Consider the following 144,179-nt stretch of genomic DNA (forward strand, 5'->3'; position numbering starts at 1 on the left):
GCATTAATCCATAGGTAACATATTAGTATAGAGACGATTCCAAATGGGATTTAGTTTGTGACTTTTCCTTAGGATTTCTGCTTCTCCAGGGGATCTTAGGCACATTTTTTTGGTCCTCTTGTCTGCAAAATCCATCTACCTACCTTCTTCCATATCACCCTCGTAGGGACGAGATGGAGGGAACGTTAAGAGCTACATTCTTCTAGAGTGTTCTTTATTCTCTTAACTAACAATCTTCCCTGTTTGGATATATAGTCAATGTATTTTGGCTTGTTTATCTTAGTAATTTAAAACATATTTTGTCAAATATTGATAAAGGTATAATCCATAACTCAGCTTTACTCTACCATCTTTATATTTTACTTTTGATTGAAGTTAATTTGCATAAGAATAAATACATGTGGTGACAAATTTTGAATATACCTGTTTAATAACCAAGATATTTCTGTTTAAGTTCCATTACATATAAACTTCATTACTTAAATGATTATGTACTATAATGTTTTAGTTTTTTATTGGAAACTTATTTTATTTCAAAATAGGAAATAAAAGTGAACATTTGCATCATAATGCTGGGAGTTGGAATATCAATATAAATATGTAAATTAAATGTTTTGTACTAGAAAAATTTTTCCCTTCTCATCTCCTTATTTTACTTTGTAGTTTATTTCTCACATTTTCTCTACCAACTTTTTCTCAACTCCTATTTACTAAATTTATTGATGTTATTATTTATTCAATAATTAAAATTATGTAATTTATTGAGTTATTTATTAATAAACCCTTAGGATTTATGATACAAAAATGGGAATGATACACAGAGAAGAAAATAAAACACTTGGTCATGAGAGTCAGCTAACTCTTCACAGTGAATAGGAAATTATAGAACACATATACCTTTCACTAGATAATTGTTGATTAATGAATGCCTCTGTCTATTGAAAATAATCGTTGAAAATCCAGATTATCCCAACACTGAATACTGTCCTATGTTCTCCAGAAAATTAATTCTATATATGTACATATTTTTGAATAAATTCTTATAATTTCCTATTGGTACATGAACATGTATAGTGTTAATAACAACATCACAACTGAATATTCTTCTCAATACAGATCATAGGGAAATTTCCAATTATTTTGCAAAACAGTCGATGTGTTAATGAGAGTTATTATTTCATTTAATTGTTTTTAGGTATTCTGACTTTCTAATTTCTTGTCTGAGAATGGAAATCATACTGAATTTTTTAAAAAATAGTAGCTATTATTTGCTGTGAATTTTAAGCATTGTTAGGGTAAATTCAAGCAGAAATTTTGTTTAAAAACCTCTGCTTATGAAATGACAAGATAATTTAAACCTTGGATTTCAAGAAAAAAAAACAAAATTTAAATATGATATGCTTTTAAAAATCATATTCCTTTCATGCTGTCTGAATACATAGTTTCAGCTTCCTTTGGCTTGCCAAGTCTCAATTAAGATTTGAATTTTTAAGTGTTATGAGATTTCTTCTTTTTACAAAATTGAATTTGACAGCATCTAAATGTGTTTATAACTAAAATACATTAAATGAGTGCATTAATATGGAGCAATTAGTGCTCAGAGTTCTCTGTCAAAATGTAAAATGTAATTATGATCATTATTTGGCAAAGTTAGATCACAGTTACTAAAATGAATAGCCCAAATGGTAATAAAGTATGGAAAATTTCAATATAGATTGAAAATGAAACTGCTGTGCTTCATTTATATTACATTTAGCATAAATTTTCCTGGTCTTGGATAGTTCACTTAAACAAAAATCCAGAATTAATTTGATTATTAAAATCTTGTCCAATTATTTTCCAGTTTAAAAGGATGTGAATAAAATAAAATTGGTTAGGAAAGGGTTAGAATTAGTACTGGTACTATATATATACATATATATATATATAATTTATATTTCAGTTTTTTACTTGAACTTTTGGTATGATACCTGTTAATTTAAACCAGTGCATTTGTAAGAAAATTCAAGATGCTTTATGGAACTGTTGAAAAGTCACTAACAACAAATGAATACACTTTGGTTTTTAGCTTCTCATATTGTTCTTATCTGTCTAAATTTTGTGAAGCCCCATAATTACTATTCTTTGACATATTCATGAATGTTGTAATAGCAACCAGAAATTAAATAAAGTTGAAAATCAAGTCTCAAACACAAATTCTTTGCTATACAATTTTCATATACTTTATCCTTATAACAGAAAAAAATCTGTACAACCTGACACAATAATGTGTCACATCAGATTTTGCAATTTTAATCTCTGTTAGACAAATATTCTTAACTCCATTTTAAAGATGAGGACACACTGTGGCATAGATTTCAGTTGCCTTGCTGAGGGATGAGTAGCAGATTTGGAGTTAAAGATGGATTTTGTGACAATCAGTCATCCCCAACTGTTTATTAACTAGTGTGATGCATCACTTTGCTGCACAGCATAGAAAGTGCTAAGTTTTCCTTTCTTAATATGACCTGGTCAGTGTTATAATTTGAATAGTTTAGTCATATTCTGAATGCCTAGGGAAGGAAAAAGACCTCTCACTCATAACCCACATTATTTAGCTCAGTTTATTTCTGAAAAGTAAGTCATTTCTATGAATAAACTCTCTCTGAGGCTACTAATAGTGAAGTGTTCCGATTAAATGAGTGAAAATAGCAGTTCTATACCACTGCCAATGCCTTTTCTGGTCACCAATATTAATGCTTTGGGCTTCCTCTCTGTGCCTCAGTACAGATAAATGAGATAAATGAAGAATTATCCCTTTTATTTTATTTTGTCTCTACAGGTGGTGATTGTATTTATTCAGATCAAACAAGAGTTCCATATCCACAAGATGTCCACAGTTATTCTATGTGAAGTGACACCACAAGTTGTCCTGATTAAAATTCTCATATCTCTGGTATAGCAGTTGTCTGTTTTAATGATGCATGGTTGCCTAAGCAATGGTTAATCTTATGATGGAGTTTGTCCCCAGAGGTTACATTTATCATTTTTTGAGGCTCTTACTTCCACCTGAATTACACGATGATGAATATAAGCACTTTAATAGTCTTTACTAAAATATGTGCATGTTTATAATAATAGGAAACTATGGCTATGGTCTTAGTGAGAGCACTTTCCGGGTAAGCACACAGCACCTTTTGCTGAGATGGCCATTTTTTTCAATTCAACCTCGTTGATGTGGAGCCTTCTCAAAAGACAAGGAGGCCAGAAAAATTAAAATGTCAGTAACATCTGCATTCAGACTTCACTCCCACCTGAATTTCAATGTAAACATGTTAAATATGCATTATGTAAATATATTTAAATATGCAGCACACATATTTACATTTAAATGTAGATTGAGCTAATTTATATGTTAGATTCTGAGTGTCAGTCATTAAAATGCACTGATTTCCTGACCAAATGTTACCTATCAGAATGATGTATGCATGAGCTTCTTAATTAACCATTTAGTAAGTACATAAAAGGTGCAAATACTGACCCAGGTGCAGACAGTAATTCTCGGAATGGTTGTTTCTTTAAAGGAACCAGCAATCAGAGTTTGTGAGGGTGGGGGTGGAAGAATGTGAATATGGATAAGTATAAAACTGAAATAAGATAGTAAGAAAACAAAGGGCAGAAGGGAAAATGTAGATGTGCAGTAAATATTGCATCAACAGCTTCAGTTTTCTGAAGATATCCATGCCACGATAACTTCTACCATCTGGTCATAGTAGAGTGGTCAAGAAGTGAGTTCTTCTAGGTAAACAGACAAATAAAAAGGTAAAAATACTAGTGTACAGCACCCCTACTAATGACAATCCATGAGATTCTATCTTGCAAAAGTAGATAATCTGGCACAAGTGCTCATTGTTACAATCTTTGTTCAGACTTAAATATTTACTCTATATGGTTATCAAGACAGTCTCCTTTCCGCTTTCCATTGTCTTCAGCTGCAAGTTTCCATAATGTGCTCTGCATATAAGATAGTCCTCCTTTATCCCTAGTTTCACTGCTCATGGTTTCAGTTTCCTGTAGTCAGTGGTGGTCGGATGATTTTAAACAGAACATTTCAGGAATAAATTCTTCATAGATTTTAAATTGCATGCTGCTGTGAATAGAGTGTCTTGATACCTTATGCTTACCGATCCATCTAGCAGTACACAAATCAATGTTTTGTCCAGCGTGTCCACACTGTGTAAGTCATTTAGTAGTTGTCTTCAATATCAGATCACTGTTGCAGTATCAAAGTGAGTGTGATCCAGCAATTCTGAGAGACAGAGAGAGGCCATGTTCACATAATTTTCATATAGTTGTAGTTATTCTATTAAGTTATCAGTTATTATTTTTAATCTCTTACTGTGCCTAAGTTATAAATTTAAAAATTAAACTTTATCATAATTATGCATACATGGGATATATTTAGAGTTTGATGGTAGTCTCTGAGGCTTCAGTCTTCCCATGGAGATTTTGTGAAATATCTTCCATGGGTAAGTGGGGGAAGACTACCATAACTACATTTTTCTAAGAATATTTTAATACACAATTCTGACCATATTATGTCCCTATTTAAAATAATATAGTAATTAATCATTTTCATCTTAAAATCCAAACTTTCTGAAGTATCTTTTTTCTTTTCTTTTTTTTTTTTTTTTTTTGACAGGCAGAGTTAGACAGTGAGAAAGAGAGAGACAGAGAGAAAGGTCTCCCTTCCGTTGGTTCACCCCCCCAAATGGCCGCTACGGCCTGCGCTGCGCCGATCCGAAGCCAGGAGCCAGGTGCTTCCTCCTGGTCTCCCATGCGGGTGCAGGGCCCAAGCACTTGGGCCATCCTCCACTGCCTTCCTGGGCCACAGCAGAGAGCTGGACTGGAAGAGGAGCAACCAGGACAGAATCCAGCGCCCCGACTGGGACTAGAACCCAGAGTGCCAGTGCCGCAAGCGGAGGATTAGCCTAGTGAGCTGCAGGGCCAGCCAGTATCTTTTCTCAACACTGCTCTTTTGTTCATTTCATATCTCAATCCCTGCTATATCCTGGCTCAGAACATCTATTCTTCCATTCCAAATTACCTAACACTTAGCAAATTTTCCTGAACTTAAAGTTAAAAAGAAAGAAAACATGAGAAGAGAAGAGAAGAGAAGAGAAGAGAAGAGAAGAGAAGAGAAGAGAAGAGAAGAGAAGAGAAGAGAAGAGAAGAGAAGAGAAAAACCTTTCTAGCAAGTTCCTTTGTTGTTTTTAGGAGAGTACCTCTCATTTTTCCTTTTGAGGCTCAAGCGGAGGGTGACCTCTCCTGGAAGTTCTCTATCCCTATTTCATTCCCAATCTCATGTGAGATGCTGGGTTCTTCTTCCTTCAGCTCCCTCCAGGAGTGAGACATCAAACAAAGATGTAAGACATTGGAGAAAGTGAGTGAAAGTTGTGCCTTCTGTGAGGCCTGTGTTCCCAGAGTAGCAGTGGTAGAGAACTCCTTGTTTTGCAATGGGCCACCCCTCCACCTGTATTCTGACAAGCCACTTCCTCTTGTCTCCCTATCTATTCTTATGCAAACTTTGCTCCTGCAATTCACTCTGCTCTCTATCTTCCTCTCCTTTAAATTTATTGATTCTTCTTTTATTTGTTATTTAAGTTTTTTAAATCAAAGCAATGTTTTAAATTTGATTACAGAGCATGTGTGGTTTATTTGCTATAATATACATAATTTTCTTCATGAGCTTCCACTCTGCAGGCCGCACTAGAACAACTACATTTTATGCTTTAGAGTTATGGCCTTTCTGTGGATTTTTATTAAATGCTCAACTGTTCAGAATCATTTCCCATAACTGCTACTTCTTTCATTTTTGTGTAACAGTGGAAACTTGTGTATTTAAGGAAAAAAGATAAATTTCTGGCTTGTCTGATTTTGGAGGTGCTCATTGGATCCACTGAGAATTTTTTGTTTCATCTGATTTCTGTTTTGCCTTTTTTCCCCCTTTTTTTAAGTTAAACTTATTCTTTATTAACAAATTTATAATACCACTTCACTATAGGCTTGACTTCCCAGGTATTTTAAATAATCTTTGCTCGCTGAAGACAAATTATAGTAAGCATCCTTGTCTCAAAAACCTGGTCCCTTCCATCCACACCAGCCCTCTTCCAAAATAACTTGCAAATCTTCAACACCTGTATAATGTAGATCTAGAATCAGAAATTTTATCTACCCTGTGATTTCATTCCATGCAGCCCAGCTACTAACTATGACAGCTGATGTTAGTGTATTCCTGTTCTGTGGCTGCCATAAGAAATTACTATAGACTGGGTGAGTTAAATAGCAGAAATTGATTTTCTCACAGTTTGGAGGCTGAAAGTCTGAGAGCAAGGTATCAGCAGGGTTAGTTTCTTCTGAGGCCTCCCTCTGGCAGTTGCAGATAGCTGCCTCATCACTGAGCTTCCCCCCTGGATAACCATTCCCTAATTTCCTCCTTAAAGAAACCCTTCATATTGGATTACACGCCATCATGATGACTCATTTAATTGAATTATTTCATTAAAAGCCCTTTCTCCTATACAGCCACATTCTAAACTACTGGATTAACATTTAAATGTATAAGTTTTATGAGGGAAAAATTGCAGACCAACAATTTCATTAGATTTCAGATCTTTGATCCTTGACAATGTCTTGTGTCCGGCTGGCTTTGTCCTTGGCCCTCTTACGATCTGTTTTGACTCTTAACATCCAAAAACAAATATGTGGGGATTCTTTTCCAACAAGGAACAATTCTCTTTACAACAACAGGATATCTTACAATTCAGTTCAATTCTAATAACTTCCTGCAGTTAGCATCAGATCCCCAAGTGAAGGGCTCAGTCTTATAAGGCTGCTCCCAATTTAAACTCCAGTTAGAAGACCTGGACTACTGGAAATTCCAACTGCTCAGCTATAATCCCCTTCTCAGATTCAAGAAATGGTTAGAGCAATTCATGGAACCCAGGAAAACTCTTGATTTACAGAAAACTGTTTTATTACAAAGGACACAAGTCAGGAATATCCAAATGTAACAGATGTGCAAGACCAGGCAAAGCAGGGGAAGGTGCTCAGAGACTACTTATTCTCTGTGAAGGCCTTGCCCCTGCCCTGCCTGTGTTCATTATGCAGAAGCTCCCATCTCTGTCATTTAGGGGTTTTTTTGGAGGTTCCATTATACAGCCAAGATTGATTAGATCATTGGCCATTGATAATTAACTCAAAACTTGACCACTCTTCCTTGCCTGGAGGTTGAGGTTGTAAAGTTCCAATCTTCCAGTTATGTCTTCCTGTCTCTGATAAATACACTCTATCCTGAAGCTATCTGGGAACACTCAGCTCCCAGTCATCCCAATAGCACACAGAAGGACACTCATTCCTTTGGGCATTCTAAGGGTCTTAGAAACTAGGGTCTAAGATCAAGTATTATAACAGAAAGCATTCCTATAACTAGTTACTAGGGAAATAACAATGATTTTAAGCATATTGTGCTGGAATCAGGCACAGACCATATATATGCTACTCAGTATATCACAGTATCAGTCTTTCCTCTCAACTCTTGCATTAAGTGATTCGCCTTGGGTATTGCCCTTTTTTCCTCCTTTGCAATCCTTTGCAATGTTATTACTGCCCTCCTGAGAGGTCAAAAGCTAAAGAGAAGATGTTTTTTAGTCATGGTAAAAGGAATTACATGGGTAGGGTTCATGTGGTCCTAACTGAGGGACTAGGATTAGAGTAAAGCTCCATTTAAGAATGTGAGAATACAGAACTAAGCAGAATGGTTTCACTCCAAGATGAGGGAGCCTTAATCAAGTAATGAGAACAGAATTCATGGACAGATAGAAGGAGTCTTTAGTTTTTACTACCAAGATTCCTTTAAGGAGGATAGTAACAACAAATGTGAGGATTGCAAAGGAGAATAAAGGGCAAGACCCAAGGAGAATCATTTAATGCAAGAGTCGTGGGGGAAGACTGATACTATGGTATAATGAGAAGCATATATGTGGACTTTGTGCCTGATTCCAGCACAATGTGCCTAAAATGATTGTTATTTCCCTAGTAACTGGTGGTAGGAATGCTTTCTGTTATAATATTTGATCTTAGACCCTAGTTTCTAAGACCCTTAGAATGTCCAAAGGAATGAGTGTCCTTCTGTGTGCTAATGAGATGACTGGGAGCTGAGTGTTCCCAGATAGCTTCAGGATAGAGTGTATTTATCAGAGACAGGAAGACATAACTGGAAGATTGGAACTTTACAACCTCAACCTCCAGGCAAGGAAGAGTGGTCAAGTTTTGAGTTAATTATCAATGGCCAATGATCTAATCAATCTTGGCTGTATAATGGAACCTCCAAAAAAACCCCTAAATGACAGAGATGGGAGCTTCTGCATAATGAACACAGGCAGGGCAGGGGCAAGGCCTTCACAGAGAATAAGTAGTCTCTGAGCACCTTCCCCTGCTTTGCCTGGTCTTGCGCATGGTTACATTTGGATGTTCCTGATTTTACACATTCTAAGTATTGTGGAGTGAAGTTTTCAGCTTTGGATTTCATTTTATAAATTCTAACTTTTACTTCTGCAATTAATCTCACCTTCAAAATTGCATACACAGCTAATTAAGCCACCAGGTGGCTTATTGAGAGGCTATTTAATTACTTGTATCTTGTTTTGAGGGCAATGATTGTAATTATCAAGTTGAAAGTAAAATGAAGTATGATACTATTTTCCCTTTCAAATGAATTGTGATTAAAAACAAAAGCTAACTTAGGTTAAACTGCAAGATTATTGTCTGGTAAAATATAGTCATTGCTTTCATTTGATAATGTTGTCTCATTAATAGCTTTTTGTCAATTTGAATAGCAAAAAAAAAAAAAGGGTGGTTTCACAAGAAAGATTCTTCTGATTTGTTGCTTTCAGTTACAAATTAGTCACTGTGGGAGAGGCAGGTTCCTTAGCATTTCCCAAAATAATTATCATAGGCCCAAGTTTTTTAATCCCATTAAGTGATTTATTTTACAAAAGTATTTCCAAGATTAAAAATCAATAATTCTTCATTAAATAGATATACAAATACAATTAGCATTTTAATATTTTTCCTCAATATTCCTCCAAATTTATTTGAGCAAGGAAACAATTTTTCTCAGAACATGTCAGACATAAGTGAAAGGAAGCAATTTTAGGTTTCATTGAGTGAATTGCAGGAAATGTTGCATTAATTCCTCTTTCATTTGGTTCATTGATATAGTTCAGCGAGTACATCATTAAATGCAAGCAGAAATATATATATATATATATATATATATATATATATATATATAAAATGCCTAAATGCCAAAATAAATTATTTGGGATGGTATAATGTTGAACTGATTATTTGGCTTGCTTTACTCCTATGAAAAGAGTTTCCAAATATACTTCAAAATTAGGGTCATCCATAAAATTAAGTATTAAAGTATGCTTCTGGCCGGCACCATGGCTCACTTGGCTAATCCTCTGCCTGAGGCACCGCCACCCCAGGTTCTAGTCCTATTTGGGGTGCCGTGTACTAGTCCCGGTTGCTCCTCTTCCAGTCCAGCTCTCTGCTGTGGTCTGGGAGGGCAGTGGAGGATGGCCCAAGTGCTTGGGCCCCTGCATTCGCATGGGAGACCAGGAAGAAGCACCTGGCTCCTGGCTTTGGTTCGGCACAGTGGTGGCCATAGTTGCCATTTGGGGGGTGATCCAATGGAAGGAAGACCTTTCTCTCTCTCTTTCTCTCTCTCTCTCTAACTCTGTCAAATAAATAAATTTAAAAAAAGAGTAAAAGTGGAAAAATTACCTGTCAAAATGCTATCTTTATGGAATTGTATTAATTGTAAAATGCAGTTTTTAAAGACTTATTTATGTGAAAGGCAGAGTGACAGAGGGAAAGAGAGAGGGGAGAGAGAGAAAAATCTTCCATCTACTCTTTCAATCTCCAAATGGCAGCAATAACTTCAGGAAGGTCAAGTGGAAGCCAGGAGCCAGAAACACCATTGGGTTCTTCCACATACATAACAAAGGCCCAAGTACTTGAGTCATCTTCCATTTCCTTCCCAGGTACATTAGCGGGAAGCTGTATTGGAAGCACAGCAGCTGGAGGATTCCAACTGGCACTCTTGATAATGGGCTACAGGAATAGCAAAGTGCAACTAAATTCTTGGAGCCACATTGCTAGCCCATGTGAAATGTAATTGTAAGACAAATCATATAGATTAGTTTTTCTAAGATTCTTATATAATGTCTTAGGTCACTCCAATGCAAGATAGCAGGAGTGATGGGGGAGAGAGAGAGAATGAGAAGTGCAAGATTTCCCAAATTTTAGGAAGTAAAACTAAATAAAAATTGATTTTTTTCTCAAAAAACCCAAAACACATTAATGCCATAAAATATACATTGAAGTTTTCTTTGTTAGAAGTTAAATAATGGGTGAATTGTCAACTGCATATAAAAGATTATATGGAGATAAAGGTAAGGAGGAAGAATAAGATGTCAGAATTTCATTCAAATTTTCGATGATATATATAATACTTTATTTGAGTTACTCCATAATACTCAAAATGTGAAGTATTAGAATGCATACACACCTTTACATACAACTATTGTCTTTGTAGTAGCTTATTTTCTTTAATTTTTTTAAATTTATATGCAATGACCATGTATTTTCATAGCTTATATTATTTCAAGACATAAAAATGGACAACTAATTGTTCTACCTCCTTGTCTTTTCTTTGTGTTTGGAGGCAATCAACTACCCACCTCAAGATCTTTATATAGCATATGATGTATTGTTATGAAGTGTAATCATCCTGCTAGGCTATGGATCACTAGAAGTTGTTCTTTTTTTTAACTTTTATTTAATGAATATAAATTTCCAAAGTACAGAATATGGATTACAATGGCTTCCCCCCTCATAACGTCCCTCCCACCCACAACCTTCCCCTTTCCCATTCCCTCTCCCCTTCCATTCACATGAGGATTCATTTTCGATTCTCTTTATATACAGAAGATCAGTTTAGCATACATTAAGTAAAGATTTCAACAGTTTGCTCCCACACAGAAACATAAAGTGAAAAATAATAGATGATTTTTTAAATGATGATGAAATCAGATCAGACCTATTGTCATGTTTAATCCCAGTGAGAGTCAAATTGGGAATTGATAATTTCTTCTTCTTCTTCTTCTTCTTTTTTTTTTTTTTACAGAAGATCAGTTTAGTATACATTAAGTAAAGCTTTCAACAGTTTGCACCCCCATAGAAACACAAAGTGAAATATACTGTTTGAGTACTCGTTATAGCATTAAGCCTCAATGTACAGCACATTAAGGACAGATCCTGCATGAAGAGTAAGTGCACAGTGACTCCTGTTGTTGACTTTACAAATTGACACTCCTGTTTATGGCATCAGTAATCTCCCTATGCACCAGTCATGAGTTTCCAACGCTATGGAAGCCCCTTGAGTTCTCCGACTCTTATCTTATTTAGACAAGGTCATAGTCAAAGTGGAGGTTCTCTCCTCCCTTCAAAGAAAGGTACCTCCTTCTTTGAAGACCTGTTCTTTCCACTGGGATCTCACTCACAGAGATCTTTCATTTAGGTTTTTTTTTTTTTGTTGTTGTTTTTTTTTTTTTTTTTTTTTTTTTTTTTTGCCAGAGTGTCTTGGCTTTCCATGCCTGAAATACTCTCATGGGCTTTTCAGCCAGATCTGAATGCCTTTAGGGCTGATTCTGAGGCCAGAATGCTGTTTAGGACATCCGCCATTCTATGAGTCTGCTGAGTATCTCGCTTCCCATGTTGGATCACTCTCCCCTTTATTTATTCTATCGGTTAGTATTAGGAGGTACTAGACTTGTTTGTGTGATCCCTTTGACTCTTAGACCTATCAGTGTGATCAATTGTGAACTGAAATTGATCACTTGGACTAGTGAGATGGCATTGGTACATGCCACCTTGATGGGATTGTTCTTTTTTTTTTTTTTTAAGATCTATATATTTATTTGAAAGTCGGGGTTTCAAGAGAGAAGGGTAGAAAAGGAGAGAGAGATATCTTCAATCTGCTGTTTCACTCCCCAAATGGCCTCAACTGCTAGGGCTGGGCCAGGATGAAGCCAGGAACTAGGAGCTTCATCTGGGTCTCCCATGTGTGTGGCAGGGGCCCAAACACTTGGGCCATTTTCTACTACTTTTCACAGGCCATTAGCAGGGAGCTGGATTGGAAGTGGAGCAGCCGGAATAGGAACCAGTGCCCAAATACGATGATGACAGTGCAGGCTGTGCCTTTACCCACTATGCCACAAAACTGGCCCCTATAACTTGCTACTGATATTTGACTATGTTTTCGTACTGATTTTCCAACCTCTGCCTCCTCTCTGTAACATTTCCCAAATTCTTTTAATCACTATTTTGCCTGTCAAAAAAAAAAAAAAGATTGGCCCATTTTCTTTCTCTCTTGAGGTTTTTAAGATCCTATATCATATGTATGGATTTCAAGAATTTTTTGCTCCAAAATAAACTTACCCTTTAATTACATGTCCCATAAATTTTTAAGATACCATCATGTGTATTTCAGAACCCAGTCAGCTTGTAGGCACTGTACCCAAATTGGCTTGCATGTATACTCTGTTCTTCACGCCAACCACAGCCAGTCTTTAGTTCCAGGAAATCCATGTTAAGTTGCTTTCATTTCAGTACTCAAAATGCAAACGAGCTCTTAACTTATCCTCTCCCTAACTATTGATTTATCCAGATACGCTGCTGTCTCCCTTGGAAGCTGTACAAATTACCAGACATACTCCCTAGTTTGACTTCAAACACAAAAGGCAGATTTCATCTTTATTGTAAGGCATCCTGAAAAGCAAAAGTTGTTTAACCCTGGCAGAATAAAAAAGCTTATTTTCATATATTTGGAAGAAAGTTAAGGCAATAAAACTGTAGCCCAAAATTCAATAAAATTGTCACATTCATGGACTTTTTATGCCCTAAATTACATGACACAAAGGAGGATTGCAGAGTTGAGAATTCCAGATAAAGCTGTAGAGGTCTACTACTCTCATGTATTAGTCATGGGGTCTGGCATAACCCCTCTATGTCTCAGTTTCCTCTTCTGTAGAATAAACTTAAGTATAGTACTCACTTTATATGTTGTTATAAGTAATCCAGAAATGATTTAAAGAATGTAGGTAGAAATGTATAGGTTATATGTAAATACTACACCGTTTTATAGAAGAAACTTGAGCATCTGTGGATTTTGGTGTCCAAAGAGGACCTGGATGCAGTCTTCTATGTAAGTAAAAAAATGTACAATTAATTATTAGTCATTAGCTATTTGATAAATATAAATAAAGCACACATTGAGAAACTATTTCATACTCACTAAAATGTAGAGACTAAAACTGCATGAACAAGGAAAAGGAAATTAGTAATATCACAAGTGACCTTTAAGAAAATACCTTTAAGAAAACGTGTTTATTTCTGAAGAGAAATATAAATCATCTTAAATGTTCTTGTCATACCATATAGCTTCACTTTTAAAATAAATTTGCAGGCTTAATTTTGGTCAACTGCCAACTAATTTATTTCAAATGATCTCTCCTAAGACAGAGATTTCTCTCGTATGCCCCCTCTATTTTTTCCCCTTCACATAAAGTACTATATTGACACCACCGTGAGGAGGCTGTTATTGATACTGGCATGGCCATATTGAGACCAACAGCAATGTCACTGTTGATGTTATATTCCAGCTTCAGGTAGTTAATCCCATCATTGTACACAGGTGAATAAAACAAAATACTTTTTAGCTATTATGGAGAAAAAATAAATCCCACGACAGTTAAGTTCCTATAATGAAACAGATCATGCATAGAAGACTCTGAAATTTGGTGCTAAGGCAATAACAGCTTCTGTCAAATCCCGGTAACTTCATTTGACAGGCATAATGTTTCTACTTTGTCTTCATTTAGGACAGCTTTGCTTCAGTGACTAGGAAACATGACAATGACTTGTAGCAGCTAGCAGTTGAAACTACTTTTCCAACTGAATCCCGAGGTGAAGTTAACAGGCTCTTGCAAATAGGAAAATTAATGGTTTCTGCAAGTTGTTCTCTCGTGGCATCATACAACTATCATTTTTTAAAAAATGTAGATGTGTAATGATAATTGAAAACATAATGGAAACTATAGAGAATATCATGAATAAATTTAGGGAAAAGGGAATCTTACTGCAATTCTGTTACTCAGCAATGAGCTTGGATTTCAAGTCAAGCAAGCATTTGTATGCTTCCTCAAGGACCAAGGCTGAACCATCAGAGGTATGCATTGAAAAATTGTTAATGAGCAAAAAAACTAAGGTGTTATATTGGCTTAATTTTAGAGAGATAATAATATTCAAGAATTTTTAAAATTAACATATGATTGTTCAGAAAGTACATGAGGGTTTTATATTACAAAGTCATCTAGATTTGATAGATGTGATTTCTAAGTCCTCTTTGGAATGTGTTATCTTAAAAATTCAATGCATAAGGCTGGCATGCTAGCATCCCATATTACAGAGCCAGTTTGAGTCCTGGCTGCTCTGCTAATGCATCTGGAAGATGGCCCGAGTGCTTGGGACTCTTCCATATAGCTTGGAGACCCAGATGGAGCTCCAGGCTTCTGGGTTTGGCCGAGCCAAGCTCTGGCATTTGTGTCTGTTAGGAGAGTGAACCAGTGGATGGAAAAATATCTCGTTCTCTGTCACTCTGCCTTCAAATAAACAAAATTATTTTTCTAAAATAAGGAAAAGCCAACTCACCTGACTTCAAATTTTCTCAAATGTAAAATTAAAAATAAAGGATTTAATTTATTTCTACTTTCATTCTATGAGAGATGAATCTGAAATTTCACATTAACATTACTGAGGTAAATTTTCTTAATGCCACCAAATTAAAATAAGGTGGAGATTTCTAAACAGAAATCACTACACATCACAAAATGTATTATGAAATGGCAAACAGGCTCATTTCTGTTGAAGGATGTGTAGGAAAAAAATTCTTAGAATGGGCAGTCAATGAAGCAATACCTCAGTACAAGAAGCTTATTTGTGATGACTTCTACAAATGGAATAAGATTTAATTTTCTTTCTTTATCATCAAGTATAAGTATCAGTATGGTGTCACATTCAAAACATTCATAAATTCAACTCAAAAAAGTTTACAAAAAGCTTGAAGTCATCTTGAAAATTCTTTTAAGTTTCCTTACATATCGCTCTCTCCCTCTCAATATAATATAATAATATAATAGCTAATAAAATACAATATAATAGCTAATAAAATCATTCTATGACTCCCAAATCCCGGATAATCTTAACTTATTTTTACCTTTTCAACTATCTCTAATTATTATCTTTCCCACTTCAAATATTTATTTCAAAAAGTAAATCTTCACTTTCCTGTTGATGATTTTAGTAAGGTTAAAAAAATAGATCATCCTGAGACTGATATTTTGGTGCAGTGAATTAAGCCTTCACTTGCAATGCCAGCCTCCCATTTTTGGAGCTTTCCAGCTGTTGTGTTTTTGATCCAGCTTCCTGCGAATGAAGCTATGAAAGCAGTGGAAGATGGCTCAAGTGCTTAGCTTCCTTGCCAGTATGTTGGAGGCCTGGATGGAGATCACAGGTCTTGGGTTTAGCTTGACCCAGACTGGGATGTTGCAGCCATTTAAGGAGTAAACCAACGGGTGGAATATTTCTCACTATATATATATTTCTCTCTCTGCCCCCCATCTCTCTGATAAATAATCTTAAAAAACAGAAATAGAGGCTGAAGTGGAAACAATTTCATGTTTTTAGACCATCTGTTATATAAGTCAATTTATGTATTATAATTGCATTTAAGTCTCCCGAACACCATTATCATGTTCCTAAAAGATGAGAAAATGTTCTGAAGCAGGACTGATAAGCTTTCAAACATTTAATAGCTTGAAAACGGGTGGATTTTTAGTTGGAAACAGTCAACTTTTGCTCTAATTCTTCTTTTTTTTTTTTCCTCTATAAGGGAATTGAAGGGTTTATTATGCAAAGGGAAAAGCTCAGTCCTTCCTGGCAGCTGGTTTCCTCATAGTGGCCAGGGTACTGCTCAGCTTCTCCAGCTTCCTCTTGACAGAGATGTGTGTCCTCATCTTTTTCTTAATGAACTTGAGTGCTCTTTGGTCCTTGGAGAACTTGGGCAGCTCCAAAGAGCAGAGTTCACATGTGGCAAAGCTGCACATATCCCTGATCATGCTCCACCTGAACTTGCTGTGCTTGGTGAGGCAGCCCTGGTGGCAGCCGTTCCTTAGCTTACCCAAGTTCTTGGTCACCTTGTGGCCGCTATTGATGTGCATGGCTATTGAATTCCACAGAGCCAAGGCTGCTGCTTTTCATAGGCTTCTGGGGCAGAAGCACTTTATAATTATTGGTGTGTTGATTGGAGAATTAAGTATTTTGGCTAGACGAACATATTTCACAAGGCATGTATACAAATAAACCAGGTATTTTAGCATTATCATCTTATACTCTGAAGAAATATATTCAAACTTTAAAAGCTAAATTGACTTTTTCTGTTAGCTATAAATATGAATACATATTTGCGTTTGTGTATATGTCCATATATATGAGGGTAAATATTAATACATAACTATTTAGAGTGAAAGTTTTTTCAAAAGTTAAAAGAAAAATATTCACATGCATAGCACAGCATATATTAATGCTTACATAAAGAATGATTAGCCTGCAAAGAAAGAGGAGGAGCAATCAGAAGTTGGACAAAGAGGTGGGAGTTTGGTGCAGTGGCTGAGTCACTGCTTGGGAAGTGTTAATCCCATATTGGAGTGCCTGTTTAGAGTCCTGGCATCTCTTCTGATCCAACTTCCTATTAATGCACATTCTGAGAATGCAGCCAATGATGACTTAAGTACCTGAGTCGGTGACATCCACATGGGAAATCTAGACAAAATATGTGGCTCATCGCTTTATCCTGGCTCAGTCCTGGCTATTGTAGGTGTTTGGAGGGATGAGATAGAAAATCCTTCTCTGTGGTGGAATGAGAGGGCGAAATATGGTGGAATGAGAAGGCCATGCCAAGATGGCCACTGGCAACAGAAACTGCCTGGCCAACAGGCTGTGATTGGATGGTTTTGGAAACCACGTGACAGTGAAGCCTGCCTGGCAACATGCTGTGATTGGATGGCTTCAGAAACTGCCTGGCAACAGGGTGTGATTGGTTTGCGCAGAGACCGCCCCTTGACCGGATTGGCTGTCTTGGCTATTTAAGATGCTGTAGCAACTGAAATAAACAAGTCTGCAGGCTGCTGCAAATCCACAACAACATCTCTCTCTCTTTTTTTTTTCTCTTTCTCTCTCTGCTTCCAAATTTATCCTTACTTCTTTCTGTCTCTCTGCTTTTAAAATAAAAGTAAAATAAATAGATAAAATGCATTAAGGTCTTTATTAAAAAAACAGAAAGCAGTTGGACAAAAACAGAAGATTGTGGTTTCATGGACATCAATTCTAAAAGAATGTCTTCCATTAGGGGTAATTTGTGGATTTTGAAATTTCTGAGCGCTTGTATATAACAAAATATCTTTCTATCACCTCAAAATTGAAATTTTTAACACAGATTAATTTTCAGAATCTAAGTAGAATAGCATTTTTTCTCAGAATTTTGAAGAATTTTTCTATGGCTTTCTATTGTCCTAGGTAGCCTCTGATAAGTAAAAATCCTTGTTAATTCATTTTCCATTTTATGGGACGAGTTTCTGCTGACAAGTAACATTTAGGGCTTACTTATTATTATTGGAGTCCAGTGATTTTGGTTTTTTTTAATCTTTTAATTGAGGGAGGGTCTTTGTTTTCATTTTCTTAGCATGCACTGGACCCCTTCAGTGTACATACTTATTTCAATATTGACAGCCTATATCTATTTCCCTACTCAGAATTTTATACTTTCTCCTTCCAGAATGCCAAATATTGGATGGGAACCTTTAGATAAGGCCTCAAAATTGTAATTTATTCTCTCCTACTTTGTACCACTTATCCTTTTGATTTGATGTCATTCAAATATTATCTCCCAAATTTATAGCAAGTATATGTGTGTGTTTAATACATACATGAATATATACTACTATTTTTCCTTTCTATATCCTGTCACTAATTTCTGAGCATTCAGCCTGTTTTTTCCTGGCACGTTTTTGTTTTGCGGATACATTTTCATGTCCTTTGGCTCTGTGTTTTAGATGCGCTCCAGTCATTCATCAGATGCAGTCTCTGTCCTTGTTCTGCTGCCGGTGATTCTAGATGAGCACTATGCACAAGTCCACATGGGTCACATCCGGGGGCTTCCTTGTCCTTCCACTTCTTGTTGGCCTTGACTAACGGGTGGTGTGGGCACTAGACTGGAGAACAGGCAAAGACAGACTTAAGAGTTTTTCTTCTCCTCGCTTTATCCAGCCTGGCTGTGGGCTTTCAGTAAACTGTGTCTTTCAAAGGCAGCAGCTTGTAACTGGTGGCCCTTTGGTATATGTGCAGCTTTCACAGATCTTGACATGTACTTATTTTCCTCGTGCTGTCAGACTTGGGCGGAACAAAAATTCTTGTCATGGTGAGGCCAGGAATAATTCAGCATCTCTCGTTAGTTGCTTTTTAAAATGCTGAAAATTGGTAGCGAGTGTCTTCCTGGGCACTTTCTCAGTGTCCTATTCTGTGTGTATCATCTGTTTATGCCAGTATCTCGACTTATCTATTCTGAATATACTAACTTTACTTTTTACTTTTTAATTTTTTAAATTTAATTAATTTTGAATGGATTCAAGGTGAAATGTAAAGTCCAAGAACATAATGATATTCCCCCTTCCCTCCCTCATGCACTCCTTCCTTCTACCTTTCTTTTTTTAGTTATGAGATAACATATACGTTTTTTAAAATTACATTACAGTAAAAAGGATTATTATTTCAATGAAAAAGAAGTTTAACAAATATAAACCAAAAAGACCCTAGTTATGTGGGAATATGGACAATGGTTATAAACAGTAATTGAATGTATAAATGATCATTTCACCTATTACATCAAATTGATCAAAATAGGTCAATTAGTAATTAATAATTCCTTCTATACAAAATTGCTTAAGGTTTTTTTTTTTTTTTATCACAAAAGGATGTTCTATTCTATAAACTGCTTCCTCACGGGGCTAGTACTATGATGCAGAGGGTAAGGCCACTGCCTTTGGTGCCAGTATCCTTAGTGGCAGCAGGTTTGAGTTCTGGATGCTCCACTTCTGATCCAGCTTTCTGCTATGGCCTGGGAAAGCAGTGGAAGATGGCCCAAGTCCTTTGCCCCTGTACCCACGTGGGAGACCCAGAAGAAGCTCCTGGCTCCTGGCTTCAGGTTGGCGCAGCTCTGGCCATTGCAGCAGTTGGGGAGTGAACCAGCAGATGAAAGACCTCTCTCTCTCTGCCTCTCCTTCTCTCTCTGTGTAACTCTGACTTTCAAATAAATAAATAAATCTTTTTAAAAAATGCTTCATCTGCATCTATTAAGATGATCAACTGTTTTTTATTCTTCATTTTGTTAATATGATGTATCACATTTATTGGTTTGCATATGTTGAACCATCCCTGCATACAAAGAATAAATCCCACTTTTTCTATGAGAATGATCTTTCCAATGTATTGTTGGATTCTATTTGCTAGTATTTTGTTTAAGATTTTTATACTTATGTTCATCAATGATGTTGGTCTACAGTTTTGTTTCTTTGTTGTTTCTTTTTCAGGTTTTGGAATTAAGGTGATACTGGCTTCTTAAAAGGAGTTTGACATGATTCCTGTCCTTTCAATTGCTTTGAATAGCTTGAGAAAAATTGGAATTAGTTTTTCTTTAAACGTCTGGTAGAATGCGGCAATGAAAGCATACAGTCCTGAGTTTTCTTTTTTGGGAGGGTCTTTATTACTGATTTAATCTCCATCTTAGTAACTGGGCTGTTGAAGTTTTCTATATCTTCCTGACTCAATTTAGGTAGAGTGTATGTTTCCAGAATCTATGTCTTCTAGGTTTTCCAATCTGTGGTATAGAGCTGTTTGTAGTAATTCCTAATGCTTCTTTGTTTTTTTTTTTTTTCTGTTGTGTCATTGCTGCCTATCATTTTTCATGTCTTCACATCTTCACATTCTTTTTTTCTTTTTTTTTTTTTTTTTGACAGGCAGAGTTAGAGAGAGAGAAACAGAGAGAAAGGTCTTCCTTCCGTTAGTTCGCCCCGCAAATGGCTGCTATGGCCAGCGCGCTGCGCCAATCCGAAGCCAGGAGCTGGGTGCTTCCTCCTGTTCTCCCATGTGGGTGCAGGGCCTAAGGATTTGGGCCATCCTCCACTGCTCTCCCGGGCCACAGCAGAGAGCTGGACTAGAAGAGGAGCAACTGGGACAGAATCCGGCACCCCGACTGGGACTAGTACCGGGGTGCCAGCGCTGCAGGAGGAGGATTAGCCCAGTGGGTCGCAGCCCTGGCCAATGACTTCACATTCTAATGTTGAAGTGTTGCTGCGTTCCTTTGGAGGAGTCATGTTGTCTTCCATTTTCTTTCTTTTATTTCTGTATCTATTTTTAGCTATTTGTACAAATACTTGTTGATCATCCTCCACTGTTGTGTTTTGTCATTGAATTATTCCTCTTTGGCTTAGTGGAATTTCTGCTCCTTTAGTAAATACCCAGCAATGTGTGCTAGGTGTGGCCAGGAAGCTCTGATCGGTGGTCAAGTGCAGGGTGAGAATCCAGCAAAACAATGAAGTTAGGCCTGGTAGATCTCCTCTATTGTCACCAGGGCGAAGGTGAGGTATGATCATGCCTGTTGGTATAATCCCAACCTTATCCACTCTCTTGCAAGGTGATCAATACCACAGGTTAGCCTACAGTGAGTAAAGCCCTCTCTCACACTGGTGCAGAAACCATACAAAGGATCTGTGCAGTTTGCAGTCTGAGCCCAGAACTCATTACAGTGAGCCGCCCAAGGCATTCGAAGAGCTCTGAATCTCAGAAGCCAGACACAATGATTGCTCAGAAACACAGCCACACCCCTTGCCCTATAAGCCCTACCATGCAGTCACAGGGGTCCCACAGTCACAGCGTGCAAGGATCCAACCTTCCCTGGATGGTAAGTTTCCCCTTTCTGCCCAGGAGGTACCCCATTCACGGAGAGGGCAGAGTTGTTTCCAGAGCCAGCTGTTTGTGGCTGCTCCATCTTGGAAGTTTGACACCAGAGCTGCTGATAGGTTGAGAGGATGGGGGTACCTCACAATCTTAAGTGATTGCCCAACCCTTTGTCAACCCTCCCAGACCGATGCAAATGCAGTGGGAACACAAAATTTTCCCTTTGCTAAAATCTCCTGGTCATAAGCATGAGAGCCAACTAAGCCTCTGTGTGTGTCAAGATGGCACCTTCTCTCCTCTGGATTTTGGACATCCTTGTTGGGGGAGGGTTGGGGAAAAAGAAATATGCTTTTTCTTCACTGGATTAGGGAATACCCTGTACCCTGCTAGGGATGTAGGCTAGATTCAAAGTGCATTCTGCAAGCTCTCCCTCATGCAATATCACCAGTGGAGCCAGCTGCCAAGGGCTGCCCTCACCTCACAGAACCCGGGGTCTCCTCCAGCCTCCAGCTGTGGAGGGTGTGAATGGTGTCCCCGCTTGTTGCTGCATGTCCACACTGCTCCACAGCATTCCTCTTCTGTCTATAAAATGTCCTCTGCAAAGGTCTCGCCAACTCTCCCCTGGGAATGCAGTTCTTCTGCTTTTTCCCTACTCTCTTCCCCTGGTCAGAATCAGCACATCTTTCCCTATTCAGTCATCTTGGAATCAGCCTATAAACTTTACTTTTAAGAAAACTTTTCAAAATTAGCAACTCTCACATTGTCTCTTCGGGCTTTTATTTTCTGTTTTGTCTTTACCCAATGCATTATAGTGTTTTGTTAGTAACTAAGATTGAAACACTGAAATTTCAAAATTCCTCATAATGGAGGCTTTATTTTATTTTATTTTATTTTATTTTATTTTTGACAGGCAGAGTGGACAGTGAGAGAGAGAAAGAGACAGAGAGAAAGGTCTTCCTTTTGCCCTTGGTTCACCCTCCAATGGCCGCCACAGCTGGCGCGCTGCGGCCGGCGCACCGCGCTGATCTGATGGCAGGAGCCAGGTGCTTCTCCTGGTCTCCCATGGGGTGCAGGGCCTAAGCACTTGGGCCATCCTCCGCTGCACTCCCTGGCCACAGCAGAGAGCTGGCCTGGAAGAGGGGCAACCGGGACAGAATCCGGCGCCCCGACTGGGACTAGAACCCGGTGTGCCGGCGCTGCAAGGCGGAGGATTAGCCTAGTGAGCCATGGCGCTGGCCCATTTTATTTTCTTAAAGGAATATTTAACCATCCAGTGGTTCATTTCCCAAGTGTTCACAGCAGCCAACACTAGGGTAGGTTGAAGCCAACAACAGGGAATTCAGTCTACTTCTCCCCTATGGGTGGCAGGAAGCCACTTAACTTGAGCCATTACTGCTCCCTTCCGGGTTTTAAGTTGGAAGCTGGAACCAAGGACTGGCATTTGGGATGGAACTCTAGTTCTCTGACATGAGATGTGAGAATTCTCTGCCAGGCTAAATGCCTGCCTTGTTTCCTTTAGTGTCTGGTTCCAGTAGAACCCTTTCTCTAATTTTATCATGATGTTTGGTGTCCCTGGTCTGAGATTTCTGTTTCCACTTCTCTGTTATTAAACATCTAGGTTCCTGCTGCTGGAGGAGGTGGAGGAGGAGGGATTATCTGGCAGTACTGAATCCAAGGGGCTCCCTGCTCCAAGCACAGACTTTCTCACACTCCTCCTGTTTTAAACCATTGCTGCCACACCTCCTTCCTCAGTATCTGTGCCATGAATTTCTTAGCCATCCAGTGTGGGGCAACATATGCGTCGGTCTGCTTTTCATGGTGTCTACAGCCATCCAATTAGCAAATTTTAAAGTTATATTTGCATATTATTATCTAAAATTATACACTGACACCTTTCAGCTCTTCTTGCCAATTATGTTCTGTGTGATTATATTTAGAAAAAATATTTCTTCAATTGTTATGCTATAACATTGCAAAAAGAGTTTAAGTGTGTTGGAAGTAATCTGAACACAGTAAGTCCCTTGTTAAAAGTATTTTTAACTTTTTTTTTGTGGGGTTGCAAATTTGAGGTTATTGTCTTTAATAATAATTTCTTTTAGGGACTTTATGGCCTCCACAGGGATGGAAAATTAATGAGAGACATTTTAAATACTTCATCAAAAAGTTGCTTTGTAGATATTGTACTTACTAGAGCTACCAAGAAGTATTTTTGTATGTAAAATATAACATTCTGTCCCTTAAACATTGTTACAGCAAATGTGTCTGTTAAACCAATTAAAATGTTATACGAAAGATTTTTTAAGTGCACATTTAATAATTTACTTTTATGAAATGTAATAGGAAACAATAAAAAACCTAGAGAAAGAGGAAGGAAATTATCATTCTATTCCTAGAATTGTATCTCTGCACTACAAGGAATCTGTTCTCTTTGTATTAATGTCATATTAACATGATAATTAATATTAGTTGTGTTGCATTATCACATATTTAATGTGACCCTGATAATTTAATGTATTAATCAATTTCTTTAAAAAAAGAAATTGAAAAAAAATCCAAAAAGTCCAGAAACACATTGAAGTGAATGACAGAGACACAAATATCCCCCCCACCCCTGACACACACACAATCACAGACATCTTTTCTTTTTGCTAGATCTTCTTTTGGTTGCTTTTTGTTGTCTTGGATTATAATTATATTTATGTGCTTCAAACTATTTGAATGCGAATTGGCAATCTCAATCCTCTTCCTATATAGGGAGAGTAATTACTTTATAAAAGTATTATTTCAGAGTGGACATTGTGGTGTAGCTGGTAAAGCTGCAGCCCGTGTTATTGATGTCTCATATGGAAGCCAGTTCTTGTTCCAGTTGAGCCACTTCTGATCCTATTCTGTGCTAATAGCCTGGAAAAAGTAGTGGAAGATGACCCAAGTATCTGGGCGCCTTTCACCCACATAGGAGACCTGGATGAAGCTGCTGCTTCGTGGCTTCGGTCTGGCCCAGTGCTGGACATTGTGGTCTTCTGGGGGTGAACCAGTGGATAGAAGATCTCTGTCTCTCTCACTCAATAACTCTTTCAAAATAAATAAAAAAAATCTTTTTAAAAATACTATTTCTGTGAAAGTACATGTAAATTAGAATCATGAAATCAAAGGAAAACGCATCCTGTTACTTGTTCAAACTCTTTTTTAATCCTTAAATAAAAGTTATATCAATAACAACTTTTCTTATGGAACAATTTTGTGTCACATCTGTTTTAATTAAAACATATAGACCATGAATTTCAGTTTAACTATAACTTGACATCTGGCATCTTGGAAAGTTTTTAATGTAAAAGAAATTGTTGGGTAATTTAATCTTGAAATGCCTTGATGGTCTTAAATTAGTTTTCTTTATATAACTTTAAAGTAATATTAAAAGATTTCACTTGAAAATAAAGCTTTTAATCCAAAAGTGCTACTTAAAGGTATACCTCCAATGCTTACTTATTACTGCATGTTATTTAAGGAGATGATTTTGTTGAAATATAAGATTAAAATAATCATGTTCTTAATTAGCAAAAACATTAAAATGAAATGGATAAATAATAGATTTATATATCACATAAGTATATGTTATTTATATAGTACACATATAGATTATATTAATATTCATATGTTGTTTGTGGAAAATCACATATTTTATGCAGGAATGTCTACTGAGTAATGCTGTGTGAGACTGAATTTTATTAGCAGTGATGGTCAGGAACTGCATTGTAGGAAAAGAAAGATTGATCTGCTGGAGAATTGACCTGTATACATAGCCATGATAAATAATTATAGCTAGCACTTATAAAAACCTAAAATTTTTCTAGGTGCTATGCATTAATTTACTCATTTAATGCTAACATAATTCTATAAAGCAGGTGCTATTATTATTCTCATTTAGAATGTAAGGAAAAGAGGAGCAGAGAGGTTAAATAATCTGCTCAAGGTTAAAGATCTAACAAGTAGCTACTGCTGCAAGAAGCATTTGATCTCCAAGACTGCCTACTATGATTTTCTTGTTTCTAAAACGTTATGTTTAGGTTCACAAATATTTCATGAACATGTAAGACTGGACGTTAGTTTTGGAAATCTAACCAACCCTTCCACTCCCACCCTCTTAGGCAGTGGTTCAGCTGTATTTGTAGCATGGACTAGAATAATTTGCTACACACATTAAGCTGGAAGCTGGAATGCACGGAAAACTCTAGGAGGATTCATGTACATGACTGGTGCCTGGACAATCCTCCATGTGGCTTCCCTCTCTTTTTGTAGTATAGCTTTTTACAATTTTTGGGCTTTTGCATGGAGAAAAGCTCTCAGGCAGTCAAAATCTTGAAAAAGAAAAGCCAAAGAAACATGCATCACACATATTTGTTCACATATTAAAACTTATTCATTTATTTATTTTCATTTGGAATACAGAGGGAAAGACGCATACAGTGAGATCGTCCATCTGCTGGCTCACTCCCCACATGCCTACAATAGCTGAGGCTGGGCCAGGTGGAAAGCAGCAGCCCGGAACAACTTCTGAGACCCCCATGTTAATGGAGATGCCTGAGAGTTGCTTCAGGCAATACCTGAGTTGAGAGAGGCAAGAACTTGAGCTATCACCTGCTGTCTCCCAGGACAAGCATGGGCAGGAAACCAAAATGGTAAACAGAGAATGGCCCACACATTGTGATATGGGTTGCATGTATTCCAAGTGGCCTCTTAACCACTGCACCAAACATCTGCCCCATTCACATATATTTCATAAAGAGTTTATACATACAGCCATTGTATACATATTTTATATATGATGTATACCAACTATATATAAATACAGCTATGTAGAATTTATAATTGTATATATTTAGAAATATAAAATTTAATGCATATCATTATTCATCTGTTTACACATACAAATGTAGTATAATATAAAAGACTTGGAAATGTTTTCTAAATATATGTTCTTATATTTCTAGAAATTAAATACATTATTAATATAAATACTATATAACATTAAAGGCTTGTCTTCAAGGTCATTTTGCTTAATTTTCAAATGTCTACAAATCATGATGGGTTCACAGAATTTGCAACCATCTCAATTATAATATAAATTCAGAGCAATATTCTTCCTCAATATTTCAAATAATTTTTTCATAATTTAAAAATTAGTTTGGGAAATTTCTTTTTGGACATGATTAGGTAATTACTTTTCTTATCTTTTGATCAAATTTGAAAGTCTGTGGAGAGAAGGAAAAATGCCATCAGCTATTTTCTCACTGTTCATGTGTAGTTTTATTTATTATTAATTTTAATTTTAGCTTGCAATTTCATTAATGACAGATTTTTCTAAGGCACTGGTCCATTTTCTGAGAGAGGATTTAGTGAGAAACCAGATGACATTATACGTAAACTTATGTACCAAGGGCACAAACTGTTATGCTTGATACTGGCCTGAAGTTATGGAAAGCAAGAGCACTGTTCTCAACATCTCTATGTTCTGGAATTTTCATACATCATCCATGATAATTCACTAACTGTTAGTAACAGGTGACTTTAAAATAAGGATTGTACCCCAGGAGAGTACCATATTAAGTGTTCTGTTAAATATTAGTAAGATTAATTATTTAGTTGGTTAGTAAGAAGAAACACAAAGGGAAGGTAGGTGAAATCCAATTTTGAAATTGGCCACAGCGATATTTCTCACCACATATCCTCGTCCTGAACTTCACCACTCCTTCATCAAGAGGCATATTCTGTGTCTTCTTTGAGCCAGCAGAGCTTTGTGATTGCTTGAACTAACGGAATACTTACAAAGAGAAATCCCAGGCAATATGGCTTCCTTCTAGGACCGGTGCTCTCTGTCTGTCTTTCTCTCATTCTTTTTGAACCCAGCCACCATGCTGTGAGGGCACATGTAGACAATTTTTCTGCCAGCTCCAGCTGACATAGTTTCAACTGCCAAATCTATGAATAAAGAATTCTGATGATTGCAATCCCCAGCCATCCTTTGAGCATTCCCAGCTGATGCTGTGTAAAGCAGAGACAAGCTGTTCCATCAGGCCCTGCCTAAATTGCACATTTATAAGTTAAATAAATGATTGTTCTTGGTTTACAGGACTAAGCAAAAGGTAGTCTACAATGTAATACTTGATAACCAGAAAAATAAGTGAATTTATTCACATTATTTAAATGAATCATTTATCATTTTAAACTTAATTGATATAATTTATAAGTATGGAAATTAAAATTAATTAAAGTTTGGGTCAAAGGGTAAAAATACTTTCATTTGTCAAGATTACACAACATAAGCTATTATATAGCAACATGGAAGTCCCCATGTCTGAAAATTGACTCAACTATCATTCTTCCTGAAAGTCTTCTATTATATTTACTTCTAGGAAAAATACAGTATTACATCATTGAGATGAAGATGTTAATATATTACAATGTTTTCACTTACAATTGAAATGTTCTGAAACCTGTTGTATTTCACTATGGTAATAGGAAAAATGAAAGAAGGGCTTTTTAGAAAGAAGGATTTAAGTGTGTGATTGTCTGGGGGAAGAGGATGGATTGGATTTATATTTTTACACTGATACAACTCCAGTATTTGTAGTGAAGGCCAGAGATATCAAAGATAATTCTTAAAAACTTTGAAAGGCATCCTGAAGTATTCCAAAGCCAAATTTTATATCATAAATATTTTTGTCAGAATGTGCTTCCTTACTCCTGTACAAGGAATTTTTATTTTAAACATATTTTTAATATTCTTCTATGCTGGCAGATTAAGGGACTCATGATTCGCCACTAAAAGTCCCTGCCCTTATGGAATGTATAATTGATAGGAATACAGGAAATGTTAACTGGAGGCAGACGTATCTGTTTCCTTACCCAGTTGTTCATGAATCTTGAGACTTAAGCAGATCTCTGACAACTGAAAAGAATAGAATAGAAATGAATACTAGAAGTCCATAGAACGCAGTTTCAGATTGAACACAGAGGATGAGTATTGAGTCCAGCAGGATATGTTTGTGGGTTGAAGGTCCCTGATGCTGTGAGTCATGATATGGCTTATTTTGAAATTGTGAAAATTTGATAAGTGTAAAAAATAATAGACTGGGTTACTCATGTTTAGCTTGAAGTTGCAATGAACTATCTCATAACTAACTCATATCTGTTGTGCTAACCTTCGTTGCTGACATCTTAGCTACTGGTAGGCCTTTCTTTCTTTCTTTTTTTTTTTGACAGGTAGAGTGGACAGTGAGAGAGAGAGAGAGAGACGGAGAGAAAGGTCTTCCTTTTGCCGTTGATTCACCCTCCAATGGCCACCGTGGCCAGCGCACCGTGCTGATCCGGTCTCCCATGGGGTGCAGGGCCCAAGCACTTGGGCCATCCTCCACTGCACTCCCTGGCCACAGCAGAGAGCTGGCCTGGAAGAGGGGCAACCGGGACAGAATCCGGCGCCCCGACCGGGACTAGAACCCGGTGTGCCGGCGCCGCAAGGCAGAGGATTAGCCTAGTGAGCCACGGCACCGGCCATGTAGGCCTTTCTTATGACAGAGAAACAGTAATTTCTGTGAGACTGTGGTTGTTTAACCGAAACATTCAATACATTCTCTCTATTCATGCAAAGATTCATTTTATTGTAAATGTCAAGTTTTTCCAGTGTGGCAAACTTCTTCACTAACTTTTTGCTTATACTGAAATATGACTCTTAATAAGCAAGGTGGCTACTTTATAAAAGCAGATGTTTTTGGTTTTAAACCTTTCTGATATTTTCATATATTGTGCCATATATTAGCACCATCTTATTATGTTAGCTAAGTAATCCCAATGTGCTAATTGAACATATAGTGAATTTGCAATATAATCTATTCTTAGTGGAGTTAATTCATAGCAAGTCAGTCATAGTTTGGAATTTTTTAGTTATAAGTAATTTATGTGGTAGATATGCTGATTTTTTATCTTAAAATTTGCCAAAATGGAATAATTCATTGTCTTAAAATAAAAAACTCTAGTAGTACAGAAGAAAATTTCTGTTGGTTAAAATTTAGGTGAATTTTCATTTCCCCAATTCATTTTGTTTAAGAAGTCTTATAATTATTTAAAAAGTTTTAAACCAAATATTGATTCAATAATAATTTTTATATGCTCAAAATTTGTTCAGTATTGGTGACAAAGTCTCAAAGAGATTTGTTTCTAATTTTAAAGTAGACTTTTTAGAACTGTTTAAAATTCACAGAAAGAAGATTCTCCAGGCAATGTGTGGTCTGCACATGCATGCCTGCCCTACCAACACCCTTCATTAGAGTGGTCCGTTTGTTACAACTGATGGATCTACACTGACACACAATTATCACCTACGTCCATAGCTTGCACTAATATCTACTCTTGATGTTGTACATTCTGTGGGCTTTGACAAGTACATGATGACATCCACATTTTGTATTATATTAAGTCATTTTCTGCCTTACAAAGGTTCTGTGCCCTACCTATTCATCCTGCTACCTTCCCGAACAACTGGCAATCACTAATCTCTGCAACTTTCTCTATCTCTGTAATTTCATCTTATCCAGAATGTCATGAAGTTTGAGTTATGTAATATGTAATGTTTGCATTTTGGCTTATTTCATCTTCGTAATAGTCAGTTAAATTTCCTTTATTTCTTTTTCACAAATCAATAGCTCATTTCTTTTTATTGCTAAATAATATCTCATTGTCTGGATGTACCACAGTCTAATTATCCATTCCCCTATTGAAAGATACAAGTTCTGGCAATTACAAATAAAGGTAGCATAAAGATCCTAATGCATGCAAGTTTGGATTTTGCAAGGACATCATTATCCAAGGACGTAATTACTGTGTTGCCTGTTAAGAGTACATTTAATTGTAAGAAACTTTCAAGTTATTTTCCAAAGTGACTGTACAGTTCGAATCTTTACCAGCAATGTGTGAGGGTTGGTGGTTTTATATCCTTGTAAACTTTTGTTGTTGTGGTATTTTGGATTGTGACCATTCCAATAGGTGTTTCAATTGTCGCTTTAATTTGCAAAACCCTAGTGATATGAACACCAAGTGATGTTGAACACATTTCATATGCTGATTTGTCATCTGTATATCATCTTGTGATATTCTGTTTAGGCTTTTTTTTTCCCTTTTAATGGAGTGGGGGAGAAAGAGAGAGAGAGAGAGAGAGAGAGAGAGAGACAAAGATTGAGAGAGAGAGAGACAGAGACAGAGAGCATCCCCCACTTACCAAACTTCGACAATGATCCCTGAGTGGTACTGAAGCTGTGAGGGAGCCAGGAATTCAATCCATTCAATCCAGAACTCCTGCATGGGTGGCAGAGACCCAGCTGACCCAATTACTTGTTCCATCATCATCACCTCCCAGAGGCTGCACTAGCAGGAATCCGGAGTCAGGAACCCCAGGGACTCTGAGATATGGGATACCAGAGTCCTAATCCCTCATTCAAATAACTACCCCTTGTCTATTTATAAATGAGGCTGATTATTTTCTTTTTCAAATTTATTGTTTTCTTTCATTTTATTTAAAAAACAGAAAGAGATAGATCTCTCATCTTCTGGTTCATTCCCTAAATGCTTGCAACAGTCAGCACTGAGCCAGAAGTAAGCCAGGAGCCTGAAACTCTATGCCTATCTCCCGGGTGGATGACAGGGACCCAAGTATGTGCAACATCACTTGTTATCTCCCAGGGTGTGCATCAGCAGGAGGCTGGAATCAGAAGTGAGACCAGGACTTGGACCCAGAAACTCCAATGAGGGATGTAGACGTCTAAAGTGATATCTTAAACCACTGCAGCAAGCACCCACTCCACAAAAATAATTTTCTTATTATTGACCGTTAATAGTTCTCTGCATACTTTGGATATCAATTATTTATCAAATATATCTTTTGCAAATATTTTCTTCCATTCTATGCCTTAACTTCTCTTGGCAGTATTTTCTGCACAGCAGAAGTGTGCAATTTTAATGAACTGTAGCTTATCAATTATTTCTTGTTTATTTTTAGTGGAAAAATATTCCTACGGTTTCCCTGTAAAATTTGGATGTGCTATTGTTCTTAGGTTCATTTTCTTCAAGGATGCTGCTGCAACATTTCTGTAGTTGATATTGAATAATAAATAATTCCCAGCTTTTATAAAAGCGAATATATAAAGCACACCCAAGATACAAGATCTGTCTGTTGATTATAGTATACAGAATGAAAACTGGCAAAGAGCTTTAAAGCAACTTGTGATATGAAAGTGATGTAATTTTAGTGTATTTTCTACAGTTACGGAAAAATAGTGTTATCACTTAGGATTCAGTAAAGAAGGAGAACCACAATGGGGATATAGATTATCTGATATTTTCCCCAAAGAACTGGTTGATGTGATTGTGCAGACGGGCCAGCAAAGTCTCAGGTGTACAGAACATGCTGTCAGGAAGTGCAGGTTGCAACTTTCAGGCACAACTTGAAGCTGCCTTTGTAATTATTTTGTTTTCAGGAAAGTCTCATTTCTGTCTTTAAGTCCTTCCACATGATTGGATTAGTCATTCGGTTTATGTAGGATAATTTTCTTTACTTAAATTCAACTGACTGTTGACGTTAATGAAATCTATAGTATACATTTACAACAACCCCTAGATTAATGTTTGAATAATTGAATACTATACACTAGGCATGCTGGTACATCATAATGCACATTATCATTTTGGCACCTATAATAATCTCTATAAACTTTATCTAATATCTAAATAAGAGAGATGTAATTCCAGTTATTATGGTACATCTTCTCTGCATATAACCAAAAGTATGATAATTATTTCCTCAGAATGCATGCAAAGTCCATGGATGATTTTCATCCTTCTCCTTAGATATTTTGTAATTTAAGTACTGAATTGTACAGTTATCTATTATCAGTATATCCTACATCAGATAATAAGGGTATGAAATGGAAAGTTTAATATATACAAAAATTTATTCATAACAAAATAAGAAAAATATATAACTAACAGTCCTCAATTCTGCAACTGACCTTGTGGCCATAGCCAGTACTATTACTCAAAGCAGTACCTTCTTTCACTAACTAGTCCATATTCCTGTGTCTTCAGCAAGCATGTCAGCTGACTGTTGTCATTTGCCAGTATGATGGCCCAAATCTTTATTCCTGAAGGGCATGAGATTTTAGTATTCCTTCCTGAGTTGGGTCTGTGTAGTTTTCGATGGTCTGTAATCATAATACATGCTAATACTAGGAGATGCCTAAATTATCTCTAGGTAGCACAGACATATCCATCCTTACATCTCCTGTGGAGTACTAGTCAAATTTCTCCCCTGTAATGAGGATCTATCAGTAATCTTCTTCTTAGCTTGTTGATTAAAAAGCATGAGGAGCTGGGGCCTGCGCTGTGGCATGGTGGGTAAAGTTGTCACCTCCAGTGCTGGCATCCCATATGGACACCAGTTTGTGTCCTGGCTGCTGTACTTTGAATCAAGCGCTCTGCTATGACCTGGGAATGCAGTGGAAGATGGCCCAAGTCTGGGACTATGCATCTGCATGGGAGGCCTAGAATAATCTTCTGGCTCCTGCCTTTGGATCAGCCCAGCTCTGTCCATTGAGGCCATTTGGGGAGTGAACCAGTGAATGGAAGACCTCTCTCCCTCTGCTTCTTCCTCTCTGTAACTCTGCCCTTCAAATAAATAAATAAATCTTTAAAAAAATAAGAAGCATGAGGATCACACATTTGGCTGGTGGCAGTTTTCATTTACAACTTAGTGAAATCATTGCTGTGTCCTGGTGAAAGCGGTCATTCATTTGGAACTAAGAACTCCAGACCAGCAGAATCTAACTCAGCCAAGATAGGAAGCCCGTGAGCATGGGCCTATTGCTATACTTTATTTACTATGAAATGAGTTCCTTGATGAAAAGGTAGGCTTGATGACGGTAAGCTAGACATTTTGTAGTTGTATGGACAGTAGTTTTGGCAGAAGCCTGGCATGCAGGAAAGGCAAATTCAGATTCAGGATGATTTCAAAAAGTAAAAAAAAAAAAAATCCTGTCCCTTCAAAGCAGTTCAGAATAATCAACCTGCCGCTACATAGTTGGCTGACCACTGTGGGTAACTGTGTCATATTGGAGACTCTGTTAGTCTGCTGCTGGAAGACTGGTAACGGAACAGCAGTGGTAGCCAACTCAGCTTTGGTGAACGGAAGTCCATGTTACTGAGCTTGCGTGTAACTGCTTCTCATGTCTACTTTATTCTGAGCCCATTGAACAATTTCACAAATAGTTAGGAAAGATGTTCACTGTGTTAAAGTCGCTAGTGAAACGTCACATGAAAGATAAATATCTTCACATTTTTTTTACTCTCAGAAAGGGCAATGGAACTCATCCCAAGACTTCCCTATCACACATTTTCTAATTCTTTTCCTTTCAGGTCTTTGAACTGTCTAGCCAACAACTGAACCAAGTCATGAACCTGAATAGACTGACAGCGCTGTTTTTTTCTCTTGGCAAAATGGACAATCAGGTGCACTGCTCAATTGTCTGCCCTATCCTTCAGGGCTGTCCCTGAAAGAGGTTGAAATGTTATAATTTCCCACTTTCAGGTGGTGCCTGATTATGCAGAACCAACCATTAACCAGCCTGAATGTTCTCCTCCTTAGTCAACTGATCATAGTCTCCCCGTGAGACTGCTACCATCTGTCACAAACATGAAGTCTTCTATTTGTAATAAGATATTTTCTCAAAATTAATATATGAGAATTTTAAGGATGAAGGATTGAAAGTGACAGGAAAAAGTTAATTGGCATTTTTTTCTAAAATAATGCAGAGAGGGAAGATATGGATGATGCACTAAAATATCTATTTATGGGGTGAGCATTTGGTGTAGTGGTTAAGACACTGCTTGGGATGCCTGTCTAAAATATCAGAATACCTGGCTTCGAATCCCGGCTCTGTTTACCATTATAACTTTCTCTCTTTTTTTTTTTTATTTTTGACAGGCAGAGTTAGACAGTGTGAGAGAAAGAGACAGAGAAAAAGGTCTTCCTTTCCATTGGTTCACCCCCCAAATGGCTGCTACAGCCAGCGCCCTGCACCGATATGAAGCCAGGAGCCAGGTGCTTCTTCCTGGTCTCCCATGCGGGTGCAGGGCCTAAGCATTTGGGCCATCTTCCACTGACTTCCCAGACCACAGCAGAGAGCTGGATTACCATTATAACTTTCTGCTAATAGACCCCCTGCCAACCACATGGGAGACTTGGATTTAGTTTCCAATGCAGATTTGATCTGCCCAGTCCCAGCTATGATAGGTATTTGCCGAGTGAATCAACAGATGGGAGATCTATATTTTTCTGTATGTCTGTCTCTTACTGTGTCCTTCTACTTTTCAAATAAATAAAACATGTAATCAATACACAATTCTTCTTAAGTGCTGAAACTTAACTGAAAAGTGATCGCTGTTAAATATAAGAGTGGGAATAAGAGAGGGAAGAGATGTGCAATTCGGGACATGCTTAAGCTGACTTACCTCAAACGGTAGAGTTAGAAACATACCAGGGGATTCGAACTCAATCCCATCGAGGTGGCATGTACCAATGCCATCTCACTAGTCCCAGTGATCAATTTCTGTTCACAATTGATCGTAATATTAGGACTAAGAACCAAAGGGATCACATAAACAAGAATAGTGTCTGCAAATACTAGCTGATAGAATAAAAAAGGGAGAGAATGGTCCAACATGGGAAGTGAGATACACAGCAGACCCATAGAATGGCAAATGTCCTAACAGCACTCTGGCCTTATAATCAGCCCTTAAGGGATGTGGATCCGGCTGAAATGCCCATGAGAGTATTTCAGGCATGGAAAGCCAAGACACTCTGGGGGAAAAAAAATAAAAAAAATAAAAATAAAAAAAAAAAACCTAAATGAAAGATCTCCACGAGTGAGATCCCAGTGGAAAGAATGGGTCATCAAAGAAGGAGGTACCTTTCTCTGAAGGGAGGAGAGAGCTTCCACTTTGACCATGGCCTTGTCTAAAAATGATCAGAGTCAGTGAACTCAGGGGGCTTCCATAGCCTTGGCAGCTCATGACAAGAGCCTAGGGTGATTACTGATGCCATAAACAAGAGTGTCAATTTGTTAATCAACAACAGGAATCACTGTGCACTTACTCCTCATGTAGGATCTTTGTCCTTAGTGTGCTGTACATTGAGATCTAATGCTATAACTAGTACTCAAACAGTATTTTTCACTTTATGTTTCTGTGTGGGAGCAAACTGTTGAAATCTTTACTTAATGTATGCTAAACTGATCTTCTGTATATAAAGCGAATCGAAAATGAATCTTGATGTGAATGGAGGGGAGAGGGAGTGGATAAGGGGAGGGTTACGGGTTGGAGGGACGTTATGGGGGGGAAGTCATTGTAATCAATATTCTGTACTTTGGAAATTTATATTCATTAAATAAAAGTTAAAAAATAAATAAAACAAAAAATAAATAAAACAAATAAAAATTTAATCATTTTTGAAATCCAAGTGTAATATATTCATAATATACATTGCCATGTATTTTTAGTGAGTCCTGTTTAGCACATTCACAGATATATGCTACAAGAATCACATGGTTTGACTAAAATACAAGCTAAAACTGGACAATAATTCATTAATTTTAGAGGATCATTCATTTTGTTTCAATGAAGCTCATGGTAGTACAGTTAACACACAATCTTTGCATTACAATATATGCATTAGCAATCACATTATCTACTTCACCAGCAGGATGACTTTAGTAAAAGGCAGAAGATTTATCCTATTTGAAAAGAAACCAGGCTGGCGCTGTGGCTCAACAGGCTAATCCTCCGCCTGCGGAGCTGGCACTCTCGGTTCTAGTCCTGGTCAGGGCGCCAGATTCTGTCCCGGTTGCTCCTCGTCCAGTCCAGCTCTCTGCTGTGGCCCGGGAAGGCAGTGGAGGATGGCCCAAGTCCTTGGACCCTGCACCCGCATGGGAAACCAGGAAGAAGCACCTGGCTCCTGGGTTCAGATCAGCGCGGTGCGCCGGCCGCTGTGCGATGGCCACAGCGGCTAATATGGGGTGAACCAGTGGAAAAGGAAGACCTTTCTCTCTGTCTCTCTCACTGTCCACTCTGCCTATCAAAAAATAAATAAATAAATAAGAAAAAAAAAAGAAAAGAAACCAGAGTATTAGGATGACTTTTGATGCTGGCATTCATGTTATCAATTGAAACTAATTTCTTTATTATAACACATCATTTCTAAAGCCCTAAAGAAAAGTGACTTATTTTTCATGTCTTTAGTACCCTTTTTTTTTTCTTTTTCAGATTTGTTAGTTTGAAAGGCAGTGAGTTTGAGAGGCAGAGGGAGAGAGAGAGAAAGAGAGAGAGAGAGAAGGTCTTCCATCCCCTGGTTCACTTCCTCAATGGCCGCAATGGCCAGAGCTGAGCTAATATAAACTTCAGAGCCAGGAGCTTCTTCTGGGTCTCCCATGTGGGGTCAGGGGTCCAAGGACTTGGGCCATCTTCTACTGCTTTCCCAGGCCATAGTAGAGAGCTGGATCAGAAGTGGAGCAACCAGGACCCGGACGAGCGCCCATACGGGATACTAGCACTGCAGGTGGTGGCTGTGCCATTATGCCACAACACTGGCCCCAGTACTCTTTCTGAACTGAGGTTATTTACAATTCCTGATGTTTTCTAGAGAAAAACAAGTGAAACCATTTCTTCATAGAAGAAAGGGTAAACAGTCTCCAATAAGTAATGCCTGCTATTGGGTTTATGCCTACATTCAAATTCAGGTCTTTTTTTTGTTTTACTTTAAAAGGTTAATATTCTGAAATTAATATCAACAACATACATTGACATTTCTGCTGGTTTTTAAACTTTTAAATTAATAACTGATTACTATCTTAAATTCCTATAATTAGTAAGTATCTACTATCCTGGAAGACTCCTCTCCAGAAGGTTTTATCTTGGTATGCACCTTTTAAAATATTTTGATGTGTCATGCAAGCATATAAAATCAGATCTATCTATCTATCTATCTATGCATTTATGTATCAATATGGAAATATACTTCTGTGCACCTGTTCTTCCATCTAAGGGAGATGGCTCCAGTTTGCATTCCTGTTCAAAGATGTTGCAAGAGGCAGTTTTATTCTTTTGTAGTTATACCTGGTTACTAATAGTTATTGAATTTAACTGGTCTATATTCTGGGAAATGTGAAGTAGCTGCACTATCTGAGAGAAGAAGTTTGCATAAAAAATTCACAGAGATCAAAGAATAATTAAATCATATTAATGATGGAAGAGTCATAATGACACATAAGCTAATGCTCTGGAATCAACTGTCCCTAATTTTGTCTTGAGTTCCAAATGAATTTTGAAGTTCACATTTCAGAATAATGAGTGAAAAAAAAAAGATTCAGCCCAAGAACGAGAGACCAACCCCTAATGACATTTTCAAAATTTCCTGATGTGGAAGAGCATTTAAGCTAGCATTTAAGATGCCATATCTCATATCGGAGTTTCTGGGTTCAATTCTCTGCTCCAATTCCTGACTCTGAATTTTTACTAGTGTAGACCCTGGGAGGTATCAGTGATGACTCAAGCAGTTTGGTTCCTATCACCTGTTGGGGAGACCTGGATTGCGGCAGTAGCTCATGCCTTTAACCCAACCCATCCTTAGTTGCTATGACAGATATTTGCAAGGTAGTCAATAGATAGTATCATATGCTTTATCTCTCTCTCTCTCTCTCTCTGTGTGTGTGTGTGTGTGTGTCCTAACTCAGTCTCCATCTCTCTCTCTCTCTTCCTCTCAAATAAATAAATAAAGTTAAAATAGTAAATTAAAATACCCTGACTCCAATCATGCAATCATGCTTAAAATCAAAATGTCTGAATTTAAAAATTTTCAGCCAATTATTTATTTCTCAAATTAGTTATTTTTTAACATTTTGTTTTTAATCTTAACTTCCCTACCCCTAACAACAAAAGTATTCTCAGTATTCTTCATGGTCAAACGTTAAGCATCTCTTCATGAAATGGCCATTATTTAGGGTTTTTATAATATCATGTAAGCCAAGAAAATGATTGGAGTAAATGGGGAAGCTAACTGTAATTATAGAGTCAAAAAGTACAAATTGCAACTGTTATGGAAAACTAAGGAGAATTGTCATGATATTTATATTGCAAATAGTGCACTGATCAACCTGACAGCTTGCAATGAATTTGTATAAAATGAGAAAAAAGCTTTTCAGGACTCTAGCTCCAATCATTTACAGAACCTCTTATGTGAATGAGATATACTAAAAAAAATGGAGAACATAAAGAGGAGGAAGTAAGAGTGTGCTTGCTGGATTATTACTGCACTCATTTATTTATTTATTTTCTCCTTTTGTCCCTCCCTTCATTGGTCTTCCTTTTCATGCTTGACTAACTTGCAGCTTACCATCATTCATAAAGTATGTTATAAGCTTGTTGCTAGCAGCTATTTTTCTCAGCAAATACATTTTTCAAAGCTTATGTAGAAAAACTATAGACTAATAGTAGAAACTATGCTTTATATACCCTTTTAAGTTGTTAAGTATATTAAAGATTATCTGAACAGTAGAGATAAGAGTTGTAAATGATAATCAAATCTCAAAATGTTAATTTCATTCATATACTTTATACTTTTTATACTCTGTTAGTTACCATAGATCAGGGGAAAGATACAATATTTGTCTTTTTGGTACCAGCTTATTTCACTAAATATAATGTTTCCAGTTGCATCCATTTTGATGCAAACTACAGGATTTACAGCTGAGGATAGTATTCCATAATGTGTGTGTGTGTGTGTGTGCGTATGTATACATAATTTATTTATCTAGTCAACAGTTGATGGGTATCTTGGTTGATTTCATATCTTAACTATTTTGAATAGATCTGCAATAAACATGGGAGCACATATAACACTTTCATATGTTTACTTTATTTCATTTGGGTAAATTCCCAGAAGTAGGATAGCTGGATCATATGGTAGATCTGTATTCAGATTTCTGAGGTGTCTCCGTACCGTCTTCCACAGTAGTTGAACCAGTCTACATTCTCACAAACAATACCTTATTCCCCACATCTTCACTAGCATTTATTGTTTCTTGATTTCTGTATGAGAACCATTCTAACTGGGGTGAGGTGAAACCTCATTGTGGTTTTGATTTGCATTTCCATGATGGCTAGTGATCCTGAGCATTTTTTCATGCTTTTGTTGGCCATTTGAATTTCTTCTTTTGAAAAATGGCTGTTCAAATCCTTTGCCAATTTCTTAACTGGATTGTTTGTTTTGTTGTTAAGTTTCATGAGCTCTTTGTAGATTCTGGATATTAATACTTTAGCAGTTGCATAGTTTTCAAACATTTTCTCCCATTCTATTGGTTACATTTTCACTTTGTTGAGTGTTTTCTTTGCAGTGCAAAAGCTTTTGCTTGATGTAATCCCACTTGTCTATTTTTGCTTTTTCTGCTTTTATTTGTTGAATTCTCAGTGAAGGGTTAAGCTTATGATTATAAAATAAACTGGAAGTATGTTATTGTAAAAATTTAAAAAGGAAACTGCTGGCAAATACACAGCAGACCCATAGAATGGCAAATGTCCTAACAGCACTCTGGCCTTATAATCAGCCCTTAAGGCATGCAGATCCAGCTGAAAAGCCCATGAGAGTATTTCAGGCATGGAAAGCCAAGACACTCTGGGGGGGGAATAAAACCTGAATGAAAGATCTCCACGAGTGAGATCCCAGTGGAAAGAATGGGTCATCAAAGAAGGAGGTACCTTTCTCTGAAGGGATTAAAGAACTTCCACTTTGACCATGGCCTTGTCTAAAAATGATCAGAGTCAGTGAACTCAGGGGGCTTCCATAGCCTTGGCAGCTCATGACAAGAGCCTAAGGTGATTACTGAGGCCATAAACAAGAGTGTCAATTTGTTAAGTCAACAACAGGAGTCACTGTGCACTTACTCCTCATGTAGGATCTTTGTCCTTAGTGTGCTGTACATTGAGATCTAATGCTATAACTAGTACTCAAACAGTATTTTTCACTTTATGTTTCTGTGTGGGAGCAAACTGTTGAAATCTTTACTTAATGTATGCTAAACTGATCTTCTGTATATAAAGCGAATCGAAAATGAATCTTGATGTGAATGGAGGGGAGAGGGAGTGGATAAGGGGAGGGTTACGGGTTGGAGGGACGTTATGGGGGGGAAGTCATTGTAATCAATATTCTGTACTTTGGAAATTTATATTCATTAAATAAAAGTTAAAAAAATTTAAAAAGGGAATAAAAAGGAATAGGAAGAGTGGGTGGGAAGTATGATTATGCCACTAAATCTGTATATACATGAAATTTGTTTACCTTATTAAATAAATGCTATTTTTAAATATTATCTTTATGCATTGTTGCTTAAATTTATTCCAAGGTATCTGTATTTTTAACTATTGTAAATGGGATTGATCTTTGAAGTTGTTTATTAGCCATGGCATTGTCTGTATATAAAAAAGCTAATGATTTTTGCATGGTATGTCAAATATCTCTACAATTAAAATTACAAAACATTAAAGAAAGAAATAAAAGAAGACACACAAAAAAAGAAAAGCAATGTTCATTTTAAGAGATTAGAAGAATCAATATAATCAAAGTGTCCATTATACCAAAAGAAATATGAAGATGCAATACAATTCCAATCAAAATAGCAAGGAAATTATTTTTAGAGCTAGAAAAACTGATGCTGAAATTCATGTGGAAACATAAGAGACCCAGAATTGCTAAAGCAATCTTATACAACAAAAATAAATTCTGTAGCATAACAATACCAGATTTCAAGACATACTACAGGGCAGTTATAATCAAACACATTGGTACTGGAAAACAACAACAACAAAACAAAATCAAAAAAAAAAAAGCAAAAAAAAATCACAGATGTACAGACCAATGAAATTGAATAAAAACTTCAGAATCAATCTACATGTCCACAACCAACTTCTCTTTGCAAAAGGAGCTAAAACCAATCCCTGGAGCAAGGACAATCTCTTCAGTAAATGGTGCTGGGAAAACTGGATCTCTGCATGCAGAAGTAAAACCCCTTCCATACATGTTGCCAAAAAATCCACCTAAATGGATCAAAGTTCTAAATTTATGATCCTATACCATAAAGTTGTTAGAGCACATTGGGAAAACCCTGCAAGACATTGGCACAGGCACATGTGACACTTTGGAAAAGACCTCAGAAGCACAGACAATCAAAACCAAAATTGACAAATGGGATTATGACAAATTGAAAAACTTTTGCATTGCAAAAGTAATACTCAGAAAAGTGAAGAGGCAACTGACAGATTGGGAGAAAATATTTGCAAGCCATTCAACTGATAAAGGGTTAATATCCAGAATCTATAAAGAACTCAAGAAACTCAACAACAACAATGCAAGCAATCCAGTTATGAAATGGGCAAAGGGTTTTAACAGACCTTTTTCAAAATAAGAAATCCAAATGGTCAACAGACACATGGACAAAAAATGCTCATTATCACTAGCCATCATGGAAATGCAAATCAAAACCAAAATGAAGTTTCACCCCACCCTATTTAGATTGGCTTTCATACAGAAACCAACAAACAACAAATGCTAGTGAGGATATGTTAAAAAAAATACCCTAATCCACTGTTTGTAGGAATGTAAACTGAAACTATTGTGCAACTATTATGGAAGACGGTATGGAGATACTTTAGAAATATGAATATAGATCTACCATCTATGAATATAATAAATATTATCATATATTATTCATATAATAAGTCTGAATATAGATCTGCCAATATGATCCAGCCATCCCACTCCTGGGAATTTACCCAAAAGAAATGAAGTAAGCAAATGAAAGGGTTATATGTACCCCCCATGTTTATTGCAGCTCAATTCACAGCAGCTAAGACATGGAATCATCCTAGTTGTCCATCACTGAAGAATGGATAAAAAATAATTATATATGTACACCATGGAATACTACACAACAGTTAAAAATGAAATCCTGTCATTTGCTCAAAATGAATGCTACTGGAAAACATACTTAGTGAAATAGACCAGTCCCAAAAGACAAATAATATATGTTATCCCTGATATGTGAACTCATAGAGTATCTAAAAGATAATCTATAGAAATGAACTTGACATTTTGAAATATGATGATTTTGAACATCCCTAGTCAACTGTTGCGGAACCATTTTTTTTCCTACTATTCATTGAATGCTTAGCTTAGAGTTAATCTTATGAGTATAAAGTTAATTGAAAAAAGATCTTTGTAAAAATATGAATGGGAAGAAGAGAGGGAAGAGGAAGATGTGTGGGAATGCAGGTGGGAGGGAGGGTAAGGTAGAAAGACTCAATATGTTCCTTAACTTGTATGTATGAAATGCATGAAGTTTGTATACCTTAAATAAAAAGTTTCTAGGTAAAAAATAAAATAAAATAATAAAGTGCTTTATACTTAATTAAATGCCTAAAAATCTTAGGAAAATAAAGTTTTGGGACTTATTTATTTCTCTCATTGAAATAAAAAACACTTTAGAAGCTCACATTTTATCTTTCTCTTATACATGTACGTATGTGTGTATAAATATATATATATATATATTTGTATTCTGAGATTTTGACAATGTTAGCAGTTAGTTATATATTTATATATATATATAAATATATATACACACACACGCTGCTGTTTATTATAATTTTTATAATAAATTATCTTCAAGTTCAAGATACTTATAAATTTATATTATTTATATTTATATAATGTACAATTTATTCATATACTTTAATATTAAGCTATATAATATAATTAAAATAAATATTATAGTTTGTTACCTTGCCATAAATGAATGATTTCAGGCTAATGACTATAAAACTATTACTATTTGTTATTTCTCCTTCTGCAACCTCTACCTTCCATGTTTTTTTAGATTTATTTATTTGAAAAGCACAGTGACTGAGTGTGAGAGAGAGTCAGCAACTGAGAGAGACAGAGATAGAGATATCTCTCATCTGCTAGTTTACTTCCCAACTCCTACAACAGCCAAAGTTCCATATCAATATGCTTTCTTATGTTACTCGTATTTTTCATGCCTTGCTAAGAATACATGTATTAAGACTTTACTCATCCAAAGATTCCTCCCTTTTCAATTGTTTTGCTAATTCAGATTTGTCCACCATTTTTACGTTGTTTGATTTCTCTAGACTAGTGTTAGGGTTGTCTGTTTTTTATTTATGACTCTAAGACTATAGTCTTGGTAGCTGATGTGAATTTCTTCTGCAATTATGTTATTCATCTCAAAAGTGGGGTTTAGCATATGTAGGAATATTGATATATGTAGGGATATTGGACACACATGCAGGAGCAGGCAGGAAGTAGAGGCCTCCAAAAATTCCAAATAGGGGCTGGTTTTGTGACTCAGCTGGTTAAACAGCTGCCCGAGATACCAGCATCCCACATTAGTGCCAATTCGTATCCCGAATTCTCCACCTTTGATTCAGCTTCCTGCTAATGCACCTGGAAAAAACAGCAGAAGATGGCTCAAGTATTTGGGCCCCTGCCAGCCGCATGGGATACCAAGCTGGAAATCCAGGTTCATGGCTTCTGCAACTCCAGACATTGTGTCCTTCTGGGAAGTGAACCAGTGGATGAAAAATCTCTCTCTCTCTCTATCTCTCTGTCTCTCTTTGTGTGTGTGTGTGTGTGTGTGTGTGTTCCTCTCTTTCTGTAATTTGCCTTTCAATTAAATAAATGCATCTTTAAAAATGCCAAATAAAGAAAAGTTGCATTGAGTCTAGAATTCAGTGATGTTATCATAAGATAAATTTATTTTGTCTCAGAGACAAAGGGTTCTAGAAAGGCTCTAATTCTGCTTAGGCTGTGTCTTGCATATCAACTTATAAATAATCACAGTTCAACGAATAGCAATGCAGAAAAGGTGCATTCTTGGAAGTGAGAACAGCATGTGCAATAGCACAGAGGAAAAAGAGAATATGGAATGTTTATGGAGCTGAAGCAGCTTGTTGTACAGGAGAAGATGATGTGTTTTGACCTCTGCTAATATTGTCAAGATCTCAGAATACAAATGTTCAGTGCTTATGCCAAGTACCAGTCACTATTGGGAAGTGAGTGAGTATGCTGGTGAAAGGTTGGGGACTGTAGATGGGAATGGAATACTGCAGCTTTGTCTTCTGATATGAAAGGATTTTTTGTTATGTGGCCAATTTCTTCTGATTTATAATATCTGTTTCTCTTACTTTACTGACATAATATAAAAAGGAATTTCCTGCTTCAGAAAAAAAAATTCTCTCTCTCTATCTCTATTTCTCTCTCTCTCTCTCTCTCTCTCTCTCTCTCCCTCAGAATAAAGCTAGCTCTCTCCTGGGAAGGTTTATATATTATTGAACTTAAATTTATAATATATTAAATTTATTTCCATCTTCTTTACAGTATAAAATTCCAGATAATTGGCTCAGGCTATTATATATACTATCTGCCTTCAAAATCTTGACTTTAGGAGCAGTATATAAGTCAACTTCCAAGAAGAGATAGAGAGTTAAATGATGGTAACGACCATCATATTTCTCATATCCTTCCATTCATTTTCTGGTTATTGTTAAGTTTTTTTTTTTTTGAATCATGTGGTTAATGCTGGCTAATGGACTTTGTGTAGAATGACAAATATTAGTACAACCGAGTTCTGCAGCGAAACAGAACCAGCAGGCGATACATCCCCTCCACACACACACCCAAATACATGTGGAGAGATAAATTGGAAGTAAGTAGGTATATACTCTACCAGAATTGACAGATTTCAAGGAACTGGCTTATATTACTGTAGAGGAGCTGAAGAGTCCGAGATTTTAGGAGAGCCTGGAAGGCTAGATATTCATATAAGAGTTGATGTTGCAGATCTGGGTACAAACTCATGCAAGACGGAATGACTCTTACCCACATATGCAGGATAATCTGCTTTAATCAACCTACTGATTTAAATATTAATTACATCATAAAAACACTGTCACAATACCATTTAGATTGGTGTTTGACCAAGCAGTTAGGCACCATAGCCTAACCAAGTTGACACAGCATTAAACACAAATCCCGTGACACTGACTCACTAAGGTGTAATGTCCCCGACACTCCTCTCTTCTGCTTCACAGCAGTTCCGGCACTCAAGTCCTCCACTTGAACAGATTCAAGATCTGTCAATGAACAGATCTATCATGAATAGATATCAAGGTCTAAAAGTGCAGCACTAGTTTTGATCTTTTCCTTTCAAATAGACTTTTTTTAATAATAGTTTTAGGTTCACAACAAAATTGAGCAAGAAGTATCAAGATTTACCTTTGCTCCTAACATGCACACCTGCCCAACTACTATCATCCCTTAGCAGAGTGATAGCTTTGTTCCAACTGACAAATGAATACTGACGCACCAGTTTCAACCAATGTCCACAACTTACATTAGAGTTCACTACTGGTGTTGTGTATTCTGTGGGTTTTGAGAAGTTTATAATGCATGGATACACCTATTATAGCATCACTATAGAGCAATTTCACTAACCAAAAAAATGCCCTGTGCTCCCTCCTTCCCACTGAATCCTTGGCTATACTGATCCTCTTATTATTTATATAATTGTGGCTTTTCCAGAACTTCATATAGTTGGAAAAATATGGGTACAGTACTTTCAGTCTGTTTCATTTAGTGTTTTTCCATTTAAGCTTCTTCCATATTTTTTTCGTGATTTGATAACTCACATCTTTTTGGTGCCCAGTATAATCTCACTGTCTGAGTGTACCACATTATCTACCCATTTACCTAGGAAAAGACATCAACACTGTTGCTCTAGTTTTGTATTATGGACAAAGATGCTTGGGGCTGGTGCTATGGCTCAGCGGGTTAAAACCCTGGCCTGAAGCACCAGCATCCCATATGGGTGCCGGTTCTAGTCCAGGCTGCTCCTCATCCAATCCAGCTCTCTGCTATGACCTAGGGAAGTAGTAGAAAATGGCCCTAGTCCCTGGGCCCCTGCACCCATGTGGGAGACCTGGAAGAAGCTCCTGGCTCCTGGCTTTGGATAGGCACAGCTCCAGCCGTTGCGGCCATCTGAGGAGTGAACCAGACCCCTCTCTGTCTCGACCTCTCTCTCTAACTCTGTCTTTCAAATAAATAAAATAAATCTTAAAAAAAAAGTTGCTGCAAACATCTCTTTTGGGTTTGGTTTGTATATTAGGCTTTAAATTGTCATAAAACAACCCTTTGTTCTCAGAAAACACTGAGTTTTGGTGATTGGTTTATTGTAGCATCTAGAATCAAATATTTTTACTAATGTACCTAACAATTTATTATGTTGAATACTCTTACCTAGGCACCTTAATTTTTTTAAAAAATTGATTTTTTTAATATCTCATTTTCTAAATAAAGGATTTCACTTTTTATCAGCAATGCAAAATGCATTTCAAACTTTGTAAGTAGTGTGCCAATGTAGGTTCATCAAATGTAGCAAATGTTCCACTATAGCAAGAGATGTTGACAGTGGGCAGGTATACATGTGTGTCTGAATTGCCCATAGCTCTTTTTTTCTTTTTTTTTTTAAGACTGAGGGAAGTCAAATCAGAAGATATCCATTTATTTAGATCAGAATAGCTTACACTGTTATTTATGAATTTGTCTTAAGGTGAACATCAGTCCTCTAAAATGTCATACAAAGTTCTATGCTTCTGTCCATACATTCCACTTTGTGAAGAGAGTGTTCTCAGATCTCATCAAATTTTTGAAAATCTACATCACCAAAACAAATCCAGAAATGTTCTCTTTGGTATTCCGAGAAAACCATAGTGTTTTGAGTCATACTTGGAATGTAGTAAATGTGTGTATTTGTATCAAATAATGCTCACCCCCTAAAACACATCCATCCACCCACCTCCCTACACACACATGCTGCATACAGGTTTCCATTTTAAAGTTTTGTTTGTTTACCATTTATACGTGTGCTTATTCCCAAACAGGATGGGGACTGTTTTTAAATGTTGACATTTACTGATTCATCTTTGGCTTTCATTGGTGGATACGACAAAAGTCATCCTTGTAATTTACTCTTTTGTTTTACTTACTTGTCCCCCAACAGTGTTCTTGAGAACATGGATGGAGAGTTAGAAGTTTGAAAAGCATGCATCGGTAAAGAATTGTTTATGTCTTTTAAAAGTTTATTTTCAACAAGTTGTAATTAAGTAATTAAATATATTTTATTTTTTCCTTTGGCACCTAAAGCAAAGTCAAGCTTGTTATTCTGTTATTGCTTGTCTACCTTTTTATCTTGACCATATTACTCTATTCCAGTTCATTCTCCAACTCTTGATTGTCTATTTAAAAAGTTAAAATGTATTTTCAAAGTTTTTGTGTGATATAATTTTATTGATATGTGATGGTATTTAAAGAATGCTTATTGATATCTAGTGACTCCGTTATTCCATGTGAGTCTTCTGATCAGATAGCATCTGTAATTTTCTTCCCCCGTGTTCTTTGCAGTAGAGAGATAAACAAATAAGAATTGGGTTTCTAATAGTATTTTGTAAATAACTGAAATTAAATGAACTCCCTTTTTTCCCCCAAGTCATTTCTTTATGTGTAGCTGGTCTTTTGCAGTTTCAGTCTATTTGCTTTACCTTTCATTATGGGACTGATGTGTACAATTCCACTCTCCTGCCTGAACCGCTCTTCTTGCTTTGACCATGGCAAAGTCTTGTTTACCTTCCATGCTGCAGCCTACACATCACTTTCAGCAGATACACCTCCCTAGGCTACGTGAGCTTACACAGTGTCTGTATAATACCCTTACCAACTCTCATGCCCACTAATATTTTTTCGTTGTTTTTGTTACTTTTATTTCACCTTTGATTTAGTTTTTAATAGATTCAATGTGATTTGCAGGTACGATTCTAAGAACATAATGGTATTCCCTTACTATCTTCCTTTCTTCCAATCCTATCCTCCTTCCTTCTCTCTGTCTCTCTCTTTTTATAGTTTTTGAGATAACATATTTTACATTTACATTACAGCGCTGGCATCCCATATGGGCTCAGGGTTCTAGTCCCTCTTGCTCCTTTTCCAGTCCAGCTCTCTGCTGAAGCCGGTAGGGCAGTGGAGGATGGCCCAAGTGCTTGGGCCCCTGCACCTGAATGGGAGACCAGGAAGAAGCACCTGGCTCCTGGATTCGGATGGGCACAGCGCCGGCCGTGGGGGCCATTTGGGGGGTGAACCAATGGAAGGAAGACCTTTCTCTCTGTCTCTCTCTCTGTCTATAACTCTACCTGTCTAATAAATTTTAAAAAATTTACATTACAGTAAAAATGCTTAATACTTCACTGAATAAGTTTAACAAGTAAAAAGTAAAAAAAAAGAGTCTAGTTTTGTGAGAATACAGACAACTACTATAAACAATAATTGAATGGAAAAATGACCATTTCACACATATACAGTAAATTATTAAGTAATCACAGATCATTAAAACTATAGTAGTATAACATTCTTAACCATTAGTTTCACAAAAGTATAAAACAAAGATTCACAAAACTATATTTGAAGCAATACTGATACATATAGACTTTTTTTTCTTTCTTTCTTTTTTGTTTACTTAGCTCCCACAAATAAGGGAGAACATGCAGTATTTGTCTTTCTAGGTCCTGTTTATTTCGCTCAACATGATATCATTGGTTTTAAAATAATTTATAAATAGCATATAATATATTATCAAATAAATTAATAAATATGTAGAATATAAACTATAGCAGGCAACCTTGAATATAATGCATTTAAAGTATTTGCATGCCTTTAAATAAAATACATTTAAATGAGTTTGATATTTCTTATGAAATTGCTACAGAATTGAAGCTAGTAAATAGGAAACTTCAATTGAGTAATCTTTATGGTGTTTTCTAATTGGAATATTAAATGTTTTTATACATTACAAAGTTAAATAAATGCCTTAACAAAAAACTTCATATAAAAGCAATCGTAGTCATGTATTGCTTACAAAGTGAAAACATGGCCTCTGTCTACCAAGGTATTCAGCTTTGGTTGAATTGACCTAAACTTCATACTAATACAAGAAGTTCTGCTTATTTTTGTGTGTGTGAAAATGTTCATTAGACAGGAGAACAGAATTTAACAAAAATGCATTAGGAAATTATTCCAATTCCTAAACTTAAAACATAAATGTTGTCTGACTAGAGCTTGTGTGATATCATTCATTTTGGTAGCAGCTCTGCACTTAAAAAAAAAATCCTTCCATATTGTCAGTCGTTGTGTTGGTATTAGGATGTAGAGATGCAAATTACTGAACTCTGCACTCAAGTAATTCAATCTTGTGAAAAAGTTACATGTAAACACAGTGCTTAGTGAGAGGCATCAAAAATTGCCCTCAAAATTTCTGAAGATTTATTTATTGATTTGAAAGAGTTACAAAGAGAGAGAGGGAGCGAGAGATCCTACATCTGCTGGATTATTTCCCCAATGGCCACAGAGAACAGGGCTGGGTCAGACTGAAGCCAGGAGCCAAGAACTTCATCTGGGTCTTCCAGGCGGGTGCAGGGCCCAGGGATGTGGACCATCTTCCACTGCTTTCCCAGGTGCATTAGCAGGTTGCTGGATTGGAAGTGAAGTAATAGGGACTTGAACCAGCACCCATATAGAATGCAGGCCATGGATTAACCAAAGTGCAGGCCTCCTGTCTTCAACATATTAAAATAACAACACAGAGAGACACACAAGGTTACCATGTATTGGAAGATCAGGTGAGGATTCAAGGAAACAAAGATATATTGATTAAAGTTCTGAATGATGACGGGAAAAGTTCATATATATAGATATAGATATAGATATACATATGTGTGTGTGTGTGTGTGTACATATATATCCTTAATTTAAGACATTATGGCTTGGATGCTTACCTTGGCAAATTTCCCAAACACATACATAAAGACATTTTATTTATCAGATGAATAAAATTATAAAGGTTTTGAGACTACAGAATTTATAGTAGATATCTTTGGAATAATAGTGCTTTTGAAATACCAACTAAGCTAGAGGTACCTACTCAAGTTTCAGTGCTACCTGTAATAGCCTCCCTGGTGACTAGCTCCTCCGTTGCTGATAATATGCCTTTAAAAACAATGTCCTTTAGGGTTCAATGGACCATGAAATAGTCTCTGCAGAAGTATCCCTAGTGCCAGTACTGAGGCACACATTCATTTTAACTGTCAGCCATAAGGACCAGGAAGAAATGAAGCACATTTATTATGTACTGATATATTCTGACTAGATAATCCTTTTTAGTTGGAGGCGCTGTAAAAGCAAGTGCAGATTGCTGCTGGCAAAATAGTAAAAACTAAACTTCAGTTGAGCTATGAGAGTTTTGCTTCTAATTTCACAGCTGGATAATTTCTTTGTAAACTTCCAACAAAAAGTTTTGCTGTCAATAAGTATATCATTAAATAATCAATTTGTAATAGTCATTTGAATCAATCAATGGATCTTCAAAGTGACAGAATTTTACATTTTCAAAATATCATTCTAAGTGTTATATTTCAGCAGTTCAATTAGACAAGTTAATGATCAGCAATGTTAATAGAATGAAAAAGAAGTTACAGTAAATTTTATAAATCTTTTCATCTCAGGAAATATTATATAAGCATCCTTTCTGTTTATAACTAAGGGCAAATGAATCATAACTATTGACTTAATAATCTGGAATATTAAAATAATACATTATTTCATTTTTAGCCACAATTTTTTATTCTTTATTATTTTTTTAGATTTACTTATTTATTTGTATGGCAGAGTTACAGAGAAGCCAGGAGTAGAGCAAAAGAGAGGCAGAGAGATCTTCCACGTGCTTATTCATTCCCCAAATAGCCACAATGACCAGGACTAGGCCAGGCCAAAGCCAGAAGGCAAGAGATTTTCAGTTTCCTACATGGGTGTGGGGTCCCAAGATTTGGGCCATCTTCTGCTGCTTTCCCAGGCATATTAGCAAGGAGGTGGATCAGAAATGAAGCAGTGCCCATATGAGATGTCAGTGGTGCAGGCTGTGGCTTAACCCACTGAGCCAAGCATTGGTCCCTAGTCACACTTTTTCAAAGTGGTAAATGCTACTAGAAATTAAATTAAAGATGATTATATTAACTTCTCTGGAGGAAAATGTAGATTAACTCTTTAGAACAGAGATAGAATAGATATTTTTAACATAATGCAGTAAGATTGACCTGATTTCTGTTTTTTTTAAAATAGATTTTTTTTTTTATTTGAAAGGCAGACTTACAGAGAGAGAGAGAGAAAGTAAGAAAGAGAGAGCGGGAGAGAAAGAGATACCTATTGGTTCACTCCCCATATGACCATACTACCTGGAGATGGTCCAGTCTGAAACAAAGAGCCAGGAGATTCTTCTGGGTCTTGCATGTGGATGCAGGGGACCAACCACTTGAGACCAACCACTTCTGCTACATTCCCAGGTGCATTATCAGGGAGTTTGATTGGATACGGAGTAACAGGACTTGAAATAGTGCCCATATGGGATGCCAGCATTTCAGGTGGCAGCTTTACCGCCATAACCCAGTGGCAGGTAAAGCCGCCATGCTAAAAACCTGACCCCCTTATTTCCATCTTTCTAAGGTAAGAAAAATGTGTATAATTGTGTTTTGTACTATAGAAGTTCTCTTAAATATTTACCTAAATAATTATGTGTTTGAATGTAAGTTTACTTTTGTGTAAATTATTTAATCAATTTTTCCTCCTCTTTCATTGATTCAAAGAATTTTAGAATTTTACCCTGGATTATATCTATTCCTGTCATAAGTAATAACTTAGTTCTAATTACAAAACCCCATCTAGGTACTGGGACACACATTCATAACTTTCAGGGATTATCATGTGGACATTTCTGATTATCATGTGGACAATAGTGGTACATCAGTGTTATACCTGTGATTAAGGAGAAATCTAAGTAAAATAAATTATGATTTCTTTACATTTCCCTATCTAGAGTTGATGTTTTAAAATGCTTAATTACTGTTTGAGAACAAGTTTTGCAGTTAATTCTCATAGTGCAACTCATTAAGGACCGAGGTCCTATATGGGGAGTAAGTTCACAGTGATGTCTGTTAATTTAACAGTTAACACTCTTATTTATGATGTCAGTGATCACCCAAGGCTCTTGCCATGAGCTGCCAAGGCTATGGAAGCCTTTTGTGACCACAAACTCCATCAGTATTTAGACAAGGCCATGACCAAAGTGGAAGTTCTCTCCTCCCTTCAGAGAAAAGTACACCCTTCTGTGTGTATGGGTGTAAACTGTTAAAATCTTTACTTAGTATAGAGTTGGTCTTCTGTGTACAAAGTTAATTAAAAATGAATCTTAATGAAGAATGGGATGGGAGAGGGAGTAGGAGGTGGGACGCGGGAGTTGGGGTGGGATGGTGGGTGGGTGGGGAAACACTATACTCCTGAAGTTGTACCTATGAAAATTACATTCATTAAATAATTTTTTTAAAAAATAAATAAAAAAGAAAAAAACAAAATGTGTAATTAAATAAATAGTGATATTTATGAAGAAAGTATAAAAATCACGTACATCAAGTACAATATATTGCCATTTTTTGGTGAATAACTGAGGCACGACACAGATAAAAATAGAACATTGCTTACACTCAGGAACCTCCTCTCAAGGCATCTCCAAATCTGTTCTTCTTCACTCCCACCCCAAAATAGCCACTTTCTTGACCTGGAGCACTCTCTCAAAGTTTTATCTGTTATTAACTTTATAGAAATGGAACAAAATATCATGATTCTGTGTGTGTGACCTTTTTTTCCTCAAGATTTATTTATTTATTTCAAAGTCAGAGTTACACACAGAGAAGAGAGACAGAAAAAGAGAGGTCTTCCATTCATTGGTTCACTCCCCAATTGGCCTCAACAGCTGGAGCTGCACCAAGCCGATCTGAAGCCAGGAGCCAGGAGCTTCTTCAGGGTCTCCCACGTGGGTTCAGGGGCCCAAGGATTTCTGTCATCTTCTTCCGCTTTCCCAGGCCATAGCAGAGAGCTGGATCAGAAGTGGGGTAGCTGGGACTCGAACCGGCGTCCATATGGGATGCCAGTACAGCAGGTGACGGCCTTACCTGCTATGCCACAGCCCCGGCCCAATGTATGTAACTTCTTATGCTTAATACTATAATTTAACTTAATAAACTTTAATGTAGAAGCTACAGTAAATTCAATTTCATATTTGTGCAGAATTCTGTGGATAGAAAATGGCACCACACATTTAGCCATTCTTTGATGGACACTGGTTGTTTCCAGTTTGAGAATATACTGAGTAATGATTTTTGGATGTTTAATTGCACATCTCTTGCAGTATATTTTCGTTGGTTATATATCTAAGAGTGACAAAGAATAGTCATTGCCCATGTATACATTTTCAAGCTAATTTCTTAGGAAACAAAAATACTTTAATAAATAATGAACGAAATCTCTAGTTTCTTGCTTTGAATTTTTGCCAGCAGTAATATTATTCGTTTTATTCACTTTAAGTATTCTGGTGTCTATGTTAATGCTATTTCATATTCAAATTGTTATACTTGATTTTAAAAATCTTTATTATTTGAGAGAGAGATTGATTTAATCTGCTGGTTCACACATCAAATATCCACAATTGCCAGAGCTCAGCTGGAGCCAAATCCAGGAGAGAGAGAGAGAGAGAGAGAGAGAGAGAGAGAGAGAGAGAGAGGGAGATCTTCCATCTGCTGGTTTACTCCCCAAATGTCTGCAGTAACAGGAGCTGGGCCAGGCTGAAGGCAGGAGTCTGGAACATAATCTGGGTCCATCAAATGGGTAATAGAGACCCAACTACTTAATTCATCACTTGTTCATCACCAGGGTAAATACAAAGCTGGATTAGAAATGGCTGGGGACTCAAACCTCTGCACTCTGATACGGGATTTAGGTACCTGAAGCTGTGTCCTCACCACAGTGCCACTGTGCCAAATTCTTGCCCTTGTTGCAAGTACCTTCCTCTACACTAGGGCTTCTCTCTGTATAAATGCCTAATGGTGATGTTTTATAAATAAGATAAACACTTTTTAAATTTATCTGTATTTTTAATGATAGAAAGTATTTTTGTACCAAATCCATTAATCTAAAGTCCTAAACCTTTTTTCAAGAAATATAATTTTTACTTTTACATAGGTCTACATTCTGCCTAAAATTATTTTTCACATGGGTAGAATCAATTATTAATAAAAATAATTAATTTTCTCAGCATATTTATTTTAATACATAAAAATGTCAAGTCCCTCCATGGGTTCTTTAATTCTTTTCTTTCAAGATACTTTCTGTATTTAGGTCTTATGTGTATATTCCTTAATGGTTTTTATCTTTTTAATTTTTCTTCAACTGTACCTTTTTAATCATGTTCGTTTTTTAGTTTTTTTTACTTTTCAGAATCTTTTTTTTACTTACTTTTATACTCAAATTAACATTGCATATGATTTTTACTTTTTTTCTCATAAAATCTCTGTGTGGCATTCAAAGCAAAATAGTTATCACATATAATTTCTTAAAACACCACTTTGCTTTCTTCTATCCAAGCTACTTATGATCATTATGCAAAACTAGATGGAAGTACAAGGCTATGTTAAATACAAGCTGCTCCAGGGTCTACTGACAATGTAAGACATGCCTGCTTTTACAGATTAATAGTAAAAGAAGAAGGCATGCCAGAAAATTGGTAAACTTGATGACATAGAATGTAAGTCTGCTTTTATCCTATTCCTAACAATAACAATTATCAATATTCCATTATCTTCTCCAACAGTTGAGATCATTTATGTTGATTACATCTGACTATGCATGAATCTTTTTATAAGTTGTTTATTTAATATGTATAATTTTAAAAGATATTTATATGCTTGTGTGGATACATATAGATTTAATTCACTTTTAAAATTTAAATACAATGCTTCGTTATTTGCATATAGCTATTGAAATGTTTTCCTATTGGATAATCATTGTTTATTTATTTTTTTCATTTTCCTATTAAGGAGAGTTCAACTTCTCCCCCTGCATTAATTTATAAATCCTAAGCAGAATGCATTAAGCAACCACTTGAGGACTTAGAAAAGCAGATAGTGGCTTGTGAAAGAGGGGAGAAGTGTAGAAGTTGAAGCATCATGAGTTTCCAAGGCTATGGAAGCCCTCTGAGTTCTCCGACTCTTATCTTGTTTAGACAAGGTCATAGTCAAAGTGGAGGTTCTCTCCTCCCTTCAGAGAAAGGTACCTCCTTCTTTGATGACCTGTTCTTTCCACTGGGATCTCACTCGCAGAGATCTTTTGCCAGAGTGTCTTGGCTTTCCATGCCTGAAATACTCTCATGAGCTTTTCAGCCAGCTCCGAATGCCTTTAGGGCTGATTCTGAGGCCAGAGTGCTATTTAGGACATCTGCCATTCTATGAGTCTGCTGAGTATCTCACTTCCCATGTTGGATCACTCTCCCCTTTATTTACTCCATCGGTTAGCGTTAGCAGGTACTAGACTTGTCTATGTGCTCCCTTTGACTCCCAGTCCCTCCACCATGACCAACTGTGAACTGAAACTGATCACCTGGAACAGTGAGATGGCATTGGTACATGCCACCTCGATGGGATTGAATTGGCTTTGACTATGACTATGACCTTGTCTAAACTTTGACTATGACCTTGTCTAAACAAGATAAGAGTCGGAGAACTCAGAGGGCTTCCATAGCCTTGGAAACTCATGACTGGAGCATAGGGAGATTACTGATGCCATAGACAGGAGTGTCAATTGGTAAAGTCAACAACAGGAGTCACTGTGCACTTACTCCTCATGTAGGATCTCTATCCTTAATGTGCTGTACATTGAGATTTAATGCTATAACGAGTACTCAAACAATATATTTCACTTTGTGTTTCTATGGGGGTGCAAACTGTTGAAATCCTTACTTAATGCATACTAAACTGATCCTCTGTAAAAACAAAAAAACAAACAAAAAAAGAAATTATCAATTCCCAACTCTTGACTCTCACTGGGATTAAACATGACAATAGGTCTGCTCTGATTTCATCAACATTTAAAAAAAAATCATCTATTATTTTTCACTTTATGTTTCTGTGTGGGAGCAAACTGTTGAAATCCATACTTGATGTATACTAAGCTGATCTTCTGTATTTTAAGATAATCAAAAATGAATCTTGATGTGAATGGAAGGGGAGAGGGAGTGGGAAAGGGGAGGGTTGTGGGTGGGAGGGACGGTATGGGGGGGAAGCCATTGTAATCCATAAGTCGTACTTTGGAAATTTATATGCATTAAATAAAAGTTTAAAAAAAAAAAAAAAGAAGTTGAAGCATCATTGGACTGGTAGTGACTGAACATTTCTCCTCTAGTTTCCTTCTGCTAAAAAGTGAACTGCAGTGTAGACAGAAAATTCTGACCCAAAGAGGGGCAAAGGAAACTCCTAAAGCTCAGGAGAGTGTGCAAAGTTCATATATTTCCTCTGTCCTCTTACACAATACAAGCCCTCAGCATTCCCAGGATAGCAGCCAGTGAGGGTCAGAGGAGGAAGCATTAGTCTCTCTATTCAGCAGAACAATTGTTGCAAGAGGGCAGGCCCCCTTCCTGTTTCTTGCTCTTTTTGTTCTATGACTGAGTTTCACAAAAATTACTGCAGAAATATTTCAGATCCCACTTGCTCTTGTAAAACCTGAAATCTCCCTGTCAACAGGGGGAATCTATTTTTCTCTACCCTTAGAATCTGGGCAGAGTAGATTTTGTTGATTGCCTTGACAAAGAGACTAAGGTATAAGTCATGATGCGTGACTCCTGAGGCTTTATCATAAAAGATCATATAACATTTGCCCATCTCTCTTCACCTGATTGGTTGTCTAGAACCCAGAGTAACTCACACAAGAAGGCACAAGGAGAGGCTCAAGTGGAAGGAAACAGGGCCCTCCAGCAAAAAGTCAACACAGATTCCCAGAGGTGTGAGTGAAATGAGCCTTTCAAAGATGCCAATCCTTATCCAGTCTTGGGTCTTCTAGAAGAGGCCCTAGACGCTTTTATGGAAGGGTAAATCATCTCATCTATGTCCTATCCAAATCCTTTAACCACAGTCAGTGAGCAATACCTCACTAAGATGTGGGTAATCTGCGAAATTTGTTTTGCACCCATAGTATCTGTTACATAGAATTTTGTCTTCTGAAATAATTTAGTGTTTCAGACCTTGAAGTTTGATTATTCTGACTTTTTTTTGACAATATTTTCTATTTTTCAAGAAACTTAATCAAAAATACCAAATCAGGCTTGTAGTAAATGTTATTAGGATCTAGATTTCATAAGAGATAAATAATTGTTAATTAGCTTAGCTACAAGATAGGGGCTGGAAATATTTCAAATTATTTAGCTTGTAAATTTTTTCCTTGGAGAAGATCTTAAGAATTTTTGAGAAAATAATTGTCACATTGTTCAAATTGATTTATTCCATCTTTTTCTCTTGTTGTTTCCCAAAATTTTCAAAATAACTGAGAAACATAAAATAAGCCAATAGCTTATCATTTGTCCTTAATTTTAGCAAAATATTACTTTCCAAGCAAGGAAACTGTCAAACATTCAAGCAAAGGAAAGCACACTAATGAAATTATGTAGAGAGGAGATACAAATTTGAAATCATAAATTCTCTAATCAAGAATACATTGCCCTCAATCTATGAGTATGTAATTTAATTAATCTTTGAGGATAGCATGAATAAATATAATTTACAATGGGGTAAAAAATATCTTTTTCCTACCTTTCACCTGAAATCAGCTGCACACAAAGAGAGAACAAAACAAAACAAGCCAAAATCAATAATAATCAAGCAAATATACAAATTCAGTAGTATGAAATCTGGCACATTCCTGTCCCCGGTGGCACTGAAAGGGGTGTCAAGATCTGAGAATACATAGAGCAGGGTTCCGTGCTCAGTAAGACTGCTGGAGCACTGCTTGAGCCCTGACCAATCCCACAGAAGCTGAGGCTATGAGACATGAAAATTTCAGCATTGCCAGTTGGAGGCTGTAAGTGTGCCAGGATGGTTGTTGAGCTCCGGTCAGCTCAGAAAGTGTTACATCAGAAAGTGAAACAATGACTAGGTAGTTACCCAGAAAGTGGGGGAGCCCTTCTAGCCAGGAACAGCATTCTCAGCCTTCCCCAGGAGAACCTGCATTTCAAGATGGTAGATGGGGTTCAGGATGAAACCCTCACCGCATTAAAACATTTAGAGATGACAGAATGAAAAGCGCAACTCAAGGCTTAACTTGAAATGAGGATACACACATCTCTGTGGACTTAGAAAAGAGAAGGAACTTGGCATAAAGTGTCATTACACAGACTATTACTGTCAGAGCCTGTGGCAGGCTGCACTCAGGGTGTAGAAGCCAGGATCTGGGATCCTCAGGACATCTGAGGTCATGTGACTTAGTTGTGGCTCTAACTATGGACTGTGATGGTGTAGAAACCGTTTGCAGGATGTATAGGAAGTAGCGAAGCATCAAATATCTGTACCGAAAAGGGGAAAGCGGGAAAAGAGCAGATAATAGAAGCAACAGAGAATGTTGTATCGCAAGATTTATGAAAGTTATGACCATATAAAGGATGTTATGTTAGAAAACTAATGAAAATTATGATAAAATATTTAAAAAATCCATTCACTGATTCTTTTGTACGTTTGTGTTTGAAAGGCAGAGAGAGAGAAAGAATACGCTAGGTCTCCTCTCTGTTGGCTTGCTCTCTAAATGCTCACAAAAGCCTGGGCTGGGCCAGCTTGAAGCCATGAGCCAAATTCAGTCTGGGTCTCCCATATGGACAGCAGAGACTCAACTACTTCTTCCATCTCCTTCTACCTCCAAAGTTGTGCATTAGTAGGAAGCTGTAATCAGAACTGATACCCAAGCCCAGGGATGCAGGCATCTCAAGCAGCATTTAAACCAGGATGCCAAATACCTGTCCCCAGGCATTTATTTATTCTTGAAATCAGAAAGACAGTAAAATATGCTGACACACTTTCTGAAAAGAGTAATACAGCTAATATATTAAAATATCAAAATTTCATTAACATACATAAATAATGACCACTTAATGTAAATTTAGACACACAAAACAGCATTGTACACATGGTGAAGTTATCTGTGCATGTTGTGTGGTAAAAAGTAGCAAAATGAAACATACCTGAAATATTTACTATAGTTTATTTTGTATTGGAAAGAAATAAATCATATAGGAATGAGAATGATATACCCAAACATATATCAAAAATTGAGACAATAAATATAAGGCTAGCACTGGTTATGAATGGATGTCTATATTCCCCATATTGTTGTATCATTATTCCCATTTATTTTATTTATATTAATTTTCTTGTTTCAAAAGAAAAATAAAAATCTTGGGGCCGACGCTTTGGCACAGTGGGTTAACACCCTGGCCTGAAGCACTGGCATCCCATATGGACACCAGTTCGAGACCCCGCTGCTCCACTTCCGATCCAGCTCTCTGCTATGGCCTGGGATAGCAGTAGAAGATGGCTCAAGTCCTTGGGCCCCTGCACCCATATGGGAGACCTGGAAGAAGCTCCTGGCTCCTGGTTTCTGGCTACAGATCTGCTCAGCTCTGCCTGTTGCGGCCAAGTGGGGAGTGAACCAATGAATGGAAGCCCTCTCTCTTTCTCTCTCTCTCTGTGCCTCTCCACTCTCTGTGTAACTCTGACTTTCAAATAAATAAATAAATCTTTAAAAAAAAAGAAAAAGAAAAATCCCATATCATATAAAATTCATTTCAAAATGACAGGGTTCTCTCAAAATTAGGACCTCTATTCACAGCATTTGCCATATTAATCAGTATTACAAACAAAAAATATTTTCCTCTTCTTACTCAGCAAAAGAAGAAGTGTTAAGTGATATTTATCTCCACTCTGATAAAATTTTTTGACCAAATAGTAACACCATAAATAAAATTCTGGATAACTGAGGAAATTCTAGAAAATTTTCCTTAGCTTTCAGGGATAAGACAAGAGTTCTTCCTATTACCAGATTTATTTACCACGCTTCTGTTAGTGTTGGAGTAGTATTAGAGAACAACAACAGCAAAAGTGAGCAATAACATACATCTTCAATAAAGATAAAAATTGTGAATATTTTCAGATGTCATGATTTTAAACCTAAAATCCAAAAAGAATAAGCAGAAAATTTAGTGTAACAATTAGAGCTTTCAGTGCTCATTCATTATAAAATTAATACATATAAAATTAATGCATTCTTTTAAATTCATTAGAAAGTTGGAAAATCTAAGAAATCTCTCCCATGAAACATTTTACTAATGCTAAATCCTTGCCTTCCTTCTACAGATTCAAAATTAAGATGAGGAGGGTAGAGAACTTGTCTTTATGCTCGTTGAAATAAATTTTGTTAACAGTATTGCCCTGAGTTTAGGGATGCAATTAAAAGCAATTAAGAAATAATAAATGAAATGAATAAAAGTGATTATTGCACAAAGATTCTATCACCTGTTCATATATATGTATGTTAAGGACTTCTTTATAAATAGATTCCTCTCAAAAGCTTCCCTCATATGTCTCTATTTTGATAGATGGAACTATCTAATCCATTTGTTCAGGCTGCTACAAAGTTAAGAATTTGTCTTACCTTCTTTATCAGTAGCTTCTCTGTGTGTGTGTGTAGATAAAGATTATGTGTATGTACATACACAGATATTTTTCCTGTCTCTCTCCTTTTTTAAAAGATTTATTTATTTGAAAGAGTTACAGAAAGGGAGATGGAGAAAAAGGAGAAGGGAGGGGAGGGAGTGGGGGAGGGAGATCTCCCAATGTCTGGTTCACTTCCCAGATAGCTGTAAGGGCCAGGGATGGCCCAGCGTAAAGGCAGGAGGCAACATCCACTTCTAGGTCTCTCATGTACGTGGTAGGGGCCCAAACACTTGCCCCAAACTGTTGTGCAAGGAGATTGATAAAAAGTGGAGCATCCTGGACACAAATGGGATCCTGAGGTCTCATGTCCACCAGTTTTGCCACATCACGTTCCCACTGTTTTTTTTTTTGACTCTTCTACACCTCAGTTGATTTTTCCCTTAGGCAATAGTTATGACTACTGGATTTTTGAAGTTACATATTTGGCACATATCATATCCTTCTGTGTGGTACCTTTCTGGCATGATGGTGGGACCAGATGCTCTAGGCGTTAAAGCAGCTTGATTTATTGAAATCTGAGTCTACCCACAGGAGATACCAGAGGACTGAATTGCTAACTTTGTCTAAATATGGTTTGCTGTAGGCAGAGATGTCAAGAAGTTATTGAAACAAGTGAGAGATTTCAGGTGTTGCCATGTGCTTATTAGATCATGAAATTTATCATGTGGATGGCCCATAATGAGATAAACAGTAAATGTGCTGTGTCCCACACGTTCTCAAAATATACATTTTTGGATTTGTGCATTTATAGCAAGGTTAAAGCTCATATGCCCTCTCTTTTCATTTTAAGAGGGTTTATACAATTGCGTCTTCCTGGAGTAATTTTACTTCCCGGGCAGTTAATTTATGCAGCCTACTTCTATTTGTAAGCCTGGATATACATTCTTGTTTCTGTTGCCAAATCACGATGATACATGAAGTGGTTTGGCCATCTAGTCTACCCTATTTGGCATCCATGTGGTCTGTCCTTGGTGTTAATCCTAGAGCTAGCTTGTTTTTGTCTAAGAATGTAATATCCATATGATGTTTCATGATCAAAAATATCCAAAGAGGCTTTTGCCAAGGATTGTAATAGGCGCCAGCTGGAGTTAACATCACATGTTTAAAAACTATTTGTGTTCTTTGTTTCTATGCCTTGGTTGAAGCCATTTTTTCTCCTTATTTATGTATTCGCAGATTTAATTGTGTAAGTACTTAATCTGCTTCAGATCAGTTTTTAAAAATAATCAGGGTGTGCATAAACAAACTAATAAACAAAATGACTGAATTATTATCCCCCCAAACCAGCTTTCTCCACTGATTTTTTTTTTGCTGTTACTCATATATGGTTCAAAGAGCCATGCTCACATGTAAGTCTCCATGTGATTGTCATATTCTGTAGATTTCATTTCTGTGATGCATCCTTTTTCCATTTTCTTTTCTATGACACAATTTCAAGATGTTAGAGTTTATAGTAGAACAGGTTTTCAGTCAACCAACTGAATTACCAAATTATCCTTCCTACTACACAGATTTAATTCTAACTTCTTAGAATGCATATAAATCCCTGTTGTTGACAAATTAATGATCAAAGGTTTTGATAAATAAGGCTTCTTTGCATTCTTTTTCATATTCATTTATATTTAATTAACAGGCAGAGACACAGAGGGAGGAGAGAGAGAGAGAGCGAGAGCAAGAGCGAGAGAGAGAGAGAGAGAGAGAGCGAGCACAGGAATGGTGCCAGTGGTACTCCATATGAGGGCCGGGGCTCAAGTAACTGAGCAGTCACCTGCTGCCTCCGAGGGTGTACATAAGCAACAAGATCCAATTGGGAGCAGAACCACATCTTGAACCCATTCACTTTGACACAGGTGGGCATCCCAACCATCTTAACTGCTGGGCCTAATACCCATCCTCTAACTCATTCAAAGTTACTTCTCTTAGTGTCTTACTCACCACCTCTTTCAGATAACCTAATATGTTTGATTGATTGTGTCTCAGATTATCCTATAATTTTTAGCTCCAAAGTTTTGCTCAATCCACTTTTATTCCTTGAAGTACTTTCACTCTTGAAAAAGCCTGCCATCCTTCAAAGGACTTGTCAAATACCTTCTGCATAATATAACTTCTGCTTAAGGTTGTACCTCAACTGAACATTGGTGCCCCTTGTTTGGCTATCTATCGCTTTATTGTTTTTTTACGATTTGAGCTGACGTATTATTAATAGTTACTACCAAGTAATGCAATTATTCTCTGTAAACATTCTTAAGGCATGGCCCTCTTAGAGCAAAATTTATGTTTTCTACTAGGATTTACTGGGATCCTTTTACTATCTCTGTGTTCACCTTTCCTCTCCTTTTCCCACCTTGATGTGCTTTCCTGTCTAACCATCAGAACTTGCAGCTTTTCACTAGATGAGTGTCCTCAGGCAGAAGAGTCTGCTAGCCCTAAGGCACAGAGAGCTTTAAGCAGCTGGGGGGTCATGTCTCCTGGGAGAAACCTTTAGCTAGTGATCAAACTGATGCACTAGAATGCTAATATCAAGTTCCCATACTAGGAATAGCTCGGGAGCTGGCTAAATGGCCGGGATCAGGCTGAGGTTACCTTTGCAGACCTTTGTCTCAGATGGCACCCTTGCTTGGTTGTCCCTCCCCTCTCTTGTTATCCCCACTCTCTTGACAGTTTTCTCTGCAAGTGCTTCCTTAATAAATCATTGTACCCAAATAAATATTCTTTTCAGGTTCTTCTTAAATTTTCAAATATTAAATGTAGGATATTACTTTTCTGATATTTTGACCAGATTCTAACATATGGTTACTTGGAGCCCAGCTTTTCAAGCCCCCATGAGGGCTGTTGAAGAAGAGAAGGTTAGAATTTATCATTTCTGTTTGTGAGAACCAAGGGCAGACATGCTTCCCCGTGTAAGCATATTGCTGTAATGACTCTGATGGAATTGGCTGTAGTTTGCACCCCTGGCTTGAAGAGTTTCAACTCCCTTGGGCTATTAGAGTCTGGAATTTGATTAGTGTTGGCTGCAGTCTAGTCCCTTATCAGCTATTTCTGCAACACATCAATTCAGTGTCATTCAGCAGTGCCTTTGCTGGGAAATAATTCTGACAATCTGGTCTATTTTAAATTTATCAAATAATTGTATGCAGCCTAGTCTTAGTGGATTTGCCACTAAAAGGCTCCATATTTTCTTCTTGACAAGCTTCATCTCACTTTCTGTTAAGTTGTGATAAGCAGCCAGTGTCTGGCTAAGAGGCCATGGATGGCTGCCTTTTCAGTTCTGAGGGCTCTGCGAAAATACCCACAGTAAAGTACAGAGTTAGTAGAGGGCCTTTAAATTCCATCATTCTCAGAGATTATGTGGATATTGCTAAGTTGGCCTCTATCATTTTTATAGCATTGTTTCTTGAAATCAAGTATTTCTGCTATCTCTCTCTTTATAATGATATTGTCTTTCATAAAGGGCTTGGCTATAACGGATTTATACAACATAGGAGAGCCGTAAATCCCAGCATATCATTTAATCAGTTCCCAGAGTTAACACTATGAATTTGCAGCACTGCACTTGTTTACCCCTCAATTGCCATTTTGCATTATGCTTTGCAGACTGACGGTTGTTCTGAATAGTTTGTTTGTTTTCGTTCTTTTTTTTATTCCCAAATGACTTGAGTTCCTTTTCACTATTGGAAATTATCTTTATTTTCAGTAACGATTCTATTCAAGCTTAGAAACTGGCATTTTGAACAGAATGAATAAAACACATGAGTCAGGATTTTTGCTTTGTGTGCAAGGAAAAAGTTCACTGAAATAGAACATACTAATTAGTAAGTTTATGATTTATTATAATTTATAATAACTATGTTTTCATGTGCAAAAACATGTACCTGCCAGTTAAAAATCACTTTCTTAATGAATACTTTCGATAGGTCTTAAAAATAAGTTGCATTTTAGTAAGATATAAAACTTAAGCAAATGTAGGAAAACTCTGACTGCATGATTCACCTGAGGAGCATATAACTCTGCAGAGGTAAACTTCTGCTAATGATGTAATGGCCTTAGGAGAAAAAAGAATGATCAGTGACAAGTCAGTGTCCTATTCTGTTAGGACTGCAGCAACAAAATACCATGCACTATATACCTCATATGCAACGGAAATTCATTTTTTACAGTTGGTAAAATTGAGAAGTCCATGAGCAACGAGCTGGCAGATTTGGTGTGAGCTGAGGGTCCACTTTCTCATGGTTGGTGCTTTCTTGCTGTGTTCTCACATGGTAGAAGAGCCTCATTTGCAAGTGCACTAATCCCATTCACGAAGGCTCCACTGATCTGGGGCAGGAAATTAGGTAGGAATAGGTGAACTGGGGTTATTTCCACACAGTTTTTGTTTCTGCAACCCTGAGTTTTAACTCTTGGCTTATCGATCAAGTATTCCCATTTTACCATGATGCACCACTGCCTCATCTGGAACTTGGAAGGAGAATCTGTGATGAGCACCTGGCACTCCACTCCACCTGGAAATGCCACGAAGCTCCCAGGAAACCTCAGGAACAGGAAACCTCGTCCAAATTCCACTCCATTTATATAATTAATTAGGGCACTGCTCCAAACCCCTTAAGAGGGACTACTAGATGTGGGAGCAGTCTTTCTTTTGGTCCTTCTCTTGCCTTCTCCCATGTGCTCCCCTTCATATGCATCTCTCTGGCCATCTCATGGGGAGCTTGTCACCTTGTGGGGTTACCTGTATTCATACTTGAATGCATTCTCACTACATCACTTTAAATAAATTTTTATTTTTTTTGAGATTTGATTATTTTTATTTTTTTCAACTTTTATTTATCCAAAGTACAACTTTTCACCCCATAACCTCCTTCCCACCCAAAAAATTCCCATCTACCACACCCTCTCCCATCTCATTCTTCATCAAGATTCATTTTCAATTATCAATTATTATTATATAGAGAAGAGCAACTTAATATATACTAAGTAAAGGTTTCAACAGACTGCACCCACAAAGACACACAAAGTATAGAGTACTGTTTGAATAGTAGTTTTACCATTAATTCACATTGTACAACACATTAAGGAAGAGATCCTACATGGGGAATAGGTGCACAGTGACTCCCATTGTTGATTTAACTATTGAAACTTTTATTTATGATGTCAGTAATCACCCGAGGCTCTTGTCATGAGTTGCCAAGGCTATGGAAGCCTCTTGAGTTCACAAACTCCGATCTTATTTAGTCAAGGACATAGTCAAAGTGGAAGTTCTCTCCTCCCTTCAGAGAAAGGTACCTCCTTCTTTGATGGCCCATTCTTTCTGCTGGGATCTCACTCACAGAGATCTTTCGTTTAGATTTTTTTTTTGCCAGAGTGTCTTGGCTTTCCATGCCAGCAAAACTCTCATAGGCTTTTTTAGCCATATCCGAATGCCTTAAGTGCTGATTCTGAGGCTAGAGTGCTGTTTAGGTCATCTGCCATTCTATGAGTCTGCTGTGTATCCTACTTCCCATGTAGGATTGTTCTCTCCTTTTTAATTCTATCAATTATTATTTGCAAACACTAGTCTTATTTATGTAATCACTTTGACACTTAATTTTTTTGATCAATTATGAATTTAAACTAATCACTAACAAGTGAGATGGCATTGGTATATGCTACCTCGATGGGATTGAATTGGAATCCCCTGGCATATTTCTAGCTCTACTACTCTCATTTTTATATGCTATTCATGCCTCAGCTTTGAATTCTTATCTCACAGAGGGGAAAGACTTAAAAGAAATACTGGGAAATACATTCCCATAACAGCACTCTCGCGACCTACTCACATTCCAAGATACCCTGCTTCTTATTATAATCATCTTGTGGGGTAGGTTTTAACGTACAAGAAATTTTCAAAAAGTTCCTCAAAAATATACATTTTCATTGCATTTTTCTACAAATGCTTTGCAATACCTATGCATGATTTTTGGAGAAATATAACCATTCTGACTGTAGCAACTGATTTTTGTAAAGGATTAGAGTTGGAGTGAGGAAAACACTTTAAATACTTGAGTGCTACTTAGAAAACTCTGTAAATATATATTGTGCAATCATTTATATTAGGATGAAACCTGAAAGCCAATCATAATACCTTGGCTTTACCAATGAGAGAACAATGAGAATGGTGAAGATCAATGTAATCCAGCCGTAAGTCACATATTCCTGAAAAAATAATACAACAGCCCAGTACCCCACAGGACGGACTCCTAGGAGCCTTCTATGAATGCCAAGGATGTGACTGCTACTTTTCTGCATCTTACTCCCCTTCTTGTGTGTCTTGTGCTAAGATCCCGTATCCTGAATTAGTTTGTCTCACATCAAATTTGTATGCAACTTGATATCCTGTACTATTTTCCATAAGAAATTAAATCACATGCAGGAGTGTTTGAATATAGTAACCTTACACTTGACTCAAAGTATACAGTATAGAATCCTAGAGTTCCCTGTGAAGCCTCCATCATATTAATATCAGCAATTCTGATAGTACTCTGCCTTCTAAAACCCAGCCAATCCCTAGTGCTAGTTACCAACCTGCCATATGGAGCATATATAGACTGTATCCTGGTTTTCTGCCCTGTTTTATTCTCCCCTGAGATCAATCCTGTTGCCCCAAGCCCTTTTTCAGTGCTCAAGGCATTTCTGCCTATAGGACTCCTCTAGGATTCTGGATGAATGTAATTTGCTACCTAACATTTAAAGATAATTCACTACATTATATTATGATATAATGCCGTGATAATGTCAATATGGAAGCACAAAAGAAGTGGAAATCCTCTGTTGGCAGAGAGAGGAGTTGAGTCTTCTAAACTACTTTTTTTTCTGAATTCTTTTTGTTTGTTTGTTTGTTTGTTTGACAGGCAGGGTGGGGCCTGGAGTGTGGGACTACTTCCACTGGTTTATTCTCAAAATACCCACAATAGCTGAACTGGGCCAGATTGAAGTCAGAAGCACAGAACTCAATCTGGTCTTTCATGTGGCAAGCAGGAACCGGAATACTTGCACAACCGCCTGCTGCCTTCCAGGGCTAACATTAGCAGAAAACTGGAATTGGAAGCAGAGTAGTTACTTATACCGAGACACTCTGATGTGGGATGTGAGCATCCTAAGCCACATCTTAAATGCTGCTCCAAACACCTGCCTCTAAAGGAGACTATTCTTGAATTGATACTAAAATACCAAGGATTTAATGGCTATAACTGGTAAATAAAGGGTAAGAGGGTATAGTCCATATAGCTGCTCCTAAAATATACTGCTCCTGAAAAGCAAGGCATTATCTATCACTATTGTAGGTAGATTTCTATAAGAAATGGGTCATGAACTGGACATTTATTACAGGAGCTGTAATAGGAAGAACTCAAGGGAACAGTATCTCTAAAGGATGAGGGAAGCTGGCCTAGGCAGTAGGAGAGGTTGAAGCAGGATGACACTATGACAGAGACTCCAGAGAGCTTTTGAAGCCTGAGGATTGATGACCCAAACCAAGAAAAGCTATTCAGATCTCTTGTGTCTCCTCATCAGCCTGTCCTTAAATGTAGGCTGTCTCCACAAGTATGGGCATAACAGCTCACTTTCTGAGGGTAATGACCAGCTTGAGTGTTAAATGCCAGACCCCTGACAGGAATCTGTGGCATGCACAAAATGTGACACACTCATGGTGGAGTTCAAGGACCCTCATTTATCAACTTACTTTTGGTTTTATATGCCTATTTCACTTTTATGAAAACCAGAGAATGAGGGAGAGGGAGAGGGAAAGTAAAAGGGAGAGGAAGATAGATAGATATATAGAGAGAGAAAGAGAGTGAATTTTCTACCCTTTGGTTCATTCCCCAAATGCCCAAATGTCAACGAAGACAGGGTTGGGCCAGCCTGAAGTCAGAAGCATGTAACTCAAACCAAGTCTCCCACATGGGCCATCACTTGCTATCTTCCAGGTTGTAGATTTTTTTTTTTTTGACAGGCAGAGTGGACAGTGAGAGAGAGACAGAGAGAAAGGTCTTCCTTTTGCCGTTGGTTCACCCTCCAATGGTCACCGCGGCCGGCGCACTGCGACCTGCCCATCACGCTGATCCAAAGCCAGGAGACAGGTGCTTCTCCTGGTCTCCCATGCAGGTGCAGGGCCCAAGGACTTGGGCCAACCTCCACTACACTCCCAGGCCATAGCAGAGAGCTGGCCTGGAAGGGGGCAACCGGGACAGAATCCGGCACCCCGATGGAGACTAGAACCTGGTGTGCCGGCGCCGCAAGGCAGAGGATTAGCCTATTGAGCCGTGGCGCCAGCCCAGGTTGTAGATTAACCAGAAGCTAGAAGGGAGAATAATGCCAGGACAGAAGCCAGTGGTTCTATTTATCCCAAGTGGCAGCTTAACCACTGTGCCAAACACCATCCATTGTCGTCAACTTTAACAGTGGGTACCTGTTTTTCTCCTTCTGCTTTGACTAGAGAAAATGCAATATATAAAGTACATTAGCAGAACTGATGGTCAGTTTTATTAAACATTAGAAAATCAATTGTCTTCCCAAGAATTTATGTTATCTGTCTTGAGACATAGAGCCATAAACAAATCCTAAATATTTTCTTGAAGAGTAGCAAATGAAAGTGACATCATGCTCTCTTTACCCTGGACAAATGTTCAAAGTCTCTGACAATTGTCTGAAGCACAGTAGACCTCCAATCAGGTGGATATATGTTTAATCTTGTAGGGGTGGAAAAATGGTCTAGATGGATTATTTTGGCAAAAGCCAGCATAATTTTATTCTGACATATGGTTAAATCTATGATAATTGTATCAGTCTTTCCTGAGAAATGCCAAATATTAAAGGTTGCTTTTTTCAATAGTGGTTATTATATTTTACACAGTAAGGTCACAGGTATAAAATTATATGTAGGCCTATAATGGATTTATTAATGATCTGACAATATTAAAAGTTAATATTTCTAAATGTCATTTATCACCAGTTAATTTTTTATATCACTAAGCACTAGATTGCTTTACATTACAGATTTTATGCTACAGTGATTGCAGTAATTAAATTTATTGAAGCTTGACTTAGTATAAAGTGTAAAGACATGTGAATAAACATAGTCTTGTCATCTTTGTCACACAAAAGATGCATAAACTTACTTTTTGAAGGCTAGGGCAGTTTATTAGGAATGCTTACTTTTAAGTGAATATTTTGAAAGAAAAATTTAAGGTAGTTAACTGGTTGGGTTGGATTGAAGAAAATATACTAATTATGTGAAAAATTTACACCATGTGCATCCACATAAATAAACAACATGTGAGCTAAGAAAAATGTCAGATGAACATGTCATTAAAATGAAAAAAAATTATCAAAACTCAGCACATTCATGATGAACACTCCTGGCAAACTATGATGGACTGAAAGAGCCTCAATTCGATAAACAGCACCTAAGGAATACCTACATCAAACCTGTTATTAAGAGCTTCATACTGGATAATTGCTCAGGTGAGAAACAAGAGAAGGGAAGGAATTTTCTCCTCTTTCAGTTAACGTTATGATGGAAGTTACTCTGTGATGTGTTCTCCTTTAGTCTTGTAAGCAAATGAATTGTGATACATCTTAATTGTAACAGCTAATTGCCTATTTAAAAACTTCTTTATTTCTGGTACCTTGACATATAAATACAGTGCCTATATTACTATTAGAAAAAAAATAATACTTACAAGGAAACTGACACTTGTTTTTTTGCTTTTTTTTGTTTTGACAACTTTTAATTCTTTGCTTGCAAGAATATTTTTTAGAAATATTTTCTGGGGCCAGCGCTGTGGCACAGCAGGTTAACGCCCTGGCCTGAAGTGCCAGCATCCCATATGGGTGCGGGTTTGAGACCCAGCTGCTCCACTTCTGGTCCAGCTCTCTGCTATGGCCTGGGAAAGCAGTAGAAGATGGCCCAAGTCCTTGGGCCCCTGCACCTGCGTGGGACACCCGGAAGAAGCTCCTGGCTCCTGGCTTCAGATAAGTGCAGCTCGGGCCGCTGCAGCCAATTGGGGTGTGAACTATCAGATGGAAGACCTCTCTCTCTCTGTCTCTCCTTCTCTCTCTGTGTAACTCTGATTTTCAAATAAATAAATAAATCTTTAAAAAAAGATATTATGTATCAGTATCTACTCAAGAATATCAGGTCTTATTAGTATAAAAGATACTTTGAGGTACTGTCTTTGGATTGAAGCTGAGCTATTCTAAATACACCAGAATACTTTCCACCAGTTCACTGTAAGATCATTGTAGATTCATAAGACGTCAACTACATGTGTAAGAGAACTTCAAGAAGTTGTGGAAAAATGGAACTTGAAGATAAGCTTATTTTGATACTAAGGTTTTTTTGAAATTCATACACACAAGTTTTCATAACACATATTTTACAGACTTATTTAAGATTCTATATATAGTTTGATCTGCCATTTTGCCTTTTTTTCCACCAACATAGCCTAGTACGCACACACTCAAAAGAATCAAAAGTATCTTTGATACCGACCTGGAGAATGTATCCACAAGCAATGCTTTAAGAACTGATGATTTGGCTTTGGGAAAACTTTGTTTCTGCTCTGAATAATTCTTATTTGGTTTATTGGTGATTTAAAATGAGACTGTTTCCAAATTCCATTGGCAAATAAGAACTTTTCTTGGCAATGTTTTACCATAAATTTGAGAAAAACAATGTCTTTTTCCAAACTGGGGGAAAAAGAAAAACCTTATTTTCTCAAAATGTTTCCTAAGGGCAAAAAATGAACAATAAAATAGTCTAAATGCATAGTGAATCTCATTTGTAAGTTTGACCTGCCTATTCTATTAAGTCTCTAAATGGAGTGCATTTTCCCTCACATTCAATTTGTCAATCACACTTGTACCAGCATTTCAATGAATATAAATTATTACTGTTGGTAATTAGTTAATCTGCAATTTGTTCATCCATTACCATAATGTGCTATCCCCCAAGTCGTATTTATTACATTTTTTCTTTTTTTTGTTTCTGAAAATAAGGAATCAAAAATAGAATAAATATTAGCTCTGAAATTCTCTGAAACACAAATGACAGGTGGTTTTTAGTGCTTACAAATTTAGTATGATTGAGTGGGGTATAAACAGCAGGACATGACATAAGATAAATCCAAAGTAAAATATGGAACTTCAATCTTGAAATAATATCAGAACAACAGTGAAGTCATAGGGACACAACACATTTTGGAGTTACAAGGATTATTTTGATCCTTCTATCTACCATTGAAAAACTCTTGGGCAAGTTAGCTTTCTTCTTTAGGCTGCAGCCACATAGCACCAGCAATGCTTCTACTGATTAAGCAATGAAGCCGCTTGCTAGACAGTGATCTGCAGACTTTCCAGGAAGGGACAAATGTCCATATCACTCTTAAGATTGTGTTGCTGACTATCAGGCACAGATACCCCATGTAAATATCTCTGCGATAGGGGCATCTCAAAGCTTGGTGCACACTCTTTACTTCTCAAGCATATTAGGGTTCCTGCATGACTTTTTCTTCCTCATGAAAGCTCTCTAACCCAATGTTTCAGGCAGTTGCAGTTCATTGGTGGAACCCAGGGTATGTGCATGGGGCCCTGTGGTCAAGAAAACTGTAATAATACTTTCTGGCTTCTTCCTTGGGTATGTAGGACATAATTACACAGATAACTTAAATAAGGAGAGCAGGAATGTTTTAAAATTCTGGGTTTTAAAGCCTTCTGTTTTGCAGATGGTTCTGAGTGTGTAATCTCTATATAAATTTATCTTTCTATTGTCTGTTCTTTATTATTTTTGCCTCAGCCCAAACATTGGTTTATTTAGGACTTTACTTGGCACTGTAGTATAAACCTTAAATCCATGTCAGGCTTTACATCTCTAATCTTTCCCATTTAAATTGGCTAGCATTCATCCCCAAAGATACACCAACCTTCAGACACGCATTTCCATTGGAAAGAAATGACACTATTGCTTTATGTGAGTCAGTGTCAATCAGTCCAGTCAATGACATGTCATTTTCTCTGAACTGTAACTTGCAACTCAATGGAATCAGGTTTTTTTTTTCCACTAAGTAGAGACACTGGTTCCTTGAGCTTAATTACAAAGACCCTGCTATGTGTTTACTGTATGACTTTTTTTTCTCAAGAACCAAAGGAAAAATCTTTGGCATCATCTTTTGCAGTTTGTTATGGCAGTGAGTCTGAGGTATGGTTAATAAAGAGTGGTAATAAGTAACATTAGCTGTTTCTATGTGTGGTTCTTAAAGGAATCCCACATGAATCTAGAGCCTCTGGCTTTGGCTTTGAAGGCCACATATTCTAGTAACAGCTACTATATGGAAAGCATTGTCTGATCTCCAGAAATGTGATTTTTTTTGTAGAATAAATGATGTTTGTTACGCTTCAGAGATTTCAGAGTCCACTTTTATACCGCAATATAACCTATCATATCCTTACTGATGCTGAGTGATAACTTAATATCTGATGTTTTCTAAAGTGTATTTAAAAATGATATTCTAATAATAAATGCACTAGAGAGAATGGTATTTTGATTTATAAAAAATTAGGAACTCAAATTCAGTCTGACAACAGATGCTAGCTCTGTGACTGCCCATGGATACCATTTAAATTCCTCAAAAGTCATCTTATTTGTGAATAACAAATAGTATAAACATTAAATGGTTTGCTTATTTTAAAGACATTACATAATATACTGCATAAATGTTTAGAGTCTCTAAGAGAGTTATTTGTGTGTGTGTGTGTGTACAAATTGACAGGTTTTAATATAGGACTAATTTCTCTTTTCTTCCTTGATCTCAATATTCCTTATGAGTAATATGTTCAAACATCATTTTATAGCCATATGTGCAACAAATGTTATAGAAATTTCAGAAAACTGCATCTGTAATGAGAATATAACAAATTGTAATTAAAGGAAAATAATTAGATAGAATGAAATATTGTTTTTCAAGATTTTCTGACCATGGGGTCTTCAAAAGAATCATGGGAAATATATATTATAAAAAATTTCAGGCTGGCGCCGTGGCTCAATAGGCTAATCCTCCGCCTTGCGGCACCGACACACCAAGTTCTAGTCCCAGTCAGGGCGCCAGATTCTGTCCTGGTTGCCCCTCTTCCAGGCCAGCTCTCTGCTATGGCCTGGGAGTGCAGTGGAGGATGGCCCAAGTCCTTGGGCCCTGCACCCCATGGGAGACTAGGAAAGGCACCTGGCTCCTGGCTTCAGATCAGTGTGATGCGCAGGCCACAGCACGCCGGCCGCAGCGGCCATTGGAAGGTGAACCAACGGCAAAAGGAAGACCTTTCTCTCTGTCTTTCTCTCTCTCACTGTCCACTCTGCCTGTCAAAAAAAAAATTCCATTTTTTTTGCTCAAATGAACTCTTCTATTCCTATTTCCATGAAGTTTTTGAAGTACTCACATGTTCATATGTGCACACACATGTAATGAAGATAAACCAGAAGTACTTTTTAATTCAAAAGTTTATGTGAAAGACACATAGGCAAGCGCATTCACATGCACTAGCTCGGTGGCTCTCTCTCTCTCTCTCTCTCACACACACACACACACACACATGCACACGCACACCCACACACAAAGAGCTCCCATCCACTGATCACTCCCTAAATGCTAACAGCTGGAGCTGAGCAATGCTAAACCCAACAGTGAGGAACTGAGTACAGGTCTCCCACATGCGTGTCAGGGAAACAAAAACTTAAGCCATCACCTGCAGCCTCTCATAGTAGGTATTAACAGGAATCTGGAAACAAGGACTGGGACTCAATTCCATGCACATCTATACGGGATACACCCATTCCAAGTGATGTTTATACCGTTATGCCAAACATCCACCCAAGAAATTTCCGTCAAATTGAGGAATATTAAAAACCCTTCCTCCCAGTAGATACAAAGGATAAAGAAAGAGGTGAAAGATACCAAAGCAATTATTCTCATTATATATATATATATATATATATATACCTTAAAATCAGCACTAATTCTTCTGTTTTCCAACTATCCCCCTTTATGCTATCTAAAACTCCTATTAGCTTCAAATTAAAATACATTTTCAATCTAATGATTCCTTTATCTTAAATTTATTTCGTAGGCATCATAATTTCTCATTTGGATCTGCAATAAATCCCCCTACCTCTTTTTTAAAGATTTATTGGAAATCCGGAGTTAGAGAGAGATCGATCTTCCATCTGCTGGTCTGTTCCTGAGATAGCTACAAAGGCCAGCACTGGGCCAGGTCAGTCAAAGGCAGGAACCAGGAGCTTCATCTAGGTCTCCCACGTGGCTGGAAGGGGCCCAATATTCGGGTCATCCTCCCCTACTTTTCTCAAGACATTAGCAGGGATCTGGAAGTGGAGCATCTGGGACACTAGCTGGTGTGTGCACGAGATGCCAGTGTTGCAGGCGGCAAATTGCTATGTCACAACAAAGGCCACTTTCCTATTTGTATTGAAGCACAAGTGCAGTACAATTACTACACATATTTAAAGTGTATATTTGACAGGCAAGTGAATGCAATCATGAAACAATGACCACCATCAAGACAATGACCATGTCTACCACCTCCCAAAGATTTTTCGTGCCCCTTTATCGTCATCACTCTCGATTTTCCACTGCCAGATGAATGTAGATCTGCCCATGTCATCATAAGTTAATATGAATTCTATAGAATATTCCTCGTATGGAACTCTATATCTTCTTTCATTTGATGTAATTATTTTGAAATTCATTATTTATTGCTCAGGAGCAATTCATTATATGAATATACTGAAATTTATTAATTCACATGAAGGACATGATTATTTTTAGTTTTTTTCATTACAATTAAATATTCCATGAGTATTCATGTGATCTGTTTCCTTTTCCCTTTGCTAAATGACCAGGAATAGAATGCCCATGTGTGTATTTCATTTTTTCCACTACTTGCCAACATTTGATAAGGGAAAATTTCATTTTAGACATCATAATATATGGGTAGTATATGGAAGAATGATGTTGAACACCTTTACCTGTGCTTATTTTTTTCATTCATAGGCTACTTGAGTGACATGTCTCTTCAAATCTTTTACCCATCTTAAAATTGGGCTGTGTAGAGTTATGAAATGTCTTGCCTTCTTAATAGAAATCTTTTGTCTGAGATGAGTGACAAAGATTTTTGACCATTCTGTAGTTCAGGAGACTCTTAACTGGTCTTCCTGTTTTAATTTTATTGTACTTTCAAAACAGCAGTATTAGATAGGTCTCTTGCTCCTGACTCCCCAAAATTTTCACACTGTACTTGGAATGTAATCCAACTTCCTTCAAGATTCTACTTGTTTAAAGTTTTTTTATTTATTTGAAAGGCAGAATTACAGAGAGAGGCAAAGTGAGAGAGAAAGGGAGAGGGAGAGAGAGAGATCTTCTGTTCACTGATTCACTCCCCAAACGGCCATATTGGCCAGAGCTGGGCTAGGCTGAAGCCAGGAGCTAAGAACTTCTTCTAATCTCCCAGGTGGGTTCAGGGGCCCAAGAATTTGGGCAATCTTCTGCTGTTTTTCCAGGTGCATTAGCAGGGACTGGATGTGAAGTGGAGCAGTCAGGACTCAAACAGGTGCCCACATGGGATGCTGGTACAGCAGGCAGCCTCACTTAACCCACTGTACCATAGCACCCATGCCCCTTCAAAATTCTTTAAAAGGCTTTATGTTATCCTGCTTCTGCTATTTTTATGGTTTCATCTCCTCTCTTTGCTTCATTTTTTGTATCCACTCCTTTCAGTTTCCGGCACTCCTGACTGGTTCAGGGCATAGAACTTGTTGTTCTCTCTGCATAAAACACTCTGCCCAGGTGCTTCTGTTTCCCTGCTATCTTTCAGTCATCTTTTTGAATTTGAAGTCTTTCCTGATCACTAAATTAATCCTGATATATCCACCACTCCAGTTTATTGATGCAAAGCAGTTATCAAAATCTGAAAATTGAGGCTGGCCCTGTGGCGTATTGGGTAAGGCTGCTGCCTGCAGTTCTGGCATTCCATATGGGTGCCAGATCTAATCCTGACTGCTCCTCTTCTGATCCAGCTCTCTGCTGTGGCCTGGGAAAGCAGTAGAAGATGGCCCAAGTCCTTAGGCCCCTGCACCTGCACGGGAGGCTTGGAAGAAGCTTCTGGCTTCATATTGGCCCAGCTCTGGGCATTGTGGATATTTGGGGAGTAAACCAGCGGATGGAATCTCTCTCTCTCTCTCTCTCTCTCTCTCTCTCTCTCTCTCTCTCTCTCTTTCTCTCCCTCTACCTCTGCCTCTGCCTCTGCCTCTCTTTAACTCTGCCTTTCAAAATAAATAATCTTTAAAATAATCTGAAGATTATTGTATCCATTTTTAAACATTGCTTTTGCCTTCCTCAATTGGAATATAAGCCCCTTATTATCTGCATATATCTTTAATGCTTCTAAGTACCCCTATTGTACTAAAAGCTCTATAAAGATTTTACAAGTGAATGAAAATTAATGGCCAGCTGAGTCACAGTCGATGGCATGCTGCAATCAGCTCATACTGACTCAGGGAGCCCCTTTTGTGCTTCGCTTCATGATTCTCCATTCAGAGGCTTTAGGTTGTTAGCATGAAGTAGGTTTTGGCAGACATTTTATACCAGAGGAATAGCAAATGCCACAAATAAATGTTTTTGGTTCCGTTAGGAGCCAGTTTTCACTCACCAACCCAACTCAGATTGTAGTTCTACTGCATGGTTGTTAACTTGCCTTTGATGATTTTGTTCTGACTATCACAGGATCCTGGTTTTGATGACAATGCTGTACAGTTTGCCAGCAGTTTTACTGTAGGGTGAGTTTTGCATAGTTGGTGTAAGTTCCTGGTAGCCACCTTCCAATAGGCCTAATTCTAGGTCTATAGGGTATCTAGCTGTTTAAGTGACAGAGTCTGTCTTCTCAGTTCTCTGTGCCCACACTCATTGCTTTATCCTGGAGCTAATTGCCACTGTGCTCTGCTGCCTAACACAGCAATGATACAGATTTCTTTGCCCAGAGACTTGAATGCAGGGTCCAGCTGATAACTATGACGGCTGGGGCTCAGCCCTTTCCTATCCAGTCATTCAAGGTGAGGATGCATATAATAACTAAATGATGACTTTTCTCAGAATTCTCAAACAATTTACAGTTGTGAATAGCAATAGTAATGTTAGACCAAGTAAAAATCCCTTCAGAGTGTGAATTTTCCTTCTAGAGTTATTAGTGATGACTCATTTCCAAGTCACCTTATTCATATCTTCAAAAATTTTTTCAGTACTTCAAAAATTATACATTTCTCTTGCCATATCTGAGACAGAACATCTGCTATCACACAATGGAAAGATAATTTGTGCATAAACAATTGTAGATAACAAGCTACAGGAAGGTAGTTCAAATAGTTCAAACCAATGTTGCATCTGTATCATCTTCTAAAATGTAGTTATACAGAAGAGGCAGGTTTGATCACGCATTTACACAATTTCTCTTGGGTTCATTTTAATTCACTTTATTTCAGACATTAACTGGAAGGAAAAGAGGATTCATGCAAACGTGAGTCTTGTTTTAGCCAAAATGATTTATCTATATGAAGAGAACAAATTTCATGTATTTCATATATACAGATACTTGTTATTTATTTGTTTGCTTATTTGAAGGGCAGAGTTACAGAGGGAGGGAAGGAGAGAGAGAGAGAGAGATCTTTCATCTGCAAATTCAGTTCCCAAATGGCCATAATGACTGTGGCTGGACAGGCTGAAGAAAGGAGCCAGAAGCTGTATCCAGATTTCTCATGTGCGTGCATGGGCCCAGCACTTGGACCATGTTCTGCTGGTTTCCCAAGCCTTTAACAGGGAGCTGGATGGGAAAAGTGCAGCAGCCAGGACATGAACCAGTGACCATAAGGGACGCTGCCTTTGCAAGCAGCAGCTACTATGCCAGCCATCTTATATGCCATTTTAAGAACATAATGATACATCCTACCAAATAGTAAATATAAACACCACTGTTCCTCAGTAATAAAGACCAGGGCTATAAAAATAATCAAATCTCAAGATGTCAATTTTACTATACACATTACATTTTTTATACTCTTTATATTAGTTACCACAAATCAGAGAAAAGAAATGATAATTGCCTTTTAGGACTGGCTTATTGTTCCCAATTGCTTCCGTTCTGTTTTGAAAGACTGGATGTCGTTTTTTTTAAATGTCTGAATAGTATTCCATTATGTATGTACACGATACTTTCCTTATCCAGTCATCAATTGATGGGCATCTGGACTGATTCCTTATCTTAGTTATTGTGAATTTAGTTGCTATAAACATGGGCATACAGACAACTCTTTCATATGCTGATTTCATTTCCTTTGGGTGAATTCCAAGGAGTGGGATGGCTGGTGATATGGTAGATCTGCTTTCAAATTACTAAGAAATCTCCATACTGTCTTTCATAATTGTTGTTCTATTTTATGTTCCCAATAACAGTGAATTTGGGTACCTTTTTCTTCACAACCTTCACCAGTGTTTGCTATTTTGTTGATTTTTGGATAATAGCCATTCTAATTGGGGTGGATGAAACCACATTTTTTTTTTTTTTTTTTTTTTACATTTCTCTTGATGGTTAGTGATCCTGAGCACCCTTTCATGCTTCTGCTGGGCATTTGTTTTTTTCAGGCTTTGAAAATTGTTTGTTCGTGTCCTTTGACAATTTCTTAACTGGATTGTTTGTTTTGTTGTTAAATTTCTTCAGCTGTTTATAGATTCTGGATATTAATCATTTATCAATTGCATAGTTTGCAAATATTTTCCCCCATTCTGGAGGTTGCTTCTTCACATGTTCAGTGTTCACTTTGCTGAGCGAAGCTTCTTAGCTGAATGTAATTTGTCTATATTTGTATTTATTGACTGTGCTTTGAGTGAACAGAGGACTCAGGACAACATTGTTCAGTCCCATATGTTTGTATATTTTGAAAGGTTTCTTATGCTGTTTATTTCCAGATTTATTACATTATGGTCATAAAAGACACATGGTATGATTTCAATTTACACTTACTCTTAGCCAACATGCTGAGAAGCGATTATGATTTCAATTCTATTGAATTTGTTTTTTCATGTCCTAGCATGTGATCTTTCCTAAAGAATGTTCCCAATGCTGATGAAAAGAATGTGTATTCTGCAGCTGTGTGATGAAACATTCTCTAGATAAGGGTTTTAGGTCCATTTGATCAATAGTGTGGATTAGTTCTATGATTTGTTGACTTTTGTCCAGTTGATCTGTCCATTGAAGAAAGTGGGGTGTGGAGCCCCCATTATTATTGTTTTGGAGTATATGTCTTTGTTAAGACATATTGACATTTATTTTAACTTACCAGGTTCCCTTGTAATGGGCTTATATACATTTACTCTAGCTATGTCTTCCTGTTGAATTGTTTCCTAAATCATTACATAATGACCTTATCTGTCTCTTTTGACAGCTTTGGTCTAAAGTCTGTATTGTATGATATTAGCATGGCTACTTACATCTTCTTCAATCCTTTCACTTTCAGTCTGTTTGTACCCTTCTTGGTGAAGCATGTTTATTGTAGGTAGCATATAGATTGGTCTTATTTTTTAATCCATTCAGCTAGTAGTATCTTCTAACTAGAGAATTTAGGTCATTTGTATTCAAGGTTATTACTGATAAGTGGTGCCTCAGTCCTGGCATTTTTTCTTAAATATTTCTAATGTTTGTGTTGGGTATCCTTGGTACTTTTAATAAGAGGTTTTTTCTGCCTTCATATTTTTTCATGATGGTAGTTGTCTTTCTCTGTTTGTATGTAGAATATCCTTAAGAGCATTTGTAAGGCTGGCCAGGTGATGACCAATTCTGTTTCTTTTTGCTTTGGAAGTTCTTTATTCACCTCATTTATAAATAAAAGTTTTGCTGGGTAAAATATTCTTGGTTGACAATTTTTCTTTTAAGTATTGGACTGTCTCTCCATTCTTTTCTTTCTTTTTTTTTCTTTCTTTTTTTTTTTTTTTTGACAGGCAGAGTGGACAGTGAGAGAGAGAGAGACAGAGAGAAAGGTCTTCCTTTGCCATTGGTTCACCCTCCAATGGCCGCCACGGCTGGCATGCTGCGGCCGGCGCACAGCGCTGAACCAATGGCAGGAGCCAGCTGCTTCTCCTGGTGTCCCATGCGGGTGCAGGGCCCAAGCACTTGGGCCATCCTCCACTGCACTCCCTGGCCACAGCAGAGAGCTGGCCTGGAAGAGGGGCAACCGGGACAGAATCTGGCGCCCCGACCGGGACTAGAACCCGGTGTGCCAGCGCAGCAAGACGGAGGATTAGCCTACTGAGCTGCGGCGCCGGCCTCCATTCTTTTCTAATCTATGGGGTTTCTGATGAGAAATTTCTGGTCATTCTTACTGGAATGCCCTGAAAACTTATTCTGGTATTTTTTCTTGTGCACTTTAGGATCTTTTCTTTATGTGTTATTTTTGAAATTTCAACTATAATGTGTCAGGTCAGGATATTTTCTGATTATATCTATTATGGGACTATGGACTTGCCATACTTGGATGTTCATATCATTCTAAAAATTAGGGAAATTATCTATTATTTCACTGATGAACTCTTTTAAGTCACAATGTTTTTCTGTATCTTAAGGAATCCCTGAAAAATCTTGGACATTTGATAATATCCCAAAAATTGACACTGTGTTTGGTGTTCTAATTTCTCTTCTTCCTCCTCCTCCTCCTCCTCCTCCTCCTTCTTCCTCTCCTTCTTTTTCTTCCTCTTTCTTTGCTTGACTGGTGTTTTTCCAAAGATTTTTCTTCCAGCTCAGATATTCTTTCTCCTTCCTCAGAAAGTATATTGTTAAGGCTTTCTTCTGTATTTTTAATTTTACATAAACAATTTTTCCTTTTTAATATTTAAGTTTGCCTTTTCTTTAAAATCCCTATCTCCTAACAGAATTGCTGGTCCATGTCGTGCATGGAAATTTTAGCTCGTGTTTTTGTTTCTCTTTGTTTTTCAGTAATCTTATTATCATCCTTTAATTCCTTTACAGGCGCTTCATCAATCTTGTCTTCACAGTAATATTGAAGTATTGTTGTATTCCTTTTATCACATCACTATCATCTTTATTCGTGTTTCTTATATTTCTATGGTAAACATTTGTTTATACCACATCTTAATGCTTATTCTTTGAAATGTGTTTGTATGGATTAATAGAATGCCTGCTCCTTCAATAGATAGCCAGAGTTGTGTGTTGGGTGGGACCAGGGTGCTGAGGTCAGAGCTCACTGGTAGGGTAAGAGTCTAAAGTGACCCCAAAGTTGGACATGGTAAATCTCCCCTCCTGTCATCAGGGGGCAGGGTGTGATCACACAATCAGGAATGTTCACAACTTTAGGCCCTTTCTGCTAAGGTGAACCAACTGCTCAGGGTAAGCCCATAGTCCCTGCATAACCTACCCACTCAGGCACACAAACCACACACAGAATCTATGCACTCTGTAGTGTATGCACAAGGCTCTCCACAATGATCCCTCACAGCAGTCATGTAGCTCTATGTTTCTGGAGTTGGACCCAGTGATTCCCCAAAGACACAGCCATACCTTACACCCTTCTCAATTTTATGACCTATCACAGTAACAGGATTCTTTTTTTTTCAATTTTTATTAATTCTGGGTCAATTGCGGTATGGTATTATTTTCCATAGAATCCCCAACCAAAGAGAGTGTGCTATGCTATCCCCTACCAAACCTTGTTTTATTTTGAAGTGAGTTTTTTTTTTTTTTTTAAGATTTACTTATTACTTATTTGAAAGAGTTGAGAGAGAGAGAGAAAGAGAGATCCTCCAACCACTGATCCACTCCCCAAATAGCTGCAAGTGCCAGGGACCAGCCAGGTCAAAGCCAGGAGTCATGAACCAGGATTTTCCTTGTATCTCCAATGCTGATAGCACGGGCCCAAGCACTTGGGCCATCCTCTACTGCTTTTTCCAGGCCATTTGCAGAGAGCTGGATCAGAAGTGGAGCAGCCACGACCAAAACCAGGGCTATATGGGACCCCAGTCTCCCAGCAGTAGCCCCACCCTCTACGCCACAGCACCAGTCCCTGAAATGAGGATCATAATCAAAATTTTAAAATTCCTCAGCTTTAACCCTGCCTGCTATGGATTACTCATAATCCTCACTAGAACTCTGAAAAAAGAAAAAAAACAAACAAACTTAGTTTCTGTTCCCATTTTGTCCATTGGTTAGTTTTTTTAGGTTGGGCAAATATTTGGCATGTAAGAATTTCAGTTTTATATTATTATAGCCTGGAGCTTGGATTAGACAATTTCTAATATCTGTCATAGCTTTAAAATTCCATGATTTCTTTCTCTTAGTATTTCACAGCTATTTCCCATATTTTCAAGAATTATCATTGATATGCATTATTGTGAATAAATATTTACCTTCTGTTTTCCAACATAATGATTTGTGGTCAATATAGTTGAAATTAGCCAACTTGGTTTATCATTTTCTTCCTCAATTCTTGTTTCACAAAAGAAATATAAAGTTTTAGAATATTATAAAATATCACTCATCATTATATTGCATTGCTAAGTAGATAGAATTAATAAAGCATGACCCATTTTTCTTTCAGCAATGAACTGTTGTTTTGTATAGAATACTACATAAACATACAGCATATAACATGCATTTAAGACATACTCTGCTAAATCATGGTATATGGGCTCCATTGACTTTATAATTGTTAAGTCTAAGTGAGATGGTAGATATAACCTTAGAATAGTTATTGAATTTATGGAAATTATTCAAGCTTTATAACATGATTTTAGTGATAAACAATGATTCATATCACCGCCAATATTTCAACATTTGTTGTAATACACACATCTACTGAAGTAGTACTATGACCTAGTTATTCTGAGTGCTTTTTGTGGTTATATACGGTTCTAAGTTTTTAATATTGACTCCATATGGATATTTCCAATATTTGAACACTCTTTCCAATACCATTTCCTAATACTACACAATTTTTATATTTCTAGTAGTAAAAATTTGTTCTGTAAATTTTTATGTGTTACCTGAAAACAAGGAAATGTCACAACTACACACATTTACTACCAAGGTTGAAAATTAGGACTTTCATAGAAGAAAGAAAAGGTCAATCTCAAAATCTCCTAAGAGCAGTGTAGTTTAATGTTGAAAAGCCAAGATTTTGGACTTGAATGGATATGTTTAAGTCACTATTAACTATTTATATACTTTCATTTACTAAATATCAATGCTTTCATCTGGAATTATGAAACTAATACCACTTTATCTGATATTAATTTTTTATTTAAAATGATTATCAGAATATCTGGTATTTGATACATTCTAATAGAGTTTTTATTATCTTATATAAATATTTCTGGGATTTTGAAAACTTAAAATAGGGACTTTACCTTAACTTAGTTCTGATGGATTTCCTTTAAACTTGAAGCTAATACTTCAGCAGATACATTGCCAAAGTAAATGTTCCTTACTAGAGAGCTCTTATTAGTAACTACCAGGAGCATGTGAATCGCAGTGATATTGCTAGGGTCAAGCATTGTCAAGCCCAGATCCTTCTCTTCCTGCTCAAAGGAGATTTACTGGTGAGATAATGCCTGGGATTTTAACTATTTAACTGCAGTGTCTCATTTTCTGTCCTAGTTTGAATAGACATCTCCAAAATAGTCTTTTAACCATCCTCACAAATTGACCACAAAAATTATTTGCCATTAAGTTGTGGTTTAATTATAAAACCTCTGATTTTTAGCCATTATCAGCAATAAATGGAGTATTTTCCTTCCTTTGACATGGTGATTTGCATGCATATGTAATTGATTAGAAACATGGTTGCTAAACACACACATTTGTACACCGAGTGTTATTAAGAAAGATATATAGCATAATACTTCCTGGGTGTACATTTGATTTGATTGTATTTCAAGTTTAATCTTTCTGTCCATTACAATTGTATCTCTACTTTTTAAAAAATATTTATTTATTTGAAAGGCCGAGTTAAAGGAAGGAAGAGATAGAGAAAAAAAAATCATTCTTCCATCTGCTGGTTCATTCCCCAAATGGTTGCAATGGTAGGAGTTGGGTTAGGCTGAAGTCCGGAGTCAGGAGATTCCTCCAGGTCTCCCACAGATGCAGGAGCTCAAGTACTTGGGCCATCCTCTGCTGCCTTCCCAGGTGCATCAACAGGTAGCCAAATCAGAGTGGAGCATCCATGACTCAAATTACCACTCATGTCAGATGCTGTCATCGCAGACAGCAACTTTACCCACTGAGTTACAGTACCAGCCCATCTATTTGTTTTTTGACACCTTATAGATGTTTCTATGTGTTCTTTTTGTTTAAACATCTCATTTAAAAACTTTTATAGTTCTAATTTAAATTGTCAGGAGAATAGGAGAATTTTTACCGCTTTGTAGCAATTTTTCTTATTTCTGTATCATTATTTCTGTAACTATGGTTTTCAGATATGTATTTACTTCTTTTCCTTATACTATATTAATGTGGAGATCTACACTAGTCCCTTAGGTGACAGAGTGGAACAGGTACATGGTTTGGGTACTTCTTTGTTAACTAAGACCTTGTCAATTATTTCTGGGCTTAAAATTTCTGCTCATGGCCTACAAGGTGTGTGAACATTATCTCTCCTGATTCTAAGGAATTTCTTCATCAAACAGTTTATGTGCTGCTGCCAGTTTTACTCTTTGGAGTGTTTTTTTTTTTTTCTTTTCCCAAGGGTTTTTTTTTTTCTTTTTTTTCTTGTACCTGTTAAGCATGAACTTTTGACATCATCATACGTTTTTGATTATTGACTGGATGAATGCCAGTAGATATCATCATTTTAGCTGGTTTCTCCATTTTTAGGGTAAGTAGTTGTAGGGAATGTGGAATGTGTGTTTTCTTATTTTTAGACCTTTGCTGTTAAACCTCAGGGTCCTTCCCATCTGCAAGTGTTTTGGTATCCAAGGGGACTCCTGGAACCAAATCCCTAGAATGCTAAGGGGTAACTGTATTTACACTCTATATACTGTCTTCATCTGGCTATTTATAACCTTTTTTGAAAAATTATCCCTATCCTATTTGAAAAAATATATGTGAAAGACTACTGTATCACATTCCTAGAATTGATACAAAATTTATTCATTTGTGACTGTGGATATTTGAAGTCAAGAATCAAGATAAAAGGTTCTGGAGGTCTGGAAAAGAATTCTTCCTCTCCATTGCCTGCATTAGGGCAGCAGGACTCCAGTCTACTGCCATCTTCAGTTGGTTTTCTCTGTATTGCATATCTCCCACCTTTTCACTTCTAATGATGCCTGTTGGGGAGATAAGGCCCATGCTAAGTCTAGCAGAATCTCATCTTAAGTTCCCAAACATAATTAGATCTCTAAAGAACTTATTTACAATCAAAGTTACGTTTAGAGTTACTGGAAATAAGAATCTGTGCATATCTATTTTGGGGAGAAGTCATAACTTAAAAGATAGCTAGAAGCCTGAAAAATATCACTTAAATCTAAAATTGTAATTTTTACATACTCTTTGTTAATTTATATCAACCATTTCAATATTAATGTTCCATATGCAAATAGGTACATGAAAGTATTTTGTTACTATGTTATACTAGGTTATCCATAATAGTAACAAGTTGAAAATTAAAGATTTGTCTATATGTAAATGATCAAAGTAGAGTATTCCATAAAATGCATAATTATGCTATTTTAATACACATGATGTAGATTAATATATGTTGGCAGAGACTAATACCTGTCAATCTAAATAATAATCAAAGAGTTATTCTAGAAATAGCAATGATATTTATTTGGGGATACCAGAGTCCTGCAATGGGGATTTGTGTTCCATAATAAACTGTGTGTTTGAGAAGCTTGAGGCAAGGGAAAGTTTTAAAGGGAAAAAGGGAAATATACATAAACTACTTTGTTTCAAATTGTACTGTTTTGGAGACCTAGAATAGGAAGTGGCTTTAGCTGCTGTTGAGGTGCCATTGCTGGGCAAGTGTTCTGTGGAGAGTGTATTGTCCATATGGTTGCATTTATAATGAATGTTAGAGATAAACTTTGCTACAGAAATATTTGCATAGGGCAACACATGCTAAGCACTGCATGCTTACAGAAAGCAAAGGAGTCTCTAGTGAGTCTTTACAAAGTATTTAAGATAGCTGTTATCTCTGATAGGCTGACATGAGCCCTCCTACATCATTGCTTCATAGGTCTAATTTTGTCTTTGTCTGACAAGGATAATTTCATCTTGGTGTCAGTAGCTGTCACATGTCCATGAGTAACTTTTAGTAAAAAATATAACAAAATAGCAAAATAAGTACCATATGACCCACTTAACTTCTTATTTCTGTGTGTGAAGTTATTGTAAATATATTAGCAAATCTCTAGAACAATGTTATTGAAGGACATATATCAGAAAGATAACCATGGTGATCTCTAAGGAATAGGATAGAATCTAGAGAGATGAGCTGGTGTAGGGAAAGTTTTCCTATAATATGTTCTTTCTATTATAGCTGTAATTTATAAAAGTAAATATTGCAGAATAAAAGCCTTGAAATATTTTCTAGAGGCAAAAATGCCATCAGAAAATAAACACATTCTTATAATTGTTGTAGTACTGGGAAGTGAGTTTGTTTGTTTCTGAAGGGAAGCACATTTAGAAGCTTATCAGAATGATTTAATTTAGAGTACTAAAGTAATGTTGCAGGAGACACAGTTAATAAGATTGAAGGGAAAAGAGGATGGGCTGTTGAACAGGTGTGGAAGAAATGTTCAAAATTGTCTAGCCACTACTTAAGGGAATAGTTCTCATCTCACCTGTCTCGGGGAAGCACTGGGACATGTCATACTCTAGTCTCCTGGAACTACTAGGAATATAAGTTTATATAAGGTAATATAAGGAGAGGATTGCAAGAGAACAAAGATTAAAAAGGAACCTAACATCTCTGGCTGGGCTGAAGAGTGAGGTTCATAAATTTTTTAATTTGTTTATATTACCTATATTAAAGACAAAGAGCAATGCCTCCCATCTGGTGGTTAGTTATCCAAATGTCTACAGAGTAGAGGGTGGATCTGGGAACTCAGTGTAGGTCTCCCATATAGCTGTCAGGGAGCCATGTACTTGAGTCACTACCTGCTACTTCCCAGGATATGCTTCAGAAGGAAACTGGAATAGGGAACAGAGTAGGATTTGAACCTAGGCAATTCGAGGTGGGATAAGGACCTCCCAAAGAGTGTCCTAATTTCTATGCCAAATACAAATTGCAATGCCAAATACCTGCCTCAAAGTTCATATCTTACAAGAGATTCAGTTGGAAAGAATTGAAACAAACTGTTGTCTAATATATTGTGCAAAAATCAACAAAGAAAGTCAAGAAAAATGAAGAAATAGGGAAATGTGCTCCAAATAAATAAAGATGACAAATCTCTAGGTAGTAGCTTCATGAAGTAAATATATATGATTTCCCCAAGAGGGAATTTTAAAGAGTGATCACAAGCACATTCATGAAGGACAATAGAGTAAAAAAGCAGCAAAGTGAGGATTTCAACAAAGAAAAGGATTTTTAAAGATATTTTACTTATTTATTTGAGAGGTAGAGTTACAGACAGTTAGATGGAGTGACAGAAAGAAAGGTCTTCCATCCACTGGTTCACTCCCCAAATGGTTGCGCCTATCCGAAGCCAGGGGCCAGGAGCTTCTTCCCAGTCTCCCATGCGGGTGCAGGGGCCCAAGGACTTGGGCCATCTTCTACTGCTTTCCCAGGCCATAGCTGAGAGCTGAATGGGAAGAGGAGCAGCTGAGACTAGAACTGGCCCCCATAATGAGATGCTAGCACCACAGGTGGAGGATTAACCTACTGCGCCATGGCGCCAGCCCCACGATTTTTTTTTTTAAAGTACCAAACAAATAGCAGAAATGAACTGAAATGAAAAGTTCAGTAGAGGGTTTCAATATCATGCTAAATAAAGCAGAAGAAAGGGCTGGTGAACTAAAAAAAAAATGCAATATAATTTATCCAGATAGAGTAGCAAAAGAGAAACAGAATAAGAAAGACCAAAGTAGTGTAAGGGACTTAGGGTATACCATCAAGTGGAACAATATATTCATTATGGATCTTCCAGAAGGAGAGTAGGGAGAAAAGAGGCAGAAAGTTTGTTAAAAGAAATAGTGCCTGAAAATTTATCAAAATTAGGTATAAAAATAAACATCCTGAACTAGGAAGCCCAAAAGATGCCAAATAAGATTAATGAAAAAATACATGTATACAGTATAAAGCTCACCCCTGACTTTTCCTCAAATTATATTTTTTACAATGTTACAAGAACATACCTATAATCCACTGTATTAAATACTTTTAGTATTCAAAAATTTACATTATTTATTCAAAGTTTTATTATAAAATAGACTTTATGTTACATGATTTTAATCAACTATAGCTTAAAGTAAATGCTCTGAGCATGCCTAGCATAAGCTAGGCTAAACCGTGATGTTCAGTAAGTAGCTAGGTATATTAAATTTATTTTTCTATTAAAGTATTTTGAACTTAAAATGGATTTATTGGGACATATTGCCAAGCTAATTCAAAAAAGAATATAATCACATTCTCAAAAGTTAAAGACAAATGTAATTTTGACAGTGGCATGAAAAAAGCAACTTGCTACTATAAAGGAATCCCAATAAAACTGTTGGCAGGTTTTAAAACAGGAACCCATGCAGGCTAGAAAGGAGTGGGATGATAAAATGAAAGTGCTGGAGGTAAACAAAAACTGCCAGCTACTAATACTCTACACTGCAAACCTATCCTTTAGAGATAAAAGGGGAGTTGAAGACTTTTTAAGACAAAGAAAAGAGAATTGATCACCACTAGACCTGCCTTAAAGAAATGATAGGCAAGTTCCTCAAATTGAAGTGCAGCACAATAGAATCAGAAAATATGAAAGTCATTGGTAAAAGTCACAATATGGACAAAACACAATATCATATTACCATATTAGTGATATGTCAATTAGTTTTAATTCAATCATATGAGCTGAAACACAAAAATACTGAAAATAACCATAACAAAATTATGTTAATAGTTATATGATATGTCAATGAAAATTATGACATATATAATGGAAGTTCTGGGAAGCAGTAGATGTTGAATTATTGTTGGGAAATGAATTTCAAGTTGTTAATTTCAAATACCCTGTTACAGTTATGATATTTTATATAAATCATATGGTAATCAACAAGAAAATATTTACATAAATTACACAAGAGAGAAAGAGAATGGAAATAAATCTATCAACACACAAAAGAAAAAAACGTAAAGAGATCAAGGCAGAAAAAGTAGGACCAAAAATTTACAAGAGTAACTGAAAGCACTTAACAAAATTGTGATAACAAATCCCTGCCTATTACTAACAAGTGTAAATGATTTATGTCACCAACCAAAAAGATATACAGTGGATGAATGGGTTAAATAGGAATATACCTTTAAATATCAAGTAAGTTGTAGGTTTTCTTTTGATATGATTTATCAAATTGAGAAAGTTTTCTTCTATTTTCAGTTTTGCAATTTTTTTTAATAATAAAGAATGCTGGATTTTGTCAAATGCTTTTTCTGTGTCTACTGATGAGTAACGTGATTTTCTTATTGAACCTGTTGATGTGATGGGTTATGTTATGTTCCTTGATTTTCAAACACTGAATCAGGCTTAATAAAGACTTTAGGTTATGAAATATAGTTATTTTATTTTATAGTTTATCATTATATAAGTATATGTATTTTGAACTGCTGTGATATTTTATTGAGGATTTAAAAATCCCACCCTTCTTGATGGTTTTTTGTTTTGAGCAAGCCAGATGGGACACAAGATTGTAAACCAGGTCTTTTTATGGGTTTTGTCCCTGCCCTGGAGCTGAATGTCAATCAGATTGTTAAGTTTTTGTTTTTTGTTTCTTCTTTTTTCCTCTCCAAAAGTGCACAAAATCCCAGTGCTACAAGGTTCTTTGGATTCTTTCCTCTTATGGAAGCTCCTATCCATGCTTCTCCAGCTGGAGATCTTTGACTCTAATAAATCCTTTTAAATCTAATATATATAATTTATATAAATATAATTTATTAATATATAATTTTATATAATATATGAAATTATATATAAATTTTACTTTATATATTACATATAAAACATATTTCATAAATATATATTATATATGTTGTGGAATTATATTATATATAAATATATTATATATATATGTGTGTGTGTGTGTGTGTATGTATATATATATGGTGGAATGAGAAGGCCATGCCAAAATGGCCACTGGTGAGCGAGTGTTAGTTACTCAGGAATGACTTTTGCACCTGGCAAAAGAGCCTGCCTGGCAACAGGCTGTGATTGGTTAGGGCATAAACTGCCCCTTGACCAGATTGGCTGCCTCAGCTATATAAGCTGCTGTACCAACTGAAATAAACGAGTCTGCAAGCTGCTCATCTCTGGCCCGCTTTCACCCAACTCCTGGTGTCTGTGTTGTGACTCCATGCCTCTTGCTCCCACCATGCCTCTCCTCTCAGAATGAATCCACAGCAACATATACATATACATATATATATATATATAAGCTCATCAGCCATAGTCTGTGCATGCAGTACTCTAATGAAATCTCTGTCAGGTTTTTGTGGTTAGAGTAATGCTGGCCTCACAAAGTGAGTTAAGAAGCACACCCTCTGCTTCTATCCCCTGAATGAATGTAGATAATTAGTATAATGTTTAGGCCTGGACTACTTTGGAGCATTATTCATAATACCTTCTTTGGGGCTGGCGCTGTGGCACAGTGGGTCAACGCCCTGGCCTGAAGTGCTGGCATCCGATATGGGTGCCAGTTGAGTCCCAGCTGCTCCACTTCTGATCCAGCTTTCTGCTATGGCCTGGGAAAGCAGTAGAAGATGTCCTAAGTCCTTGGGCCCCTGCACCCATGTGGGAAACCCAGAAGAAGCTCCTGGCTCCCAGCTTCGGATAAGCTCAGTTCTGGCCATTGCGGTTTTGAGAAGTGAACCAGTGGATGGAAGACCTCCCTCTCTCTCTCAATCTCTCTCTCTCTCTCTCTCTCTCTCTCTCTCTCTCTCTGTGGCTCTACCTTGCTCTGTAACTCTGTCTTTCAAATAAATAAAAAATAAATCTTTTAAAAAATACTTTCTTTATGCCATTGCTTTGAGATAGCGGTCTATTTGAACCATCTGTTTCTTCTTTGCTGAGATTTTTCTCCATTGCTCAAGGTTACCAAATTTGCAGACTTTGAAATGTTCATAGCATTCCTTTATTATCCTGTTTTTAAAATAAAATTTTATTTATTTATTTGAAAGGCAGAGTTACAGAGATGCAGAGACAGAGAGAGAGAGAGGTCTTCCATCCACTGGTTCACTGCCCCCCACCAAGATGGCAACAATGGCTGGAGCTCTGCCAATCCAAGGCCAGAAGCTTCTTCTGGGTCTCCCACATGGGTGCAGGGGCCCAATGACTTCAGCCACCTTCTAGTGCTTTCCCAGGCCATAGTAGAGAGATGGATTGGAAGTGGAACAGCTGGAACTTGAACCGGCCCCTATATGAGATGCTGGCACTATAGGCAGTGGTTTTACCCACTGTGCCAAAGCACCAGTCACCTCTGTTATCCTTTTAATAACTGAGACCTGTAGTGATAGTCTCTTTTATTTCTCTATTAGTAATTTGGATCCTGTCTATTTTCTTAATAAGCCTAATTGGAGACCTATTTATCTTTTCAAATAGCCTGTTTTTCTTTATTTCATTAGTTTTTCTTATTACTTTGTTGTTTCCAATTTCACTGATTTCAGCTCCAGTATTTAGTCCTTCTTTTCTTCTGCTTACTTTGGATTTAATTTGTTCTTTTCTTTTTAGTCTCCTAATGTGGAAGCTTTATTGAATAATTTTGCATCTTTCTTCTTTTCTAACATGCATTCAGTGCTATAAAACTTCTCCAAACACCACCTTCACAACATACCATAAAGTTTTCTTTTTTAAACTTTTATTTAGCAAATATAAATTTCCAAAGTGCAGCTTATGGATTACAATGGCTTTTCATCCCCCATAACCTTCCTCCAGCCAGCAACCCTCCCAACTCCCACTCCCTCTCCCATTTCATTCACATCAAGATTCATTTTCGATTCTCTTTATATACAGAAGATCAACTTAGTATATATTAAGTAAAGATTTCTCCAGTTTGCACCCACACAGAACATAAAGTGTAAAATATTGTTTCAGTACTAGTTATAGCATTAATTCACATTGAACAACACATTAAGGACAGAGATCCTACATGAGCAGTAAATGCACAGTGACTCCTGTTGTTGACTTAACAATTTGACACTCTTGTTTATGGCATCAATAATCTCCCTGGGCTCTTGTCGTGAGTTTCCAAGGTTATGGAAGCCTTTTGAGTTCGCTGACTTCGATCTTATTTAGACAAGGTCATAGTCAAAGTGGAGGTTCACTCCTCCCTTAAGAGAAAGGTACCTCCTTCTTTGGTGGCCCGTTCTTTCTGTTGGGATCTCACTTACAGAGAGCTTTCATTTAGGTCCTCTTTTTTTGCCAGAGTATCTTGGCTTTCCATGCCTAAAATACTCTCATGGGCTCTTCAGCCAGATCTGAAGGCCTTAAGGGTTGATTCTGAGGCCAGAGTGCTGGTTAGGACATCTGCCATTCTATGAGTCTGCTGTGTATCGCACTTCCCATTTTGGATCATTCTCTCCCTTTTGTATTCTATCAGTTAGTGTTAGCTGACACTAGTCTTGTTTATGTGATCCCTTTGACTCTTAGACCTATCATTATGATCAATTGTGAACTGCAATTGATCACTTTTACTAGTGAGATGGCATTGGTACATGCCATCTTGCTGGGATTGAATGGGAATCCCCTGGCACATTTCTAACTCTACCATTTGGGGCAAATCAGCTTGAGCATGTCCCAAATTGTACATCTCCTCCCTCTCTTATTCCAACTCTTATATTTAACATAGATCACTATTCGTTAAATTTAAACACCTAAGAATAATTGTGTGTAGTTTGACAAATTATTGTTTGTTTCATGTATTAAAATTCAAAAATTCTCAAGATTTCTTATTCTTTGGCTCAACTTATCTAGAAGTATGTTAATCAATCTCCAAATACTTTGTGCAATTTTCCCATTATTTTTCTATTATTAATTTCTAGTTTACTTTCATTGTGGTCTAGAAGTGGAATTTGAATGATTCCTCTTCCTTTAGATGTGATTTATGCCCTAGATTGTTATATATCCTTGTGAATGTTCCATGTGAGGTGGAGAAGATTGTGTATTTTTCTTTAGTTGTGAAATTGTCCATATATAGCCATAAATGTCCAATTGATTGAGAGTGTTGTTCAGTTTAACTGCATCTTTACTGATTTTTTGTGTGTCAGATCTGCCCGTGTCTATTATAGTTTTGAAGTCTCCAACTATGAAGTGGATTCATCCATGTCTCCATGGATTTCTATTATTTTTTACCTCAAACATGTTGATGCTCTGTTTTCAGGGGAATATTCAATAAGGATTGTTATGCCTTACAAAATCTACTCTGTGGGACTGTAAGGATTGTTTACATTAAGTGCTGGGAAAATGTGTCAATGCCCACCCCCCCAAGATAAGCGTAACCTTGCTTGTTCTGGCTTCTGTAATGAATGCTTGGCTTTGTAATTAACTCCCAACAGGATGTGATTTTTGCCTTTATAAACTTACCCCTGGGGCCCAATCCTGGCTGCATAATTTGAAGAACCCATGCCTTCAGGCAGCCTCTGGCTTTGCTGGCTTTCAGAAATAAAGATTCCATGATTCGGCCATGAGACTTCAGGGTCTTCTGTAACTCGCTGTTCAGACCATAACACTACACTGAACATGTGTAAGAGTTGGAAGATAGATAGGTCATCTTGAACCAAAGCTTTATGGCCAAAATTTATTTCTACCACAAATTTGTTATTAGCCAGCTGTGAAAATGTGGTAAATACTGTAAGAAATATCAGGAATGTACAACAACACTTCTCCCATAATTTTTCTGACTAAATAAATGAATAAACAGCTTTTTGCTATGATTGTCTTTTTGCCATTAGAGGGGGATTATTTAGTGTAGAAAACAGTCCTGCTGAAAATAGAGTTATGGACTAACATATAATTACTTGGTTTTCTGTGTTTTCACTATTTATACCATATTATCAACCAATACTCAAAAATGAATGATTTTAAAATGTAGTTTAAAATTGGTGCAACTAACATTCTAATTACATTTCTAATTTGCTTTGTATTTCAAATCTATTCTTTTGACAAGGAAAGCAATATAAAAAACAAAAAGCAAATGTTTTGATCAAGCATGAATTTTTTTATTTCTAATGAAAAGTTGATGAACATGTACAGAAGTAAAATAATACTGATGAGCTTTATTTTAAGAGCATATGCAAAATATTCTTTTTATGTCATTTTTAAATATCTGTCCATGTGTTTGCTATGTATCTATATCTACATCTCTAACAATAAAGATTGACTTTCACTAAAAATTCTTTAGTTTCTTTTTTTTTTTTTTTTTTTTTTTTGACGGGCAGAGTGGACAGTGAGAGAGAGACAGAGAGAAAGGTCTTCCTTTGCCATTGGTTCACCCTCCAATGGCCACTGCGGCTGGCACACTGCGGCCAGCACACCGCGCTGATCCGATGGCAGGAGCCAGGTGCTTCTCCTGGTCTCCCATGGGGTGCAGGGCCCAAGCACTTGGGCCATCCTCCACTGCACTCCCAGGCCATAGCAGAGAGCTGGCCTGGAAGAGGGGCAACCGGGACAGAATCTGGAGCCCCTACTGGGACTAGAACCTGGTGTGCTGGCGCCGCTAGGTGGAGGATTAGCCTATTGAGCCGCGGCACCGGCTAGTTATTTTTTTACTGGAATAAACTCAGGTCATATTTATTGTTGAAACCTACAATTAGAAATCTCAATTTGTGGGATTATTTTCAAATCAAATTAGAACTATTTAAAAATGTAGTAACATCTAGGACTTGGACAATTTGTTTCTACTACAAAAATGGATCTTGATCATTATTATATATACCTTTTGGTGTAATACCTTCAAAATTTTTTTAATTCTGTATCTAGATATGAAATTGATGACCAAGCGCACTCCAGATGTTCAACTTCAGTAGATGTAGACAATGTCAAAACTCTTCAGATAGCAAGTATGTCAGCTTACTCCTTATAATATGCTATGGCTTCCCTTGTTGCACATCCTTGCCAAAATTCAGCTTGTCAGTCTTTAAAGCTTTCAGGCATTCTTTGGACATTAATGATACCACATTGCTGCTCTAATTGATATCACATGATTTTATACATACAAGACCACTTGGTTATCCTTTTTGTCATCTTTTATAAAATATTGATATGCTGTTTTCTTCTTTCCTTATTTATTACTAAGACATTATACACACACACACACACACACACACATGATATAAAATCTTTGTTTTATGAGATTGTGGATTTTGTTTCTTACTCTGTGGCTTTATTTACTATCACATAGTCAAATATACCAGGATTTACCTTAGGGTCTTTCTTTTTAAAAAATTCCTACCCAAGCCCATGAAAGTTCTTTGACATAAAATTATAAAATTCTTATAGCTTGGGGCCGGTGCTGTGGCATAGAGGGTTAAGCTACCACCCGCACTGCCAGCATCCCATATGGGTGCTGGTTTGAGTCCCAGCTGCATGATCCAGCTCTCTGCTTATGGCCTGGGAAAGCATTAGAAAATGGTTCAAATACATGTAACCCTGTGTCCACGTAGGAGACCCGGAAGAAGCTCCTGGGTCCTGGCTTCAGATTAGCCCAGCTCTGGCCATTGTAGCCATTTGAAGAGTGAACCAACAGACGGAAGATCTTTCTCTCTGACTCTGCCTCTGCCTCTCTCTCTCTCTCTCCCTTCTTCCTTTACTCTTTCTCTGTCTCCCTCCCTTCCTCCTCTTTCCCTCCCCGTCTAACTTGGCCTTTAAAATAAATAGAAATCTTAAAAAAATCTTAGAGCTTTGTCATTCTTGTTTATTTACAAATGTCTTTAATTGTCACCTAAGGGATTTAGAGCTTGAATAGAGTGGTATCAGTTTGGATTGACTGATACTGTACAAACAGGGCTTACCTTCTGCTAATCTCTTTTATTAGACATTATTCCTTATGTTTTTGTATTTACAGTTAATTATTGAAAGTTGTTACACTGATTCTTTATCTTGGTAGAATGGATGTAGCTAAATCAGGGACAGGAAAGGTTTCTTGGATTTAATTTGTGAAAATTTTTCTCAATCAATCAGGATGCACTGAGGTAAACTAGACTACTTCATTTGTGCTGCAGTCCCATGGAAGAACAAACCACTCAGTTATGTTGACACTCTTGCTGCATAATCAATGCAACCCATAATGAGCATAGACAGCAGTGTAAATATCAGACCACAACACATGTCACTAAAAACAATTCTTAAAAAAATCACCCTCTTCCTCTAATGTGTTTCTATAGGAACTGAAATTGGATGTCAGGTTATTTCTGAATCTGAATCTGAAAGTCTTTGCCAGAAGATGTGTTAGTTCTCAAACCTGAACAAATCACTCTGGATCATGAATACTTGTCTGGTGATAAATTGATCTCTTTATTATGTTTTAGCAGTTAAAAGCATTTGGATAGACACCACGATCAAGCTGGTAATTAAGCATCTCTGTATTCAAGTACGTGGTGCAGTCACCCCAGCTGTCAGTCAAAAACATGGATTTGCATTCATTCACTGATTCATTCATCACCAAGTATTCATTGCCAACTCAACACTCACTGAACTTACTCTTCTGTGTACTGGAGTTCCAAAAATATCTGTCATTTCCATTATGGATCTCTTAGTCTTCTAAAAAAATCTATTTTTATCCAGAAATGCATTCTTAATAGCCTTCTAGCAATTATATGCATATGTACATGTGTGTTTGTGCTTCCTGTTAAGAGCTGGTCTCAACATAACCACAAGGAGTACATTAACACTTGATGTTAAGACTATGATAAACTTGGATAAGTCAGTTTATTCATTTACTTTGAAAATCAATTTTATATGTTCAATGTGCAAAATGAGCCATTAATTATTTTATAATTTTGAAACCATATATAGAAGGGCTATATTAAACATTAAAAAAGCAATTAAATAGTCCGGTGCCACAGCTCAATAGGCTAATCCTCCACCTGGCGGTGCCAGCAAACCAGGTTCTAGTCCCAGTAGGGGCGCCAGATTCTGTCCCGGTTGCCCCTCTTCCAGGCCAGCTCTCTGCTGTGACCAGGGAGTGCAGTGGAGGATGGCTCAAGTGCTTAGGCCCTGCACCCCATGGGAGACCAGGAGAAGCACCTGGCTCCTGCCATCGGATCAGCGCGGTACGCCGGCCACAGCACGCCGGCGCGGTGGCCATTGGAGGGTGAACCAACGGCAAAAGGAAGACCTTTCTCTCTGTCTCTCTCTCTCTCACTGTCCACTCTGCCTGTCCAAAAAAAAAAAAAAAAGCAATTAAATAAACAATGTATTTACAGCTCAGCTCATTGAAGCATCTTCATCTAAGCAATCACTTTCCAAATATTTTCATAACAACTTACTAAATATCCTGATTATGTTTAATAATAAATTTGTACAGATGTGTTTGTGTATGTGTGTGTGTGCGTGTCCATGGTAGTATAGTTGCAGAAGTAATAATGCACCAATAGTCTAAAGCAAAGAGCTTTACATTAGGTATACACTTATAGTCTCGAATTTTTCCTTTCAAAGAGCAAAACTTTCTTTTCCTTTAAAAACATTAAGACAACTTTGTAAAAATATTCTAATAAGTAACTTGAAATCAAGAAGTGCCTTTTTTAAATTGATGCAAATAGATGATTTACCTTAAGTATTATGAGCATATGAGTATTATGAGATATAATATTTACTACGATTGTGTGCTGAATTCTGGTTTCTAGTTGAAATAGAGTATTCTTTCAAATTATGTGTGAGATTATAGGTTTATAAGATATTTGGGATCATTATAGAGTGAAACCCGAAGAAACTAACCTTATAAGATCCATGAAAATGAGGGGGCCTTGTAGTTAGCCTTTATTCTCTTTACACTGATCCCTTGATTATAGATAAATGTGTAGAACATTGGAAAACTGACGACACCAAAGCTTTTTGATAGCTTCCTGATATTTCCAACATGTGAGAATATAAACAAACTAACAATCTGTTCATCATATAATATTTGCAAACAAGTCACTGCCTGACTTCTAGGTATAACTAACTAACCTAGGTTGTTTATGAAAGCTGACATTTTTGTCCCAGGCCATAGCAGAGAACTGGATCAGAAGGGGAGTAGCTGGGACTAGAACCAGTGCCCATATGGGATGCTGGTGCTTCAGGCCAGGGCGTTAACCCACTTTGCCACAACACCGGTCCCCAGATAATGCTTTTCTTAAAACAATCAAGCAGGCTGGCGCCGCGGCTCAATAGGCTAATCCTCTACCTGCTGCTCCGGCACACTGGGTTCTAGTCCCGGTCGGGGCACTGGATTTTGTCCCGGTTGCCCCTCTTCCAGGCCAGCTCTCTGCTGTGGCCAGGGAGTGCAGTGGAGGATGGCCCAAGTGCTTGGGCCCTGTACTGGCATGGGAGACCAGGAGAAGCACCTGGCTCCTGGCTTTGGATCAGTGTGGTGTACCGGCCTCAGCGGCCATTGGAGGGTGAACCAACGGCAAAGGAAGACCTTTCTCTCTGTCTCTCTCTCTCACTGTCCACTCTGCCTGTCAAAAATAAAAATAAAAACAATAAAAAAAACAAGCAACTAACTTGTTACTGCCTCCAACATCCTCTTTACCCTGGGGCAATCCATCAATATGTCTTGATTGGATAACTGAAGTATTCTGTTGTTTTCCTGGTCTTGTTTTGTACTTATTTTCATCCATTTGTTCCCTTGGGGATTGGTTCCAGGAGTGCTGTAGATACCAAATCTTAGGATGCTCAATTCCCTTATATGACCTGTGCACATCTCACTGAATACTTTAAGTCGTCTCCAGATTATTAAATATATAATACAATGTAAATGGTCAGTTGATTCTTGTATTGTTAAGGTAAAAATGACAAGAATAAAAAAAGTGGATATGTTCTGTACAGACATAGCTTTTTGAAAAAAATTTCAATCAGAAGTTGAATACATGGATGCATAAGCAACAGATATGGAGGGTCAACTGCTTACGTTTCACTTAATTATTTAGTTTATTTCCAGTCCCCTCCTTTGTCGCTCCCCCTCTTCATGGAGGAACGACACAGGACCCTGTGCTGTTCTTTTGTCTGCTCGGCCCTCCCCGGGTTTGCTGCTGGTTCTTCCCGGGTTGGCTACCGTCCCTTCCACCTCCGTGGAAGGGCGGTTCCCCCTGCCACCTTCCCCACTTCCGCGGGGGAGCGGCACACTGCCGGCCGGCTCTCTCGGGGGCTGCACAGGTGTTCCTTCAGATAGATGTTCCTGGTGCATGTTGTCTCTCCCCTCCTTTATAGTCCTCCTCCGCCAATCCCAACTCGGCTGCCCACATGCCGAGTACGCTGCTCTCCTCCAATCAGGAGCAGGATCAGCTCCTGGAGGTCATCACTCAAGTTGGCAAGAGGCAGCTGCGTAGAAGCTGTTTCCTCCTCTCCCAGCGCCATATTGTGGGAGAGCAGATGCATAGAATAAGTCTTAATTCCAGTAACTTAGTCTAGTCCGAGTTGCTCCCCACACTCCTTCACACTTTATAATGTAAGCTTGACTAGAGCAGCAGATATTTTTTGTTAGAACACAATTATGTTAATAGCTTTTATAAAAATGTTTGGTAGGTAGTGAGAGCTCAATAATAATGTTTGAATGGATATTTCTGAATGAATTTTTGACTGAAGGAAACCATCTAGAAATAATTCCCAGTGCAATAGGAATTTTCCCAGACACTGGATGTTTACATAATAGAAATAATTTGTTTTTTAAAAAATATGATTGAACAGCTAACACTTGAGGTGCAGATTACTGCCTACTTCCTCAGTTCCCTTCCTGTTGATTCCTAGAAAGCATCAAAAAATTCAATCCCTATACTATTGTTTTCTGGTTTGGAGATTCATGATCTGCAGTCAAAGGGCAGCTCCCACCATATGTTTCCTCCATTCCTCTTTTGTGTAGTAAGACGCATGATAGGAATAACAGTTATTTTCCAATTCCCTCAATGTCCTAGAGGAACAAACTTACTGTTTCCATATTTCTACATGTTCAATGAAATGTCTGGTGATAAAATAGAGAAGGGGTGAGGAATATTACCAAAGCTTCACTCAAGAAATAGCCAAGGTCATATTTCACTGGATACTACTATTTTCTAAATGTACTGAAAAATAATTTTTGGTATACATAAAAAAGCTAAGAATGCCCTAGCCCAGTGCTGTGGCATAGTGGTAAAGCCGCTGCTTGCAGTGCCAGCATCCCATGTGGGCCCTGCTTCAAGTCCTGGCTGTTCCACTTCTGATCTAGCTCTCTGCTATGGCCTGGGAAGGCAGTAGAAGGTGCCTGAGTGCTTAGCTTCTGCACCTATGTGGGAGATACAGAAGAAGCTCCAATCTTCAGATTGGCCCAGCTCTGGCCATTGCAGCCATCTAGGGCTTTGAACCAGTAGGTGGAAGACCATTCTCTTGTTCTGCCTCTGCCTCTGCCTCTCTGTAACTCTCTTTCAAATAAAATAAATAAATCCTTAAAAACGAATGTCCTATTGTTTTAGGAATAATTCAAGTGATGATTTTCAAAAAGAGAGAAAAGTCATGTGTTACTCATATCAGAGTTCACTTGAGAGTGCCTTTCCAAATAGTTACTACTTTGCAGTAACTAGAGCAGCATAAAGACAACGCAGTTCTTTGCAATCTCTTGTACCTTGTTCTTTTAAAATAAACTTAGTAATCTGCTGTGTGATTTCCTTGGTAGGATCTGTTATTAGCTATCTTTTTAATATTGTGCTAGAAGTCATTTCTACTTTACCAACTGAGTCTGCAATTAACTAATACAATTTTATCATAAAGGAGTGTAATGTTTGGAACCAAGGAGCTTAGATCTATGAAGGATGTTAAGTAACATAGGTCATTTCATAGTATTCATGTTACCAAATGACTAAGGAGTAGATTTAAAAACCAGTAAATTGTATACCTTCATGAGATCTTTTTCAGGGGCTTTATTTTGATTTAGATATTATTAGAATATTCGGTCTTTCTTACCTTGTGTTGTCAGCATTATTTTCTGCAAGTAATTAGAGTGATTTTAAACAAGAGTTTTACCCAAACCATAAAAATCAATTTCAAACAATGATTGTAATTATATACCTCCAGTTTGGACAATGTCTACTTCAATTCCTTGTTCTGTTAAGAAAGGTAATTGAAATGTGTAGACTTATATGAGGGTTTTTGTTCACTTAATTTTTATTTTTACTAAACAACTGCTTATCCTTACCTTAAAAAGGCAAGCCAAAACCCAAAATAACAGTCAAACAAAAAGAAAAATCACATGACATAATTTCTTGTGCTAAGCACACACACTGGCATTTCAAATTACAGGAGAATCCACTTCGATATTTTACCTGTTTTGATATGAACATAGCTATAACCAAAGATCTTTTGATGTTTTTTTTTAAATCTACATGCATTATTTACTTTCTTCTACTATGAAGAGACTAAATCCCTCGTTGAGAACAGTTGTACTGGAATAGGTTTTGAGACCATGCAAATCTGAAAATAAATTTTAAGCATTCTACCTTTCTACTTCATTGGTAGGTTGGTGGATTTCAGCTTCTAAGTTGCAAATAACTTTTTTTTAAAAAAATGTGTGTTTCTTTTCATCTACTTAAAAGACAAAATGACAGAGAGCAAAGAAGACAGAGATGGAGAAAAAGAGAGAGAGAGAGAGAGAGAGAGAGAGAGAGAGAAAGATCTCCATCTGTAGTTTTATTTCTCAAAAGCTTGCAGTACTCATTGGGCCAGGCTGAAGCCAGGAGATTGCAGCTCTATCTGGGGCTCCCCTGTTGTGGTGGGCACCATCAAGTGTTGCTTCCCAGGATGCGTTTGCAGGAAGCAGGACTCAGAGCAAAGTAGACAGGATTCTGATGCTGGATGCAGGTGTTTCAAGCTGAGTCACAAGGCCCTCTCTGCTTTAGATTTTTCTAGCTTTTTTATGGTATTAATAAGAAGTCCAGTGTTATTCTCATCCCTTCATATGTTGGCCCTAACTTTTTTCATCTCTCTTTGGAAGCTTTTGGAAAACTTCCTATTCTTATCACTGTATAATTTGTGTGAGGTATCTTTGTATCTTTCCTTATTTAATAGTTGAAAAGTCATTCCACCTTTTAATGTGAAAATTCATAGCCTATATTTCCGGAAATTAAATTTTGTGGGATTTTTTTTTTGATAATTTATTCTTCTCTATTTTTCTCCTTTACATTGGCTGTAACTAGCTGAACTATCTGCGAGGTGTCCAGTTTGGGAGGTCTGCTTTTATAGATGCAGGGCATGAGGGTTAAAGGTTGAGGCAGGTCTGATCCTCATTGGTTGACCTTTAGGCACTCACGGGGACCATGACAAGGACTTTCCATTCCTGGAAGTGTGGGTAGGGATGCTCCATTCCCGAAGTGTAGGCCTTCTCTCCTGCGGATCCCAAAGCTACCATCCCGACCTTTTGATGATAGGAAAAGGGGCAACAATGAGTCTCTCTGGCTACTTCCTGCTGATTGCAGAGGTCGTCTACAGGGGTCCACTGGAGGTATCTTGGGGGACAGGCATGTATGGATGGAGAAGCATCTGGTTGACTGCTACTCTGAAGGCTTCCTGGATTCGATCTTTTATGAGCCTGAAAGCACAAGGAGCGATCATTACAATTATCCCCACAGTTATTATGGGTTCCAGGGTTGGGAATACCCAAGGGAGAAAAGAGGAAAATAGACCCCATCCTTGTTGTCCCTGGTACTCCTGTTGTCGTTTGGCAATGCGTTCCTTAAGTTGTTGTGCCATGTTTCTGACCACTCCAGGTTTGTTAGTAAAAAAGCAGCACTGTCCCCCCTTTTTCTGCTAGTAAGAGGTCTAATGCCCTTCTGTTTTGAAGGGCTACATCAGCCAGGGAGTCAATCCGGTCTTTCAGTTTTGTAATGGAGGCTGCAACATTTTGTAGCTCTGCATTTAAGGTGTTTGCCAGTTGCTGTATCTGGATAGTACCATACGCCAGGCTAGCTACTCCTGTCCCCACTACCATTAGAACACCTAGTGCTGCTAGAAAAGGAAGGATAATTATGTCCCTTTTAGCACAGGCTTTTTGCAGCACCGGTATTGGGAGAGACTGGTTTTGGGGCACCACGGAGACCTCTGGGAGGGCAATTACAGGAATACAAATATCAGTTGCATTAGGCAGTAGACAGTGGAGTAGTGAGTTCCCGCACTGGCTTGCAGATCCCAAAGCTACCACTATCCAGCTCTCTTATTTCTCTCATTATCCAATTGTTTTATTCTTTTTTTAAAAGATATTTCTTAATTTTCATTTTATTTGAAAGGCAGAAAGAGAGAGATAATCCATCTACTTGTTCATCCTTCAAATGCCTGCAACAATCAGGGCTTGGATTTAGCCAAGAGCCCAGAACTCAGTCAGGTCTGTGGTGTGGGTGGCAGGGACTCCAGCACTTGAGCCATGATCTACTACTTTTCAGGGTGTACATTAGAAGGAGGCTGGACTGGAAGTGAAAGGCATGGATGAAAACCTTGCACTCTGAAATACAATGCAGACAAAACAAGCAGTGTTCTACCTGCTGTGCTGTGCGCCCTCTGTTCCTTCTATGCTGTTTTTCTAACTTCATGTTCATTTTTCTAAAAGATTTTCCTTTTTAATTTTCAAAACTGTTTTATTATCTAAACGACTTGTTTTACTAACAAAGACTTCTTTTGTTAGAGAAAACTATCCTTTCTTAGTGTACTAAATATACGTTGTGCTTTTTTTTTGCCTTGATTAGCTCTAATTATTCTTTTTTTCTTTCTTCTTTCTATTTTTGTCAAATACAACTTGATATTTTGTTGAGTGAAGTATCTCCAATGTCTAGAAAAGTACATGGCTCAGCAAGCATTTCTTACACGAATAAAGGGAACACTATATGGTTGCCATTTTTGTTTCGAGAGGAGACATTGAAAATCTATTAAAAATTCCCATGACCATGGCTGTCCCTGTTGACATCTCTATTTCAATGTGAGGGGGTCACAAAGAGAGAGAGCTGGGCCTTTTAGCTTTGTGGTCTTCACGCATCAGTGTCTATAGATTTTTCTTTTGTACCTGCCATCAAAGGACCCTTACTCGTCGGGTTGATATAGTTGAGGATTGGTAATTCTGCCTTCTTGAATCTATATTCTGTGTGGGTAAAGGAACTTACAGGGTTCTACTCTTCATCATCAGACTTTCACTTAGTTCAAGCTTTTATGGAATGGTAACTTAACCCTGATATCTTGTACAGTGCTTGTCCTTAAATCCAGTCTGTCTGAGAGACAGAGAGAGAGATTTCTCGCATCCACTGGGAGCCTGGAATTCAATCTTGGTCTCCTACATGGGTGGAGGGGCCTCATTATCTACTGCCCCACCAGGGTGTGCATTAAATGGAAGTTAGAATCAAGAGCGGGAATGGGACTCTAACCCATGCACTCTTGTATGAAATGCAGATATCTTAACCATAAAGCTAAATGCCTGCCAGAATATTTTTTCTAGGATAATTATCCAGAAATAAATGACGCAGCAGAAATAACATTTTACAATGCTGTAAGTTTTTTTATTTTAAATGTAAATTATAAAATAAAGTCTATCTAAAATTTTGCTTTCTCATAATATTAAACAACTTACAAAGAATTATTATGAAGCTGTTGCAATGTATTCGATATGGATCGCGAAGTTGTATGATATGTAAATACAAGTGGTTTTGATGTGCATACTTCTTGTCACACAAATAAGGATGCAATTGGTGGTTTCAGCCCTAACCAATAAATCAAGATTGATACTTCTCACGAAGGGATTTTTAAAAACAGAATTATCTTTTCACGTACTCACAGCCAATAAACTCAAATACACATAAACATTTTAGTAAATTAAAAGGAAAGAATGTTTTATTTGCCTCTAGGAGACATTACAGAACATGCTCCAAAAGATAAATCAAGAGAGTTGAAACAGCACAAGATTGAGTACTTGTCAAACCAAAATTGAAGATAGCAGGCAGTAAATTGGATTTTCCTTTACAATAACATGTAGGTCAATTCTACAACTATAACAAATATTATGATATAGACTAAGTGATGTCATATTTCTCATTTGTTTTTGTTGCTGAAATTTTAAGAATTTGTCTTTATTGTTGCTGCATCACAATCCACCTTTCAACATGCCAATTTTGTATATTATGGATGAGGTTTCTCCCAAAAGAAATATTTTCTGTCACTATCACTACTTAATTAAGGTTCAAAGAAGTTTCTGAATTGTATGATACTGACTCCACTAGAGGTACTATCATCTCTAGGGCTAAGTTGTTCTCCGTGGCAGGACATGACTTGGGTATTCTGTTGTATTATTTTTCCCTTCAGATGCTAATGAATACATGTAAGAATGTGGAGGAGAATAACACTACCTGATCTATCAAATCACAGAAAAGTCTTGTAACTCCATTCATATAGCTAAGCAGAAATTGTTCTAGGATATTTTAGGTTAAGTAGGCAAATTTACATTGAAGAAATTAAACACTGATCTGAAAGACATCAATGAGTTAGGAGTCACAGTCTAGGCAGAGGAAATTTCCTGTGAGAAAGCAAGGATGGATGGGGGTGAGGAGCAAGGGGAGATGCACCAAGGAATGAGGCTGCTTAGGTACGTGTGAAGCCCATCAAGCCTGGAAACTGAGTGTTTACAGTATTTCTGTATTTCAGATACATCCTAGAGATAGAACATTGAACACAACAGTGTCTCTGGCCTCATATGGATCCAATTCTAAAGAAAAATAAATGGTCAATAAAAGCACTCTATCTCATATAAATAAATATATGTGTGAGTGCATGCATTGTGTTTATTTATAATCCTGTTATATGTATTTTGTTTCTAAGAATATATATATATATGATATAAGCATACGTGTGTGTGTGTTTGCGTGATGATAGAGATGTTAGCTAGCTTCTGATCATTTAAGAAAAATGTCAGATAATTCTCAGCTCTCCAGTAAGACATCAAGGAAGGAAATTTAGTTTCCCCAGGAGAGAATTCTTAAGCTAAGAAAGTTAATGTACTTGTTGAACTTCTCATATATTTACTGTATTCACACACACACACACTCACACACATGCACAAATGAGGCGGGGGGAGAGAGATTAAAAAGGTTTGTGGATTGTTGGCAAGTGCTGTGGAGTAAATACACACAGGTAATGGACTAGAACAGGGGTAGTCAAATTAAGCTAATGGATCAAATGTGTGCCATGGTCTACTTGTGTACAGCTTATACACAGGTAGAATTAGGAAATTTTTGGTATTTTAAAAGTATTTAAAGCACTTGATAATGTGTCAGAGACAATGTGTGATATTTACTCTCTTGCCCATAAAAAGGTTGCTTAAGAAAAGATAGAGGCATGCTGATTTAGATTGTATGATATGGAAAGCTCCTTCTTATGTTTCAGCTTCTCTCTGAAGTGAGGGAAATTCCTTGCAATCAACTGGGAGGATCTTCATTAGAAACAGAAAAACAGGTGCAAAGACATTGTGGTGTAATAAGCTTGTGTGAATTATCAAAGCTAATAAATCAATGACATTGGAACAGTAAGTGGTAGATGATTTCATAGATGAAGCCAGGAGTGATATTTTGTTGGACTCTAAAAGAGATTTTGAATATATAACCAAACACCATGAAATCAGTGTCTCAAAGACATATCTATACACCAATGTTCATTTCAGTATTATTAATAATAGCCAAGACATTGAAGTACTCAAGTGTCCAGTATTGGAAGAATCCATAAAGAAAATATTTTTTGAGATAACATGGATGTACTATACAACATTTTGCAGAGCAAAATAATTCAACACAGAAAGACAAATGCAGTGTGATCTCACTTGTATGTGGAATCCAAAATAGTTGAATTCATTGAAGCAAAGTAGAATAGTGGTTGCTAGGCTCTTGGATGGATACTTTAAATTTAATGGCAGGATAGATACAGAGTGATGTACATGCTAATTAGCTTGATTGTTATAAACACTTCACATTATAAGTAAGTACATAATTGTTACATTATACATCCTAAATCTATACAATTTTTATTTGTCAATTATAACTCAAAAAAGCAAAAGAAAAAAATGCAAGATTTGATTTCAGAATTGTCTTTGGATCCAAGAGCAAAACAAATGAAGAGTGTTGAGGGCAGAGTGGGGAAGTTTAGTTAGTACAACTCTTATCTCCTGAGCATGGGCTTTGTTGGACAATTGGTTTATGAACTAGTTCAAACCCTCATGCCGAGTTCAAAGCAAGTGTTCTTTGAGGTTATATATTTTCAGAAGCATTTCTTTCTTCCTTTAAAGCTTTCAGAGATGAAAATCTGTTGGATAACACTCAACTTGCCCTTCCAAAGCTCCTCAAGGACCCTGGGGACTTTTCAGCCATCTGGAATTTGCTGTCACGCTGTGATTTCTGCAGGTTTGTTTAACTTTTAATCTCTCTAGTTACATCTTTTATTGTGCTCTCTGTGCATAATTTTTGCATTACATAGTCCTTTTTTTAAACAGTGAGCTGAAATTGCTCAATTTAATCACAAATGTGATTCTGAAAAGACTCCATGTCTTTAAAGTTATTTCCCTCCTACCTCGCATTAAAAATATTTTTTTGGCTATACCGCATTTGTTGCTCTGAAATCAAATCCCATCCTCCAACTGTAGCAAAAAATCAGATGAGGGTTAGGTACTTTCAGGATTCATTGTTATCACCCAGAATAGGTTTAATTTCTCTAGCTCCGGTCTGTATTCATCTACATTTAAAGCTCAGAGATTTTAGCTATTCGTATGTTTCCAGATCATAGAATTGTAAGATCAGAGAGAATTGCAGATTATATAATTATGGACAGGATACCTATCCCAAATGTTAGTTTGCTAAAGATTAATTCACTTCCATGTAATTTATTTGCTTAACATGCATTCATTTAAAATGTGGTGGTACTATTTCACTCTTTTTTATCAAAACAAATTTTAATAACTTTGACTCTAGAAACATTTTCTACTTTCTTCTCAGAAACATCCCAATGACAGACACACCACTATTTAGGGGACCTGCATCTAGTGTTGATGGTCTACATTTCACATGTATAGCTTTGTTCTATCCAAAGTATTTTTAAGTAAGTCATTGACCTTGTATCCACTGCAATGTTTGCTCAAGCTGTGAAATCCAAATATTTCGCTACTTTATATGATTCTACTGTATTTATTTCAGAATTCTGTTCATTCCTACCATTACCATATCAATCCTGGGGATGGCCCTGTAATCTGAGCCATGAGTAGAATCCCTCTCCAAGCTGAACAAAACACCTCAAATCACCACTCTACTATCTTTCAGCTTAAAGAATTTATTTTGTCTAAAAATTGTGCTGTACCCTCATCTGTAAGACATTGACAGCTTTGATTAGATTGAACATCCCATGAATCTGCCAATTACTTTGATTTGTATTTTTGCCACCTAATGAATCCTCATAATAGTAAACAGTACATGGACAAGGACATAAGCTTCAGCCATTCTGTCTCCTTGCCTGAGAGTAGATAAAAACAGAATTTATAGATTCTATACTGATTTATTCAAGCCAACTCTTCTCCCAGAACAGCTAAAACGTGGGAGTCAATAGGGAGTCTTCCCTAAAGAGGTTCACACCTCCCTTATGATATCTCTTTTAGTATCTCCTGTGAAGAGATAGATGCGTCTAGTCCTCACATATACCTGGCCAGGACTTAGTATCCAGTGATTATTATCAAGCCCATGTTGTCAGTTTCTGTTTGCCTCTCAATGAAAAAAAATCTTTCCTGGTTTGCATAGCACAACTTCTAGGTACTCTAATAAAGATTTCTCATTTGTTTTTAATGCTATGTGTTTATCCTGCTTTGTTAAATCTATTTCCTCCAGACTTGAAGCAATGAAATTCTAGATGTGCATGCACATGAAACCTGCAATGAAGACAGTTTCAGTGAGCTGGCATGGCAGACCCCTGGAGAGGCCACCTCCTGCTGGTACCTTGTCATGACCACTGGTCCCTACTTCACCCCTACTCAGCTGGAAGAAATCAGAGCAGTCCTCACTGAAACCCCTGATAGCAGCCAGAGTTTGCATAAGCAGATGGAGGAAATGTGGGAGCCGAGGACTAGAAACAGACCAGATTAACTATCCCAAGGCTCCTTGCCAGCTTATACACACTAAAAAAAATGGGAACATTCAGGCATACACTTTTTTAAAATTTTATTTAATAAATATAAATTTCTAAAGTACAACTTTTGGATAATAGCAGCTTTTCCCCCCATAAACTCCCTCCCACCTGCAAAATCCCATCTCCCATTCCCTCTCCCATCCCATTCTTCGTCAAGATTCATTTTCAATTATCTTTAAATACAGAAGATCAATTTAGTATATACTAAGTAAAGATTTCAACACACGGCAGCCACACAAAGTGAAAAATACTGTTTGAGTACTAGTTATAGCATTAAATCACAATGTACAGCACATTAAGGACAGAGATCCTACATGAGGAGTAAGTGCACAGTGACTCCTGTTGTTGACTTAACAAATTGACACTCTTGTTTATGGCCTCAGTAATCACCCTAGGCTCTTGTCAGGAGTTGCCAAGGCTATGGAAGCCTTTTGAATTCACGGACTTTGATCATATTTAGACAAGGTCGTAGTCAAAGTGGAAGTTCTCTCCTCCCTTCAGAGAAAGGTACCTCCTTCTTTGATGACCTGTTCTTTCCACTAGGGTCTCACTTGCAGAGATCTTTCATTTAGGTAGTTTTTAGTTTTTTTTTTTTTTTTGCCAGAGTGTCTTGGCTTTCCATGCCTGAAATACTCTCATGGGCTCTTCAGCCAGATCCAAATGCCTTAAGGGTTGATTCTGAGGCCAGAGTGCTGGTTAGGATACCCGCCATTCTATGAGTCTGCTGTGTATCTCGCTTCTCATGTTGGATCATTCTCTCCCTTTATTATTCTATCAGTTATTATTTGTAGACACTATTCTTGTTTATGTGATCCCTTTGACTCTTAGTCCTATCATTATGATCAATTGTGAACAGAAATTGATCACTTGGACTAGTGAGATGGCATTGGTACATTCCACCTTGATGGGATTGAATTGGAACCCCCTGGTATGTTTCTAACTCTACCGTTTGGGGCAAGTCAGCTTGAGCATCTCCCAAATTGTACATCACTTCCCTCTTTTATTCCCACTCTTATAATTAACAGGGGTTACTTTTAAGTTACGTTTCAACACTTAAGAATAACTGTGTGTTGATTACAGTATTCAACCAGAAGTATTAAGTAGAACAAACAAAAAAAATACTAAGAGGGGTAACATATTAAGTTGCTCATCAACAGTCAGGGTGAGGGCTGATCAAGTCACCATTTCTCATAGTGTTCATTTCACTTTAACAGGTTTCCTTTTTGGTGCTCGGTTAGTTGTCACTGATCAGGGAGAAGATATGATATGTGTCCCTTTGGGACTGGTTTATTTCACTCAGCATAATGTTTTCCAGATTCCTCCATCTTGTTGCAAATGACTGGATTTCATTGTTTTTTTTACTGCTGTATGGTAGTCTATAGAGTACATGTCCCATAATTTCTTTATCCTGTCTACTGTTGATGGGCATTTAGGTTGATTCCAGGTCTTAGCTATTGTGAATTGAGCTGCAATAAATATTAATGTGCGGACATTTTTTTGTTTGCCAATTTCATTTCCTTTGTGTAAATTCCAAGGAGTGGGATGGCTGGGTTGAATGGTAGGGTTATCTTCAGGTTTCTGAGGAATCTCCAGACTGACTTCCATAGTGGCTTGACCAGTTTGCATTCCCACCAACAGTGGGTTAGTGTTTCTTTTTCTCCACGTCCTTGCCAGCATCTGTTGTTTCTAGATTTCTGAATGTGAGCCATTCTAACTGGGGTGAGGTGAAACCTCATTGTGGTTTTGATTTGCATTTCCCTGATTGCTAGTGATCTTGAACATTTCTTCATGTGCCTGTTGGCCATTAGGATTTCTTCTTTTGAAAAATGTCTATTGAGGTCCTTGGCCCATCTCTTAAGTGGGTTATTTGTTTTGTTGTTGTGGACATTCTTGATCTCTTTGTAGATTCTAGTTAATAATCCTTTATCTGTAGCATAGTTTGCGAATATTTTTCCCATTCTGTTGGTTGCCTCTTCACTCTCCTGACTGTTTCTTTTGCAGTACAAAAACTTCTCAATTTGATGCAATCCCAATAGTTAATTTTGGCTTTGACTGACTGCGCCTCCAGGGTCTTTTCTAGGAAATCTTTGCCAGTGCCAATATCTTGCAGGGTTTCTCCAATGTTCTCTAATAATTTGATGGTGTTGAGTCGTAGATTTAGGTTTTTAATCCACGTTGAGTGGATTTTTGTGTAAGGTGAAAGGTAGGGATCTTGCTTCATGCTTCTGCACGTGGAAATCCAGTTTTCCCAGCACCATTTATTGAATAGACTGTCCATGCTCCAGGTATTGGTTTTAAATCCTTGAAAATGTAAGTTGGCTGTAGATGTTTGGATTGAATTCTGGTGTTTCCCTTCTTTTCCACTGGTCTATCCATCTGTTTCTGTACCAGCACCATGCTGTTTTTATTACAACTGCTCTGTAGTATGTCCTGAAATCTGGTATTGTGATGCCTCTGGCTTTGTTTTTGTTGTACAAGATTGCTTTAGCTATTTGAAGTCCCCTGCATCTCCATATGAATTTCAGCATCATTTTTTCTAGATCTGAGAAGAATGTCTTCGGTATGTTGATTGGTATTGCATTGAATCTATAAATTGCTTTTGGGAGAATGGAAATTTTGATCATATTGAGTCTTCCAATCCATGAGCATGGAAGCTTTTCCCATTTCTTGGTATCCTCTTCTATTTCTTTCTTTAAGGTTTTGTAATTCTCATTGTAGAGATCTTTACCGTCCTTGGTTAAGTTTATTCCAAGGTATTTGATTGTTTTTGTAGCTATTGTGAATGGGATTGATCTTAGCAGTTCTTCCTCAGCCGTGGCATTGCCTGTGTATACAAAGGCTGTTGATTTTTGTGCTTTGTTTTTATATCATGCTACATTGCCAAACTGTTCTATGAGTTCCAATAGTCTCTTAGTAGAGTTCTTTGGATCCCCTAAATAAAGAATCATATCATCTGCAAAGAGGGATAGTTTGACTTCTTCCTTCCCAATTTGCATCCCTTTAATTTCTTTTTCTTGCCTGATGGCTCTGGATAAAACTTCCAGAACTATGTTGAATAGCAGTTGTGAGAGTGGGCATCCCTGTCTGCTGCCAGAACTCAGTGGAAATGCTTACGACTTTTTCCATTCAATAGGATGCTGGTCGTGGGTTTTTCATAAATTGCTTTGATTATATTGAGGAATGTTCCTTCTATACCCAATTTGCTTAGAGTTTTCATCATGAAATGGTGTTGAATTTTATTGAATGCTTTCTCTGCATCTATTGAGATAATCATTTGGTTTTTCTTCTGCAGTCTGTTAATGTGGTGTATCACATTGATTGTTTTGCGCACATTGAACCATCCCTGCATACAAGGGATAAATCCCACTTGGTCTGGGTGGATGATCTTTCTGATGTATTGTTGTATTCTATTGGCAATAATTTTATTGAGGATTTTTGCATCTATGTTCATCAAGGATATTGGTCTATAATTTTCTTTCAATGCTGCATCTTTCTCTGGCTTAGGGATTAAGGTGATGCTGGCTTCACAGAAAGAATTTGGGAGGATTCCATCTTTTTGATTATTCTCAATATTTTGAGAAGAAATGGGATTAGTTCTTCTTTAAAAGTCTGGTAGAATTCAGCAGTGAATCCATCTGGTCACAGGCTTTTCTTTGTTGAGAGGGCCTTTATTACTGTTTCAATTTCTGTTTCAGTTATGGGTCTATTTAGGTTTTCTATATCTTCATGTTTCAATTTAGGTAGATTGCATGTGTCCAGGAATCTATCTATTTCTGATAGGTTTCCCTGTTTGCTGGCATACAAGTCCTTGTTGTAATTTCCGATGATTCTTTTTATTTCTGTGGCGTCTGTTGTTACGTTTCCTTTTTCATCTCTGATTTTATTGATTTGGGTCTTTTCTTTTTTCAGTTAGTTGGGCCAATGGGGTGTCAATTTTGTTTATTTTTTCAAAAAACCAGCTCCTCGTTTGGCTGATCTTTTGTAATGTTTTTTTTGGATTCAATCCTGTTGATTTCTTCTCTGATATTAATTATTTCTCTTCTCCTACTAGATTTGGGTCTGGTTTGCTGCAGTTTTTCTAGATCGTTGAGATGCGTTGAAAGCTCATTTATTTGGTGCCTTTCCAATTTCTTGATATAGGCCCCTATTGCTATAAACTTGCCTCTCAATACTGCTTTTGCTGTATCCCATAAGTTTTGATATGTTGTGTTGGTATCCTCATTTACTTCCAGAAAGTTTCTGATTTCTCTTTTGATTTCTTCTATAACCCAGTGTTCATTCAGGAGTGTGTTGTTCAGTCTCCATGTGTTTGCATACTCTCTAGGGATTCCTGAGTTGCTAATTTCCACCTTAATTCCACTGTGGTCTGAGAATATGCATGGTATGATTCTAATTCTTTTAAATTTGTTGAGACTTGCTTTATGGCCTAGTATGTGGTCAGTCCTTGAGAAGTTTCCATGTACTGCTGAGAAGAATGTAAATGCTTTATGTGTAGGATGAAAAGTTCTGTAGATATCTGTTAGATCCATTTGGGCAATAGTGTCAATTAAACCTGCGGTTTCCTTGTTGATCTTCTGGCCGGTTGATCTGTCTATTTCTGAGAGTGGAGTATTGAAGTCCCCCAGTACTATTTTATTGGAATCTAAGTCTCCCTTTAAGTCCCTTTACATATATCTTAAATAGACTGGTGCCCTGTAATTAGTTGCATATACATTTACAATAGTTACATCTTCCTGTTGAATTGAACCCTTAGTCATTATATAGTGCCCCTCTTTGTCTCTCTTAACAGTTTTTGTGTTAAAGTTTATTTTGTCAGATATTAATACGGCTACACCTGCTTTTTCTTTTCATTTCTGTTGGCATGGAATATCTTTTTCCAACCTTGCACTTTCAGTCTGCATGCATCTTTGTTGGAAAGATGTGTTTCTTGTAGGCAGCAAATAAATGGGTTTTGTTCCTTAATCCATTCAGCCAGTCTGTGCCTTTTAACTGTAGAGTTGAGTAGATTAACGTTCAATGTAACTATTGATAAGCAGTGACTTTGCCCTGCCATTTTCCCAAACATATTTTCTAGTATATGCTTTGAGCTTCCTATGATATTTTATTGGTAGGTTTTCTTCCTTTACCTTCTTTCATGTTGATGGCTATGTTTCTGTGTTTCTGTGTGTAGCACATCTTTAAGCATCTTTTGCAGGGCTTGACGAGTAGTGACAAATTCTTTCAATTTCTGTTTGCTATGAAAGGTCTTTATTTCACCTTCATTCACAAATGAGAGCTTTGCAGGATATCATATTCTGGGCTGGCAGTTTTTCTCTCTTAGTGCCTGGGCTATATCCTGCCATTCCCTCCTAGCTTGTAGTGTTTCTGATGAGAAGTCAGCTGTGAGTATGATTGGAGATCCTCTGAGAGTAATCTGACGTTTCTCTCTTAAACATTGTAGGATCTTTTCTTTATGTTTCACTGTGGTGAGTTTAATTACAATGTGTCGTGGTGAGGATCTCTTTTGGTCATGTTTATTAGAGGTTCTGTGAGCTTCCTGTACTAGGATGTCTCTATCCTTCTCCAAACCTGGGAAATTTTCTGCTAGTATCTCACTAAAAAGGCCTTCTAATCCTTTCTCCCTCTCCATGCCTTCAGGAACTCCTAGAACCCAAATGTTGGGTTTTTTAATAGTATCCTGTAGATTCCCAATAATATTTTTTACATTTCTAATTTCCTCTTCTTTTCTTTGGTCTGACTGTATCCTTTCCTGTTCTCTGTCTTCTAAGTCTGATATTCTCTCTTCTGCTTCACCCATTCTGTTTGTAAGGCTCTCTAATGTGTTTTTCATTTGATCTATTGAATTCTTCACTTCATTATGATTTCTCGTCACTATCACAGTTTCACGTTCTACTAGTTGCTTCATTTCATTTTGATTCCTCCTTAATATTTCATTTTTGCGAGAGAGATTTTCTATCCTGTCCATTAAGTATTTCTGTAGTTCAAGAATTTGTTTTTGAGAACTTCTTAATGTTCTTTTCAATTTTTTGAGATCTGCTTCTTGCATTTCTTCTATCTCATCATCTTCCTAATTTTGAATTGGGGTGTCTTTTTCATTTGGGGGCATCGTAGTGTCTTCCTTGTTCTTGTTACCTTGGTGTTTGTGCTTGTTGTTTGGCATTGTGGAGATATTCTTTGGTTTCTTCACTGTGGTGCTTTTTCTCATTATACTGTGACTCTAGATTAAGTGGACTGTCTGCTTTTGATGGATCCTTAGAGGCTGTTATGGGTGTGGCCAGAGAGCTCTGTTTGGTTCTTCCAGGTTAAGGTTGTGCCACAGGTGACTCACCCAGATTGTTCTCTTGCTCACTTGCTTGCTCTCTCGCTCTCTCTCTCTCTTTTTTGACTCAGTTGGTAAGTAATTCTGCACAGCTGAGTGGAATTGAGGGTAATTGATGTATGAAATCTGGCCCCTGTGGGTGAGAATTACAAAATCTTAAAGAAAGAAATAGAAGAAGATACCAAAAAATGGAAAAATCTTCCATGTTCATGGGTTGGAAGAATCAATATCATCAAAATGTCCATTCTCCCAAAAGCAATTTATAGATTCAATGCAATACTAATCAAAATACAAAAACATTCTTTTCAGATCTGTAAAAAATGATGCTGAAATTCATATGGAGGCATAGGATACCTCGAATAGCTAACGCAATCTTGGACAACAAAAACAAAGCCAGAGGCATCACAATACCAGATTTCAGGACATATACAGAACAGTTGTAACCAAAATCGCATGGTACTGGTACAGAAACAGATGAATAGACCAGTGGAACAGAATAGAAACATCAGAAATCAATCCAAACATCTACAGCCAACTTATATTTTCAAGTATCTAAAACCAATTCCTGGAGCAAGGACAGACTATTCAATAAATGGTGTTGGGAAAACTGGATTTCCACATGCAGAAGCATGAAACAAGACCCCTACCTTTCACCTTACACAAAAATCCACTTAATATGGATTAAAGATATAAATCTATGACCCGACAAGCATAAGCTTGACAGGAATTTGTACTCTAGCTTTCTTATTTGATCTCATTTTGGCCATCCCTTCCACCATGGGCAATGTCTCAATATCTCTTTTTATCTTCATTATCATAGAGCTCCTCTTCCTAGCATGTATAATTAGTATATTTCAAAAGTTCTTACAGGAATGAGTAACTGCTATACCTCAAGCCATCAGACTGCTATTCTTCAGTCAATCTGATCCAGTTTAGATACCCCTGCCCTGTGTCAGCAGGAGGTAGCCAGAAAAAAAATCAGCACCCCATCTCCTTATCTACACTGAGTCAGGATTGAAGGAATAAGGATATAAGCCTAGCCATTCCAGCTCCTTGCTGGAAAGTAGATAAAATCATAATTCATTCTTTACCCCTGCATCCTTTCAGGAGACCAATTCAGTCTCACACCACGAAATTTTCCCCCACCCTACCCCCTGCATTCTTTTTCAAGTTTGAAGCCAGTGCCGAACTTGAAAAACCTGTATGGAGAAACTCATCTGTTTCAATCAGTCCCACCTCTGCTCTGGACACCTAGCCCATCCTAAAATATAAAAAGCCCAGTCTACTGAGGACTGGACCCTTTGTTCCTGTGCTCAGTCTGTGTGCATGCTAGCAGTTGGTCACCCACCTCTGTGAATTTATTTTCCTTGGATAAATTCATTTTGGCTGTATCCTGTCTCTTTTCTAGTCTGTGTCCTTTTCCTTACTGTACACTTTTCAGTTTTTCCTCCTATCTGTATTCCCATGGTTCAATTCTTCATTCTCCTATTTTTTAAAATTGTTTATTCATTTGAAATGTAGAATTACAATAGAAGGAGAAGGAAACACACACACACACACACACACACACATTGTCCAACTGCTGATTCTCTCCACCAAATGGTTGCAATGATCCGAATTGGTCCAAGTTGAAGCCAGGAGCCTGGAATACAGCTGAGTCTCCCACACAGGTGGTGGGGGTTTAAATCATCCATTCATGCTTTCCCAGGAATTTTAGCAGGAACCTGGATTGTAAGTGGAGCAGCCAAGGCTCAAATTCCCACTCATGCATAGAGTGACCTAGCCTGCTGCCCCACAGTGTCAGCCCCAGAAGGCATCATTTTGTAAACAGAGAGCAAGCTGTTACCGGACACTAATGCTGGAATGTTGATATTGAACTTTGTTATTTCCATAACTGTGAGAAATAAATTATTTATCAATAATTAAATAAATATAAAAAAGAAACACACAAGTAGATAAGAAACCTATCAGCAATTTAGCAGCTGTGAGTAAAAATGCAAACAGGTGATTTAAAGAGAACAGTACACAACTGCTTGAAAAGATTTTTTTTTTAATTCATCAAGCACAAATATATTAGTTGTCTGTTTTATGTTAAGGACTTTGGAGATATTTGAGTTTTACTAAGGAAAAATATTAAAAACTAATATTCACTTGTTGGGAGATAAAAAGAAATGAACACAAATTAAAACTAAAAACTAAGAAACCATATTAATTTATTAATGCAGATAATATGATTCAATATTTCTGCATTTTGTGCAGAGCATTTTGGTTTGGTAGGAAGTTAAAAAAAAAAAAAAAACTAAGAAACCATACATAGGAACTGAGAAGGGATGTCATGAAGGAGTTTCCCTCATTATAGAAAACAGCTAAAGCCAGTATGTTAAAATCAATAGCAGTATCATTTTCAGAAATCCAAACTGAAGAATGAGATTGACTTTTCACCCATCACATGAGGCTGAAGAATGAGATCAAAATTTGGTAAATGTTGTGGGTTGGATTGTGCCTCCTCCCCAAATACGTGCTTGTGATGTTTCTTAGAAATAGAGTCTTCACAAAGCTAATCAACTTAGTAGGAGGCTTTGTTATGGGGTATAATACTATTTGAGTTACAACTTTGTAGAAAGCAGAAATTTGGACACAGTAACAGCTCCAGAGGGAAGACAATGTGAAGACACCCAGGGAAGAGACAACCCTGCTATGAGAGTAACATATTTGCAAGCCCACAAATGCTGAGGATTGCTGATCGATGCCAGATACTAGAAAAAGGCAAATAGTTTCTCACTTAAGGACTTCATAGATAGCGTGATACTACTGACGTCTTTTGTTTTGGACTTGTATTCTCCAGAAAGATAAGACAATAAATCTGCTTTAAGTTGCATGCTTTAGATATTTTGCTGCAATAGCCCTGAGAAAGTAAAAAACTTATTTTTGAGGTTTTAGAAGAATTTTCTGCAAATAAAAGAACATTCAAAGAAACTAAGTAGTTAAAATACAGTTTGATACAGCAATAATTGAAGTAACACTTGATCTACATAGGTTGGACAAAGAATTTCTCTCAGGATATAGAACCCTGGTAAAGACACAAAGACTGGGGGCCAGAGCCGTGGCGTAGCAGGTAAAGTTGCTGCCTGCAGTATAGGCGCCGGTTCGAGCCCCAGCTGCTTCACTTCCTATCCAGCTTTCTGCTCTGGCCTGGGAAAGCAGTAGAAAATGGCCCAAGCCCTTGGGCCCCTGCACCCAGGTGGAAAGACCCAGAGGAAGCTCCTGGCTCCTGGCTTTGATCGGCGCAGCTGCGGCCATTTTGGCCAATTGGGGAGTGAACCGGCGGATGGAAGACCTCTCTCTCTCTCTTTTTCTCTCTCTCTCTCTCTATTCTCCTTCTCTCTCTGTGTAACTGATTTCTGACTTTCAAGTAAAATAAATAAATCTTTCTAAAAGAAGAGACAAAGACAACTGAAATTACCTAGTTTAAAAAGGGGCAGAGGAGCAGCTGGGATAAGGCAAGGAGACATGGGCACACAGGAAGTCTGGGAAAAATAGCTATGTGAGCCTTACCAAAACTGGTGAGAAGTCAGGGTGAGGCAGGCAGAGCTAGTTTAGGCAATGCATCATTCTCCAAGCTAAACAGTCGACAATCACTATAAGCAATCAGGAGCCATCAAGGGAATCTGAGACAGAATGTGATGTAAATGGCATCTCAGTGCTTCCTCATGATTCAGGAATGACCTGCAGAAGCCCACTCAGCAGAGAATTGCAAAAGAAGCTAAAATCCCACCTGTGTCCTACCTCTCAAGGCGTATGCCTGATGTGAATTAGTGTCAGGCTATAAGGCATGTCTTTTTGTAATTTGTCCATCCAGACAACAGCTTCCCCTAGGGCTCTATTACCCACACAGCATGCAATGGTACTTTTGGTGTGAGTCACATTCTTGCTCTAACTGCAAACATTCACCTATATAGTTTACTGGGAAAGACCCTTTGCTTTTTAGCTAATAGAAGAGTATTTTTCTCAATCCTATTTCCATAAATAATGTGCTACTCTACTGCAAAAATTTTCCTCTTCCACTCTTCGAGACAAGGAATCAAACTCTCAGTGTTAGCATTTTCTCTGTGGTAATCCATTAGGTAACTCTACTCCAAATTTCAGCAAAAAAGAAGGTTCTCTGGTTTTGATAACATTTCTCTGTTGCAATCTTCATTAAATGGAGTTAATCACTTCTGTACACTAAAAATTCTGATAACTGTGGAATCCAAAATATTTATCTTCAGTCTAGAAGTTCAGCCTCAAGTACAGTCGTGTAAAATGAACCAAATATAAGAAAGTTGTTTCATTTTCTTGATCTTCATCTGAATGACGCAGAAGGAAGAGTCAGAAAGCATCAGTTTCGGTAGGTGGGAAAGCGTTCAGGAGAATTTTCTGAAGGGGAGCTAGTGCTTGATCTGAATGTTGTGGATTTTCACTAGTCTTCAAGGAAGGGAAGAAATATTGCAGGCAGAAGCATCATATTAGGACCAAGACATTAATTGTCGAGCTAGATTATTAATCCAGAGAAGTTCCAATCTTTTCCATGCCTGGATCTCAGGAAGAAAGGAATGTGGAAAGAGAAAATCCATGAAGTAATCTGGAGAGCTAAGGAAACCCAGTGTATCTTATGTTCTTATGTTTTATTGGGATCAATAAAGCCAACCTCATTTTCGCTCCCTAGTTCACAATCGATGAAAAATAATGTAACCAAAATAATACATCTTCCTTTTTCTCTCCACATTATGATTAACAAAAGCTAACTGCTGCTCTTGTGACTAATTGGAGTGTTTGCTCAATTCAACAGGTAAACAAGGATTGCATGAGAATTCCAGGGACTTGCCTTGAGCTTTTTACTGTGAGCTATATTATACTTGTAGAATGAGGATGTGTGTGGTTTAGAGTCATTCATAAATTTTGTGTAACTGCAAGTTCTGTGAAGAAAAAGAAATTACTAACATCCTAGAAGCTTTTCCATCACAACTCCCTTGTCAGAGCTATTTGTTTTATGGTAATAAGTTCCTTATATTAATTTATATTTCACTCTTCAGAGTGAATTTCTATATACTGTTAATTTTACTAGTTTTGGAAATTTGTATGCATGGTATCTAATGAATGGATCTTTCGATATCTGGCTTCCTTTTCCCTACACCGTGCTTTATAACACAGCTATGTTCCTCCATGTGGCTTTAGCTAATTTTTGTTGTTTTATAGTATCCTGGAGAATGAATAAAGCATATTTATCCACTTATCTTATTTTACTACTTAAAAAAGTGGTGCCATAAACTGTTATAAATACTCTGGTACACATGTGAGGAATTTCTCTGGAACATAGTTCCAGCAGTGTATTTGGAGTGTGCATATCTTCATTATGTCAAATAATGCCTGTTTTCCTATATGTTACATTCTGAAGCAAATGGCATACATTTAGATAATTCCAATCCCAGTATCAAATTTCTCTTGTTTTATGTCGTCACCACCACTTTAAACATTTTGGCCAATGTGTCTCTAGAGGTAGGTCATCACTATTTTACTGCTCATTTCTGTTATCACAATGAGATCAAGCAATGTTTCATATGTTTGTTGGATATTTAGCTAATGCTATTTGAGAACTGATTTTTTTGAAGTTTTTTCAGTGTTTACTAGATTAGTATACCTACTTTTTATCAAAGTGAAAAAGAAAGATACATGTGGAAAGCAACAACACTATTAAACATTTAGAAGAAAGCACAGAAGAATATCGTCATGACCAAAGGTCAGAAAGACTTGTTAAATAAAGTACTCAGCATTCCCTCTGAAGAAAAATGTAGAAGAAAGTTGAAGTTATAAATTTCACCGGAAAGCACTTTGAAAATTGTTTTTAAACGGACAGCTATTTGTAACTCATATGTGAAATAAGGAATTCCTACTTTGAATGTTTGATGAGTTAGCACCCATCAATTTAAAAATATCCGTGTTTCAGAGATATTGAATTTCCTGAGGTGCCAGCAGGAGAAATGCGAAAGGAGAGTCGGGACTGAGATCAGACCAGGGATAGATGTTATTTTTCTTCTCTTTTGTTTAAAAGATTTACTTATTTGAAAGAGTTACAGAGAGAGACAGAGGGAGAGAGGTAAAAGGGGAGAGAGGGAGAGAGTGAGAACACCAGCACAGACAGATTCCATCCACTAGTTCACTGCCTAAGTAGTCACAAAGGACAGGCCTAAGCCAGGCCAAAGCCAGGGGCCAGAAGTTTCATTCAAGTCTCCTATGTGGGTGGCAGGGGGGCAGGCATTTGGGCAATTTTTTCATTGCTTTTCACATGCCATTACCAGGGAGATGAATCAGAAGTGGAGCAGCTGGGACAGAAACTGACACTCATATGGGATGCAGGCATTGCAGGCAGTAGCTTTACCTGCTACACCACAATACTGGCTCCAGAAGTTATTTTCTGTGTCCAGGTTTGTTGAATTTTGTTTGTTTATTGTCATTTGGGTTTAGCTTTTATTGCTCTCCTTATCTAAGACAGACACTATCCCATTTGAGGTGGAAATTAATGATATATTTAGAAAGCATCTTTATAAGAATATCACAAAAGGTTTTTTTCTTCTTTAATGAATATTTTTTGTATTTGACAGGCAGAGTTAGACAGTGAGAGAGAGAGACAGAGAGAAAGGTCTTCCTTCCATTGGTTCACTCCCCAAATGGCCACCACGGCCGGCGCAGCGCCAACCGAAACCAGGAGCCAGGTGCTTCCTTCTGGTCTCCCACGCAGTTGCAGGGGCCCAAGCACCTGAGCCATCCTCCACTGCCCTCCCTGGGCCACAGCAGAGAGCTGGACTGGGAGAGGAGCAAGCAGGACTAGAACCTGGTGCCCATACACTGCAGGTGGAGGATTAACCAAGTGAGCATGGTGCCGGCCCCTCTTCTTCAGTAAATATTAAATTTGATAATTTTTTTTTGACAGGCAGAGTGGATAGTGAGAGAGAGAGACAGAGAGAAAGGTCTTCCTTTTGCCGTTGGTTCACCCTCCACTGGCCACCACGGCTGGCGCACTGCGGCCGGCGCACCACACTGATCTGAAGGCAGGAGCCAGGTGCTTCTCCTGGTCTCCCATGGGGTGCAGGGCCCAAGCACTTGGGCCATCCTCCACTGCACTCCCGGCCAAAGCAGAGAGCTGGCCTGGAAGAGGCGCAACCGGGACAGAATCTGGCGCCCCGACCGGGACTAGAACCCAGTGTGCCGGCACCACTAGGTGGAGGAGTAGCCTATTGAGCCACGGCGCCAGTCAAAAGAGGGCTATTGATAATCTTTTACCTTAAGTTCATTTTAAGTCATAGCTATAAAGATTTTGATATCATCTATATTGTATTCTAGCATTGTATGATATAGGGTTTGCATGCAAATTTGTTTTTTACCCTGGTATATAGTGAAGCATTTTATCCAATTTTATCTTGTTCTGAATATAAATATCTAAATTCTAGCCACTGTATATAAATGTCTAGGTCCTATAATAATAATTATATTATTTCAATAACAGATGTTTTATCATGTGTCTAACAGAACAGCTTAGCAACTGATATCCCTCAAAAGCCAAGCTCTCTGGTTGCTGTTATCTTCAGGCCCATCTTAACCTTGCTTATTATTATTCTGCTTCTATTCAATAGAAATATGTGTTTGGTAGACAGAATAACAGCTCCCCAAATATGTACACATTCTGTTCTTCAGAATTTGTTGCTATGTGATAATGCATGGCAAAGGGAAATTAATACAAAAGAGTTGCCAGTCATCTAACTTTACAATAGGGAAATTACCCTGAATTTTCTGGGTGGGCCCAATGTATTCAAAGAGTCTTTGAAAATGTAACAGAAAAGAGCAGGTGAGAGTGGTACAATATGAGAAGGACTCTATTCACTGTTGCTGAACTAGGAGATGGAAGAGGGAATTATAATAGTATCATACAATTGTAATTGTATAATAATGAAAATAGCCTCTATAGGTTGTGAAAGGCATAGAAATACATTGTTCCCTGGAACATTCAGAGCAGAACACAGCAATACTGACATCTGGATATTTAGCCTAGTGAGACTTGTGTTGGACTTTTAACTCACAGAAATGATGGGGATACATTTGTTTTGCTTTCAGTAATCAGGTTTTGATGATTTATTTCAATGGCAGTAAAAAGCAATATAGATGATCATATTATTTTGAGTTAGATATCCTTTTATTTTCTTCGTTTATAGTTTGTATATCTCCATCATCTTTTTGGGAGAGTGGGAGTACTTAAAATGCAAGTTTACTTGCTCATCTTAAATAGAAATGTGCTAATCATTCTTTTACTTCATCTTCTACAGTGTGAGATACATAACTAGGGTCTTATTTTTCCTTTGATGTACTCTTTCCAAAAAGCTTACATCTAGTACATTTATAACCTATTACCTGATCCGTAGTTTAGCTCATTACCTCTGTATACGTGAGTAGTTTTGGGTAGAAACAGTTCCCTCCTTCCTTTTACTTGTTTTTTTCTTTCAGACTCAGGCATACATTGTGGGACACAATCTCTATATGTTTTCTTGTGGGTTCACTCTGAATATGAAACATTAATTCTGTTACTTTCTTGTAAGCAAAGCATATCAATTATTCAAAGATAATTTTGTCTACTTTTACTTCCCTGGATTGGACAATAAGACACAGGAAGAATTTTCCAATTATGGTAACAATCAATCTAAGACAACAACCAACGTATCAGTCTGCCAACATCCATTTAATTATATCTCATATTCTCTATAAATGAATTCCCTTAAAGTTCTCTTTTCAAAATGTATATTGTGTATTTCCTAAGGGCACATTCAATATCTACATATCGAAACACAGTGATTGTGTCACATGAAACTCTCCAAAGAATATTTTAATACTCTTTCTTATAGTCCCATTTAAAAAAAAATTTTTGATTGTTTTATGTGAGAGGGAGAGTTACAGACAGAGAGGGTGAAAGAGAGAGAAAGGTCTTCTGTCTACTGATTCATTCCCCAAATGACTGCAACTGCTGGAGTTGGGCTGGAGCTTTCTGAAACCAGGAGCCAGGAGCTTCTTCCAAGTCTCCCACATAGGTTCAGGGGCCCAAGAGGAACAGCCAGGACATGAACCAGCATCCATATGGGATGCCAGCACTGCAGGAGGAGGCTTAGCCTGCAAGGCCACAGTGCTGGCCTCCAAATAGTCCCATTTTTTGCTACTTAAATCTGCCCATCTCTTTTAGAACCACTTTGCAAAGTTGTCCCAGTTTTTGAGGGCTTGTTCATCCAGTACTCTCATTATAGACTCTATTCATTGCTGATATGATTGCAAACATTTTACTGGACCTGGGATGCCTCTGGAAGAATGACTACAGCCTAACTGTCTCGGTTTTTATTTAGGTAATAATTATACTCCTGACTCTATGACAACTATGACATCCTTATTTTAAACTTTATTCAGAAACAAATAGATCCCAGTTAATTTCTTTTTTTATCTTTCTTATCTGTCTACTCTGTTCCCTAAGATCTTATGTGTTCTCCCAAAGACTGTTCTCTCTTCCTCTTTCCAGCCTGTTTTCCTTTGTAATTGTTTTAAACCCTCAGTGCTTAACATTGCTCTTTTGAAAGTAAAACTAAAGAAGCATTCTTTCAAAGTAAATTAAATTATTGTTTTATTTCATTAGAAAATCTTATTTATGCAGTTTACTAGCAGCATGTGTTCTAAATTCTTTTCTCAGTCTTTGGATTGTAATAACTTAAAGACATGAAATATTTTACTCCACTGAGTCAAAGAAGACATATGCCCCTCAGAATTAGGATTCCCATTCTTTTCTCATGTTTTCTTTACTAAATTGTAGCTCTGTGAGTGGCAGACATAATCCTGGTCTTTGAGATCTAAACCAAAGGGAGACATCATATAATTAACACAGTCAAAGCTAACTAAAGCTCATGCTGTGGATGGCGAATATTTAGCCGCAGGCCAGCTATATGACTCCCCCTGTTTATTCCACGGTTTAGTTCCTTCTCTTGACCATAAATAGAGTGACAATAATGAAAGGAAAGTCTATATTTAGACAGGAAACTCAGTGCATCTTAATAATCAAAGTACCTTTTATTGAAAGGCATGGACACTAATTATTAATTCCCAGCACATTTTATTTAAAGGCTTAAATCTATGTAAAATTTCACTTCTGTGCAGTCCTGGCCTCCAACCTGACTGAAAAAGTAAAATCAATGACGAATCACTCTCTCCATCAATGCATAAATATTCTTGAGGCCAGAGAGAAGAGACAGTAACTAGAAGTTGGAGAAACTAAATATGAGATTGTGTTTCTTTCAGGGAAATGCTATGTGCCCTGATGCTGAGTATGAAGAAGCGTAATTCATGCAAAATAATGCAACATGATTAGATTTTAGAGAGTGTGGGACAGGAATAAACAAAAGAAGATAGCAGAAGGCATGTCCTGGGAGTCTTGTAAATTATGATGAGGGATTTGTTGCTTATATTAATGCCAATGGGTTGGCATCAAGAAAATATTTTCGTAAAGGAGGATTGTAAGAGGATCATGTCAGAAAGATGACTCAAGTGGCACCATGAAAAATGGATCAAATACATGTAATCCAGGAGGCAGGGTGATTCATTCAGGAACTCTCAGAATCATCCAGAAAATAAATCATTGATACTTATTTTTTTAAAAAAAATCTTTTATTGCAAACAAACATTTGAATTAATTCCACCTCTTTTCTTTAGAAAGAAAAAGATATCAGCAACCTAAGGAGATACCTATTTAAGAACTGACATGAATAAAAATTAAAATATAAATAGGTGACTCACAATTTGATCAGTTTACAAAGATGGGGAGTTAACTACTACAAGCACACAAGTTATAAAGTATTTTATGGTTTTGGTTAAAAAAAGTCACATTTTAGAGATAAAATGTAAAACCCTGAAATAATGACACATTCTCATTGTGCACAATGCTAATTTTCTCTTGGTCCACTTAAAAAAATTATTTACTTACTTATTTGAAAGGCAGAATTTCAGAGAGGCAGAGGGAAAAAGAGAGAGAGAGGCAGAGAGAAGTCTTCCATCCACTGGTTCACTCCCCAGATGGCCACAATGGCCAGAGTTGGGATGATTCAGAGCCAGCCAGGAGCTTCTTCCAGGTTTCTCACTTGGGTACAGGGGCCCAAGGACTTGGGCCATCTTCTACTGCTTTCCCAGGCCATAGCCTAGAGAGGGATCAGAAGTGGAGCAGCAGGACTCAAACCAGCGACTATATGGGATGCCGGCACTGTGGGTGGTGGCTTTACTGCTATGCCACAATGCTGGCTTCTTGATTCACTTTTGAACTGCAATTAAAAATGTACAAAAAGAAAAAAAAAAATCAACCCACAAAGCTACTAAAAAACAAACCCACAGGCACTTCCTCTTGTGAACTGCTTAAAAAGTTATTCTACTAAAGAAAATGGTCAACTTCTTGTGAATGTTTTGGAGAAATATGTATCAGTTTGTTTTATGTGGGTATTCAATAACATCCTTTGTGATAACCCTTAAAAAACATGTAGCGAAGGTGGAAACATTTCTTAAAAAAACATGCAGTGAAGGTGTGCAGTAGGAGAATGGATTTTGGAAATAATAATGAAACAGAATCCATCAGATGTGAGAATGTATTGACTTGTCACAGCACTCAGGGAGTTTAGCCTGTTGGTTAACAAACCCATGTTCCATTTGGTGGTGTCCTGGTTCAATTCCTGGTGTTGGCTCCTTGCTCCAAATTTCTGCTAATGCAATCCCTGGAAGGTGGTAGTGACGTTTTAAGTAATTGGGTTATGACTGTACATGTGGGAGCCCTGGATTGAGTTCCTGGCTTGGGTCCAGCCCAACACTAGCCATCACAAGCACTTAGGGAGTGAAGAAGAGGATGGAAGCTCTCTTTGTCTCTGAAATAATCAAATACATAAATAAAATATATCAAATTTATTAGAAATTTTTAGCATACTTTTTCTCTAACAGGACTGAATGTTCCATAATAGCAACCAATAAGTATCAATGGATTGTTCTGAGTGAGATAAAAATGTGTATAATGTAAGTAAATTTACTGGAAAAGGGTAGAATGAAAGAGGTTGTGGTCACAGCTATACTTGTCATTTCAGAAATGAAGTACTCTTTTTGTAAGTTCCTGGATTAGCAAAACTGTATATGAACAGTGAAATTATGCAACTGTTGAGACAAGGAGATATAAAACTAGATAATAGAACAATGTTATTAAAATAATTCATATCACCAGGAAATATTTCTTACCAACTTTATCTAAAAACATTTCAGAGAGAAAGTGAATTGAACTACCTACAAGAGCAGTAAAATTTATATGAATATTTGCCTTGAGTGTAAATGAAATGATAGGCAAAAAGATTCCAAACATTTTACCCAAGATGATGAATAAAAATACCAGAGACACAGACAAGAATACACCCAAGCAGATACAGAACCAAATGACACACAAATACAGTAGAATGAGAAAGTCTATTTTGTCCTGATCCAAGATCTTAAAATGATTATTTCATGTAAGCTTACAAAAATGAGGAATATGATATTTTAGTACTCATTTGAAAATAGTTTGTCTATACTAATTGACAAAAAACATTTCTTCCCTTTACAGGGGTGCACTTTACTCATTTTATTTTTGGACCACATCTGAGGAGAGCCAAAGTGAAGCTTGCTTTGGTTTATAAAAAACCTAAGATAGAGTATATTTTAGCAAGCGAATGACCTAGCTTCATTAGTATGTGTCAAAATGTTATTCTAAATGATTTTCTAAAACTGGTTCATTAACTTGTTTTTGGAAATTCTGTGCTGAATGATATGATATCAGTGACTTAGAAGTGCTCATTTGGTTCATTAGCATATCATCTGGGAAATCAGAATTGTCTCTTTTTTTTTAAAGATTTATTTATTTGAAAAAAATGACATAGAGAGAGAAAAGAGGCCAAGACAGAGAGAGGTCTTCCATCCGCTGGTTCACTCCCTAATTGGCCATAATGGCCGGAGCTGCACCTTCCAGGTTTCCCATGTGAGTGCAGGGACTCAAGACTTGAAATATCGTCCACTGCTTCCCTGGGCCATAACGGAGAGCTGGATCAGAAGTGGATCTGGCTGAAAAGTCCATGAGAGCGTTTCAGGCATGGAAAGCCAAGACGCTGTGGCAAAAAATGAGCTAAATGAAAGATCTCTGTGAGTGAGATCCCGGTGGAAAGAAGGAGCCATCAAAGAAGGAGGTACCTTTATCTGAAGTGAGGAAAGAACTTCCACTTTGATTATAGCCTTGTCTAAATAATGTCGGAATTTGTGGATTCAAAAGGCTTCCATAGCCTTGGCAGCTCATGACAAGAGCCTCGGATGATCAGTGACATCATAAATAAGAGTGTCAATTGTTAAATCAACAACAGGAGTCACTGTGCACTTGCTCCCCATGTAGGACCTCTGTCCGTAATGTAATATATTAGAATTAACAGTAAAACTAGTCTTCAAACGGTACTTTATACTTTGTATGTTTGTGTGGATGCAAACTGTTGAAATCTTTACTAAGTATAGAGTTGATCTTCTGTATATAAAGATAATTAAAAATGAATCTTAATGAAGAATGGAATGGGAGAGGGAGTAGGAGGTGGGATGGTTTGGGGGTGGGAGGGTAGGTATGGGGGGAAGAACCACTATAATCCAAAAGTTGTATTTATGAAATTTATATTTACTAAATAAAACCTTTCTACAAAAAACTTGGAGCAGACAGAACCTATAGGAAATGCTGGCACTGCAGGTGGTGTCTTTACCCACTATGCCACAGTACACGCCCCCAGAATTGTCTTATATGAAATGGCTTTCAATTCAACTGTCTGCAGGGCTCTGTGTGTGAGTGTTACAATGTGTGTCTGTGCATGTCTGTATAGATACTCTTGAATTTTTCAAATATCCTGAATCAATATATTGATTTGTTTCTCCTATGTAATTTCTGGATATAATATTTTTTAGTGATTTTAAAGGGAAGATGAGATAAATTATAACAATTCCAGTAATGTGGAGGATGGGCAGAGGACCATGTGATTAGTAAGGGATGAAGGGGGTTTTTAATGCTATATTCACGATGGAGCTCAATAGATTAAAGTCAGAGTAATTGTTTACACAATTAGAGGTTTTTTTTCTTTTTCATAACAAGTGAATATTCTTGTTTTTCTCCCTCACAGAATATTTGAAGTTGAAATTTGCATTTGTATCACGTGTCTCCAATAACTCAAGGATTACTTATAGGTTTGCTAGAAAATTTGCTGACTCAGAGTATGATTTAAGTAAATGTGAAAGGTAATTTCAGCACCAGACAGAGATATGAACCACGAGAAAGAGAAAAAAATCACTCTGTTGCTATTTCTTCACCCATCTATAAATGTTCACTAATCACTTAAATGATGGACATTAGATCTGGCACAGGGACATTTTCTCAAAATAGAGCTGAAAAAATGCAAAATATACATTAACACAAAATGATGTTGTAAATATTAAAAATTGGCAGAAAGAATCTAAGTTATTGAAATAGAATTTTCAAAAGTTGAGAGAAAAAGCGCTTTGATGTTGTTCATCACAAAGAAAGATCAATAGCTTTGTAATGAATGTAACTCTGAGGGTGGCATTTTTCTAATAACTTACTACTCCAGACACTTTGTCAGGAACACAGGGTTGAGGAGACTAACAATGCTATCCGAATATAGTGAGAGCTGAAAGACTGAAGTGCATGAACTAAAACACCGAGCTATTGATTTATATTAATGATGTTAGACCAGAGTTTTAAATCAACATGAAAATCTTTTGCTCTATGAAAAGTATTTGAAAAGTCAAATTATGATATGACTGCCTGGCAAGGAGAAATTCAGAGTAATCTGTTATACAATTCAAAAATGTTATGGCACTAAACCCACTGAATGGTCTTTACAGTATGATTTATAGCTTTTTATACCTATCATACTGAAAAGACATTTTCCTTGTGATTTGAAGCATCATATTCCCCGAGCAGATTTTAAACAAGCAATAATAATATTTGCCTCTGTAGTTGACTACTGTTATTTGGAACTGTGCCAAATGTTTTGAGTATGTTTTCCACATTTGGATCACGTCCCACAGTGTAAAGATGCCACCTTTTCAATGTACAAATCCCCAAACTCGTATTATCCAGACTTCTTTGCTAGGATGCAGTTTTTGTCAATAAGGAGACACCTCCAGGCTTACTTGAAAATGGATGACTCTATGAAAATGGATGACTCTATGAAAATGGATGACTCTATTTTGCAGGCCAGAGGGGTAGATGCAGGGTGGCTCTGGGGTCAGTTGTGAAAATTGAAACGTTTCCAGGTCAGTTCTGCAACATGATTCTGAGATTATCTCCATAAAGAGCTGGTAGGATGTGTTATATTCCCCTCCATAAAGATATTATAAGTTATGAGAGTGGGCTTTTAATCTATGGTTAAGATGTCTACATTCCACATTGGGCCAAGTGTGTGAGCTTGATTCCTGGCTATAGGTTTTGACTTCAGCTTCCTGTAAATGCATACCCTGGGAGGCAGCAATGATGACTCAAGTAATTGGATTTTTGTCACCTGAGTGGGAGGCCTGGTATAAGCTCCAGTTCTTTTCCAGAGTGAGCCAGCAGATGGGACCTCTCTCTCACTCTCTCTTTCTCTCTTTCTCTTTCTCTCCTTCCCTGTCAAATAAATTTAATTTTTTTTTAGTTTAAAAGGACATATCTTAGTAATACTTGCAAAGAAATTTGCCTTACTTAATTTAGATCCACTGACATATTTCTGATTACTTTTTTAAAAATTTTAATGTCCTATAATTTCATTAGACTGAATATCAGAATTGTTTATTCATGTTCAATTTACCCTGGTAACCATGAGAACTGCCCATTGTCTTTTAATTCCACGAAGTTTTCTGGAAACACAGTTTTACTATTATTTATATTCATTATTGTAACATTTTTCTTTTGAATCACATTTCAGCATTTTTCATATATATATATATATGTATATATATATATTCTAACCCATTTGCCTATTTCCTTTTCAAACACTTTCTTTTCTGTACCTTTTAATTAATTAATTTATTTTTTCTCCTTGGCTGCTTTCCTGTTCTTTTCTAATCCTTTATAAGTTTTATTTGAACCTGATCTTTCTGGAAACCTTGAAATTTAGTCTTCATTTCTGTTACAATTTTGCCTTTTTGTTATACTGCTTTCCTAAGTTAATTTAACTGTTGTTTCAGTCTTTTCTGGCCTTTGCCTTTTTTGTTTGTTTCCTTTTTTTTTTTCTAATTTAAGGGGTTTTCATATTGCCAAGTGGAACTTTACATTATAATTATTTTCAGTTCTATTGTTGACTATGGTAAGATTTATTTTTCACAACAGTAAACCTTTTGCTCATATTTTCAGACCTTTTGGAACACTTCTAGTTACTGGATCTGGTCTATTTTCTTCACTTTTCATTTTGAGATCACTGTTTCTAGTTTGCATGTGCCATTTGTGTTAGCTCTATGCTCTTCTGTGCGGGATTTTAATGGAGAAGGATTTTGATAGTGGTGATGTTTTTAAATACATAAAAGATATCAAACTATGATTATACTTGAAATACTCGCTTTTTACACATCAAATTTCTTGAGGCACTTTCCTTTAATGCAGATGGACTTACATCATTCTGTCAAAATGTTCCATGCTATTCCATCTTACATACCTAACATAATTTAGACATGTTCCAATAGGTATGCATTTTGTTTCCAAGTTTTCACTAACACAAAAATTCGGTGATGATTATCCATCCAAATGCCTAAGGGGACAATAATGTAAATGACTTAGATATACATGCATGCTTGTGGAGTAGATCATGAAAATAAGTAGAAGTATTGGAATACAGAGCAATCTCATGTCTAAGGTTACCAGATAGATACAATCAGATTTCTTCATAGTAGCTATGTCACTTGCACTCTATCAGCACACATGACACATACTTACATTTATTTTTATGCAGTTTCAAATTTATCAAACTGATAGGTGATATGTCTTGCATTTTAGTTTTATCTTTCATATTACCACTTTACTTGTATTTTTTTTCTTTTTTTTAAATTTATTTGACAGATAGAGTAAGACAGTGAGAGAGAAAGACAGAGAGAAAGGTCTTCCTTCCGTTGGTTCACTCCCCAAATGGCTGCTACGGCCAGCGCTGCACCCATCTGAAGCCAGGAGCCAGGTGCTTCTTCATGGTCTCCCATGCAGGTGCAGGGGCCCAAGCACTTGGGCCATCCTCCACTGCGTTCCTGGGCCACAGCAGAGAGCTGGACTGGAAGAGGAGCAACCGGGACTAGAACCCGGTGCCCATATGGGATGCCAGCACTGCAGGCGGAAGATTAACCAAGTGAGCCAGGGCACCAGCCCCTAATTGTATTATTTTTGTAATTTTATTCCCAACTTTAATCTTTTTTGACATTGTGTTTTTGTGCCATTTTTTGTGCCATTTCTGTTTTGTGTTTTATTAAATCTTTCTCTAAGAATATACTCTTTTCTGAAGAGAGGAGAGAACATCCACTTTGCTTATGGCCATGTCCAAATACCGATGGAATCTATGGTCACAAATGGCTTCCATAGCCTTGACATCCCATGGCAAGAGCTTCGAGTGATCGCTGGCATCATAAACAAGAGGATTAATTGTTAAAGGAACAACAGAAGTCACTGTGCACTTGCTCCCCATGTAGGACCTCTGTCCCTAATGAATTGTACTATGAGAATCGACTGCAAATTTTCTTCCCAAACTGTACTTTACATGCTGTGTGTGTGCATGGGTGCAAATTGTTGAAGTCTATGCTTAGCATGGAGTTGGTCTTCTGTATATAAAGTCACACTAAAAATGAACCATAAAGAAGAAGGAGATGGGAGAGGGAGAGGGAGGTGGGATGGGAGTTGGGGTGGTATGGGGAAAGAACCACTATATCCCTAAAGTTGTATCTATGAAAAAATGCATTCATTAAATAAAAACTTTAAAAAATCAATAAACCTTTCTTTTGGTTTGAAGAAATCCCATATTTTACATATATATAATATATTTAATACATTGTTCTTGTGTTCAAATATTATTCTTTGAGTGCACTGCCAGGTTAACTAGCTAATATTTAATTTTCCAATTTCCAAAAGGATAGATGAAATTGTCTATGCTCTTGTGACTTTAATCAGCAGTCTTATGGATTATACTAAGATGGGATGACAGCGTGAGTCAAAAACTTTCTTTTTCTGTGCTCTGAACGAGTTGTAGAAGATGAGCATTACATATTCTTCTGGACTTCACACTACTGCCTGATGAAGCTGCTCAGCACTGAGGCTTTCCGAAGGAGAGGGGATTTTAATCTTTGACTCCAGTTCTAATTTCTCCTATAGTTTAGTGCTGCTTCTTTTTTTCACTTTTATTTATTGTATTGATTTTGGTCATTCATATTAATGAGGATCTTAATTTAAGATTTCATATTTATCAATGATATAGTCTCTATAAAGTATACTTTAAATTTTTAACATTTTGTCTCTTAATCTTTGTGTGGGTTAGCATTTCTTGTTTCTATTTTCTTAATAGTACTTGCATAAAGGTGTTCATCAGATTTTTTAAAGAGTCAGCCTTTTAAAAAATTATTTATTTGAAAGGCAAGACAATTAGAAAGAGAGAGAGAGAGAGAGAGAGAGAGAGACTCTTCCAGAGAATCTTCCATATACTAGTTAAATTCTCAAATAGCCACAACAGCCTGGAATGAGGCAGACCAAAGCCAGGAGCCAGGAACTCCACTTTGCTCTCACACATGGATAGCATGGACCCACAGTCTTAGGCAGTCTTCTGCTGCCTTCCCAGGCGCAATAGCATTAAGCTGGCTTGGAATTGAAATGACTGTGTCTAGAAGTGGCACTCTGATGGGGGATACTGGCACCTCAAGCAAGGCTTAATCCAGCGTGTTCTAATGCTGGTCTCAGCCTCTACTTTTATAGATTAATCCTAATGTATTCAATCTTCTTTATGTAAATATCTTTTACATTTATCTTTATTGGTTTATTTTTCTTTTTAATCGGGTTTCCATTCTTCCTAGCATCCTCAATATAAATGTTATCATTTTCAATCTTTTTGATGACCAATAAGCATATCTAAAATTTAATTAGTGTGCAAAGAAATATTTATATCTATTATGAATTGTATAATTTTAAGTCATGACTCTGCACAGAAATTCATTTTTAGCATAACCAACAAGTGAATGTCAGATTTTATTCACAGATGTGTATATTTCTTGTTATAACTTTCCAATTACTTTTTAAATGAAAATACCACTTAGAGAATCACAGGTTCTAGGCACAGGTGTTGTGGCACAGTGAGTTAAGCTGCTGCTTACTATACCTGCATCCCATATCTGGAGTGCCTGGGATCAAGTTTGCTGACTGCTTCCCATCTAGCTTCCTGCTAATGCACCTGGTAAGCAGTAGAGGGTGACTTAGTACATGGGTTCCTGTTTCCTATGTCTGATATCCACATGGAGTTCTGGGCTTCTGACTTCAGCCTGGCTTACCCCCCAGTTGTTGTGAGCATTTGAGGTTTCTCCCTAACTCTGTCACTCTGCCTTTCAAATAAATTTATAAATATTTTTAAAAAAGAATCTCACATTCTGAATCTCTTCTGTATAAACTTTTATTAGATAGTCAATAAGGTGAATGCTGATCATATTTTAGTATATTTTCATTTTAGAGAACTAAATGAGATTTTCCCCTTGATTCAAATAGAGTAGTCTATGAATTTGAAAGTAGGCACTCCATATTTTGAAATTACTTTTATATTTATTTCAATGCCTGTTGAGTTTTCCATTTAACCTGTATCTCTCAAATCAATTTACTCAGTGATCTTGAAATTCTACTCACAATGACATTAAAAGTTCTTTACATCTATGAGTCAGAAAAATTTTGATACCAAAACAATGCACCCATCAGGGTGTATACAATCGGGAGGTCTCATGAGCAAAACTTAAAAGCAAAAAATATGGCACTTTATGAAGAAAGATTTTCTACATTGTGGCTAGTAGTACAGAAGTGGAACTATAATGACTACAGAAATTGATTCTGTAAAGATGGGATTCATCATCAGTTTGGTTGGTATCTATGTATGCCAACATTACCTAACCCTTTGACTTCCCTGAGCCTCAGTGCACTACTTACAAAATTCAGGCATTACATCAAATAACCTCTCGACATACCATCCAGAGCTATCACTCATTTTACTTTAGGAAAAAAGATGTTTCATTAAATTATGTTCCTCTCAGGGACTATACTAACACTGTCATGGGTGAGTGATGTAAGATGCTCTTAGAAATATTGCACACAGTAACTTACCTGGGAATGCAGATGGAGTTGAAATTTTTTCCCCAGAAAATAAAACTATTGTTACTTATTGCTTGACAGTTTCCAGGAAGAGAATGATGGATGTAACATCTTAAGTCCAGAAAACTTATAGACAGATATCTATTTCAGATTTTTAACCATATTCTTCATTATAATTATATACTCCTATTTCTTTGACTCTGTAGGCAAGTTGAGTTGAATCAACAAACAAAATGACAGTAAAAACCCTTAACAAAGTCCCCGCTGATGGAGGCGCCACAGGTTTGCTTTGTTATCTAGTTCAGTGTATTGATATTTCTACAAAGTATCAGACTTCCCCCTTGAGGAACTGACTATGAATTAATTCAGAGAAACTCCTAAAGTAAAATAGCATATGGAAAATTCTATCATATGCTTTTAAGATTATACATTGTCTGATGGTATAATATGAAGGCACCAAAGATTTCAAATAGTAGTTATCTTTATTGTTTTGAATATTTCTATGTATGCAGTTATTTACATTTAGGTACATATATGAGTATGTTTAAATTTGTTTTTTTTCCCAAAGACAAAAATATCATAGTTTTTAATAGATGATAAAAAAGATCTCCTCTTTAAAGAAGATCAAAATTGAATAATAATTTTAATAGATTAAAAAAGAACATCTGTTTTGACATGAGGAACAAGATTTAATATCCAAAACAACTTACACTTGGAGCAGGCATTTGGCACAGTTGTTGAGATGCCACTTGGAATGTCTACATTCCACATCAAGTGCCTAGCGTTGAGTCCCATCTCTGCTTCCAATTCCATTTGCCTGCTAACGAATACCCTTGGAAGCAGCAGGTGTTAGTTCAAGTGCTTGTGTCCCTTCCACATATATGAGAGACCAAAATGGAGTTCCAGGCCTCCGGCCCTGCCCTGGATTTCACAGGCATTTGTACAGTGAAACAGTAGATGGAAATCTTTCTGTATATATGTCAGCCACTCTGCTTTTCAAATAAAGTTTTAAAAAGTAGAAAAAAAAGTAGAAACAAAAAAAGTAGGCTCACTTACATTTGAGATAATGGATATAAAATCTTAAAGTGTTTAGGACTGTCTCATGTGTAGTAAATTCTATTAATGTTTCCATTTAATATTAAATCTACATTTTGGGACATATATACTGACAGTTGAGTGTTTTTAAACAGAAAAAAGAATTCCTAACGTTCATAGACTGGTTAAATTTGTCTTTCATATTTTACTTCATATTGTCTGGCATTCATTAAAAATAATGATGAAACATTTAATTTGAAGCTACAAGTTCTAATGACATAATTCCCCATGAATAACTAATATACACGTCTCACTAATAATTCACACAGCAACTATTACATGTGCACATAATGATCTGCTGATTACAGAAAAAGTTCATTACTTGTTGCCCTATAATTTTTATCATTATGAAGTCACTGATTGCCATACAGGTATAATGGTTTTTAAGATATATTTTAGGCTCCAGTGTTGTGATTTAGCAGGTTAATCCACCGCTGGTAGCACTGGAATACCATTTGGGTACCAGTTTGAGTCCCAGCTGCTGCACTTCCAATCCAATCCAATTCCCTGCTAATGTGCCTGGGAAAAGTAAGATAGGATGGCTCAAGTGCTTGGACCCCTGAACCCATGTGGGAGACCCAGAAGAAGCTCCTGACTCTTGGCTTTGGCCTTACCCAGCCCAGTCTTATGTGGCCATTTGGGAAGTGAACCAGTAGATAGAAGATCTCTCTCTCTCTCTCTTTCCCTCTTTCTCTCTCTCCACCCCCCCTGCTTCTCAAGTAAACAAAACATATCTTTAAAAAAGATATATATCATCATAAGGTATAACACAATGTAACAAAATAATACACTACTGGCCGGTGCCACGGCTCACTAGGCTAATCCTCCGCCTGTGGCACAGGCACCACGGGATTCTAGTCCTGGTTGAGGCTCCGGATTCTGTCCCAGATGCTCCTCTTCCAGTCCAGCTTGCTGCTGTGGCCCGGGAAGGCAGTGGAGGATGGCCCAAGTGCTTGGGCCCTGCACCCCATGGGAGACCAGGAGGAAGCACCTGGCTCCTGGCTTCAGATCGGCACCGGCCGTTGTGGCCATTTTGGGGGTGAACCAACGGAAGGAAGACCTTTCTCTCTGTCTCTCTCTCTCTCACTGTCTAACTCCGCCTTTCAAAAAATATATACTATTATAATCGCATTCTCTAGATATTATACCAATTTAATTTTCTTCAAGGTCATGTGGAGAATCCAGTTGATTAAAGAAGGGATGTAAAAATATGTGGAAAGAAAAGTCACTGAGATGGAGAGTGAAGATATTTTCAGGATATATGTGAGTAAAGGTTGATGATTAATGGATCAGCTGAGCGTCTGTGACTTTGCTGTTGCTTTTTTCTTTTTCTTCCTTTTTTTTTTTTTTTTTTTTGACAGTTAGAGTAGACAGTGAGAGAGAGAGACAGAGAGAAAGGTCTTCCTTTGCCGTTGGTTCACCCTCCAATGGCCGCTGTGGCCGGTGCACCACACTGATCCGATGGCAGGAGCCAGGTACTTATCCTGGTCTCTCATGGGGTGCAGGGCCCAAGTACTTGGGCCATCCTCCACTGCACTCCCTGGCCATAGCAGAGAGCTGGCCTGGAAGAGGGGCAACCGGGACAGAATTCGACACCCCGACCGGGACTAGAACCCGGTGTGCCGGTGCCGCAAGGTGGATTAGCCTAGTGAGCCGCGGCGCCGGCCTTCTTTCTCTTGTTTTTCAACATCTTTTCTGTTTCACTGAATGGCTTCATTACATCCTCTCACACTCTGCATGTAAGTTTTTCCAAATTCTCCTCTAAATGATTTTCTCCTCTCTGTTTCAATTATTTTCTCTATATTATGAGAGTTTTCACTTTATCTATGAATTCTCACATACAGAGTTCATAGCTACATCTTTAACTCTAGTATCACTCTGAAGATCTAGCCTTTCGTCACTATTTTCTTGTTGGACTTAGCTACTGAGCTGTTTCCCGATAAATAAAACTAAACCTTTGAATAATGTGTCAGCACATCACTCAAGTTCTATAATTTTACTCTGCTGAATGTTGCCTATGTGGAATGCTTGGTATTTAGACTTCATTTTCTCTTTTTTCCTACTTTTTCACAATTCACTGATTACCAAGGCTTATGACATTTATTCTATAAAATTAAAGAAACTTCAGAAAACAAATATACCACATCATAAAATTTGGAGAAGTAATGTAAAATTATCTTCACTGTCTTGAGTATGTAGTGATGACTTAATGGGTTCCAGTAAGTTCTTCCAGTGTGCTTGAAGACAGTACTCACCCAATGATCTGCCCAATTCCAAAATTCAGTGCATTTCCAGGATCACAGGACTCACTGTTCTTGAAACTTTCTACATTCGTGCCTGAAACCTAAGATGTCACCTGTCTAAAGCAAATAACTGAAATCCAAGGAAACCTCTAGCTTTGCAAAAATCCATTTCAATAGACTTCACGCCAGTTTCTTTCAGGCAATTCTTTCCTTTAACATAATCTGACAGTTTAATGCCATTCAATATATAGTCATTTAAAATTCTGTATTTTGGGGTAAAAGTTATTTATAATGGAATTTGCTGTAAAAGTATAATTCAATAGGTTTGGAAAACCATATCTAGCTTTGTTACTACCACTATAATCAAGGCATGGAATACTTGAATCATCTCCAAATTTCCATGGCAATTTGGAGCCAGTTGATTCCCTACCACCCCTCCCCATGACTGCAAGCACAAACCTGTTATATGTTACCATTAATTTGTGCTTTGGGGAATTGCATAAAATAGAATCATGCAGTTTATGATCCTTTGTGTCATGCTTTGTTCACTTAGAATAATGCATTTAAAATTTATCAATGTTACTGCTTAACTCCTTTTTATTACTAAATCACATTCAACTTCATGAATATAGTTTATATATCCATTTACATTGCTGGCCTATTGTATTATTTCAAAATTTGGTTATTAAGAATAAAGTTGTGGGACTAGTGTTTTGGCTTAGAAGGTTAAGCCTCTGCCTGCAGTGTCAGCTTCCTATATGGATGCTGGTTTGAGTCTGGCTGCTCCACTTCTGATCTAGCTCCCTGCTAATGGCCTAGGAAAGCACCAGAAGACAGTCCAAATCCTTGAGCCCCTGAACTCATGTGGGAGACCCAGATGAAACTACTAGTTCCCAGTTTCTAGCTAATGGTTTCGGTCTGGCCCAGCCCCAGTAGTTGGGGACATTTGGGGAGTGAATCAGTGGGTGGAAGATCTCCCTGTCTCTCTTCTCTCTGTGTCTCTGTCTTTCAAAAATAATAAATAAATATTTTTTAAAAAGAATACACTTGCTACAAACATTCTTGTACCTATCTTTTACTCATTAAGGTTGTGTGTACTGATTTTCGCCACTCACTACTGTTTCTCCTTTTATAGCTGAAAAATATTTATGGGTAATACTTTATTCATATCCTATTTTCCCCCAAAGTTTCATCACGTGATTATTATACAATTGGTAAAAATATTAGTGTTTCTATAATTATATTTTTGTACTTCCTCATACATTTTTAATAAAAACTATTCTATGAAGAAATCTATTATTTGTTTATTTATTCAATGAGGTGTTAACCTAATACAGACTCACGGATGTTAACTTTAGTCTGAAACCAAGCTCTTATCCCCCAAGACTATGATGTAGACTTTATCAGGTTCCAGCATCTCTTCCTCAAGAATGCTGTGCCCTAGTCTTTCTTTGATGATTAAATAAGCTTCTTGCTAAATAATATTCTGCTTCTTGTTTGAAAGGCAGAGAGACAGAGTTGACAAGAATGATCTTCTATCTTTTGGTTCACTTTACAAATGCAGATCAAAGGAAAGAGCCTAGAAATCAACCTGGGTCTCATGTGTAGGTAGCAGGGACCCAGATACTTGAGCCATCATTTGTGTTTGTCAGGATATGCATTAATAGGAAGTTGGATGGGAAGCAGATAATTTTAGGCTTGAAGCAGGCACTCAGATATAGGATGCAGGTATCCCAAGCCAAATGCCAGTCTCTGTTACTAAAAATTAAGCCATTAGTTTAAGGGAGTGGCGCAAGGTTAAGTCTGGATTTAGGATGAATAATACACTCATATTATCCCTATAGTTATCACTCAGCGCTAACATTTATTCTGAGAGCTTCAAAAGAACTCATAGACCCTGATCAAGCAAAGTAATACCCTGATCAAGCCCCCAGACAGACTGGAGTCTATATTTTGCCATTTCAAACACACTGACTCTTACTGTTATTGTTGATCAGTCAAAGGAAAGCCATGAACACTTTTGACCCACAGAGATACGTACAAGAGCTGATGGTGCAGTTCTCAACCCCTAGTCCCACAGTAGATCCTTGGTTTCTTGTTCTGTGCATTGCCATTAAACCCCTATTAACTAGGACATTGCTTGCAGGACCTGGTGAAGTTTCTACTCCCACTCTAACAATGTTTCTATTTGAAAACAACAGCTTCCCATCAGGCTAACCCACCAAGATCAGGTAGATGCAAAATGTGGCTACCTGAGCCACATTCAGAAGACCTCGAAGTTTATTGTAATCTAATTTCCATGCTGAACAACACTATCATCAGTGCCATGACCATTGTCAACACCCATGACAACCACCAGAAGAGAACAGAAAGGAGAAAAAGAAGGCAGTTTCTAAATTCTAAGAAGTAGCTCTCCCCTTTCCCAAAATTCACATGAATATTTTACCACTTATTAGCATATTCTTATTGCCCTGTATCTGGGACTTTTCAGCATCCAACAGGTTGAGTAGTAGATTTGCATGGAAGGCTCCTACCTCTCTATTTTTTACCACACTTGATCTTAGCCAAAAGGTCGAGAAGAGATACCTCTCTATTTTTTGTCCACTGATAAAGCTTGTGTTTCTGGTGCTCCACTTTGGTATCTTAAATGGCTTTGTGATACAGATTGGGCATTGGATCTGATTTTGGAGTCCCTACCCACATGATAGGGAGCCACAAACAGGAGGCAACACTTCTTTTTGTAAGATTTGTTTATTTATTTATTTATTCATTTGAAAGTCAGAATTACGGAGAGAGAGGGAGAGACAGACAGACATCTTCCAGTCGCTGGTTCACTCCCCAAATGACTGCAACAACCATGGTTAGGAGAGGATAAAGCCAGGAGCCAGGAGTTTCTTCTAGGTCTCTCACATGGGTACAGGGGCCCACGCAGTTGGACCATCTTCCACTGCTTTCCCAGGCACATCAGTAGCGAGCTGGATAGGCAGTGGAGCAGCTGATACTCAAACTGGTGTCCATATGGGATGCTGGTGAAGCAGACAGTGGCTTAACCTTCTGTGCCACGGCACTGGCCCCAGGAAGTAATATTTCATTTTTTTAAGATTTATTTATTTATTTGAGAAGTAGAGTTATAGAGAGAGGGGGAGACAGAGAAAAAGGTCTTTGATCTACGGATCACTCCCCAGATGACTGGAACAGCTGGACCTGGACCAATCTGAAGTCAGGAAACAGGTGCTTCTCCTGGGTTTCTCACACAGGTGCAGGGGCCCAAGCACTTGGGCCATCTTCCACTATTTCCCAGGCCATAGCTGAGAGCTGGATCTGAAGAGGAGCAGCAGGATACGAACCAGTGCTACAGGTGAAGGCTTAGCCTATTATGCCACAGCGCA

At 37.3% G+C, this 144,179-nt stretch overlaps 1 pseudogene; it reads right to left on the reverse strand.

Moving 5' to 3' along the window:
* Positions 1 to 16,094: 16,094 nt before the first annotated feature.
* Positions 16,095 to 103,759, reverse strand: LOC149127128 (large ribosomal subunit protein eL36 pseudogene; annotated as a pseudogene).
* Positions 103,760 to 144,179: the final 40,420 nt, after the last annotated feature.

This window comes from Oryctolagus cuniculus, chromosome 4 (assembly GCF_051225735.1).
Source record: "Oryctolagus cuniculus isolate XC-2025 breed Fujian yellow rabbit chromosome 4, ASM5122573v1, whole genome shotgun sequence".
NCBI classification, from domain to species: Eukaryota; Metazoa; Chordata; class Mammalia; order Lagomorpha; family Leporidae; genus Oryctolagus; species Oryctolagus cuniculus.